The following is a 144,179-nucleotide window of genomic DNA, read 5'->3' as shown; positions in this document are numbered from 1 at the left end:
TAGTATCTTGAAGTTAGTTCAAAATATTTTAGATAATCCCGAGGTTGGAGCTATGAGACAGGGTGGAGGCATCCTTCAGAAGGAGTCTACATCAAGTAACACCAACATCAGACAGTGTCTCCGTAAGGTTGCAGATAGTCATTTTACCGCAATAGTGAAAATGTTATGCTCATCGGGTGTTGCACCATATAATGGTGATACTATTAAAGTGTAACACCCGAAATCAGAAAGGCCCAGAAAGGGAATGTAACATCCCAAGTCAGAATCAAGAGTTCAGGGGGGTAAAGTGTAAATAAAGAAGGGGACTCGACGAGTAGGTATCCAGACTCGCCGAGTCAGAGCGGGATTTTGGTCGCGAGTTAAGTGACCAACTCTTCGAGTCGGTAGTTGGACTCGACGAGTTGGTGCTGAAGAGAGAAAAACCCTAATCCCGGGGTTGTGCCCTATATAAAGAATGTTATGTTCCTCCTTCAGCCTCTTTACCTTCCCTTTGAGTTCCAGAAACCCCAAAATTCGTTTGAGGCTTCATTGTTGAGGAGATTGGGGGATTAGAAGAGGAAATATGTGGAAGGAGCTTGAGAAATTGGAAGTTAGCACCAAGGGCTTGTATAGATCTGTGATCTACATCAGTTTTGGGCACATCTCTGAGGTAAGGAGCCTTATCTTAAGCTATTTCCTTTTTGCTTTATCCTTGGTGGTGTATTTGGGAGTCCCTTAGCTTGTTTTGAGACCTATCTCGGATTTGGGAGTTAGATCTAGGGTTGCTGCTCCAGATCTAGACTCATGATGGCTTAGAATGTCATAAAGCTTCAGTTCTTGGGTTGTTTGTAAAGCCCCTTTGTTTAAAACCCAATCCCTAGTGTGTTTTGGGCTTATATCTCCTTGATATCACGTAAAGTTTGCAACTTTACGTGAGGGATAGCTTGTAGAAGGGTAGATCTATGGATTGGAGCCCCTACATGGCTTGAAAAGCCTCTGAATGGATTCAGAACTGGAGATACTAGGCGAGTCACATGAGTGTACTCGATGAGTTGTATGAATATGTGCATGAACTCGGCGAGTTGGAAGAACAACTCGACGAATCTGTTGAAGATTGCCTTGGACTCGACGAGTCTGTTCTTGGACTCGACAAGTCTAGTCATGGAACCCTAACCTTTTCTAGTTAAGTCGTGAATCGGTGAGTCGAGGGACGACTCGGTGAGTTGAGCAGGATGGGACTCGAAGATTCTTGGACTCGACGAGTCAGCGGGTTGACTCGGCGAGTAGAGTCAGTCAGGAAGTTTGACTTTGACTAAGGACTTTGACTTTGACCAAGAGTTGACCAGTTGACTTCTAGGGGTATTTTGGTAATTATTGGCATTTATTGAGTTCAATTATTTGGTGTTGACCATTGGAGGAGTTCATGTCGGTGGTTGGAGCAGCGTGATCTTATTTCTTCAGCCGATAGTTGCAGGTGAGTCTTCTCACCATACCAATGGGTCTAAGGCACCAAGGCTGGCCCATCTTATGTTGTGTGATATGATAGTTAGCTTTATTCTAGGTGGTATGCTGGTAATTATGTGATATGCTAGTTGTCTTTGTGATACTTGCATGGAAGACCATGTGGGGTAGCCCATGGCACAATGGTATAAGACCCTGGGGGTAGCCACGACATCCTTACAGGTTTATGTACGTGTTATGTGTAGATATTTATGTGATGCATGATATGCTATTTGGTTGTATATGGTATTTGCAGGGAAGACCCCGGGGGAAGCCCGTGGCATTGGATGTAAGACCATGTGGGGTAGCCCATGGCAGTCCTAGGTAAAGACCATGTGGGGTAGCCCATGGCATTGGATGTAATACCATTTGGGGGAGCCCATGGCAGTCCTAGGTAAAGACCATGTGGGGTAGCCCATAGAACTATTACAGATTTTATGTATGCAGGGCTTATGTGATATATGAAAGCTTTTAGACCTAACAGTATATATGATATGTGTGTAGCTTTTATAGCTATTAGGATATGTGATATGTGGTTTGTGTGAATGGTATGCTCTGGGAAACTCACTAAGCTTCGTGCTTACAGGTTTGTTTATGGTTTCAGGTATCATCGTTTTGGAAAGGAAGAGCTCGGGTTGATCGCGGTGCACACACCTATGATTTCTGCAATGAATGATTTTGGGATAAACTCTAATAAACGATTTGATTGACCATGATTTGATTGTTTGAATTAAATGGTATCAATGTTTTAGTTATATTAAAAATGAAATTTTTACCCCTGATTTTTTGGGACGTTACAAGTTGGTATCAGAGCCTTGGTTTGAGGGATTCGGACATACTTTTAGGTGTGTCTGAACTCAGGATGAGGATCTGGAAGGTTTTTTTAAAGGAAAATGTTTTTAAGGAAAAATTTTCTAAGAAAAGAAAGGGTGTGGTGCATGCAATTGGCCGAGCTCAAGTAAGTTTCCCCAGAATACCCACATCTGTTATCTGTTATGATTTGGTTATGAATATGAATATCGCATGCAAGTTAGGGCTAGGAGGGATGCCTTTGTATGCTATATGTGCTCTTAGACTTGCATGCTAATGCTAAGTAGACAGCGATAGATTGGCCTGATATGTGATGTTTGTAGCCTTGGGATGTTCGATGTCATGCTAGAATGAGAATGATTATTGATATTGGTAACTGCTACGTGTATGTTTTAAAATTGTATACGGTTAGGATCTCATGGCCATAGAATAATTGGTGCGGCTCGTTTCCTGTTCTGTGTACAATTTGCATGCATAAGGCAGCCGTCAACGAGGGTGGATGTGGACAAATTGGGTTGTGGTACGTGGGTCGGATATTCTATGATCGTTTGTGGGTCGGAGATTACCCTAGAGGAGCCTAGGATGAGATTAGTGTTAGGAGTGCGTCTGCACGAATGCTGCTTGCTTTGTGCTTTGTGGAACTCTTTAGTGATGGGAGTCATCTACTAAGTGGATGTGACGATATCCAGGAGGTAGATGACTGGCATCGTGAGGAGTTCCTCGGCAGCTGATGGCAAGGCGAGGTTGGGAACCTAGGAAAGCCTAGGATATGCTCCAGTGAGTAGTGAGGCGGTTCAGTGTGATTGGGAGCCTAGGGGGAGACCTAAGAGGTGCTTAGGTGGATATTGTGCTGCTGTCTAGCAGACATTTAGTACATCAAGGAAGTAGGTGACTTAGAGGATTTGGGATGATTCCGGAGGAAAGTATGGATAGGTGTGGAAGGTAGTATTAGGCCCGTACTACTGAAAGCACAAGATCCATACTCGAATCGGGGAAAGTCTTGAAGAATCCAAGAAACCTGGGAAAGGAATTTGTGGTTACGAGTGGACTGTGGGGATAGTTGTAGTGCAGAATGTGGATGAGAACACAAGGGGAAGGACCAGGGTTTGGTCCTGGTTCCGGTAGAGAGCCAGTTAGCAGAAGGACTGCCAAGATTGGGAGTTCGCATTGGATCTCTTGCATCAGGAGGCAAGGATTGATGGTGCGATCTATTTCACTTTCGGGCTTAAAGACTTTGTTTTGGGGATAGTTTGTAACTGGTTGGGAGCATAGGTTGCTCTATCTATTGCAGATTGGCCATGGACAATTGAGCAGGTGAGTGTGTCAGGGTGCGAGACCCTGAATGTTATGATTTCTAGAGTTCGAGAGCATGCATTGATTAGGGTCACCTTTGGAAAAGGGGACCTGCCCGGGTGCCTATAGTGGAGGATCTCGGGAGGGGGATCCAGGAGTTTGGATAAGCTTTCGAGAGGCCAACAAGGCCGGATTCGGTGCAACACTTGCGAAAACCACGCGATGGAGCTCGTTACAAGGGATTGGATTGCCATTGGGATCGGGATGAAGTGTTGCATCATGTTTTCCGGATGGCTGAGGTAACTCAGGAGGAGATGGTCAGGAGTCCTCCAGATGTTTGCGGATATACTATCTTCGGTCATTTCCGGTGGTACCGGTGACTTATATTACTTGGGGAGTATGATAGTTAGACCTCGAGTCGGATTTTTACTATTGTTCGAGTTAGCAAGAGTATCAGGTGCCAGCCAGCACACCGAGGAATCTTTAAGGAGCTTTTAGATGGACGTATCTTGCGGAGTGGATTCCGCACATACCGGGATCGCTCCGAGTCATTGTCGGAGGCTATCCGGTGATCTGGGTAGCTACAGGTGTAGCAGGTTTGCCCACGTCAGCAGGGAATGCCCATAGGGGGCAAGTCCATCATATTGTCGTTGAAGGCAGATGGGGGACAAGGAAGTCAACCACTTGACGATCAGGGAGGAGCAGTCAGGGCACCGACTCCAGTTATCTAAGAATTTTCAGTTCGCGCGTGTCATTTTGGGTATGGCCTGGATTGGTTCCAGGGCTTATATGAGGGAAATTATGACTAGGTTCCAGTAACCTTAGCTATCATGTTTGGAAAGGCTCCCGAGGTTATCAAGGGAAGAGAGAATTGTTGCTGAAGATTTGGTTAGACCATCTGACCTTTGGTCAGCAAGAACCGAGTATAACAGTATTTAAAGCATCTAAATCCGTTGATATGGTTGGGATTCAGAGATGCTAGTGGGTTTTCGGAAGTTGTGTTGTTCTGGGAAGGGTTATTCTTGGTGTTCTAGCTTTGTTAGGCGCCGCTCGTCAGCAAATTAACCATTAGAACGAGAGAGAGGATGTGGGAATCCTTCAATTTTCATGTGCCAAGCGGACTTAGTCGAATCTAAGTGGGGGAGAACTATTCAGATATCCTGGAGAAAAGCGAGTGTGAGACGTGGATGCATCTCACATTTTCCTTTTGGGGAGGAAAGGCGGCCTTAGGGGCCGACTGAGTATCGGATATCGTGGGATGGGAGTTTGGGAAACTCCCCGACATTTGGATCGTGTCCTTCTGACGTCATATTGCAGGCTTCGGGGAAGGGAACCAGGTAGTGTTCCAACCGGTAATTGAGTTCAGTTTGGGAGGATAGACTACGTGGGTGCTAAACAGTGAGATGCGTTCGGATTGATAGGTGAGCAGTAGGGCCATGGGCAACGATCATGTGGTATGAAAGTGTTGTAAGACTACGGGGGAGCCGTAGCATTCACTGTGGAAGTGTTGTAAGACTACGGGGGAGCCGTAGCATTGACCGTGAAAGTGTTGTAAGACTACGGGGGAGCCGTAGCATTCACTGTGAAAGTGTTGTAAGACTACAGGGGAGCCGTAGCGTTCACTAATGCACGGTCAGCGTGGGGATGTTGTCAAACTACAGGGGGCTGTAGCATTCACTAATAATCGGATGGCATGAGAAGTGTTGTAAGACTACGGGGTAGTCGTAGCATTCATGATTTCTTCGAACGATTGGGTCTACGGTAGATCAGTTCGCAAAGTCATGGGAAAGCCACAACTTAGGTAGAATCAGGATCGGAGGGATTATTCGATGGATTATTCATGGGCGAGCATGGATGGGTATGGGATTTCAGAATGGAAATGGTAGAGACTGTTGAGTCAAGGGTTGGATCTCGAGTTGCAGGATCTTGTGGATAAGTGGCACGTGATGCAGTATGGCTACGACTGGGCAGTCTTGGTTTTTGATCACCTGGAAACCTGGTGGTTGGACCAAATGAGAGACTGGTAGTATCAGGGATCGGCTAAGGGTGATTGTCTATCGGCCACGAAGGGGACGTCGGAAGTTATGGTGTATTATGAACCTTGAGGTAGTAGCGGGGTGTCGACTGGTTTCAGAAAGGATTCCAAATCAGGGTTCGTGCATGTTCAGTATAGGATTTTGTTTTAGTAAGATGAGATTGGGAGCATAAGATGCCAAGGGCATAAAATGCAGGATACCAGGGTAATGAATGGGTGTGGTTGATGGTAGCTCAAGCCATCACAGTGTGACTCGAATTGGTTCTATCAGTAATGGGACCATGACATGTTTAACCAGGAAAAGATAGGTCGAGGGAGGTTGGGTATGTTGTAAGACCACAGTTGTTCTTGTGGCATTCATTTTTGCGTCGGATTCAGTGGCGACGGGTTGTCAGCCTGTCATGATCGGATGGATCAAGGGAGTGAAGGAGTTGAGAGAAAAGATATCGCAAGGGAGGTTATTGTTAAACGAGGTGTCCTTCGGAGGTCATGTGAGAATGTGGAGCATGTGTCTCTGGCTCAACAATCGGGAAGGTGTCCGGTGCTTCGGACAGTTGACAGTCAAGTCAGAACCAGGGAGGTCCCGGTCGTTCTTCAGAAAAGCAGTTTCGTAGTAGCAGGAGGTTGTTAGAGCCACAGTGACAGGATAACTAGTGGAAACTAGTTCCAGAGAAAGTTTTCGTTCAAAAGTCATGGGAGAGACTGAGTGAGGAGTCCTTGGACTCCACAGTTGAGTTGGAACTCGGTGTTGCAGGTAACCGACGGATGATTGGAGACCAGGAAGGTCTCAAGATATTTTGGGAAGCAACCATATAGCAGTTCAGTGTTTCAGGCAGTTCGGTACTACCGACAATAGTGACCAGCACCGAGAGTGGTTGGAGTGATGGTTATCGTGAAGGGTACGTTCCTCACAGTGACAAAGGAAATGGATAGCTATAGAGGGCGGCCTTGGGGAGGCCAGAAACGCACGAGGAAAAGGAAATAAACCCCAAGAATGTTTAGCCTAGGTACTCGGGGAGTACCAGAAGGATTGCCAGTTGAGCAGGGGGTGTTCTCAGGAAGGTTAAGGATTAGATTGTACTCGGGGATTTGACCTGTAAGGATTATGCCATCCAGAATGATCGGGCAGAAGGCTAATAGGGTTAGAGTCACCAGGCAAGGTGTTGGAGGCGGATTGCAGGTCAGTTAGCCATAGTGAACTTTGAGGAAGAAGTTTAGTTTAAGTGGGAGAGAGTTGTAACACCCGAAACCAGAAAGGCCCAGAAAATCACAAGTTAGAATCAAGAGTTCGGGGGGGGGGGGGGGGGGTAAAGTGTCAATAAAGAAGGGGACTCGAAGAGTAGGTATCCCAACTCGCCGAGTCGGAGCGGGATTTTGGTCGCGAGTTAAGTGACCAACTCGTCGAGTCGGTAGTTGGACTCGACGAGTTGGTGCTGAAGAGAGAAAAACCCTAATCCCGGGGTTGTGCCCTATATAAAGAATGTTATGTTCCTCCTTCAGCCTCTTTACCTTCCCTTTGAGTTCCAGAAACCCCAAAATTCGTTTGAGGCTTCATTGTTGAGGAGATTGGGGGATTAGAAGAGGAAATTGGTGGAAGGAGATTGAGAAATTGGAAGGTAGCACCAAGGGCTTATATAGATCAGTGATCTACATCAGTTTTGGGCACATCTCTGAGGTAAGGAGCCTTATCTTAAGCTATTTCCTTTTTAGTTTATCATTGGTGGTTGTTTTGGGAGTCCCTTAGCTTGTTTTGAGACCTATCTCGGATTTGGGAGTTAGATCTGGGGTTACTGCTCCAGATCTAGACTCATGATGGCTTAGAATGTCATAAAGCTTCATTTCTTGGGTTGTTGGTAAAGCCCCTTTGTATAAAACCCAATCCCTAGTGTGTTTTGGGCTTATATCTCTTTGGTATCACGTAAAGTTTGCAACTTTACGTGAGGGATAGCTTGTAAAAGGGTAGATATATGGATCGGAGCCCCTGCATGGCTTGAAAAGCCTCTGAATGGATTGAGAACCAGAGATACTCGACGAGTCACATGAGTGTACTCGACGAGTTGTATGAATATGTGCATGAACTCGACGAGTTGGAAGAACAACTCGACGAGTCTGTTGAAGATTGCCTTGGACTTGGCAAGTCTGTTCTTGGACTCAGCGAGTCTGGTCATGGAACCCTAACCTTTTCTGGTTAAGTCATGAATCGGTGAGTCGAGGGACGACTCGGTGAGTTGAGCAGGATGGGACTCGAAGATTCTTGGACTCGACGAGTCAGCGGGTTGACTCGGCGAGTAGAGTCAGTCAGGAAGTTTGACTTTGACTAAGGACTTTGACTTTGACCAAGAGTTGACCAGTTGACTTCTAGGGGTATTTTGGTAATTATTGGCATTTATTGAGTTCAATTATTTGGTGTTGACCATTGGAGGAGTTCATGTCGGTGGTTGGAGCAGCGTGATCTTATTTCTTCAGCCGATAGTTGCAGGTGAGTCTTCTCACCATACCAATGGGTCTAAGGCACCAAGGCTGGCCCATCTTATGTTGTGTGATATGATAGTTAGCTTTATTCTAGGTGGTATGCTGGTAATTATGTGATATGCTAGTTGTCTTTGTGATACTTGCATGGAAGACCATGTGGGGTAGCCCATGGCACAATGGTATAAGACCCTGGGGGTAGCCACGACATCCTTACAGGTTTATGTACGTGTTATGTGTAGATATTTATGTGATGCATGATATGCTATTTGGTTGTATATGGTATTTGCAGGGAAGACCCCGGGGGAAGCCCGTGGCATTGGATGTAAGACCATGTGGGGTAGCCCATGGCAGTCCTAGGTAAAGACCATGTGGGGTAGCCCATGGCATTGGATGTAATACCATTTGGGGGAGCCCATGGCAGTCCTAGGTAAAGACCATGTGGGGTAGCCCATAGAACTATTACAGATTTTATGTATGCAGGGCTTATGTGATATATGGTAGCTTTTGTAGCTAACAGTATATATGATATGTGTGCAGCTTTTATAGCTATCAGGATATGTGATATGTGGTTTGTGTGAATGGTATGCTCTGGGAAACTCACTAAGCTTCGTGCTTACTGGTTTGTTTATGGTTTCATGTATCATCGTTTTGGAAAGGAAGAGCTCGGGTTGATCGCGGTGCACACACCTATGATTTCCGCAATGAATGATTTTGGGATAAACTCTGATAAATGATTTGATTGACTATGATTTGATTGTTTGAATTAAATGGTATCAATGTTTTAGTTATATTAAAAATGAAATTTTTACCCCTGATTTTTTGGGACGTTACATAAAGCTTTGGAAGACAAACACCCTTTCAGGCCACCCCCATCCATGCCGAGCCCCATAATTTCTGAACCTCCCTTTCTAGCAGACTTTGACTGTGTATTTGGTTGCATCAAATCCTTCCCCAAAGGAACTTCTCACGAGAGAGATGGCTTGAGGGCTCAACACTTACTAGATGCCCTTTGTGGAGAAGGGTCTGCTATGTCCACAAATCTCATACATGTTATCACTTCAGTGGTTAATTTATGGTTAGTGGGAAGATGTCCAACCATTTTGGCAGAGTTTGTTGCATCCGCTCCTCTCACACCTCTACTTAAACCCAACAACGAGATTCGTCCGATTGCAGTAGGCACTATATGGAGACGTCTGGTTTCTAAGGTTTCCATGAAAGTTGTGGGTAATGAAATGGCCAAGTACCGTAGTGATTTTCAGTTCGGGGCTGGTGTATCCGCCAGTGTCGAGGCTGTTTTACGCAATGCCAATAGGGTGCTGAGTGAACACCATGCTGATGGGTCTCTTGTAATGCTGACTGTGGATTTCTTGAATGCCTTTAAACTGGTAGATCTATCAACATTTCTCCACGAGGTTAAGAAGATGTGCCCTTCCATTTCTTTGTGGGTTTATTTCTTGTACGGGAAAGCAACAAAGCTTTATATCGGAGACCAACATATATGGTCTGCCACTGGGGTGCAGCAAGGTGACCCCTTGGGCCCTCTTCTTTTTTCCCTCATTTTGCACCCGCTTGTGCACAATATTAGAGACAATTGTAAGCTCCTTCTCCATGCTTGGCATCTAGATGATGGGACTGTCATTGGGGACTCAGAGGAGGTGGCTAGATTGTTGAACATTATTCGATTGGATGGTCCAAGTTTCGGTCTTGAGTTGAACATCAAGAAAATGGAGATTTTTTGGCCCTCCTGTGATGGTAGGAAGCTTCATGCCGATTTATTCCCAACGGATATAGGGATACCTTCTTTGGGGGTGAATCTCCTTTGGGGGGGGGGGCTGTTAGTAGAGACGCAGGGTTTATTAGCGGGCTGGCCATGAAGAGAGCGGCCAATGCTGTTGATTTGATGGGCCTTCTTCCATAACTATGTGACTCGCATAGTGAGCACCTTTTTCTTCGATCATGTATGGGAATTGCAAAACTTTTCTTTGCTTTAAGGACATGCCAGCCGATACACATAGAAGAGGCAGCTTTGTTCTTTGCAAAGGATTGCGCAGGTCTATCAAGGATATGGTGGTATGTGGAGGCCCCTTCTTTGGAGACATTCAGTGGCGTCTGTCTTCCTTACCTATTCGTTTTGATGGTTTGGGTTTGTACTCGGCATACGAGGTTTCCTCCTATGCATTTGTAGCCTCGAGGGCCCAATCTTGGGCATTACAAGACCACGTCTTACGTGACAGTGGTGTATGTGGTATGGACTCGGATTACCTATGTGCTATGACTCATCTTCGCGACACGATTCTGGGATTTGACTGTAGCGATTTCACTAATAAGGACACCGCCTCCCCCCCCTTAAATCCCAAAAAGCTTTGGCGTGTGCCCTTTTTAGCAAAATCGTCCAAGATATGGAAGTCGAATTTGACATGACTGTCAGACATAAAGCAGTCTTTGAGGGTCTGCGGGCACCTCATGGTTAGGATTTTCTACTAACTATCCCTATTGATGGTCTTGGCCAACATATGTCTCCTGTGGAGTACCAAACTATCCTTCGGTACCGCCTCATGATTCCTATATTCCCAACTGACGAGATATGCCCAGTTTTCCGCAAGGCATGTTTGGATACCTTTGGGGAACACGCAGTTCATTGTAGAGAGCTCCCTAGTTTCAAGTACATACATGATGTGGTTCGGGATGTTCTCTTTGATGCTTGTCGGCATGCTGGTATTTCTGTGAAGAAAGAAGCGCCGATGAACTTTTTGACGGACCCGCTGGATGGAAGGTCCACACTTAGACCGGCTGACATTTTGGTCTTTGGATGGATAGGAGGGAAGCATGCATGCGTGGGTCACTGGATCTTATTGGGGTCTCTCCTCTCATTGGTTTGGGGAGCAGGGGTTTCACAGCTGGACATGCCGCTTTTAATGCCGCTGCATGCAAAGTTGTAAAGCACGAGAATGCATGTATAGAAAATCAACATGTGTTTGTACCTTTTGCATTCGATACATTTGGTTTTCTCGCACCAGAGGCGGTGGAGCTCCTCAATAGAGTCCAACATGTCATGCATTCTAATGCCATAGCTCCTAGATCCACAAATATTGTTTTCAAAAGAATTGGTTTTGCTATCCAGAAAGGGCTAGCGGTGCAGCTTGTTGCCCGTTTGCCTTCAATCGATATGTATTGAACCTTTATGTTATTTGAATATTGACTATTGATTTCAGATGAGCATCTCCAAATTTGATTCTAAGTCGACTCAGATGGTGAAATCGATCAAGAATAAGAAAAATAAAGACGACTTAATTTTGATTGGCTCGATTTGGATGTTGACGATGAGAACAAGATATCAATCATCAAACGAAAGCCATCTGACAAAGACAATAAGAACCGATCGACAAAAGTAACAGACTCAAATGATTTAGGCTAAACAAAAATTAAAAGAAATCGAATTGGTCTGTTGATATGAACAGTAATTACTTCGAAAATGTGAGCTTAATGAACAATTAAATGAATAACAATTGGATTGGGTTGTATAATCGAATAAATAGTAAAAATTGAGAATTAATTTTGATTTTTAGGATTTTGATCTAAAGAAAAATAATTGGATCAAGCAATGAGGTTGAAACAGATCTGATCCAATGAGACAAAGCGATCAAAAATGAAAAACGCAAAACACGAATTGAAATCATGGACGTTTTGGAATCCATTTAAGAATTTGAGATACCTTTTTGATGATCCGAGTTCCATTTGCAACGAATGAATCAAATTTAGAAGATCTTGGTTCTTTTGTTGGAATGAGAAAATATCCAACTTGAACATTATACCACCCACGATGCGTGTTGTACAACTCATTGTTCGTGTTCTTCAACGATCTTAGAACATATTCATAAGAACCATCAACACTTTTGGATTTTGACTTCAAATTCAGTGCAACACTTGGAGATTGTTGCTTTGGAACCCAAATTTGCTTCATGGATTTCGGATTCACAACAATATTTGACGATTTTTGTTAGTAAACCCACTTGTTTTTACGTTTGATCTTCTTCTTCTTTTTCCTTTTCACCTTCTTGGAACTTGAAGATTTGAATTCATGAACAAACCTATTTTCCACAACTTCAAGTTGACAAGTTTTGATCATATCTTTTGGATTTTGATACTTGTGAATTTCTTAGATTAATGGCTTTCGATAAGGAATCGTTCCTTCAAATGAATCACAAGAACAAAAAATATCATCGATTTGAATTCCAATCGAGCAAAAAACTTTTTCATCTTCATGAGAATCAAATTGAACTCCTTTTTCTTGAACATCAAGAATATCTGGGTAAGAATCAAGAACATTCACTACTAGAAAACAACTTTTAACGACACGTAAAAAACGAAACACACTGATAGAGGAAACGCATTTGTGCGTGCCCTAAAAAATAGTGTCAGTTTTGCAAAATTTGAAGGATAGAGGACACGCATTTGTTGGTGCCCTAAAATTAGCGTCCAACAAAAAAAATTTAAAATATAGAGGGCACCTATCCTAAAAAGCATGTCGTGTTATCATGTTGTTTTGTAATTTTACTCTATGAACGCGCATTCTCGATTTTTTAATAGCTAGGGGGAAACGAAATCCAAAAAATTAAAAACCCCGCCTGTTGCGTCTCCTCCTTCTCCTTTGGTATGATGTAAAATCCTCTAACCATGAAGCCCTAAAAGCATTGTGTGGCTTTCAATATTTCTCCATTTTGTATTTTTGGAGCTCAGCACCAGCCATACAGAGGTCAAAGGTGGCAAATATTCTCTTTTATCCACCATTTTCTCCCCCTCAGATGTCTTTATTTCCCTAATCGTTATTGTAACTGTGAAAATCTCTAACTTGTAGCTTTAATTTAAACTTTAAGTTGTTCTAGGTTTATGGTGAACCATAGTAAGAACACATACTGGATATGGGATACGATTTCATATCGAACGCTTGGGGAACATGTCTTGGATTAGAAGATCCAACGATTTCAAAATTGAACTGAACTTACCTTTATTCGCGTATCTGGAACATAGGAACGACGATTTAGATCGCTGATTGAAGTTTGGGAACACTGATTAAAGTTTAGGAATGCTGACTTGAACAACATTTGTGCGTTGGGTACGTCGACTCAATATATGCTAACAAAATCTCCCATTTTACAGCAATTAATTGTGTATATCTTCTGGTAACAAAATCTCTCTCCCTCTCCCTCTCCACCCTCTCTGTTTTTCTTGTAAACGAAGATGAAGATGAGAAATCGGACACTAACAGAGCGGGTCTAAGATATCGTCTCTTAGAAGTTCTGACCATGAGGAAAAACAGGAAACAGAGCATTGTGAAAGATGGGTACGAACCCTTTGCAGACGAAGATGAAGATGAGAAATTGGACACAGAAAGAGCGGTTTCGGTGGAGATTTTTTGTTAGAGAAACAGGGGAAAACGTCGGTTGAAGAAAAATGGTTGTAACTCACAGGATTCGTTGGTTGTATGTGGTGGTTATATCATGTTGATGATATTGAGCTTTCTCGACGCATACAGTGTGGCTTCATCGCTTGTTGTTTCTCATAGATGGCGTAGAGTTGCTTCCAGTGATACCATTTGGTCTGAAAAGGTTGACACACTTATTCCAACTTACTTCTACTTTCTTCTTTTTTGTTTCTTAAAATACTATATTTGTTAACTTTTTTGACCTTATGATAAGTTTAGTGTGTTTGATATTATTTATGTACGAGCCCCATAAATTTTGGTAATCATCAAGATTTTCCTTTTCGAAAGTGTTGTTGTTGTGAATAACGTTTGTAGTGCTTGGTATAAGATAATTGCGTGTATCCTTCCCTTGTTGGTAATTACTAATCTGTAGCTTGTTTTCATTAGTAAGTTATGAAGAGCAAAGTAATGGCAAGTTTATAACAATACTATGGAGGTTATATTCAGAAACTGCAAAGTTGTATGTAGGACATGATTGTTACATGGATAAAGATGATGACCCTTTTGCACTGTTAAGCTAAAGATCATTGATTTTGAATCTTTTAAAATAAGAATCATTGGCATGCATATTGGATCTCATATAACTTGTTTGAATCATGTCACAGAATAGTCATCATTGGTAGGATCATCAACTTATTTAAAAGACCTAAGTACCCTCTACCTTGCTTATTTATTAAAGAGCTATGGGCTGATAAAGCTCATCTACCTCGTTTTGCCCTAGTTGAGGGGTTGTCAAAGTTGTCTGCTTACACCTTACGCATTCACGATGGAAAACGGGTAAGACTCTTTAATATATATTGCCATAGCAGTAAAAATGTAAGAATCAGTAAGTGAGGTCTCAGGTTCAAGTCTGGGTATATATCGATAAAGGTTTGTATCTTTCAAATTACTTTTATTTCCCATTGGATTTGACTTAAATTGGAATTCAATCCCATGGAATTCAGTTCCCAACATTTCCTTCTTATTAAAAGTGACCCAAATACCCATTTTTAAACTCTGATACATATAACATGAAGTTCTTTTTATAGGCGTGGGATGAAGGAACAAGGGCTAAACAGTATACATTTGAGGGTCATGAAGAACCTGTATATTCCATATGTCCATATTTTAAGGAAAATATTCAGGTATAACCAAAATCTCTCAAATCAGCCTCTCAAATATTTCCAAAACTCTTCCACTTTTAAACTTATTTTCTATTTTTACCAGTTTATTTTCTCAACAACAACTTATGGAAACATAAAGGCATGGATATATGACAATATTGGTTCAAGAGTGGGTTATGAGATTCCATTCCATTGTGTGTTTAAATTTTACAATTCCTTTAAATTCCAATTCCTTAATTTATTAATAATAATGGCTCATAACTTTTACCTGCAAGCTTCTCCTTTTATACGGTTTAACAAGGAAGGAATTCTATTAGCTATTTCAACAAGTGAGAATGGAATCAAAATTATAGCAAATCAATATGGGGTTAGGTTACTAAGAATAATGGATAATCGTGCTTTTGATGACTCCAGAGTTGCATCTGCATATGCCATGAAGGTAAAAAGATTATACTATTTTCCTTTTTTCCCTTGGTTTTATAAATAATAACATATATATTAAACACTCTTATAGGGACTGACTGCAATGATGCCAACATTTGGTGCTGCTAATACACCAGGTGGATAAAGCATGACGAAAAGTTTGTAGAGCTCTATAGCATGTCAGTTCTTGAAAAATGTAAGCACTTTCACTATTTCAGTTTTCCATATCTCAAAGGATTAAATCATTAAATACACATTTATGAAAAATTCTCCCATTTCACGCAACAACCCGTTTTTTAGATGAAGTATGCAACCATGCTTTATTCTAGATTTAAAATATCCAACATTATAAACAAGACCGTTATATACTAGTTTTCATTCCATAAATGCTTATTATGCGCCAACACTAATGCATGTTTTGTTTGGTCACTCAGGTATTGAGTCGACCATAGCAGCTAAATAAGCAAGCTCGTACATTGAATAAGCAATATCTACAATTATTGATCTCAAGGACAGTTTAAATCAGTGGGACAACAAAGTGGATGATGGTGACTGTGGATCCACAGTAAGTCCATGGACTAATTGTTATGCTTATAATGTGTTTTTGGAATTTCATTTAGTTATCATCTCAGCTTCTGATTAATTTGGTGTATTATTTTGGCAGGTTGATCCTGCTACATGGCCAATAATGATTTCTAAGGCCTACTAGAAGGATTGGTGATTGTAGTTAGGCATCTATATAAGACTTCACGCCAAGGACTTGATGAATTTAAGCTAGCAATGTTTTGCTTGATTTGGACATGAATCCTAAGATATCATACTATGGCATGGCTAGAAGCTTTGAAGGAAACAAGACTCAAGCAAAAGCAAACACACTGAGAGTTGTTGGACATATTATTGGAATAATTATTTGTATTTGACATATTAATGAAATGCATTATCTTTGTTATTTATGGCATTTTGTTTTGTATTAAGAGATTTTTAATGTGTTATTTAATTTGAAAATTATTAAATCTATCAAAATATATAATTTTTAAAACATTTAACTTTATGATACGTAAAAATGTGTGTCGTCTTTCTTTATGACAAGGGCTTTAATACACAATGCGAATCGTAAATCTGCGTCGTAAGGTTACGACACACAAACGCGTGTCGTCTTCTTTATGACAAGGTCTTCCTTGACACGCATTGTGTATCGTAAGAGCGCGTCGTAAATACGTGTCGTTAATAGACAACGCGCATTTGCGTGTCGTCTTTCATTATGACAGGGCCTTCCATGACACACATTTGCGCGTCGTCCGAGCATAAAAGGCTATCTTTCTTGTAGTGATTATCACCATATATGAATTCATCAAGACAAATTCCTTCAATTACTTCATCATCTTTCTTCTTCTTCCTTCTTTCATGATTAGTTGTTACCAAACGATTAAGCAACACCTTATGATGAACATGATCAAGAGGATAACCATTGAATTTTCCACATTCACATTTCTTACTAGAAATAAGTGAATTTTGTTTGAAATACCCAGTTACAAAACAATTGAGAACTCCTTTAAAACTAAATGACCTTGGATAATCCTCCATAAACCAATTTCACGAATTATTTCTTCCATCTTTGATCAATCGATAAGATCTTGAGTTTTTCTAGAGAGAGAAAATGATAATCAAAGAGATATCTAGAGAGAGAAAGTGAATATGAACCAAATTCTAGAGAGAGAAAATGGTACAAACAAGTATTCTAGAGAGAGAAAATCGAATTATGGGTCAAATCAAGGAAAAAATCGGTTTCTAGAACACAAAACACTCTCTAAACGCGAAGATCAATAAGAACATGAAGAATCACCAAATCTAAAATGTCATCATGGATCAATTCTTGATCAATCAAGAACACCCACTCTGATACCAATTGTAGTGGTGATTGTGAGCTCTGATACCAATTGTAGTGGTGTTGATTATGATGACAAATACGGAATATGAAAAATCTAGTGAATCATCATACAAATCATGAACACATGGAGTAAATAAATCTGGGTTTAAGCTCTCATTAGTTTTTGATAGAAAGAGTACAAATGGGTCTTGCTATTTCTCTCTCTAAAACTAATGCTCTTACAAAATGTTCAATTCATAAATGAGTGTCACTCACTTCCTATTTATAGGAAATACAACTCATTACACAATACAAGAGGGTAAGCACAAAATACATCCAAACGTGACTTTGCACCTTAACATTATCCCCCTCAAAATTAGGATTGGATGTCCAGGTTTCAATACCGAATGAGCTCATGCGATCAAGACCAACTCACCCTTGAAATGATATCGGTCTTTAAATCCGCAAATGAATACCCGAAGCTTCGAATACCCACTCTTCATTCTCTCTATTTTTATAATCAAAAAATGATTATAAAACCCAATAAGGGTGAGAAGCGTCTGAGGAATAATCTTCACAAAAATCCCCCTTGATGTGTGCCAAAAATGAAACTTCGAAAAACTTGCATGGAAAAACAATCACAAAAAAGCTACAAAAAATTTCCAAATTTGTGAATTTTTTTGACTTTTAGGTGAGAGTTGCAAGAATTTCCAAAAACCAGGTAAAAACTACCACTTTCAGAATTATGCAGGGACCCGTTGCGCCAAAAACAACTTAAAATGGAAACACTTCCCTAATTGCAAAACTTGGTATAAAGCGTTAAGTCACATTAACTGCAGAGGCTGAACTGTAAATTTCTTCAATTTCTCAACATTGTTAGTCCAATTTCGAAGTGGGATATTTTCTGCCAACATTTTGAAACTACATGGACTAAATGAGAACTTCTTCCTTCTTCACAAACTGTTACTTCATTTTGAATCTGGGTGAAAATTGCCAAATGTTAGACATTTTAGGTACCCAAATCCAAACTATTATTTTCTTCTTCACTTCGATTCACAGAACACGAATTGGATGTTTTGACTAAGAAAAGTCAAAACTGAAACACACATCCCGTCGCTTTTCATCTACAAACCTCATCAACGAAAAACAACCTTTCGATTTTAGTGAACAACAACTCGATAGCTATATGGGTCCACGATAACAAATACCAACCATTCGTTAACGAACCTACATCGATTCACGAACCCTTGATACCTATCCTTCATTTTTCAGTAACCTAAATCATCACAGACTTCGTTTTAACAAATCTTCAGTGACATCAAACTATCGACTCCAACCCTTCGCTTTTCATTAACAGACCCATTTCGATATTGATCCCAAAATTAGTCCTTCAAAATCGAATCACAACAATCGATATTGATCACTAAGTCCAAATCAACAATTATCAATACCTTCTGTCTTTGCTTTTACAAGTGAGAGGCCCAAAGATCACCAATCGATTTCAGTCACCCATTTTCTAACAATCTATCCTTCGTTATCAGATTACTATCAAACAAAAATGCCGACCCCCCAAAACTTCCATATACTCCAAAACTGCGTTTGGTTCGAATCAACATTAATCGGCACCAAGAAATCAACTTCGCTTTCTCACATCAAGTTTCAACAACAAACCAAAATCAACTTTTGATTCACAATCCTTCGATTTCCAGTACATGTGCCAATTTCAAAGCATTCACTGTATTTGCTTTTAATCAAACACGTTGACTATCGTAGCCAAAATCAGTCTTCGACTTTCATCCACACTTACTTACTCGACTTTTGACTATCGGAATGTGGTAACACCCTTCGAAATTGCAATTCCATACCAATACAATCAATAATAACAGTCAATTTCGATTTCCGATTTTGACTTGAAGATTCAAACTCATACTCCATCTGCTTTCGATTCCAATGCAAATATCAAATTTGACATCATCAATCCAAAATCAAACCAAATACGATTTCAATTTCACAACTTTGATTTCAATTTCTATTAGCTAAAACCGAAGATCATCAACAATCGAATCGAACAAGAACAACACTTCGGATTCGATTTTGACCCTAAGCAAACACAGTTAACTCAAATGCGTTTGACTGTGTATCATTGTCTACCAAATAATTGAATTCGATTTCAAATCCAAAACACTTTCGATTCCAAAATCAAGTAATCACAAACTCATTCGATTCCAAGTAACCAACATTTAATGAAGTGAAATCGGAACTCAAGAACAAAACGATTACCCTAAGATATCAAAAACTGATGGTACAACTAAGTAAAGCATGGGTACAAGTCGATTGATGAAGTGATGAACAAAAAACGAAGTGATATGATCTGAAATTCTGAATACAAAACAGATTTATCAATTTAGACTAAAACTTGGACTTTTTGATGAATAGTAATATATTGAATTTTTGGGCTCTAACTTGGATCGAATCAAATAGTTAAGGACAAGAGATTTGGGCCTTAAGCACATATTGATGAACAGTGATGGATTATCATTTTCGGCTTAATCATTAGGATTAATGAACTATTAAATTAAACAAAATGAGTTTAATTTGGTTTTGATCTAAAGAAAAACAATTGGATTAATCAATGGGGTTGAAACGAATTTGATACAATGAGACAAATCGATCAAAAATGAAAAAAAAAAAACGCAAAATACGAATCGAAATCATGGACGTTTTGGAATCCATTTGATAATTTGTGATAGCTTTTTGACAATCCGAGTTCCATTTGAAATGAATGAATCAAATTTAGAAGATCTTGGTTCTTTTGTTGGAACAAGAAAATCTCCAATTTGAACATTGTACGACCCACGATGTGTGTTGTACAACTCGTTCTTCATGTTCTTCATGTTCTTCAACGATCTAAGAACATCTTCATAAGAACCATCAATACTTTTGGGTTTTGACTTCAAATTCAATGAACCACTTGGAGATTGTTGCTTTGGAACCCAAATTTGTTTCATCTATTTTGGATTCACAACAACATTTGACGATTTTTGTGAATAAACCCGTTTGTTCTTACGTTTAATCTTCTTTTTATTTTTCTTTTGCATCTTCTTGGATCTTGAAGATTTGAATTCATGAAAAAACCCATTTTCCACAACATCAACTTGAAAAGTTTGGATCATATCTTTTGGAGTTTGATATTTGTAAATTTATTGGATTAACGACTTTCGATAAGGAACCATTCCTTCAAACGAATCAGAAGAACACAAAATATCATCGGTTTGAACTCCAATCGAGAAAAAACTTTTTCATCTTCATGAGAATTAACTTGAATCTTCTTGTCATGAACTTCAAGGACATCAAGAACATCACATTGAACTCTTTAGTCTTGAACGTCAACAAACTTAAGAGCATGAAGATCATTTGGATCTTCAATAAGAGAAATGTATTTCTTTAAACAAATCTTTTTCTTCTCCTTCCTTTTGATTTCTACTACGTACTAATATGGACACGACAATTTTGGCCAACCATTCAATCTTACAAAGTGGTTGAAATATCAAGCTTTCATGATCATCCTTCAAACCTCCATAAGAAACCTTATTACCCCATGAAATCAACCCGCTTAACAATAATCCATAAAATTGATTTTCGTTGACTTTGTATTTGATATCTTTAATGATCACAACCCAAGACTCATAAGACAAGTACATCATCTTTGATTAATCTATAAGATCTTGAGCTTTTCTAGAGAGAGAAAGTGATAATCAAAGAGATATCTAGAGAGAGAACGTGAATATGAACCAAATTCTAGAGAGAAAGTGGTACAAACAAGTATTCTAGAAAGAGAAAATCAAATTATGGATCAAATCAAGGAAAAATTCGTTTTCTAGTACACAAAAGACTCTCTAAACACGAAGATCAATAAGAACATAAAGAATCACCAAATCTAAAATGTCATCATGGATCAATTCTTGATCAAATCAAGAACACCCGCTCTAATACCAATTGTAGTGGGAATTATGAGCTTTGATACCAATTGTAGTGGTGTTGATTGTGATGACAAATACGAAATTGATTAGATCTAGTGAATTATCATACAAATCATGAACACATGGAGTAAATAAATATGGTTCAAACTCTCATTAGTTTTTGATAGAAAAAGTACAAACGGGTCTTGTTATTTCTCTCTCTAAAACTAACACTCCAAAATGATCATTACATAAATGAGTGTCACTCACTTCCTATTTATAGGAAAGAAAACTCATTGCAGAATACAAGAGGGTAAGCACCAATTACATAAATGGGTCTTATATATGTATGTTCATTGGGTGGGGCCCGTTATGCGAGTGTGGGCGGGGACCGTATCTCATTAGGCGAGGCCGATTATATGATATGTATGGTATGTGGTATCTTGGGGAACTCACTAAGCTTTGTGCTTATGATTTTTAGTTTATGTTTCAGGTACTTCCGGTTCCAAGGGGAAGAGCTCGAGTTGATTGAATCGTACACATCTTATGGATTCTGTTTATGGGGTACACTCTGATTTTTATGATGTTTGACATACTTATTTTATCGGTTTGTATGAATAATGTTTTGGAATATTGTTTTCACTTAAATCAAAATGAATTTTTTGGGTTATATTTTATGGATGTTACAAGTTGGTATCGAATCCTTGGTTTGGGGGATTTGGACACACGCTCGGGTGTGTCTGAACTCAAACTAAGAATTTGGTAAATATTTTTCTAAAGAAACATATTTCAAGAAAGTTTTTTTTCTAAAATAAGAAAGGGTGTGGTGCATGCAATCAGCCGAGCTCAAGTAAGTTTCCCAAAATATCCATACATGTTATTTGATATGCTTGATCTACGAATCTGTGAATCACATGCTAGTTAGGTCTAAGGATTTGCTCATTTCTGCATGATAGAATGCTAGGAGAGATGCCTTTGTATGCCTATTATGTGAGCTTGTAGAGATGCATGCTAGTGTTGATCAGTCAATGATAAGATGACCTGATTAGGTTATGCTTGGTTCTGATTACTTGATGCTTGAATGCTGCCTGCTTTGTGCTTCTAGGAGCTCTAACTAACTTTAGCTAACTAGTAAGTGAATATGCTAAGTTGCATATTATGGGAACTAGATAATTTTAGAAGGTTAGGTTTTAATTCTATTATACAACTCTTGTTTGAGTCCAACCATTGTAGTGTGAGACCTCTCATTTAAAGAATTATCTGGTTTTTGTAATATTTAATTGTATTCGTGAGCTAGTTAGAGGAAGTTAGCGGGAACTTCGTCTATAGATGATGGCGGAGAGTGGTGTGGAGTTTGCCCTAGGAAAACCTAGGATGAGATCTAGTACTGGGAGCCTTATCTGTGAATGAATAGTTGGATATAAAGTAACTTGGTTGAGCTAAGGCACTTCTTGAGGAAAGTACGGATAAATGTGGAAGGTAGTATGGGCCCGTACTACTAGAATAAGAGGATCCGCACTCGATCCAAAGAGGGTTGCAATGAAGACAGGGAGCTTATGGAGTTGTGATTCCCCGATGTGTATATTTTGATGCATATTCTGATGGTTTATATGGTATACTTTCAGTATGGTGGTATGACGAGAGAGACCAGTTGGCAGTTCCAGCGTTGGGGAGGGCTTGGGCTCAGGTTCTGGAGCCGGACAGCTTGATGACCAGACGAGGGAGTTCATCTTGTCTGAGATTACGCGTAGTATCCTTGAGCAGACTCCTGTGATCTTTCGCACAGTCAAGGAGGGTATTCTGGAGATTCTTGATGAGCGGTTTAGCGCCTTTCGCGCTGAGATTGTGGCTTTGGTCGTGACACGTTCTCTGACTTTCAGGGAGTTTCGGGTATGTGGAGCACCAGATTATCATGGGGTGAGGGACCCCATTGCAAAAAGCAGGTGGTTAGCAGATGTTGCTAACGCCTTTCGTACCAGCCATTGTCCCGAGGGGAACAAGGTCAGACTAGCTTCCTGCCTCTTGAAGATAAGTCATATGATTGGTGGTAGGAGGTAGGGCGTTATGTGACAACCCGAAATTTGTACCTCATAATGCCAATCAATTCAATCAAGAGTCAGACTTGTTTCTGCTATCTTTTAGCATGGTTAAGTGTTTGTGGAGTGTTCTAAAGCCTAGTACATTTGAGGATTGTGTTTAGGGATGTGTTAGCTAAAGTTCAAAATGTTGCAATCGAGCCATAAACTCCACCACAAGGAGTTTACGGCCACAAACTAGAGTTTACAGCCGTAAACTCTAGGCAGCCGTGAACCCCTTCTGTTAAGTATCAATTTCCTTCATTATTTCTTCATCTATCACATATTCAAGTCAAAAACACTCATTCTCTCTCAAGTATAATCAAGAACACTTCCCTTTTCCTTCAATATTGTAAGTGATTCTTCCATTTCTTTGTTGATATCCTTCTTGATCTAGTAAAACCCTTTGATTTCATCCAAGAATTCAACACTTTTGGTTTAGATCTTCAAATCTCCATCTTTTTCAACAAGAACACCAAGAACACACTTGTTCTTGGTGGTCGTAAACACCTCAAAGGCTTCCATTTCGTAAGTATCTCTTCCTTATACTGGTTATCCATTAGAAGCTCTTGATTCCTAGCCATGAAACAAACAATTAGTGCATGATCTTCAAGAGTTTACGGCCGTAAAATCTTCCTTTGGCCGTAAACCCTTCATAAGATAATGGTTTGGCTGTAAACCCTTCATAAGATCATGGTTTGGCCATGAACCCTTCTTAAGACCAAGAATAGAACCAAAAACACTTAATAGATGCAAGTTAGGACTGCAAACCCTGCATTGGATCAAGTATTCCTGGCCGTAAACACCCCTATGGGCGTAAACACTTAGAGTGTGGTCGTAAACTCCCTTTTATCAATCACATGTGATTGATACACTCCATTATGAGTGATTCGTAGTTCCTAGGGATGTTTCCAATGAATGATTAGTTGTTATATACACTAATTATATACATATATGTGTTAATATATGCGTATTAGGATCTGTTTGTGCTCGGGATATCACTAGGCATACTTAGCATCCAATATCAATCTTTCAGTCGAACCACTCGCAACAGGTGAGTTCATACCTTTATAATCCACATTTTTAATGATTTCAAATGCTTTGGGGGGGGGGATACAAGTTAAACACAATCAAATTGTGTTAATATTTTAACTGTGATATCAGTCACACAAAAGACTTTTATTATGTTTTAGATATTGTGCTAACAATATGAGATTACCAAATACTTTCCAAATTGACTTAAAGTCATGTAAACTCTTTTAGAATCACGTAAACCCTCTTGAATAATGATAAACTCTTTTAAAATGATTTAGAAACTACTTTAGACTGCCTTTTAAACTTCTCAAAACTTTAGCTTACCAAAATATGTTCATATGCTTATGTATAATTAAGCTTTAACAGACTTAAGATCATTACTATCGCCTTAACTCATGTTCCTTGTTTGGTTGTGGGCTTAGGGTAGATTAAATCGTCCGACTGTTAGTTAAACCATAATTATACATGCTAAATACATATATGAATATTAAACTCATCGCTGTCAAAAATCATGTTTATATATGTATAGGTATATAAATAAGACTTGAAGGACTGATGGATTTCCTTAGTTTCTTTTCCTTGTTTGGATGTGGACTTAAGGAGGAGTTATTTGTCCAAAGGTCATTTCCTTCTTGATTATATATATATATATATATATATATATATATATATATATATATATATATATATATATATAGTAACATAAAGAGTTACCTTAATCCGATACTGTTACCTTTGTTTCAAGATTGAGCAAAGGGGTGCTTTCATGAGTTATCATGATAAACCAGATAAAACATATAAATTATGATAGTTATAATTTATGGCACATGCGAGAAACCTATTTTTACTACATAAGTATACCAGGTTTAAAACCACTTTGTTAAGAAAATGATATAATTCAGTCTTTACATAAAACAAATAAACCAAATATGTGAGATACTACTTCACGACTTAGCAATATATTTGTTATGTCGTGTTTTGTAACCACAGTCTACTGGAGGGAGAGCGGGCATTGTGTGTATAGATCTATACGTGACTGACAATCCCACACCTCGCTGCTAGCTACAGTGGGACCTATCGGTCTACAGGTGACAAATGTCACATATTCAGTTTCGACGCCAGGAGGTTGTCGTGTTTATTCTAGTCTATCAGTATGGTTTACAACCTTATCACATATTAACCCTAATTAATAATCACAGTTACAGGGTTTTTACTACACCGGTAGTGTAGTTTTATGGTTTACCACTTTATCGCGTTTTAACCCTAATTAACCAGTTTAATAATAGTGTGGTTATTACATCTGTTGTGTATTTTTAATAAATACTACTGCATAAATCATTTTTCCACAAACGAAAGGAACGGTTTTATGGGATTAAAACTACTTTTACAAATGTAACGGTTTTATGGGATTTAAAACTACTTTTAATAAACGAAACGTGAGACATTCGTCTTATAATTTTATGGAAAATTAAAATTATGTCTAAATAGGTTATAAGTACAATAACACTTAACTAGAACGGTTTTATGGAATAAAACTACTTTTCAGTTGTAAAGAAGAAAGTATAGGACTTTCTTGAGCAAACTCATTCATTTTCTTGAAACTAAAACGACTATAACTAAATACTTATGAACTCACCAACATTAAATGCTGACCCTCTCTTTCAAAATAACTTGTATTCTCAGGAATCCAGTAGAGAGGTACACTTCCGGAGCTTTTGAGAAGACAACCTAGTACCGAGCTGCGTCTGTTGTCTTTTACTATATTTACTTTTGGTGTGAATTATCTAATGTTTGAACACTTATGTAAGAACTTATACATTATTAATGCAATGGTTGTTGTACTTTGGTTTCTATACTGCATGCGTTGTGATATTTGACATGACGTCCTTCGCCCCCGAACGTTTCCGCCGTTCCGGTTTGGGTGTGTGACACGTTATATGGGTGATGATGATGTTGATTTGATGACCTAGGGTGATTTCTCGACTAGGTTCCGGGCTGAGTTTGCACCAGTGATTGAGGTGCAGTAGTTGGCGCAAGAGTTCCAGGATCTCCGCCAGACTACTGAGACGGTGGCTGAGATCACCACTATGTTTAGGGAGAGGACACTTTTGGTTCTGCAGTATGTGGCGGATGAGGAGATGAAGAAGGCTCGATACCATGAGATGCTGAGGAGTGACATTCAACAGTTTGTTAGCCGATCCAACTGTACGATGCTGGAAGACATGATAGCGAGGGCTAGGGAGAGGGAGATTGATCTGGAGATGGAGAAGAAGAGGAAGTCTAATGTGGTTCAGGTATCAGGAGGTTCGGGCAAGTGGCACAAGGTTGTGGATACGAGGGGGAAGGGCCAACAGGGTTGAGGCCGCTGCGGCAAGTGCGACAAGTTGCACGAGGGGACGTGCAGGGTGGGTGGTTATGGCTGCTTCAAGTATGGCCGGAGTGGCCATATCAGCAGGGATTGTACTGCTACCATTACCATCACCCTGATATCTGATCTGATTTGCTTTCAGTATAATCATAGGGGCCATAATAAGGCCCATTGTCCGAGTTTGGCTGCAGTAGGACCGGTGTCAGCACCCACTCATGCGACTCTCTGGATTACTGATGGACGCTAGTGTCGGGCAGATGCGCCTGCGACGAAGAGTAGGGTTTTCCAACTGACACAAGAGGAGGCGCGTGCATATCCGTATGTTGTGATGGGTATGTATATTCTCCTTATCTCTTTATTTATTTTGAATTGTTTGCTTATGTTTACGTGTTTCATTTTAGGATCGTTCCTTGCTAATGGTATCTTTGCTTTTGTATTATTTGATTCGGGGGCTACCCGATCCTTCGTATCGCTTGTGTTTAGCAAGAGATTTTTTGGAGCTCCGGGGGTGCTAGTTTGTCCCCTTAATGTTGAGATTGTTGATGATAGGACGATTTGGGTTGCGAGGGTCCATCGAGGTTGTGCTCTCTAGTTATTCAGCGAGCAATATCTGGTTGATCTGGTTCCCATTACTCTGTCTGGGAACAAGGTTATCGTGGGAATGGATTAGTTGAGCCCTAATGGAGCAGTGATCGACTATGAGCATCAATTATTTTGGGTTCATACCACAAGTGGGGGAGAGTTGGTGATTTAGGGTGAGAGATCGCAACATGGGCCGATTATGTGTTCTGCAGTGATGACCATACATTATCTTCATCAGTGTTGCTCGGGTTTAATCGCCTATGTCATGGATACCCAGGATAAGGGTAAGGCGACCGTGGATGATATGCCAATTGTGGGGGATTATCTGGATGTGTTCCCAAAGGATTTTCATGGGGTACCTTCGGAGGGGCAGGTGGAGTTCAGGATTGATTTAGTCCCAATTGCGGCTCCGATAGCCAAAGCATCGTATCGACTAGCTACATCCGAGATGCAGGAGTTGTCTATACAACTGCAGGAGCTATTAGACAAAGGATTTATCAGGCTGAGTAGTTCGCCTTGGAGAGCACCAATTCTATTTGTGAAGAAGAAGAAGGACGGCTCTCATCGTATGTGTATCGACTACCAGGATTTGAATAAGGTAACTGTGAAGACCGTTATCCCTTCCCGATGATTGATGACCTTTTCGACCAGCTTCAGGGTGCATCTTGGTTCTTCAAGATTGAATTGTGATCAGGTTATCATCAGATGCGAGTCCGGGATAAGGATGTGCAAAAGACAGCTTTTCAGACTCGATATAGACATTATGAGTTCGTGGTGATGCATTTTGTGCTCACCAATGCTTCAACCGAGTTCATGGATCGCATGAACCGTATATGCAGACCGATGTTGGATCGGTCTATGATAGTATTTATTGATGATATCTTGGTTTATTCCAAGACTCAGGAGCAACATGAGGAGCACTTGTGGGAAGTACTGGAGACATTAAAGAGGGAGAGACTTTTCGAAAAGTTCTCTAAATGTGAGTTTTGGATGCGCGAGGTGCAATTTCCGGGGCACCTTGTCAACCAGAAGGGTATTTTGGTTGATCTAGCCAAGGTCGAGGCCGTGATGCAGTGGGAGGTTCTGAGGTCTCCAATTGAGATTCAGAGCTTTCTTGGTTTGGTTGGTTATTATCGGAGATTCGTTTAGGATTTATCCAAGATCGCTGTTCCTTTGAATCGACTGACCAAGAAGTCGGTGACATTTCGTTGGGGGCCTGAGCATCAGGCATCCTTGAAGATTATTAGTGTGACAACCGTCAATTTTCGGTCAAGTCAAAGTCAACTAAAGTCAACAAGTCAAACCAGTCTACTCGATTTGCCCGTAGGTACTAGAGTTTACGTTATGTAATTTCTAAACAACTCGATATTCTAATGAGAGATCATAAATCGAAAAGTGCGTACATCTAGATCTCCTTAACCTAAAACTGTGGTACGTGGCGAGCCAAATTGATAAAACAATGTTGCATACTCATCGGGAGTATGCAAGTTCCTTAAACAAGGCTTAACGGGGTATACAGACCTTGCATTGCGAAGCCGGACACTCACATTCGTCACACACAAAATCGCTCTCAATCGTTTTCACTCCATCTCTTCTTATCGAGAATCTCTCCCAAATTTCTCCAAGAATGTGAAATCTCTCCCAAATCTCTCTAAGTATGTGAAATCTCTCCCAAATATCTCTTTGTATGAGAAATCTCTCCAAGAATGTCAAATCTCTCCCAAATCTCTCTAAGTATGTGAAATCTCTCCCAAATATCTCTTTGTATGAGAAATCTCTCCAAGAATGTCAAATCTCTCCTAAATCTCTCTAAGTATGTGAAATCTCTTCCAAATATCTCTTTGTATGAGAAATCTCTCCAAGAATGTCAAATCTCTCCCATATCTCTCTAATTATGTGAAATCTCTCCCAAATATCTCTTTGTATGAGAAATCTCTCCAAGAATGTCAAATCTCTCCCAAATCTCTCTAAGTATGTGAAATCTCTCCCAAATATCTCTTTGTATGAGAAATCTCTCCAAGAATGTCAAATCTCTCCCAAATATCTCTTTGTATGAGAAATCTCTCCAAGAATGTCAAATCTCTCCCAAATCTCTCTCGAAATCTCTCTCAACTTTCTATAATCATTCGGGGCATTCCGACCCTCGAATTTGGCGAAAACAGCCCAAAAACGGAAGTCTACGCGAAAAACGGACTTAAGGAGCCGAAACCCCTCATACGACCCGAAAGTCCTCTTAGGACCCGAACCCTTCTGAGCCAAAGGCTGCTGAACCGAACCTCACTCAAAGAACCGAACCCGAAGGTCCTCTTGGGCCCGAACCTCGCATGCCACACCCGAACCCGAACCTTCGGTCCATTTCGGATCATGGTGCCCTCGGTCTAGTTCGCTTCTGACCCTTCGGACCGAGCCTTCGGACTGACCCTTCGCCTCTCGCTTCCTCGCCCCCCTTCGCTTCGCGCCTAGCTGCATTAGGGACCGAACCTCGGCCTAGGACCGAGAGGTCTCGCTGGAATGGCCTTTTTCTCCCAGTTTTCGACTAATTTCGCGTTTTAGGCCCGTTTTTAATTGTTTTAACACGGCGTTTTCACCCAAAACTTTATTTTAACATATAAGGACCCATAATTATTAAATTATCATTTTTTTAAGGATAAAACCTTATCCAAAAGAGTGGGTGAAGTACAAAGGTGGAGTGTTGACTTTCCTTTATTCTATGACACAAGCAACCACTCTCATACCCACTCCATGTCACTATTCACCACCAGCCCATCCCTAGTCACTTCATAAGTCCTTTCTCATTATTTTCAGCCATCCCCACGTTTTTAGGGCTGGTCACTCAACCTCTCTCCTCATTTTTCTTTCAATTACTCTCATTTCACCAAAGATCCAACTCCAACTTTTTCCTCAAACTTTTCTCTCTAATTCGAGATCCCAAGGCTGATCATCAAGTGTTCTTCCACTCTTGGTAAGTATAATTCATCCTCCTTGTGATTATTGCACTTCATTCTACTCAAATCATTGATTGCTTACACAAACTCCATAACTATGATGCTAGATTCTCGAAAATCTTCAAGGCATCTCCAAGTGTTCTTGAGTTAAACACTTCCATTCTTCAACAATAATCTACTGAAATCACTTAAGGTGAGTTCATACCCCTACATTTTCACGTTTTCTCAAGTTTTTAGGGGGGGAATACAAGTAAAACACCAAGAACAAAACTAAACTTTTCTAACAGCCTTCATCAGAAAAGTTCAACTCCATTCACGGACTGTTTTGGACAACTTAAACATTTTTGTTTGAAAAACTGTTTTAGGTGTAAGTAGTTCCAGTTATTATCTTTAAAATGACTACTTGCACATCTCCATACTATTTTTCTACAATTTATGGTGATTTTTACAAAACTGCCTATCATTTCAAACACCAATCCGGACTAGTCTGTGATTATGGACTATTTCACCCAAGTTGGAGGTTATTAAAAATCATGATAAAAATTATGAGTAAACTAGACACATTTTGGGAACTCTCAGAATTTACAGATTTAGTTTTCGACTTCGTATGATTTTTCTATGACTTTTCTAAAACAGTGCAGAAAGGTTTAATTTAGTTAACATCATATAACTTTCATAACACTTTGTATTACGTTGAGCAAAGTGTATAATAATAAGTTCTAAGTATTGAATGTGTTTCTTTGTTAATTTTATCATCATAAACTGAAAATTTGTCATTCATAATAAGAATATTCATTCATTTGGAACACGTATATTAAGCTATAAAAAGTATAGTTTATGGATTCATAGCACAAATGCATTTCATAAAAGAGTTCTTATACATTACAAACGTGTTGGATAAACTATAATAGGTATAGTTTATGTATCATTTACTTCTCAAACTTTTTACCAAAGGTTTTCAGTTTAGATCACGTAAATCTGTTAATGAATAAATTTGTGAGTCATTCGCTTCAAATCAAGAAGTCCTGTAAATTGTAACCAGAGTCTCTTGTAGGGAGAACGTGATAGTTGTGTATAGATCTATATTGGGTTTGACAAACCCACACCAGAGTTGATAGCAACAGCTAGACCGGCAGGTCTGTGGTGACAAGTGTCATTTCAGTTTCGCGACGCCTGAAGAACGTCGCAATTACGAGCCCGTCTAAGTCAAGTATGGTTATGATAGCTCACATGTGGTATTAACAAATCATAAGATTTACGGGTTCTAACTTTAAATTAGTGAGTTATGTCGATTGAGCTCTCAGAAATTACTTTAAGTATGGGAAAAATAATTGTACGTCTTCATATTAAAAAGGGTTTTATGTTCATTTAAAATCACTTTTTATATCAATTACAAATATCGATGTATATTTTCAGTCTTAGTATTTAAGACTACACACCATTCATTACGAGAGTTTTTCTCAAATCAGAAAGGGTTTTACGCCAATTTGAAACCACTTTTATATCTTTAAGTATGACAAATACTAGTTCGATTTCGGTCCTTGTATTTAGGACCACATAACTTTTGTAAGGAAAATATTGGATTTTTCTTGGTAACATACATCTCTTTACAAAGATCGATTTTCAAACTCTTACCATCAAAAGCTTATGAACTCACCAACCTTTGTGTTGACACTTTTCAAAACTACTATTCTCAGGAATTCAGTGAAACAGGAAATCAACCACGTTTTGAGGATGGGACTTTAAATCGTCAAACATTTCATTTTGTATCATAATGTAATTGATTTGAATCATGTAAACATATACTTTGGTGTAACTTTTTTTTCAATTATATTTATGATGGTTGTATTTACTTTGAGCACTATTATACTCGCTGTTGTGATACTCTACATGAAGTCCTCCACCCTCGGACGTTTCCGCCATCCTTGGTTTGGGGGTGTGACAGATTGGTATCAGAGCATTGTTTATAGTGAACTCAGTATATCGAACCACATAAGATATACAAACTATAAATGCATTGGGACTAAGGTCTCTGATTAAAGTTTTTAAAACAACTATACTTTTAGAAATAAATAATTTCTTATTAAAAGTATACATGCATGCATACATACTAAGGTCAGCATCATTCTAGAACAAAACAAAAGTAATGATTGTTGGATATCACAGGTAAGCTCAGGGATGTGTGGTCAGTCTTGGGAGTGGCATAGCCTGATCAACTATGCTAGTCCGAGGAGTGATTAGCACATGCCTAAGAATGGTTGTGATATGGCAACAAGTCTAAATACTTACCAACACTACCACAATGAGAACATTAGAACAGAACACGAGTTTAAAATACTATAGGAGTATTTTGTGGTATCATAACTTATATGAAAACTAAATAGATCCTTAATAATAGGTCTATAGTCCCTAAGTGGATACCCTAAGATATTATATAACTTAGAAATCATAGACTTAGAAATTGTGGTCATTGCCTTACTTCCTTTTCCTTGTTTGGATGTGGATCTAGGGTAGGATCACTTATTCGAAGGTCTACCATATCTTGTTATATGTAATTAGTATGCACTATGTCATTATAGAAGTAACTAATAAGGATCACCCCTATAAGTAATTAATTATAGTGTTAGACGCCTAGTAATTATCTCTTCCACTCTTATTCTCGCAAGTACAACATAGCAAGATCCTACTTACCGGACGACCCCTACTTTCCTAATTCGAACCCGAGAAATGGTGAATGGTTATGAGGAGAATCAGAAGCGGAACCGGAGGTAATCAATCCTCCATGCATAGCAAGGGTTTCCCCGAACCGTTTCGACTACATCGAACCTGTGCCCCGTTGGGCAATCGTGATCGAGGGTTGAATGTTGACAGCAATGACAACAACCACCATGTGGAGATCAACGAGGGTGCTATGACCTCAACCACGGGGGACCGATTGACAGAGCCCTCCCAGTGAAGATCCGACAGATCGCGAACATCAGGGATTAAAGCAGGTAGACTACAACCCGAGTTCGGAAACTGCACGCTACTACAGGCCCTACTGTCTCACGTACCCGAGACTCGGAAAGAGACTACTATTTAGGAGACCAACTCTCTGTTTAGGACCTTATCGCCACTCAGGCAGAGGCAAGAGAGTAACGGGGTAGACACACAACATTCAAAGAGAGGAGGATTGCAGCCAAGCATCGATTTGCAAGGTGCATCGACTTTGCCTCATGCATCACAAGGGACAGATCGTCGTAAGTAGAGTTCATACCGCTCACAAGACCTTGTAAATTAGGTTCGTGAGTATGCGTTGGTGCTACTCTATTCTAGGCGTAAGCATGACACTGTGATTTAAGCGGTTATACTAAACAAGAGATCTAGTTGCTATGAAAACTTTTCCATGCACAGATGTGAGGTAAACCTACATCTAGGTCAAAAAATTTCACCAAAACCCGAATTACTACAATTATATTATCAAGATGGGCTTAGGACATACCTAACAGACTCGAAGGTTTATTTAGCCTTAATTATATAACTAAGCATACATCAATTGGTCATAATAAGGACCTAGCTTGGGTCAAGTTACAAGGTTTCACTTGGATACTGAACTACTAAAAATTCATGGGTTTACCAAATAAAGACTCCCGTTACGAATTGTTTTCAGAACACCCTGAACGACCGAATTACGTTACAAATCGATATAAGATAAAACTTAGTTAGAAACTCGCGGCGTATAGCCATTCTAAAAACTCATTATCATCTCACCCTTGAACATTTTGTTGAGAAGTTCCTTCTTCATAGACTTATGGGTGCGATCATACCAGCACTAATACACCGGGTCCCATCAAAACTCCTCAGCCAAGCGTGTTTGGACAAACATGATTCTAAGATGAGTAAAGCTTAACGCCCGTATGAAACCTACTCCTACCCACTGTTGTAACTCCATTTCAAGAATGTTAGTGGAAACACTAGGAATAATACAGTAATGTGCAAAAATTTATACGCGTAAATATAAATCATAAGGATGCACTTAAGAAAATCATTTCCACTAACGAGGTCGTTTTTCATCGTGAAACAGAGCTATGTCTTCACCAAGAGGCAACCAACCAGCTAGCAAGACACCAACTCTGCAGATAGACGCTGCTACTTTCCAGGCTGCAGTCACGGCGGTCGTGGCAGCCGTCATGGCGCAATTCAATGCTAACAACGCCAACAGAAGTGGAAGCGGTATTGACAACACAAATTGTGGTAACAATCAGGAACACCAACGGGTGTCTGCCAGCGAAAGTACCTCAGGCACAAACCTACGAACAAGAAGCGAAAGTTCTGGGACAAAAAAAAGTGTAACCTACCTCAAAAACTTGCTGGAAGAAAGCAATCCGTAGTTGCACCTGCCACTACAATAGTAGTCACGATTAACGCCGCGACACTAGCCACGGGGTCTGTCACCCAAACGCCGGCCAGACCATATAATGGATCACTTCCAAAGTGTAACTAATGTGGCTTCCATCACAATGGGGCTTGCCGGGAAATGCACTGTAAAAACTTCAATAGGAAAGGACATACCATCCGTTTCTATAAGGCCCCGACCCAGCATCTCCCTTCAATCACCAGCACCAGGGCAGACCCGGTATGCTACTTGTGCGGTGAAATAGGACACTTCAAGAGAGAGTGTCCAACCGAGAAGAATGACGGAGGAGCCGGAGAAGTGTAACAAACGAACCGGCAAGGGTAACAGGGAACCATATTAGGAATTTGTAATGTTCCAACGACAAAAATGTTTAAGTACCATATATTTGTAATGAATTTGGTATGCTTGCTAAAGTCACCGTCTTTCTAAAAGTAGTTAAAATACTCTCTCGTTCAAATCAAACCAAAGACATTCATATATGATCTTAGGATCATTACCTGTAAGATGTGATGACTTTGTACATACATCGGGGTTAATTATAATCAAAATACTGAAGTCTTGAAACAAATAATTCCATCCTGACTCCTATTTCATGTCTAGTAGTAAGAATTGAGTGGGGCCACCCACTCGACAATTTCACCAACATCAACTTACATACGACGTTCATATACCGCTCGATCGTAGGGAGACCTGTCAGGGATCATGATATCAAGTATCATTACTGGCTATCGAAACACACCCACTACCAGTGCTAGACACTATGGTATGAATCATCTACAGTAATGATAACATCAAACAAAATGGATCACCCTAAAAAGAAACACAAGATACTCTATCACTCTAGTGATCTCTTCTTGCGAATACAGCTTAACACATGTTATCTAAAAAGATATTGTTGTCATCATCCAATTTTCATTGATATAGCCCTCATCTTCCCGATTTAATGTCTATAAAAAGACCCTTAACCTAACCCACCAAAATATCAGGACCTCTGTCTCCCACAAACGCGTCCAGCACGGATCTCCGGGTCATCTCTCACTGCGAAACTCCAAAACACGCACCAGAAGGGTGTTATACTTCCCGAAACCTTATCACATGTATTGACAGGAGACCTTCGGGAATGTCACGCATGTAGCTGACAAGGTTCAAGCACAGAAGCTTGGGACGGATACGGTTAGTCTACCACTACTACGTGTATACGTGAGAATAATGTATAATTAAGATTCCACGGACATTGGATGTGTGCTTCCGCCCTAATTCCTGTTCCATGTCTGGTTGTGGATTTGAGGCAGAGTCCCCCATCCAAATGTCTTGCCAATCTTAAGCACATACGACCTATATGCGCAAGTTAATGATAGATGGACCGCGTACGAGTCCTGCCATGAACTTCGGGCCAAGGTTGCCCAGGAGGGCGAGTGAATTTTCTAATATCCGAAAAGGTCTAGTCGCGAAGACCAAACCCACATGCTTCCTACCGAACTACAAGAACTGTCAGGTCAAACCTGTCAAACTACTCAACAATGAAATTGAAGAACCAAGCTTCTCACCCTGGAAAACTCCGGTCTTATTCTTTAAATAGAGAGGCAAATTGCTCGTAGTTCCATCGACTTCAGAGGCCCGACAATATCTCCAATAAAAACCTTTACTATCTACCTCGCATAGACGAATAGGCTGACCAACCGCGAGGAACGAAGTACCCTTCAGAAATTGGACCTGAGATCTAAATATCACCAGTCGCGAGTATTGGAGAAGGATGTCCGAGGACAATCCTCCAAATTCGATGCGGACGCTGCAAGTCCGTAGTGATACCCCTCGGATAGGACCAACCTGCTCGCGGTATTCATAGGATATGCCATTCTTACTAGGATTCGTTAGTCACTGTCATTGTAAATGACTTGCTTATCTACCCTCGTAGTAAGAAGGAAACCAAGGAGAGCAGCTGCAACAAACCGCAAAAGCAATACGATCAGAGAAGCTTTACCCGAAGTTCTCTAAATACGAGTTTTGGAATTAAGGACTCAAATTCCTAAGACACATCATTATCAATGTGGAAATCCTTAAGGACTCTTTCAATTGATCAAAATCATTGAGAAACAGTCAGCACAAAAGGCGTCAGCAGGAATACGCCAAAATTTCGGGTCTCGCTGACCTACTGTCTTAGTTCCTTTGGAACTTCTCGTAAATTACAGAACCCCCTTAAGACTTTGACCCTGAAGGGAGCAACCCTCGGCTGGGAAGAGAAGCAAAAAGGAAGAAACCTTTAGAACTCCAGAATAAGAGACCAAATTCCTCTAGAAACCTCACTCTGGGCAGGCTTACTACGCTTTGGAAGGCATGGAAAGCCAAAACCCCAGATAATTATGCCTTTCGAGATTCTAGTAAGAATCAGCCCTGTAATCGCAACTTCAATCTACTCCCATGAGCTTAGTAAAGTACATTCTACCCGACACATCCCGAACTTGCAGAAGTATCTATCCGACGAGATTCTTGTAATTCCCCTCGACGAGACCGAGTTCCACAATAGCCTCGTCTTCATGAAAGAACCATAGTGACCATGGACTGAGAGGTTAAGCGAACGCAGCAACGCCGCTTCCCATTAGTGGAAGTTCACTGGAATACTAACCAAGGACCTAGAGTCACTTGGGAGCGTGATAATCAGTCGATTAGGAAGTATCCCCACTTCATGGCTCGATTGTTCATGCCCACTCCTTGCCTAAATTCAAAATTTCGGGACGAAATTCCCTCTAACGGGGGGATGATGTGACAACCGTCAATTTTCGGTCAAGTCAAAGTCAACTAAAGTCAACAAGTCAAACCGGTCAACTCGATTTGCCCGTAGGTACTAGAGTTTACGTTATGTAATTTCTAAACAACTCGCTATTCTAATGAGAGATCATAAATCGAAAAGTGCGTACATCTAGATCTCCTTAACCTAAAACTGTGGTACGTGGCGAGCCAAACCGATAAAACAATGTTGCATACTCATCGGGAGTATGCAAGATCCTTAAACAAGGCTTAACGGGGTTTACGGACCTTGCATTGCGAAGCCGGACACTCACATTCGTCACACACAAAACCGCTCTCAATCGTTTTCACTCCATCTCTTCTTATCGAGAATTTCTCCCAAATCTCTCCAAGAATGTGAAATCTCTCCCAAATCTCTCTAAGTATGTGAAATCTCTCCCAAATATCTCTTTGTATGAGAAATCTCTCCAAGAATGTCAAATCTCTCCCAAATATCTCTAAGTATGTGAAATCTCTCCCAAATATCTCTTTGTATGAGAAATCTCTCCAAGAATGTCAAATCTCTCCCAAATCTCTCTAAGTATGTGAAATCTCTCCCAAATATCTCTTTGTATGAGAAATCTCTCCAAGAATGTCAAATCTCTCCCAAATATCTCTTTGTATGAGAAATCTCTCCAAGAATGTCAAATCTCTCCCAAATATCTCTTTGTATGAGAAAATGTCTCCAAGAATGTCAAATCTCTCCCAAATCTCTCTCGAAATCTCTCTCAACTTTCTATAATCATTCGGGGCATTCCGACCCTCGAATTTGACGAAAACAGCCCAAAAACGGAAGTCTACGCGAAAAACGGACTTAAGGAGCCGAAACCCCTCTTACGACCCGAAAGTCCTCTTAGGACCCAAAATTCCTCTTAGGACTCGAACCCTTCTGTGCCAAAGGCTGCTGAACCGAACCGAACTCGAAGGTCCTCTCGGGCCCGAACCTCGCATGCCACACCCGAACCCGAACCTTCGGTCCATTTCGGATCATGGTGCCCTCGGTCTAGTTCGCTTCTGACCCTTCGGACCGAGCCTTCGGACTGACCCTTCGCCTCTCGGTTCCTCGCCCCCCTTCGCTTCGCGCCTAGCTGCATTAGGGACCGAACCTCGGCCTAGGACCGAGAGGTCTCGCTGGAATGGCCTTTTTCTCCCGGTTTTCGACTAATTTCGCGTTTTAGGCCCGTTTTCGAGGATATAGATTGTGTATGTTGCAGTGTGTTAGCATTAGAAGGTTTGGCCCCGGGTAGTAATCTCGATTAATGGAGTTTGTGCATGGGCTTGAGGGTCCCTGCGATCAGAGTCAGAGCATGTGGGCGGTTACGCTATGAAGGAGTGGTGCAGCATTGGGCGAGCACCGTGGCACTTGTCAGAGTGACAATGCGGCCAAGTGGATTCCTTGGTAAAGGAAAAGAGAGAGGTGTGTAACTTCGAGAGGGAGTGCAAGTTCACGGAAGTGAAAGCGGCAGAGCAGAGTTATGATTAGAGTAATCCGAGTATGGTTATTGAGCAGCGTGTTTGCGGCAGTGGAATGGAAGCACATCCGGTTTGGGATGTCTGCTGAGGTCGCGGAGGGAATTCCGCAGGTGTAGAGCCAAGAGGCTCGGAAGGGATGCAGGGAGGGAGTCTTGGGCTCTCAGTGTGATTCTGATCAGGGAATTGTGTATGTATTAGTGGTTCATCCTGGGGGATGTTTGAAGATATCATCAGTGTATCGGGTTTTCCCAACCTGAGGGTGCTAGAGCTAGTTCAACATGTGTATGTGATTGCAAGAGGAGAACTCATGGGAGTTGCTCTGAAGAATGTGTCTTTCTGTTAACGGAATGATTAGAATGGGCTTCGGATCGGTAATCTGGTGGTGCATGGTTATCTTCTAGCTCATATGGGTCGAGTGATGGTTGTGATTTGGAGCAGTGTTGCATCGTGAGTAGTACTCAGTTGTTAAGTGGGGTTATTAGAAGGTAAAGCCGGTGGCAGGCTTGGGTCGGTGGTTAGGACACCGTAAGAAAGGAGAAAGTGAGCTTCTGGTTTCTATGGTTGTGTTTTGAGGAACCTAGTTGGGTTGAAGCCAGGTGATGCGTGGCAGGAGTATTTCTAAGAGTTGAGTTGTTGCAGGCTTCGAGGACGAAGCCTAATGTAAGTGGGGGAGAATTGTAACATCCCGGAATAATAAGAGTATAGTTGAAGGGCTAAAAGAGTAAAATTGGGAAAGAGCGACTCGGCGAGTCCATGGGTGGACTCGGCGAGTAGAGTCGCGACTTGGTCGCATGTCAAGTGGCCGACTCGGCGAGTCAGTGGATTGGACTCGGCGAGTAGGCGCTGAGTGGAGAAAACCCTAAATCCGGAGGTTGAGCCCTATATAAAGAACATTATGTTTCCTCCCTAGCCTCCTTATCATCTCTTGAGTTCCAGAAACCCTAATTTCGTGGAGAAACCCCATTGTTGAGTGAATTGGAGCTTGGAGAGGTGGTTGTTGAAGAGATCTTGAAGAAGAAGAGGCTTGGATCAAAGGGCTTTGCAAGGATTCGGGTTGATCTTTTCTGGGAGCTTCCTTTTGAGGTATCATTTCATTGTTTGAGCTGCTATTGTCTAGATTCTTCATTTTGGGGGTGTTAGAGATCATATCTTTTGGTGTTTTGGAGTTTAGAGGTTAGATCTGAGGTTGCTACCTCAGATCTGAAATGGAGAAGGGTTGGAATGCATGAAAGTCTCTGTTTGTGAGTGATTGACGGAGCCATTATGTCCCAAACCCTAGCCCTAGAATGTAAAAGGCCTAAATCTCTTTGGATTCACGTAAAGTTTGCCACTTTACGTGATGGATGGGTTTTAGGAGGCTAGATCTATGTTTTGGATCAATTGCATGGCCTGGGATGCTTTTGTATGGATTCAGACCGGTGGTACTCGGCGAGTCACATGGGTGGACTCGACGAGTTGCTTAAAGATGAGCTGGAACTCGACGAGTTGGAAGAACAACTCGGCGAGTTGGATGTAGACGGCCTGGAACTCGACGAGTTGGAAGAACAACTCGGCGAGTAGGTTGAAGATAGCCTTAGGCTTGACGAGTCTGTTCTTGGACTCGGCGAGTCTTGTCGAAGAGTCCTATTATTTTCTGGTTGAGTTGAGAATCGGTGAGTCAAGGGATGACTCGGTGAGCTGTGTGCGAGTGGACTCAGAGTTCTTGGACTCGGCGAGTTAGGTTGCGGATTGAGGGAAGTTCTGAACTAGGGGACTCGGCGAGTCATCGGGTTGACTCGTCGAGTAGAGTCAGTCAGGGGTAGACTTTGACTTTGTCCAAGGGTTGACCAGTTGTCTTCCAGGGGTATTTTGGTAATTATGGGTATTTAATGAGTTCAGTGCTTTGTTGCTGTTCAGTGGAGGAGTTCGTATCGGAGTTTGGAGTAGAGGGATCTTATCCTTTCAGCCAACAGTTTCGAGGTGAGTTATCCCCACTATATCAACAGGGTCTAAGGCACCAAGGCCGGCCCTTATCGGATTGAGATCCGGGTAGTTGTTGTTATGTTATTGCTTTGATATGTTTGCATCCTGGTAGCTAGGATGGTATATGTTAGAGACCTGATTGAGATAGGTATCCCGAGATGTAGGGTGATGCTATGCTAGTGACCGGTTAGGTCGGTATCCTGGTTAGGATGATGATATGTTATGTGATCTGTTTGATCTGCTTGTTGACTGTGAATTGCTATATGATTGTATGTATATGTGCACATGGTTGTTTGGATTGGAGTTGGGTTGAGGCGGGTCCTGCTTTGTGTTGTAGGCCAAGATACCCAGGGCAGACCGGTTGTCCCGAAGGCCCAGCGAGCGGTCCGGATAGGCTGTAGGCCCCAAGAGGGCGTACCAGACGTGCCGAGGTTCGGAGAGTGGACCAGGCCGACTGAAGGCCCGGTGCGTGCGGACCAGTCATATTGTAGACTCAGAGAGTGGACCAGGTGGATTGAAGGCCCGGTGCTTGCGGACCAATCACACAGCAGACTCGAGGTATATGGCTAGACTCGGAGGGTGGACCAGGTGGACTGTTGGCCGGTGCGGCGGACCAGTCCCACAGTAGACCCAAAGTGCATGGCTGTTCTGTGATCGGATATGTTATGGCATGTTATTCGTGTATGGTATATGTGGTTGGTATTTTGGGGATATCTCACTAAGCTTTCGGGCTTACAGTTGTGGTTTAATGTTTTTCAGGTTCTTCAGGAGACCGTGGCAAAGCGAAGGCGTGATCGTACCGCTCCTCGTGTTTATGTTGTGATGAGATTCTGGGAATACTTAAAATAAATTGTATTGAAAACATTTTTGTAATAACTTTAATGGAATCAGGTTGTTTTCGAAAATTTTAATTTGGTTGAAATTTTTTGGTCGTTACAAGTTGGTATCAGTGCCTTGGTTTGAGTGAATTGGAGGAGCACTTGTGTGACTCCAGTCTCAAATCGAGGAGAGTTTTCAAAAGAGTGTTTAAAATGGTTTTCAAAATGAGTAAAGGAGGACGCGGAGGTACGATCAGCCGGAGCCAGTAAGTAACCCCAAAATACCATACATGATATTTGTTTTGAGCTTTGTTAGAACAGCATGCTAGTGCTAGGCTAGGGATCTTCAGGATTTCATGATAATGTTGCCTGATTTGTGATGCCTGTAGCCTAGGGTTTCCTTGTGAGAGATTTCCAGTGTTCCTCTAGTTGTGAGGGTTGAGCGTTGTTATGCATGTTTCTCTAGGGTGTTGTGGTAGTACTTCATACAAATATGGGGTAGGTGTGGAAGGTAATATGGGCCCGTACTACTGAAAGCACATGACCCATACGCGTATCAGGGAAACCATGACCTCTAGGGTTGGGTTGAGAGAGTTGGTTCCCAGGATAGTGGGAAGAGTCTGAGATTTTGTGTGGTGTTTTTCAGTATGGAGATTCCGAGGCATGCTGGGAGTGGATCCGGATCAGGATCGGGAGCAGGAGAGGGAGTTCCGGGCGGGTCGGTACCGCCCGAGGTTATCGGTCAGATGAGCACGTGCGAGTTGGATGCGAGGATTCGTGAGATCCTGCGTGATGAGATTGCTGAGTTGTTCCGGGCTGAGTTGTCGGAGCTGTTTGGGTCGTTCAAGACCGCCATGGTTGAGTATTTTGATGAGCGCTATGCAGCTCTCACAGAGACGGCTGCCGCGGCGGCTACAACAGCTGTAGCAGCGGCAGGGGGAGGAGCTGGTCGGGGCTTTCAGTATCGGGACTTCGATAATACGAAGCCTCCCACCTTTGATGGAGTTTAGGACCCGATTGTTGCTATGAGGTGGTTATCGGACGTGGAGGGGTGTTTCTTCACGTGTTCATGCCCTGCTGATCAGAGGGTGAGGTGTTGAACCTGTTGACGCTCGGGGCGAAGGATTGGTGGAGGTTGACCACGGGGTCATATTCAGATGCGCAGAGGGCTGCGGTTTCATGGGATCAGTTCAGGGAGATGTTCAGCACTCGTTATGTTCCGCGAGTTGAGAGGGAGAGATTGGCTCAGGAGTTCCTTGAGCTGAAGCAGGATTCGGAGTCGGTGACTGAGATCACCAGGATGTTCACTGAGAGGGCGATGTTCTGCCCTGAGTTCGCTTCGGAGCAGGCTCAGATGTCTCGATATCTGAGCATGCTCAAGAGGGATATCAGACAGTTTATGTCTACACAGAGGTGCGAGACCTTGTTGGAGTTGCAGGAGGCCGCCAGGCGGCGCGAGTTAGAGATTGAGTTGCAGATGCGTGAGTTGAGGCAGGCTCCAGTGCAGTTGCAGCCGGCGCCAAAACGGTCCAAGACCGTTGATTCTAGAGTGGGGGGTCTGAGTAGCCACACTTGTGGTAAGTGTGGAAGGAGTCACACCGGAGTTCGTAGGTTCGGTGGTGCATGCCGCAAGTGCGGAAGGGAGGGGCACTAAGCGAGGGATTATCGACAGTCAGCGTCGGTTTGGGATTTGAGGATTTGTTTCCATTGTCATCAGGTTGGACATTTGAGGGTCAACTGTCCACAGCTCGCTGCAGGACCGGTGCAGGTTCCAGCACCGGCCACTTTGAGGATCACGGGTGGAGGTCAGGGTGGAGCGGAGCCCCCAAGGGCTCAGGGTCGTGCTTTTCAGCTTGCAGTAGAGGAGATCGGAGCAGTGCCGGATGCAGCTGCGGGTATGTTTCTTCCTTGATGTCTTGTTATCTTATGATTATTGTGGAGTATTGTTTATGTGCTAGTATCTTTGTGTGGTTCTTGGTGTGGTATTTGTTGTTTTTGAGAGTTATGGCTAAGGGTTTAGTTTTGGGAATTCCGTGGTTATCATTTATGAGGGGTTGTTAGTGGAAACCTGGAATTGGTCTGAAGGCCGAGTAGCATCTGTCTTCTGAGGAGTGGTTAGCTATAGATTGAGTTTCTTTCGAGCGAGATGGTCAGTGTGGAAGTGTGATTTTGTGAAGGTTGCTAGTGCTAGTGGGAAATCAGTCTGTGTGTAAGTGTGGAGTTGTGCAGGGTTGTTTTGGGAGGTCGGTGATAGCGACCGGTGGTTGATAGTCAGTGCCCTAAGTGGGGGAGAATTGGAAAATTCTCCGGATGATTGATGAGTATGTGAGATTGTTGAGATGTCTGGGATTTAGCAGTGTTCTGTCAGCCAAGAGTGTAGGCTGGCATGAGTAAGTGGCAGACATGCGGGGTGGAATACAGACCAAGGGTACTTATTTGCGGAGGGTCTGGGATCAGGCCGGGATTGAGTTGTGTGATGGAGATAGAGTTCGGAACCCCTAGAGGGCTAGAACGGTATGCATGGGAAGATTTCCCGGAGAGATAGCTCGGAATGATGAATGCTAGTTGAGCGGTCCAGATAGACTGAAGGCCGGTGGGCGTACCAGTCAGGCCGATGGCTCGGAGAACGGTCCAGCCAGACTGAAGGCACTGAGAGCGGTCCAGATTGGCTGAAGGTTCTGAGAGTGATCCAGATTGGCTGAAGGCCTGGTGAGGCGGTCCAGTCATGCTGAAGACTCTGCAGGTATTGTTGGATCGGTTCGAGGATATGGATTGTGTATGTTGCAGTGTGTTAGCATTAGAAGGTTTGGCCCCGGGTAGTAATCTCGATTAGTGGAGTTTGTGAATGGGCTGGAGGGTCCCTGCGATCAGAGTCAGAGCATGTGGGCGGTTACGCTATGAAGGAGTGGTGCAGCATTGGGCGAGCACCGTGGCACTTGTCAGAGTGACAATGCGGCCAAGTGGATTCCTTGGTAAAGGAAAAGAGAGAGGTGTGTAACTTCGAGAGGGAGTGCAAGTTCACGGAAGTGAAAGCGGCAGAGCAGAGTTATGATTAGAGTAATCCGAGTATGGTTATTGAGCAGCGTGTTTGCGGCAGTGGAATGGAAGCACATCCGGTTTGGGATGTCTGCTGAGGTCGCGGAGGGAATTCCGCAGGTGTAGAGCCAAGAGGCTCGGAAGGGATGCAGGGAGGGAGTCTTGGGCTCTCAGTGTGATTCTGATCAGGGAATTGTGTATGTATTAGTGGTTCATCCTGGGGGATGTTTGAAGATATCATCAGTGTATCGGGTTTTCCCAACCTGAGGGTGCTAGAGCTAGTTCAACATGTGTATGTGATTGCAAGAGGAGAACTCATGGGAGTTGCTCTGAAGAATGTGTCTTTCTGTCAACGGAATGATTAGAATGGGCTTTGGGTCGGTAATCTGGTGGTGCATGGTTATCTTCTAGCTCATATGGGTCGAGTGATGGTTGTGATTTGGAGCAGTGCTGCATCGTGAGTAGTACTCAGTTGTTAAGTGGGGTTATCAGAAGGTAAAGCCGGTGGCAGGCTTGGGTCGGTGGTTAGGACACCATAAGAAAGGAGAAAGTGAGCTTCTGGTTTCTATGGTTGTGTTTTGAGGAACCTAGTTGGGTTGAAGCCAGGTGATGCGTGGCAGGAGTATTTCTAAGAGTTGAGTTGTTGCAGGCTTCGAGGACGAAGCCTAATGTAAGTGGGGGAGAATTGTAACATCCCGGAATAACAAGAGTATAGTTGAAGGGCTAAAAGAGTAAAATTGGGAAAGAGCGACTCGGCGAGTCCATGGATGGACTCGGCGAGTAGAGTCGCGACTTGGTCGCATGTCAAGTGGCCGACACGGCGAGTCAGTGGATTGGACTCGGCGAGTAGGCGCTGAGTGGAGAAAACCCTAAATCCGGAGGTTGAGCCCTATATAAAGAACATTATGTTTCCTCCCCAGCCTCCTTATCATCTCTTGAGTTCCAGAAACCCTAATTTCGTGGAGAAACCCCATTGTTGTGTGGATTGGAGCTTGGAGAGGTGGTTGTTGAAGAGATCTTGAAGAAGAAGAGGCTTGGATCAAAGGGCTTTGCAAGGATTCGGGTTGATCTTTTCTGGGAGCTTCCTTTTGAGGTATCATTTCATTGTTTGAGCTGCTATTGTCTAGATTCTTCATTTTGGGGGTGTTAGAGATCATATCTTTTGGTGTTTTGGAGTTTAGAGGTTATATCTAAGGTTGCTACCTCAGATCTGAAATGGAGAAGGGTTGGAATGCATGAAAGTCTCTGTTTGTGAGTGATTGACGGAGCCATTATGTCCCAAACCCTAGCCCTAGAATGTAAAAGGCCTAGATCTCTTTGGATTCACGTAAAGTTTGTCACTTTACGTGATGGATGGGTTTTAGGAGGCTAGATCTATGTTTTGGATCAATTGCATGGCCTGGGATGCTTTTGTATGGATTCAGACCGGTGGTACTCGGCGAGTCACATGGGTGGACTCGACGAGTTGCTTGAAGATGAGCTGGAACTCGACGAGTTGGAAGAACAACTCGGCGAGTTGGATGTAGATAGCCTGGAACTCGACGAGTTGGAAGAACAACTCGGCGAGTAGGTTGAAGATAGCCTTAGGCTTGACGAGTCTGTTCTTGGACTCGGCGATTCTTGTCGAAGAGTCCCATTATTTTTTGGTTGAGTCGAGAATCGGTGAGTCAAGGGATGACTCGGTGAGCTGTGTGCGAGTGGACACAGAGTTGTTGGACTCGGCGAGTCTCGGGGTGACTCGGCGAGTTAGGTCGCGGATTGAGGGAAGTTCTGAGCTTGGGGACTCGGCGAGTCATCGGGTTGACTCGTCGAGTAGAGTCAGTCAGGGGTTGACTTTGACTTTGTCCAAGGGTGGACCAGTTGTCTTCCAGGGGTATTTTGGTAATTATGGGTATTTAATGAGTTCAGTGCTTTGTTGCTGTTCAGTGGAGGAGTTCGTGTCGGAGCTTGGAGTAGAGGGATCTTATCCTTTCAGCCGGCAGTTTCGAGGTGAGTTATCCTCACTATATCAACAGGGTCTAAGGCACCAAGGCCGGCCCTTATCGGATTGAGATCCGGGTAGTTGTTGTTATGTTATTGCTTTGATATGTTTGCATCCTGGTAGCTAGGATGGTATATGTTAGAGACCTGATTGAGATAGGTATCCCGAGATGTAGGGTGATGCTATGCTAGTGACCGGTTAGGTCGGTATCCTGGTTAGGATGATGATATGTTATGTGATCTGTTTGATCTGCTTGTTGACTGTGAATTGCTATATGATTGTATGTATATGTGCACATGGTTGTTTGGATTGGAGTTGGGTTGAGGCGGGTCCTGCTTTGTGTTGTAGGCCAAGATACCCAGGGCGGACCGGTTGTCCCGAAGCACCAGCAAGCGGTCCGGATAGGCTGTAGGCCCCAAGAGGGCGGACCAGACATGCCGAGGCTCGGAGAGTGGACCAGACCGACTGAAGGCACGGTGCGGGCGGACCAGTCATACTGTAGACTCAGAGAGTGGACCAGGTGGATTGAAGGCCCGGTGCGGGCGGACCAATCACACTGCAGACTCGAGGCATATGGCTAGACTCGGAGGGTGGACCAGGTGGACTGTTGGCCGGTGCGGCGGACCAGTCCCACAGTAGACCCGAAGTGCATGGCTGTTATGTGATCGGATATGTTATGGCATGTTATGCGTGTATGGTATATGTAGTTGGTATTTTGGGGATATCTCACTAAGCTTTCGGGCTTACAGTTGTGGTTTAATGTTTTTCAGGTTCTTCAGGAGACCGTGGCAAGGCGAAGGCGTGATCGTACCGCTCCCCGTGTTTATGTTGTGATGAGATTCTGGGAATACTTAAAATAAATTGTATTGAAAACCTTTTTGTAATAACTTTAAAGGAATCGGGTTGTTTTCGAAAATTTTAATTTAGTTGAAATTTTTTGGTCGTTACAGGGTTTTCACCCAAAACTTTGTTTTAACATATAAGGACCCATAATTATTAAATTATCATTTTTTTAAGGATAAAACCTTATCCAAAAGAGTGGGTGAAGTACAAAGGTGGAGTGTTGACTTTCCTTTATTCTATGACACGAGCAACCACTCCCATACCCACTCCAAGTCACTATTCACCACCAGCCCATCCCTAGTCACTTTATAAGTCCTTTCTCATTATTTTCAGTCATCCCCACGTTTTTAGGGCTGGTCACTCAACCTCTCTCCTCATTTTTCTTTCAATTACTCTCATTTCACCAAAGATCCAACTCCAACTTTTTCCTCAAACTTTTCTCTCTAATTCGAGATCCCAAGGCTGATCATCAAGTGTTCTTCCACTCTTGGTAAGTATAATTCATCCTCCTTGTGATTATTGCACTTCATTCTACTCAAATCATTGATTTCTTACACAAACTCCATAACTATGATGCTAGATTCTCGAAAATCTTCAAGGCATCTCCAAGTGTTCTTGAGTTAAACACTTCCATTCTTCAACAATAATCTATTGAAATCACTTAAGGTGAGTTCATACCCCTACATTTTCATGTTTTCTCAAGTTTTTAGGGGGGAATACAAGTAAAACACCAAGAACAAAACTAAACTTTTCTAACAGCCTTCATCAGAAAAGTTCAACTCCATTCACAGACTGTTTTGGACAACTTAAACATTTTTGTTTGAAAAAATGTTTTAGGTGTAAGTAGTTCCAGTTATTATCTTTAAAATGAATACTTGCACATCTCCATACGATTTTTCTACAATTTATGGTGATTTTTACAAAACTGCCTATCATTTCAAACACCAATCCGGACCAGTCTGTGATTATGGACTATTTCACCCAGGTTGGAAGTTATTAAAAATCATGATAAAAATTATGAGTAAACTAGACACATTTTGGGAACTCTCAGAATTTACGGATTTAGTTTTCGACTTCGTATGATTTTTCTATGACTTTTCTAAAACAGTGCAGAAAGGTTTAATTTAGTTAACATCATATAACTTTCATAACACTTTGTATTATGTTGAGCAAAGTGTATAATAATAAGTTCTAAGTATTGAATGTGTTTCTTTGTTAATTTTATCATCATAAACTAAAAATTTGTCATTCATAATAAGAATATTCATTCATTTGGAACACGTATATTAAGCTATAAAAAGCATAGTTTATGGATTCATAGCACAAATGCGTTTCATAAAAGAGTTCTTATACATTACAAACGTTTTGGATAAACTATAATAGGTATAGTTTATGTATCATTTACTTCTCAAACTTTTTACCAAAGGTTTTCAGTTTAGATCACGTAAATCTGTTAATGAATAAATTTGTGAGTCATTCGCTTCGGGTTACTTCCAAAGTAACCAAATCAAAAAGTCCTGTAAATTGTAACCAGAGTCTCTTGTAGGGAGAACGTGATAGTTGTGTATAGATCTATATTGGGTTTGACAAACCCACACCAGAGCTGCTTGCAACAGCTAGACCGGCAGGTCTGTGGTGACAAGTGTCATTTCAATTTCGCGACACCTGAAGAACGTCGCAATTACGAGGCCGTATAATTCAAGTATGGTTATGATAGCTCACATGTGGTATTAACAAATCATAAGATTTACGGGTTCTAACTTTAAATTAGTGAGTTATGTCGATTTAGCTCTCAGAAATTACTTTAAGTATGGGAAAAATACTTGTACGTCTTCGTATTAAAAAGGGTTTTATGTTCATTTAAAATCACTTTTTATATCAATTACAAATATCGCTGTATATTTTCAGTCTTAGTATTTAAGACTACACACCATTCATTACGAGAGTTTTTCTCAAATCAGAAAGGGTTTTACGCCAATTTGAAACCACTTTTATATCTTTAAGTATGACAAAAACTAGTTCGATTTCGGTCCTGGTATTTAGGACCACATAAATTATGTAAGGAAAATATTTGATTTTTCTTGGTAACATACATCTCTTTACAAAGATCGATTTTCAAACTCTTACCGTCAAAAGCTTATGAACTCACCAACCTTTGTGTTGACACTTTTCAAAACTACTTGTATTCTCAGGAATTCAGTGAAACAGGAAATCAACCACGTTTTAAGGATGGGACTTTAAATCGTCAAACAGTTCATTTTGTATCATAATGTAATTGATTTGAATCATGTAAACATATACTTTGGTGTAACTTTTTTTTCAATTATATTTATGATGGTTGTATTTACTTTGAGCACTATTATACTCGCTGTTGTGATACTCTACATGAAGTCCTCCACCCCCGGACGTTTCCGCCATCCTTGGTTTGGGGGTGTGACAGATTGGTATCAGAGCATTGTTTATAGTGAACTCAGTATATCAAACCACATAAGATATACAAACTATAAATGCATTGGGACTAAGGTCTCTGATTAAAGTTTTTAAAACAACTATACTTTTAGAAATAAATAATTTCTTATTAAAAGTATACATGCATGCATACATACTAAGGTCAGCATCATTCTAGAACAAAACAAAAGTAATGATTGTTGGATATCACAGGTAAGCTCGGGGATGTATGGTCAGTCTTGGGAGTGGCATAGCCTGATCAACTATGCTAGTCCGAGGAGTGATTAGCACATGCCTAAGAATGGTTGTGATATGGCAACAAGTCTAAATACTTACCAACACTACCACAATGAGAACATTAGAACAGAACACGAGTTTAAAATAATATAGGAGTATTTTGTGATATCATAACTTATATGAAAACTAAATAGATCCTTAATAATAGGTCTATAGTCCCTAAGTGGATACCCTAAGATATTATATAACTTAGAAATCATAGACTTAGAAATTGTGGTCATTGCCTTACTTCCTTTTCCTTGTTTGGATGTGGATCTAGGGTAGGATCACTTATTCGAAGGTCTAGCATATCTTGTTATATGTAATTAGTATGCACTATGTCATTATAGAAGTAACTAATAAGGATCACCCCTATAAGTAATTAATTATAGAGTTAGACGCCTAATAATTATCTCTTCCACTCTTATTATCGCAAGTACAACATAGCAAGATCCTACTTACCGGACGACCCCTACTTTCCCAATCCGAACCCGAGAAATGGTGAATGGTTATGAGGACAATCAGAAGCGGAACCGGAGGTAATCAATCCTCCATGCATAGCAAGGGTTTCCGCGAACCGTTTCGACTACATCGAACCTGTGCCCCGTTGGGCAATCGTGATCGAGGGTTGAATGTCAACAGCAATGACAACAACCACCATGTGGAGATCAACGAGGGTGCTATGACCTCAACCACGGGGGAACGACTGACAGAGCCCTCCCGGCGAAGACCCGGCAGATCGCGAACATCGGGGATTAAAGCAGGTAGACTACAACCCGAGTTCGGAAACTGCACGCTACTACAGGCCCAACTGTCTCACGTACCCGAGACTCGGAAAGAGACTACTATTTCGGAGACCAACTCTCTATTTAGGACCTTATCGCCACTCAGGAAGAGGCAAGAGAGTAACGGGGTAGACACACAACATTCAAAGAGAGGAGGATTGCAGCCAAGCATCGATTTGCAAGGTGCATCGACTTTGCCTCATGCATCGCAAGGGACATATCGTCGTAAGTAGAGTTCATACCGCTCACAAGACCTTGTAAATTAGGTTCGTGAGTATGCATTGGTGCTACTAGATTCTAGGCGTAAGCATGACACTGTGATTTAAGCGGTTATACTAAACAAGAGATCTAGTTGCTATCAAAACTTTTCCATGCACAAATGTGAGGTAAACCTACATCTAGGTCAAAAAATTTCACCAAAACCCGAATTACTACAGTTATATTATCAAGATGGGCTTAGGACATACCTAACAGGCTCGAAGGTTTATTTAGCCTTAATTATATAACTAAGCATACATCAATTGGTCATAATAAGGACCTAGCTTGGGTCAAGTTACAAGGTTTCACTTGGATACTGAACTACTAAAAATTCATGGGTTTACCAAATAAAGACTCTCGTTACGAATTGTTTTCAGAACACCCTTAATGACCGAATTACGTTACAAATCGATATACGATAAAACTTAGTTAGAAACTCGCGACGTATAGCCATTCTAAAAACTCATTATCATCTCACCCTTAAACATTTTGTTGAGAAGTTCCTTCTTCATAGACTTATGGGTGCGATCATACCAGCACTAATACACCGGGTCCCATCAAAACTCCTCAGCCAAGCGTGTTTGGACAAACATGATTCTAAGATGAGTAAAGCTTAACACCCGTATGAAACCTACTCCTACCCATTGTTGTAACTCCATTTCAAGAATGTTAGCGGAAACACTAGGAATAATACAGTAATGTGCAAAAATTTATACGCGTAAATATAAATCGTAAGGATGCACTTAAGATAATCATTTCCACTAACGAGGTCGTTTTTCATCGTGAAACAGAGCTATGTCTTCACCAAGAGGCAACCCACTAGCTAGCAAGACAACAACTCTGCAGATAAACGCTGCTACTTTCCAGGCTGCAGTCACGGCGGCCGTGGTAGCCGTCATGGCGCAATTCAATGCTAACAACGCCAACAGAAGTGGAAGCGGTATTGACAACACAGATTGTGGTAACAATCAGGAACACCAACAGGTGTCTGCCAGCGAAAATACCTCAGGCCACAAACCTACGAACAAGAAGCGAAAGTTCTGGGACAAAAAAAAGTGTAACCTACCTCAAAAACTTGCTGGAAGAAAGCAATCCGTAGCTGCACCTGCCACTACAACAACAGTCACGATGAACGTCGCGACACTAGCCACGGGGTCTGTCACCTAAACGCCGGCCAGACCATATAATGGATCACTTCCAAAGTGTAACCAATGTGGCTTCCATCACAATGGGGCTTGCCGGGAAATGCACTGTAAAAACTGCAACAGGAAAGGACATACTGTCCGTTTCTGTAAGGCCCCGACCCTGCATCTCCCTTCAATCACCAGCACCAGGGCAGACCCAGTATGCTACTTGTGCGGTGAAATGGGACACTTCAAGAGAGAGTGTCCAACCGAGAAGAATGATGGAGGAGCCGGAGGAGTGTAACAAACAAACCGGCAAGGGTAACAGGGAACCATATTAGGAATTTGTAATGTTCCAACGACAAAAACGTTTAAGTACCATATATTTGTAATGAATTTGGTATGCTTGTTAAAGTCACCGTCTTTCTAAAAGTAGTTAAAATACTCTCTCGTTCAAATCAAACCAAAGACATTCATATATGATCTTAGGATCATTACCTGTAAGATGTGATGACTTTGTACATACATCGGGGTTAATTATAATCAAAATACTGAAGTCTTGAAACAAATAATTCCATCCTGATTCCTATTTCATGTCTAGTAGTAAGAATTGAGTGGGGCCACCCACTCGACAATTTCACCAACATCAACTTACATACGACGTTCATATACCGCTCGATCGTAGGGAGACCTGTCAGGGATCATGATATCAAGTATCATTACTGGCTATCGAAACACACCCACTACCAGTGCTAGACTCTATGGTATGAATCATCTACAGTAATGATAACATCAAACAAAATGGATCACCCTAAAAAGAAACACAAGATACTCTATCACTCTAGTGATCTCTTCTTGCGAATACAGCTTAACACATGTTATCTAAAAAGATATTGTTGTCATCATCCAATTTTCATTGATATAACCCTCATCTTCCCGATTTAATGTCTACAAAAGGACCCTTCACCTAACCCACCAAAATATCGGGACCTCTGTCTCCCACAAACGCGTCTAGCACGGATCTCCGGGTCATCTCTCACTGCGAAACTCCAAAACACGCACCGGAAGGGTGTTATACTTCCTGAAACCTTATCACATGTATTGAAAGGAGACCTTCGGGAATGTCACGCATGTAGCAGACAAGGTTCGAGCATAGAAGGTTGGGACGGATACGGTTAGTCTACCACTACTACGTGTATACGCGAGGATAATGTATAATTAAGATTCTACGGACATTGGATGTGTGCTTCCGCCCTAATTCCTATTCCATGTCTGGTTGTGGATTTGAGGCAGAGTCCCCCATCCAAATGTCTTGCCAATCTTATGCACATACGACCTATATGCGCAAGTTAATGATAGATGGACTGCGTACGAGTCCTGCCATGAACTTCGGGCCAAGGTTGCCCAGGAGGGCGAGTGAATGTTCTACTATCCGAAAAGGTCTAGTCGCGAAGACCAAACCCACATGCTTCCTACCGAGCTACAAGAACTGTCAGGTCAAACCTGTCGAACTACTCAACAATGAAATTGAAGAACCAAGCTTCTCACCCTGGAAAATTCCGGTCTTATTCTTTAAATAGAGAGGCAAATTGCTCGTAGTTCCATCGACTTTAGAGGCCCGACAATATCTCTAATAGAAACCTTTACTATCTACCTCGCATAGACGAATAGGTTGATCAACCGCGAGGAACTAAGTACCCTTCAGGAATTGGACCTGAGATCTAAATATCAACAGTCGCGAGTATTGGAGAAGGATGTCCGAGGACAATCCTCCAAATTCGATGCGGACGCTGCAAGTCCGTAGTGATACCCCTCGGATAGGACCAACCTGCTCGCAGTATTCATAGGATATGCCATTCTTACTAGGATTCGTTAGTCATTGTCATTGTAAATGACTTGCTTATCTACCCTCGTAGTAAGAAGGAAACCAAGGAGAGCAGCTGCAACAAACCGCGAAAGCAATACGATCAGAGAAGCTTTACCCGAAGTTCTCTAAATACGAGTTTTGGAATTAAGGACTCAAATTCCTAAGACACATCATTATCAATGTGGAAATCCTTAAGAACTCTTTCAATTGATCAAAACCGTTTAGAAACAGTCAGCACAAAAGGCGTCAGCAGGAATACGCCAAAATTCCGGGTCTCGCTGACCTACCGTCTTATTTCCTTTGGAACTTCTCGTAAATTACAGAACCCCCTTACGACTTTGAACCTGAAGCGAGCAACCCTCGGCTGGGAAGAGAAGCAAAAAGGAAGAAACCTTTAGAACTCCAGAATAAGAGACCAAATTCCTCTGGAAACCTCACTCTGGGCAGGCTTACTACGCTTTGGAAGGCATGGAAAGCCAAAACCCCAGATAATTATGCCTTTCGAGATTCTAGTAAGAATCAGCCCTGTAATCGCAACTTCAATCTACTCCCATGAGCTTAGTAAAGTACATTCTACCCGACACATCCCGAACTTGCAGAAGTATCTATCCGACGAGATTCTTGTAATTCCCCTCGACGAGATCGAGTTCCACAAGAGCCTCACCTTCATGAAAGAACCATAGTGACCATGGACTGAGAGGTTAAGCGAACTCAACAACGCCGCTTCCCATTAGTGGAAGTTCGCTGGAATACTAACCAAGGACCTGGAGTCACTTGGGAGCGTGATAATCAGTCGATTAGGAAGTATCCCCACTTCATGGCTCGATTGTTCATGCCCACTCCTTGCCTAAATTCAAAATTTCGGGACGAAATTCCCTCTAATGGGGGGATGATGTGACAACCGTCAATTTTCGGTCAAGTCAAAGTCAACTAAAGTCAACAAGTCAAACCGGTCAACTCGATTTGCCCGTAGGTACTAGAGTTTACGTTATGTAATTTCTAAACAACTCGCTATTCTAATGAGAGATCATAAATCGAAAAGTGCGTACATCTAGATCTCCTTAACCTAAAACTGTGGTACGTGGCGAGCCAAACCGATAAAACAATGTTGCATACTCATCAGGAGTATGCAAGTACCTTAAACAAGGCTTAACGGGGTTTACGGACCTTGCATTGCGAAGCCAGACACTCACATTCGTCACACACAAAACCGCTCTCAATCGTTTTCACTCCATCTCTTCTTATCGAGAATCTCTCCCAAATCTCTCCAAGAATGTGAAATCTCTCCCAAATCTCTCTAAGTATGTGAAATCTCTCCCAAATATCTCTTTGTATGAGAAATCTCTCCAAGAATGTCAAATCTCTCCCAAATCTCTCTAAGTATGTGAAATCTCTCCCAAATATCTCTTTGTATGAGAAATCTCTCCAAAATGTCAAATCTCTCCCAAATCTCTCTAAGTATGTGAAATCTCTCCCAAATATCTCTTTATATGAGAAATCTCTCCAAGAATGTCAAATCTCTCCCAAATCTCTCTAAGTATGTGAAATCTCTCCAAAATATCTCTTTGTATGAGAAATCTCTCCAAGAATGTCAAATCTCTCCCAAATCTCTCTAAGTATGTGAAATCTCTCCCAAATATCTCTTTGTATGAGAAATCTCTCCAAGAATGTCAAATCTCTCCCAAATCTCTCTCGAAATCTCTCTCAACTTTCTATAATCATTCGGGGCATTCCGACCCTCGAATTTGACGAAAACAGCCCAAAAACGGAAGTCTACGCGAAAAACGGACTTAAGGAGCCGAAACCCCTCTTACGACCCGAAAGTCCTCTTTGGACCCAAAATTCCTCTTACGACTCGAACCCTTCTGTGCCAAAGGCTGCTGAACCGAACCGAACTCGAAGGTCCTCTCGGGCCCGAACCTCGCATGCCACACCCGAACCCGAACCTTCGGTCCATTTCGGATCATGGTGCCCTCGGTCTAGTTCGCTTCTGACCCTTCGGACCGAGCCTTCGGACTGACCCTTCGCCTCTCGCTTCCTCGCCCCCCTTCGCTTCGCGCCTAGCTGCATTAGGGACCGAACCTCGGCCTAGGACCGAGAGGTCTCGCTGGAATGGCCTTTTTCTCCCGGTTTTCGACTAATTTCGCGTTTTAGGCCCGTTTTTAATTGTTTTAACACGGGGTTTTCACCCAAAACTTTATTTTAACATATAAGGACCCATAATTATTAAATTATCATTTTTTTAAGGATAAAACCTTATCCAAAAGAGTGGATGAAGTACAAAGGTGGAGTGTTGACTTTCCTTTATTCTATGACACAAGCAACCACTCTCATACCCACTCCATGTCACTATTCACCACCAACCCATCCCTAGTCACTTTATAAGTCCTTTCTCATTATTTTCAGTCATCCCCACGTTTTTAGGGCTGGTCACTCAACCTCTCTCCTCATTTTTCTTTCAATTACTCTCATTTCACCAAAGATCCAACTCCAACTTTTTCCTCAAACTTTTCTCTCTAATTCGAGATCCCAAGGCTGATCATCAAGTGTTCTTCCACTCTTGGTAAGTATAATTCATCCTCCTTGTGATTATTGCACTTCATTCTACTCAAATCATTGATTGCTTACACAAACTCCATAACTATGATGCTAGATTCTCGAAAATCTTCAAGGCATCTCCAAGTGTTCTTGAGTTAAACACTTCCATTCTTCAACAATAATCTACTGAAATCACTTAAGGTGAGTTCATACCCCTACATTTTCATGTTTTCTCAAGTTTTTAGGGGGGGAATACAAGTAAAACACCAAGAACAAAACTAAGCGTTTCTAACAGCCTTCATCAGAAAAGTTCAACTCCATTCACGGACTGTTTTGGACAACTTAAACATTTTTGTTTGAAAAACTGTTTTAGGTGTAAGTAGTTCCAGTTATTATCTTTAAAATGACTACTTGCACATCTCCATACGATTTTTCTACAATTTATGGTGATTTTTACAAAACTGTCTATCATTTCAAACACCAATCCGGACCAGTCTGTGATTATGGACTATTTCACCCAAGTTGGAGGTTATTAAAAATCATGATAAAAATTATGAGTAAACTAGACACATTTTGGGAACTCTCAGAATTTACGGATTTAGTTTTCAACTTCGTATGATTTTTCTATGACTTTTCTAAAACAGTGCAGAAAGGTTTAATTTAGTTAACATCATATAACTTTCATAACACTTTGTATTATGTTGAGCAAAGTGTATAATAATAAGTTCTAAGTATTGAATGTGTTTCTTTGTTAATTTTATCATCATAAACTGAAAATTTGTCATTCATAATAAGAATATTCATTCATTTGGAACACGTATATTAAGCTATAAAAAGCATAGTTTATGGATTCATAGCACAAATGCGTTTCATAAAAGAGTTCTTATACATTACAAACGTTTTGGATAAACTATAATAGGTATAGTTTATGTATCATTTACTTCTCAAACTTTTTACCAAAGGTTTTCAGTTTAGATCACGTAAATCTGTTAATGAATAAATTTGTGAGTCATTCGCTTCGGGTTACTTCCAAAGTAACCAAATCAAAAAGTCCTATAAATTGTAACCAGAGTCTCTTGTAGGGAGAACGTGATAGTTGTGTATAGATCTATATTGGGTTTGACAAACCCACACCAGAGCTGCTTGCAACAGCTAGACCGGCAGGTTTGTGGTGACAAGTGTCATTTCAGTTTTGCAACACCTGAAGAACGTCGCAATTACGAGGCCGTCTAAGTCAAGTATGGTTATGATAGCTCACATGTGGTATTAACAAATCATAAGATTTATGGGTTCTAACTTTAAATTAGTGAGTTATGTCGATTTAGCTCTCAGAAATTACTTAGTATGGGAAAAATACTTGTGCGTCTTCATATTAAAAAGGGTTTTATGTTCATTTAAAATCACTTTTTATATCAATTACAAATATCGCTGTATATTTTCAGTCTTAGTATTTAAGACTACACACCATTCATTACGAGAGTTTTTCTCAAATCAGAAAGGGTTTTACGCCAATTTGAAACCACTTTTATATCTTTAAGTATGACAAAAACTAGTTCGATTTCGGTCCTGGTATTTAGGACCACATAACTTATGTAAGGAAAATATTGGATTTTTCTTGGTAACATACATCTCTTTACAAAGATCGATTTTCAAACTCTTACCGTCAAAAGCTTATGAACTCACCAACCTTTGTGTTGGCACTTTTCAAAACTACTTGTATTCTCAGGAATTCAGTGAAACAGGAAATCAACCACGTTTTAAGGATGGGACTTTAAATCGTCAAACAGTTCATTTTGTATCATAATGTAATTGATTTGAATCATGTAAACATATACTTTGGTGTAACTTTTTTTTCAATTATATTTATGATGGTTGTATTTACTTTGAGCACTATTATACTCGTTGTTGTGATACTCTACATGAAGTCCTCCACCCCCGGAAGTTTCCGCCATCCTTGGTTTGGGGGTGTGACAATTAGTCAGCGGTTGTGTGAGGCGCCGATTCTGACCCTGCCAGAGGGTGTTGATGATTTCGTGATTTATTGTGATGCTTCGATCACAGGTTTGGGGGCACTCTTGATGCAGCGTGGTCGTGTGTGTTAAATCTATATGCCCAAGAATCATTATGGAGTGATATTGCTAATAATATATGATCCTATAGGGTCATACCTTTATCAAGTTGACACATTTTGTATATTTGTTATTAATGTGATTATTAATAAATAATATCAATTCTTGTATTTTAATTAGGAATAATTATTGTTTTGTGAAAATAATAATTATAAAAGAGTATAACTAGTTATTATTTCATATAGTATGAATTAATAAGTCATGTACAACCTTTTGGACTTGTTGGATTCTTTTGTTTTTTTTTATCTAAAGACAAAGTTTATATTTTATAAACTTTGAGTTTATAAAATTGAATAATATTTCTTATAATTAAAGGTATAGCCAAAAATATTAAACAAAGATGGAGGTTGCTTTTCAACCTCCATGTTTTGTGCCCCATGCTTCTAAAGGCTATAAAACTTTGGAGTATTTTCATGTAAAAGCGCTTACCTTTAATGGAGTATATAAATAGTGCCTTATGCATGAGAAACTAGCTCTTCTTTTCTTCTCTTTTTGCTCTTTAAAACCATGGGTTTTATGCCTCTACAACACTCTCTCATTTGAAGTTAGTTTGGTGGTTTAGAAACCTCTTGAGTTGTCTCCTTTAGTGCTTATTTGAGTTAAGCACTTAAAGGCTTAAGTCACTAAAGAATACAAAAAGGAACTAGCATTCCAAGTGCCTTAATCTTGATGGTAGATACTTGTAGAGAAGATCATGTTCTTTGATCTTTCCATCTTCATCAACACCCCAAAACCAAGTGGGTTCAAAGGCTCCAAAGGTTATTTCTTAAACATCTTATGTTTGTTTTAATATCATTTTAACCTTTATAAATGGATCCTATATGGTTTGGTTTTGTTATAAACTAAAAATAAACTTGTTATTTTTTAAAGATTTGCCTTGCCGGTTTTATGAAAATCAAACTCATATTTGTATCAAAACCCATCAGCGTGATCACTTATGCTTCGAGGCAGCTGAAGCCTCATGAGGCGAACTATCTGAAACATGATTTGGAGTTGGGGGCCGTGGTGTTCTATCTTAATCAAAGGAAGCCACCCAACCTATAATGCGCTCGCTCTTCCGGTGCTCTTCCTTCATAGCCTCAACATGTGCCTCATAAATCCGTCCCAACAACGGAGTTATCACGGTCATCCTCAAACATAGGTCTCTGATCGGAGCCGCGAACACTTGCGGCTAAGAGCATCAGCCACCATATTGTCCTTCTCCGGGTGGTAAAGGATATCGCAATCATAATCCTTCATTACATCCAACCATCGACGCTGCCTCATGTTCAGATTCGGCTGGTCCATCATATACCTCAGGCTCTGGTGATCCGAATCTAGGCTGGAACCAAGCACACAAGTCATAAGGGAGACTCTTTCTCTTCTACCTTCACAAAATGGGCTCACACACTTAAAACACACAAAAAGAAGCTAAGGTTTGATTTAGCCATCACATCACTTAAATATTGGCACAAAACCCGAAAATTAGGGTTTTACGTTTCAACTATCGTTACATCGTGGCGCGCACAAAGATGTTTGTTTCTAAACAGGTGAAGCCACATTGTGGTGCCTTCCCCACTACATCTTGGTTACCAAAAACCTCATATTTTAAGTCTTTAACTGCCATAAACACAAAAAAACTATATAGCTGGAACTGGTGTTACACTCCACTATGAAACCTTCGTTATGAAAAGATACAGTCTTCTTCATATTAGTGTTTTTTGGATTGTTTTGTAGGTTAGGGTGATATGGGGGTGTTGGCGTTGGATTTTTCAGAGCAACATATATTAGATTAGGGAGAAAATAATGTTAGCAAGAAACTAGCGAGTTTCGAATCATTACAAATTACAGAAAAAAATTAGGGACGATAGCGACTCAAGACATCTTAATACATCTTTTGGTTGATTTGGAATTAGGAACGAAGTTGGCGCTAGATGATGCATTTGTGTTATAACATTGATCAAACAAATCTCTTTTTGATACATTTATGCGATTATGTAACATGCAATTATATTTTCTTTTTCAGGGTTCATCATGTGAAACGATAACGAGGATGATGAGATTGGTGTCAATTATTATTGTTGATGATATTTTATTAAGGCCATACATAATAAAGATGAAAATAAATGTGACTTTGCTAGGATAAACTTATCAAAGATATTTTTTTTTCAGTCTTATATCAAAGTGTATGTGTTTGATCTTTACTTAAAATTCTTTTGTTTATTAGGGTTAATTAAGGTTAGAAAATATGAAGATGCTGTAGACAATACTTCAGAAGGAGCCTTTCATTTTTGTTACTTAGTATATATGAATTTTTTCTATTAGAAATGAAGGCGAAAAAAGAAAATTTATAGGTTGGGAATAAAACGAGGTGTGGTTGGCGGAGACACATGGAAGGGGATGAGTATGGAAAAGTCAGACCACATTGTTAGCCATCTTAGGCTAAAGGGAGTGACACATCAGTTTTTTTTATGTCACACCATATTTTTTTAAAGCCACGTAGGTTGCGAAGAGTGTTAACATCAAAAGTGTAAAAAAGTAGGGAGTTATAATTTGTTAATTTAATGAATTTTATTTTAGAAAAAGAAATTTAAAAAAAGAAAAAACTTAGATCAGCCAATAAGAACACACCATTCATGTTTGTCTCTCCTCTCGTTAAGCCCATAACAAGCCTTCCTTAGCGAGGCTAATAGCATTTTGATGGGGGTGATGTTTAGCGCCTCTAGCACTTCCTTGGCGAGGTCATAGCGTGTCCACTCCCATCGGCCTTAGAAAGAAAAATCTTAATTAGCATGAGATTAATGATTAGTAACTTAGAATCTATATGTTTGTCAAAAATAAAAAAGAGTCACTCAGATATGTTTTGTGTGAAATAAAATATGACAAATACCATAAAAACCATAATATTTTCACGCGTTTTTAAGAAAAACCCTATTTTTTTTGGTTGGCTCTGGCCACAAATGGGACATAGAGTTACCATTCCAGTCCATTTAACGATTTTCATGGTTAACTCGGTTAAATTTTTTGCAAAATCAGTCATAAAAGTTCAAATTTAGTCCTTATAGTTTGCAAAAAATTGCACCACATGTCTAAAACTCAGTTTTATGTTTCGTAACTTCTTTATTTTCATTTATTTTTTATTTTTAGTCAAAACCAAACTTGTTTTTATATTTTTACCGTTTTATATATATATATATATATATATATATATATATATATATATATATATATATATATATATATATATATATATATATTATAGTTTTGTTTTTCGTCAATTTGATAACTTCTTTTGATATTTATCAAAAAACTTAAAGTGTATGAATATTTTTTTATATTTTTCGTATTTGTTTCGTATATTTTTTTCGTATTTTTGTTACGTTTTGTTTTTCGTCAATTTGATAATTTCTTTCAATATTTTTTAGAAAGTGTAAAGGCTATGAATATATTAGAGTATATTATATTTTTGGTGTTTCAGTTTTTTTTGGTTTTCTAAAAAAATGAAAAAACGAAAATAAAGGAAAAAGAAAAAAAATAAAAAAATAAAAAAATATATATATGAAAAGTAAATGAATATAAAAATCTAAAAAAACAAAAAAAAAGAAGTTAAAAAATAAAAAATATATTAAAAAAATGAAAAATATAAAAATTTAAAAAATTTGAAAAATTATAAAAGCAAGTTTAGCTTTGGTTAAAAAATAAAAAATAAATGAAAATAAAAAAGTTAAAAAACATAAAACCGAGTTTTGGACATCTTGTGTAAATTTTTGCAAACTACAGGGTCCAAAATTGAACTTTTAGGACTGATTTTGGAAAAAAATTAACTGAGTTAACCATGAAAATCGTTAAAAGGACTAGAGTGATAACTCTATGTCCCATTTGTGGCTAAAACCAACAAAAAAATGGCTTTTCTCAAATACGCGTGAAAATATTGTGGTTTTTATGGTATTTGTCCAATAAAATATTAAGGATCTTTTTAATGGATAGAGATGTCAAAAAGTCCCGTGTGACCCCGTTCCCGTGGGGGGCCCGTCACATTTGGGGGGATTTTAAAAAAAAATATAGGGACAGGGACGGGGGCGGGGGCAATGTTAACCATTGTTTTTATTTCGGGGGCGAGGGCAGGGGTGGGCAATCCAGTCCCAAAACCTCCATGGGGAGCCCGTTAAAAAATTACACATATATTTACATATATTAATTATATAAATATAATAAAAACAAAATTATTTTGATTTTCCAAAATTCATCAAAAAACATGTTTTTAAGTTGTTAGTATAATATTTTTAAGATGTCATAACTTTATTTTTTATTTTTTTAATTTTAACATGTAAAATTTTGCTATAAATAATTATTTATTACCTAATAAATATATTATTTTAACCTAAATAACAACTTCTTTTAGCCCAAAAAAGTCAGCCAACAATCAATCGGGGGTGGGGTAACGGGGGCAGGGTAATAAAGGGGATTCGGCGCAGAGGCGGGGGTTGGAAGACTGAACATTTTTTGAGGTAGGGACAGGGACAGAGGAATGGGGAAATTTTCGGAGGCGGGGGCGGGAGATGCACTTCCCGTCCCGTTTGCCCCATTGACATCCCTATTAATGGAGAGAAAAAATAAATTACAATGGTTTGTTATTTTCACGTTAAGTTTAATTATATAATGTTTCAGTAAATATTGTCATTTTGTAACACTACATTATGAAAATTCTATAAATTACGTACTATATTTTCAAATTCTTTTTCTTATAACGTTTTACTTCTAAAAATATACCATTATAAAAATGAAAATTATATTTTATATAAAAAAAATAATAATGTGATTAATAAATATATGAAAAATACAGTAGGGGAAGCCTATGTGCAAATGGGCCAGCGGATTCAATCCGGAAACCTAAAATGGCTTCTCAGCTAATCACATGGAGCTGGTTCACCACCCCCAAACAACGTAAAACCCTCCATCGCCACTAAATCCAACAACGTAAAACCCTTAACCACCGCTAAATCCACCTTCTCCACCGTCTACCACCACCATCATCTTCACATGATCAAATTCGGAATGCAATTAATTCATTCTGATAAATTATCCTCTCGACCTACCCCTATATCTGTTATAAACGAACCGAGGTACGCTTGATCCCTCATTCTCTCTGTTTATACATTCATTCTTGCATCTGGGGTAGGTTTGAGTTTCGATTCAACTACTTAAAAGACCGCGGATTTTGCTCTTATGGGTATGATTCCGATTTGAGATTCGAAAATATGCTCTCTCTGCGCCTAGGTCGCAGATTTAGAACATACACCACCATTCCAGCCTCCATTACCTCGACTTCTAAAACTAAAACTACTTTGACTGCAAAAGATATCAAGAAACCCTTAACGTTAGAGGAACCTGCCCTAATTAAGCTCAAGGCAGAAAGAGACCCCGAAAAATTATTTCATTTGTTCAAGGCTAATGCCAATAATCGCCTTGTTATAGAAAATCTGGTTGCATTTGAAGACACAGTTTCCAGGCTAGCAGGCGCTGGGAGGTTTGATTACATCGAGCAATTACTTGAGCATCAAAAGGCACTTCCTCAAGGCAGACGCGAAGGGTTCATAATGAGGATTATCATGTTATATGGAAAGGCTGGAATGATTAATCATGCCATCGATACTTTCAAAGGTATGCATTTATATGGTTGTGATCGCACTGTTAAATCCCTCAATGCTGCTCTTAAGGTTTTGTCACATTCACGGGATTTAGATGCATTTGAGTCGTTTCTTGGCCATATTCGTCGCCAGTTTGATGTCAACCTTGATATCATCTCCATGAATATTATAATAGATGCTCTTTGTCGAATGGGTATCCCTGATAAAGCTTACATGGCGATGGGAGAGATGGAAAAATCAGGGATCACACCTGATGTGATCACATACACTACTCTAATTTCATCTTTCTATAAACTGAATCGAGCAGAAATAGGAAATGGACTTTGGAATCTTATGGTGATGAGAGGCTGTTTACCAAATTTAGCAACTTTTAATGCTAGGGTTCAGTTCTTGGTGCATAAAGGACGCTCATGGCAGGCTAATAGTTTAATGGGTATGATGCGTTACATTGGAATTTCCCCTGATGAGGTTACATTCAACTTAGTGATAAAAGGGTTTTGTAGATCTGGTTATATTGATATGGCTAAAAGAGTTTATTCTTCTTTACATGATGAGGGATACAAGCCAAATGCAAGAATATATCAAACAATGATGCATTATCTATGTAAAGAAGGCGAATTTGACATGGCATATACAATGTGCAAAAATAGTATGGAAAAGAATTGGTTTCCAAGCATCAGTAGTATTTGTCAGTTACTTCAAGGGCTTCAAGCCACAGGGAAGATTGAAAAAGCTAGGTTTATTTTATCTTTGGTGCATAAAAAAGTACCTTCATTTAGCTCAAATCAAATGGGTATCATGGAATCGGTTTTGAAAAAGAGTTGACACTGTTCTATAGGAGGAACCTCTGTACAGTTTTTTAATTCTGGTTTTGAGAACAGTTAGTTAATCAAGATTCATTTACAATGGATAATTAATTATCCAGGAAAAAAAAGATATAGTCTAATATGTTAGGTAAATTTGTTGTACCATTTTTGATTCTTGAATAAGATTTTTGATGGAGATTTATTTGAGAATACCCAACTGGAGCTCTTCTGTTCTTCAACATTTTGTTCTTTCTAACTTAACTTTATCAATCCCTTATGATTTACATTTAATGCAATGGGATACTAAAATTTTGTCTTGTAGAAAACAGTTAAAGATTGGATGCTTCTATTGGTAACATAATGTTTGAATAGAGAAAAGGAGAGAATTGAGAAGAAGAAACTGCATATGAACTTGCTATAATTATCCAGTATAACTTTTAACATTTTATTTTCTTTTCAGCATAGTTGATTTTCTCAATTATCATTGATTATGATGATGTTCATTCAGATAATAAGTTATGGATGAAAGAGGAAAGGATGTTGGGGAAGCACAAGGACACGTGGCATCAAGACAGGAGGATCATATATAAGTATTTTACAGGTTTGAACCATGAATTTCCACTTTCGACATTCATTCATTTTATGTAATCTTAGGGTTTGAAGTTACAAATGATTGTAGAAGAGGGAAACACTGGAAACCGAAGAATTGACAAATGGGGATGATTTTTGAAAAAAGGCTCTCCTTAGTTACAATATAAAGTGAGAGGTTAGATACTAAAGAGAAACAAAAAAGACAACTTTACCCTCATGTGACATGGCAGGGGTTAACACCCCCTCTAAAATGAAATCCAGCTGGTTGACTTTATTCTTGTGCTAAATCTAAAATAAAGTACCGAGTAATTTAATGCTCATGATATCATCATATGACACTATATCTAGGTTTGTATTTAGGTGATATAAAACATTTTATGTATATTCATCTAAAGCTCATATATAGTTTTAGAACAAAGAAAACAAAGCGCGCTCACACATACTCGTTGAAAATCTATTTGGATTCTTTATTTGGATATGTGCGATACTGAAGCGATGTGTCCTTGTTCTGGGATCCGTTATCTTTGTTTTAAATCATTAGGTTTAGACATTACTTTAGTGCTTCTTAATCCTTTCAAAATGGTAGCAACATAACCTTTTTGTGATTTCTTTCTAGAATCATACTGACGGTTGATTATACACTGTGGATCGAAAAAGTTTTACTGTTCCAACATTTTTTTTGAATTGAAATCGGATCCTTTCAATTTCTATATCGACATCGTAGACATACTTACAAAGTCGTTCCAATCATTATAATTCATTCTTGAATACACAATACAACCATTGATAGAATGTGATAAAATCATCAAATCTAAAGTGTAATTACACATTATAGAGCCAAGTAATACCAATAACCAAGTCAGAATTCTCTTTGTGTTCTTTAAGAATTTGAACATTAAATTCTCTTTCAGACTTTCAAAAACACATAAAATTTAATTTGAACAAATATCCATTCTTTAATTTATAGGCTATAACATGTAGAAGAGAGGAGGGAGACCATAAATAATCAATGACTACTTCCATTCTTTCAAAAGTGGTCAAACATTTAATTTGAACAAATATCCATTTTTTAATTTATAGGCTATAACATGTATGAGAGAGGAGGGAGTCCATAAATAATCAATGACTCCTTCCATTCTTTCAAAAGTGGTCAAACGTGGGTTGAGTGGGTAAAGGGTTGGAATGTATCGGTAATGATTCATGAACCTATTTTTTTAGTTGGTTGTACATCATGCTTTAAAATTGTGTTTATATGTTTTTAATTAGTTTTGTATGTTTTTAATGTTTTTGTTAATTAATTTTGAATGATTTAATTAAAAAATTAGTGGGTTGGAAAAGATAAGTTTTCATATGTTTTGGGTTGGAAAAGATGAAAAAGATGAAAGAGAAAAACTGATATGACAGTGAGTTGACTGAGTTGGGAGTGAATGATTCCCTCCACCTTTAGGCTTGAGGGAGTGGACTCGCCGCCCTCTCGCCAAACAAGGTGCTAACATATCAAACACCACCCCCTTTGGATTTGCCAAGGGAGGTGTTAAGAATTAGTCGCCAAACAAATAGCGAGAGGAAAGAAAAGTAAGATGTATTGGTTGATTATGATTGGTTTATAGCTATTGTTTTTTTTTTCTTTTTTTTTTCCCTTCAAAATAATTCCTATTAATTTAACACACCACCACTCCCTATCAGCTGCTAAGAGTTAATTGCTAAGAAAGAAAAATGATGTGACACTCAAAAAAATGATGTGCCAAGGTGCTAAGAGTGTTACCACTCCCTTTAGGCTTACAAATTATTGGCATGGGTTGTTATTTTAAGTATTTACAATGCTCAAATATAAAGAAACCAAGAAAATTTAATTTGAACAAATATCCATTCTTTAATTTATAGGCATGTATAATACAAATTATTGGCACCGGTTGGTATTTTAAGTATTTATAAGGTATGTAAACACATTGATACTGACTTTGACAACCATAATGGCCAACATGATCATCGAATTCGTCAACTTTTTTAAACTACTATAAAAATAACTACAAAGAAAACCACAAATTCTTATTAACACCTCTAAAAGCATAGTGCAACTTTGGAGATGAAATCTTCTATAATAAGCAAAATTTTTGGAACAGGTAACATATGACCCTGACATGAGAAACTATTGAATTTTTACAATAAAGAAATTAGGAGACATGATAAATTGGAGATGCTATTGAATTTTTACAATAAAGAAATTAGGAGACATGATAAATTGGAGATGACAGCTTTAATAGTGCAATTTTAGAGATAAAAGCATTGTCAATGCACTTTTTGGAATGGAAGCTTAGACTTTGCAATTTTTGAGACGAATGCAATTATGCAAATAAACATCAAACTTCAAATCTATTTGTGCAAGTAAACCCTATAAATTATACAAAATATATCATTCTTAAAAGACAAATGTATTGTAGTATAATCAAGAATATACATTATAAAAATAAGAACCATTCTTATATCATAAAACAACCATGCTTATAACATAAAACAAGAATATATACACCATTTTGAAGAATGTACACAACATTCAACACTATATTCTTTAAGAAGCTATCATCATTCTTGAAGAATATTATATATATATATATATATATATATATATATATATATACACACACACACACACACACACACACACACTACATTCTTTAAGAATATGTCTTCGTTTTTGAAGAATATGTCTTTTGTTTATGATGTTTTTCTCATGTATCTATCTTTACCTCTTTAGGTTTGAACCTAACACACAAATCATTCAACTAAACACACAAAAAGACATAAGAGATATATGTAAACATGGAAAAAGCATTTTGAACAAACTACCCCTTATCGTTATTGGTGAAGAGCATTTTCCGTTAATAGTTAACTAAAATAAAAGTTTCATAAAAATATTGAACTAAAAACCCTTTACAAGATAATCATAGAAACATACATGCACTTACATTTTCATCTTAAGAAAACAATAACTTTTATCTCTATATAATCATAGAAACATACATGCACTTACATTTTCATCTTAAGAAAACAATAACTTTTATCTCTGTAATCACTTACATGCACTTACATTTTCATCTAAACAAAACAATAACTTTTATCTCTATAATCACTCTTATTATTCTCTGAAAGATCTTGTATGCTCAAGATTCATATTAAGATGATATTACTAATTAACATATGATCCTAAAGGGTTACACTAACAACAACTTGATAAAATTGATTATTTATTAAATTTGAATTTAATAAATATTCATAAAACTCTTTTAATTAATTGGGAATTATTTATTTCATGGAAATATTAGTTTTCAATGGCAAGTAACATAATCTATATCATAAGGTATGATTTATTAATTCATGTACATTATTTTGGACTAGAAAGATTTTTTTGTCTTTTTGCTAAAAGTTAAAGTTTATATCTTATAAAGATTAATAAGAATTTTATAAACTTCTCCTCTTTTTATACCAAAGAAAAAAGACGAGCTGGTTTCTAAGAAACAAGACATGGTCTTTTGAATATAATAAGGGAAAGTAAGCATGACTTAAAAGGTATAAGAGACATGTAAGCTTTAGGGTATGTGTCACAACTAGCATTTTTACTAGGAAATTCTATTCCTGTGTAACCGTTCATCTATTGAAAAACATGCACTCTAAGTAAATCTTACTCAATGCTCATTTAGATTCATCAATTATGTTCAACAAAGAGTCTAAAAACCCTAAGAATCCCGGTTTAAGTCCATATGGGACTAGAAATTCCTTATTGGGCCTAATGGACCAATAAACACTCAATTCAACTTTATTGGACTTAGAAGCCCTAATTGGACCCAATTCATAAATCTAAAACATTTTGGACCATTTGGGTCTAGAATGATTCTTTCTAACCCTAATGGGCCTTATTGGGCCATAACTAATCCAATTAACCTTAGTGAGCCATAAGCCCATTCTTTTATTCTATTTGGGCCGTGAATGCTTCCAAGAGCCCAATGTGCCGAAATTTTTTATGTTTAGGATCCAAATATCCTAACTAAAGTTAATGGGCCCAAACCACTCCACCCTTTCTTCTTAGCCCAAATCTCGACCCATGTAAACAAAAAAAAGAAGTGAAATGGGGGGGGGGGGTTGACTTTGGAGGTGCCACCTCTATTTTGTTCAACATGTATCCATGCAAGGACCCCCATACATCCATGCTAGTCACCTCACTACCTCTCTCCCCTCTCTTCTACTACTCTCGGCCGAGAGCCAAAACACACACACACACACTTGAAAAAATTCTCTCCAAACTTCTCTAAAATCATCCTCTTCTTTCCTCCAAGATCTCAAAAATTTGCTAGGGTTCTAAGGATCTTCATTAAGTCATTCAAATCTTTGGTAAGTTATTGTCAAACATAAGAATCTTCTTTCATCTTAACATGAAAAACTCCTTCTTACATGGTTTTTATTCCATGATCACACCTTAGAAGCTTCATAAACTCGAGATCCACAACAAAGGTGTGATAAGACCAAAAATCCTTTCCACTTCTTCTTCAAAAACCTAAACATCAAGCAAAGGCGAGTTCATTCCCCCTTGTTTTCGGTTTTCATATGATTTTTGGGGGAGAATGCAAGTAAAATGTGTAGATCTATGTGTTATATCCATGTTTTGTGTGAATTCTTAGTTTATTTAGTAAAAATGTGTTAGATCTTAGCAAATCTCGAAATTTTAAGTATTATTTAGCAAAGATCTATGAACTATGACATTATATACATCACATTATCAAGCCAAAAGTGATTACATGTTTAAGATACAAAAGATTTCAACAAAAACTTTGTTAGAGGTCAAAATTGTCAAGAAAACAAAAAATAAGGGCAAAAAGTGACATTTATGTTTTTATAAGGGCCAAACAGGTCCTACATGTATAAAAAGGTATTTTTATGTTAAACATACTTTAAAAAGGGTCAAAAATGCAAATTTAAGCTTAATGGGCCAAAACTTTTGGGCCTCACGGTTTTGGGCCCAATTTGCGAAAAAAAATGAAGTTTTGGGGTTAAAAATGTTATTTGGCCAAAAATTTGAGTCATAAATGTAAATAAACCAAATTTAGAGGTGAAAATAACATTTATTTTCAAGTTGGACCAAAAATGTAAAATTTTCCAAAATTGGGCCGATGGTGTAAACTTTTACAAACAAGGGGCTGAAAATGCACTTTTCTGCAAAACATGGTTCTAAATGTGAAAATATAATTTTTTGGGCTAAAACCATAATTTTTTAGACATTTGGGACAAAAATTGTAAATTTTTATAAATTATGGACTAAAGTGTCATTTTTACAAAACTTTGGGCTTTAATTAAAAGTTGGAGGATTATTGGCCAAAAGCATCATTTTTACAAAAAAAGAGGATTTTCATCATCAATCTATTAAACCTCGAGCTAAAACAAACTACGGAATAAAACAAACGAACGGAATACGTCGATAACTATTTATTGGGCCTAATATTAACGTTACTTGGTCATTGGACCCTAAGGGCCCAATTAAGTGTATATTGAGCCCAATGTTTTCCATGACGTGTTTATTGGGTCTTGCGACTCACTTACATGTTAATTTGGGCCTAAGTAATGAATTGCATGTTTATTAGGCTTTTGTGGCCCATTTACATGCCTATTGGGGATAAATTACCCTCTTACATGTTATTGGGCCTTTGTGGTCTAATTACATGCTAATAGGGTTTGGAATGGAAATTTCACATGTTAGTAGGTTGTAACTATACCTTTGTGTAATCATTAAACTTCATATACTTATATATGTACCTTTCGAATACAAAAACATACCACATATACGTAAACATTAAACATAGTACAAAAAGGTGTTGAGAATCTAGTGAGACATGTCGGTTGGCACCTCCGAGTGTACAATCGTAGCCTGTAGTTATAATTAGAGTTTCCTGGTAGGAAAGCGAGAGTTTGTGTATAGATCTATACGGGGTGACACCCCCCCCCCCCCCCCACGCCTTAGCTATTCGCTACAGCTAGACTAGGTCAGACTAGGGCGACAAAATCCTTAGCAAGACCGACATTTGGAAAAATACCAAGACGGGCGACCTAGTCATTATCATGCATGGTTATAACGGCTCATAAAGGGATTCAATACCAAAAGTTTAACCTTTTGAAGATAAAATCTTTAATTGTGTTAATGCAAAACGACTTATTTAACGATACAAGAATCTAGACGGTGTTATAAAACATAAAATATTGGATTTTCTAGGGAAATTATTCATATACACTTATCATTTATTCAAAATGCAATGAATTTAAACTACACTCATATAAGTTATAAGTATGAAATTCACACATGCATTTATACTTGATTTTCACATCATTTTCAGACATTTACAGAAAATATCGGATTTTCTGGGTTTTTTTTATGAAAGATACAAAGACTTTTACTCAAACATACTTATGAACTCACCAACATTATATATGTTGACCGTTTTCAAAATAACTTGTATTCTCAGGTAATCGTTAAGCTGGAAGATTTGCAAGTGTGTATGGTTTCATTTTATGTAACAACACTTATCGTACTTTTAACAATTTGAACTTATGTATTTTAACAATGTACTTGATGTGAACAATGCTAGTTGTATTATGTAATGTTGGTGACGAATGTGTTATGTTTCATGTATATTCATTGTGATGATTATTAAATTGTTGGTCACACGAGCCCCCGGACGTTTCCGCCATCTGGTTCGGGGGTGTGATAGGTTGGTATCAGAGCAATGTTTATAGTGAACTAGCATATCTAACCATACATGATATGCAAATATAAACACAATGGGACTAAATAACTCTGAACAAAACAAAAATCTCACACTTATGTGCGCATAGTAGAATAATAACCTAACAATATTTAATAAAAGCTTCTGGAGGAAATTGAACACTATGATTAAACCTGGGCAATTATGTAGTCATATTAGGGATGAATATAGCATGATCAACTATATTTATTCAGAATATGACCAACATGTGTTCGGGAGTAATCACAGCGGGAAATGAATCCACAAGCCTACCCCACTCTCCAATAACTCTAGGGAAACCAAACACAAATAATTAAAAATACTATGAGAGTAATTAAAATATGACTTATATATGCACTCTCGTGTAGTCAGTATGGTTGGTTTCCACCACCCTGGTGATCCCTACTTTCCCAATCAGGGAAATAACGGACGGCTAGAGGAATCCGACGAGGAACCTGAAGAGGAGCCTGAAGAGGGACCTGCGGAACCCGTGGCAGACGATGGTGAAGAAGAGTTTGGTGACGAAAACGATGGTGATTCGGACACAAAGTCCGAAGTCATCAACCCACCATACCCAGTGAGGGTGCCGACTCACCGAATGGGCCCGAGTGGCCCTACACCTCCTTGGGGTATCGACATTTGGAGATGGAGCAGGCAACAGGGACAACGACCCCCGTTTGGCATGGAACGTGAGTTCTATGACTTGAGGGAGGGAGGACCGGCTGTAACGCCCGTAGATCCGGGCTAGTCAATTTAGAGACGATAAGCATCAAAAATGACTTTTTTATGGAAGATTATTTAGAAGGATTAATCTTAACTAAGATATAGTATATGTTACAAGGATTCCGTACATATAAAGAACGCCGGAATCCGAGTTATAACGAAGAAGTTATGACCTGTCGAAGTTTCGCGACAGAACCGGCACGACACAGCGCGACGTAAATAGTGAATTTACGTTAGAGCGATATTCGGCCTTAGCGATCTAAATGAAATTCATAGAATACGTTAAACCGAGAGCGTGCATAAAAAGAACGTCTAAATCTGACTTCGTATGAGGAAGTTATGATTTTTCGAAGTTTCAGCATTAGCACAATGTAGCCAAAAGTTCGAATATGAGATCGAGTGATTTCTAGCCGAAACGATCTAAACGAGAATCGAAGATCTCATTGATAGTAGTCCAACGGTAAAAAGACAGACAAAAACGGACATCATACGAAGAAGTTATGGATTTCTAACGGAGTTTTCCTGTCCCGGCCTACTAAAAATAATATAATAAAAGTATAATAAAAATAAAGTCAAAATTAGCCAACGAAGTCTAAACGAGAGTTGTAGCGCATAATCTCACCTACACGTGGATATAAAGAATATCGAAAACGGAGTTCGTATGCGAAATTTATGAATTTCTGAAGTTTGGGGTGCGAAACTCCAAACTGTCAGAGTTCACGACGTGAATACAATGTTCATGACTTGAACTCAGTATTTATGACTTCTGGAGCCTGACAGACGCAAGTGGCGATGACACACCTGATGACTATTGAACTCACGACGTGAATATTTGAGATTCACGACGTGAATCCAGAAAAATGGCCCTATAAATAGAAATCAAGGGTCAACCGATTTTGGTTGCTCCATCTCTTCTCTCTCACTCCCGATACTCTCTATAAGCCATCTTTTAACCCCCCGGAGCCCCGGTATCATCCCGAGACCCGAAGCGAGTCCTGAAGCCCGAAGATCCCGAGAAGAAAAGAGTTTCCGAGCTGAAGCTCTGCCCGCGAGAAGTCCGGTGTGTGAAGAGATCACCGTTTCACCGAAGGATACTACTTCTACAAGCCGTAGTGCTGCCCGATCATCTTCTGATCAAGTGAGTGTGTAGTCACTTTTTTCTAACACATAAATATAAAGTATTTGCTATGAAATACGTGCTATGTGTATAATATATTGTTGTTTATTTGAGATGATTTTGGAATGGATGAATTATATAAGTTTTAATGAGTTAAACAATATATGTATTTTGTATCTAAAAATATGTTGGGTAGAACATGGGTAGATGAGGTTGTTGGTAGGTGATAAAAGATGGGTTGGACCATGAGATAAAAGGATAAAGAGATAACTTGTTTTAGATCTGGATGTATGGATCAGATCAGGAGGTTAGTTTTAGATTCGAGAGTATGGATCAGATCAAGAGGTTAGTTTTAGATCCGAGAGTATGGATCAAATCAAGATGTTAGTTTTAGATCCGGGAATATGGATTAGGTAATGAGGCAAATTTAAGATCCGGGAGTACGAATTATGTATTTTTGAACTACGTGTTCATTCGATAAGGTATCATGTGTATAGTCCCTTTTAGGAACGTGATTTTAATAAGAGTATTGATTAAAGTATGAAATATACATATGTATGTGAAGTATTTGTTATTGTCCAAAATACGTGTTAGATATATTTGATGATATACAACGTGCGACTCAGATATGGTTCAATATGTGTTAAGATGTGTATATATGATATCATTACTTAAAACCTTGTGTTAAGTATACACTAGTTGGCGTTGCCTAAACGGAGATAGTATCAAAAATTGATTATAGGCATTGTAGGATTGCCTAGTGATGGGTTAAGACTTAAATAGTGATGTTTAGTTCAATTAAGATTGGACTTTGGGTAGTCTCTTATTAAGAGTACGTGTGGGGTGAGATTGATGATCGGTGGAGTACGTCCTACGTACAGAAGTACATTTTATGTACGAAGTCCTTTTCAAAGCTTTGTGTCTTGGGTGCTGCTTGCGCCAGGGTACTATTATGTTCTCGGGTACGAGACTTTCGCATACCAGAGTACTATAATGTGCCAGAAGTACTATCATGTACAAAGTCTTTTTGACTATTTTGTGTGTCGGTTACAGGAACGTACGGGAGTACTCTAGTAGTATTTCCCCATACTTTTATTTTGAGAGAGCTTTGGAGTCAGCGTTTCTTTTATGAAGTGATCGACCGAGATTCATATGTCAGTGTTTTATTTTACGAAATAATTAAGGGAACTTCGTAGACTGCCTAATAAAGTGTCGGTAATAGACCACTGCTACGTATGTCTGGTGTTATATTGCTGGATAGGGTGCGTCTGGCGGTGAAATACCTCATGTATTCAGTCCACTACTAGGCAAAGTTCGATGCTGGATAGGGAGAGTCTAGAGGTATAATACCTCATGATAGTTGGACCACTCCTAGGCATTGTTATCTAGATAACTACCCCTGACTTAATTGTCTTGTGGTTCTTTCTTTTACGAACGAATGTTCGTGGTGAAACTTATTCCTTTCCCCTCATTTGATGTCTTTATTGATCCTCGTTTGCTGCCAGGGAATTTCCGAAGCAGCTTCGTCAGTTGTTGTTCATATCGATTCCTTAGGCTAGATCTCGTAAGATCATTGTATAGGGTCAGTGTGTGGGGATCGACAGGATGGGATAGATTGTTTTAGAAATATTATTTATATGTGTTAATAATATTAGTGGTTTTTCAGGATCGAGATATACATTATTATCACGTGGTTTGAACTAAGAGCTTTCGTACTCTGTGTTCCTTAGGTGATTGAGTTTACTAGGGATATTTGAACTAAGTGTTCACTAGATGTTTTTGAACTAAGTGTTCATTAGGTGTTTTTGAACTAAGTGTTCATTAGGTGTTTTTGAACTAGGTGTTCATTAGGTATTATTGAACTGAGTGTGTTCAATGGGTGTTCTTGAACTAGGTGTTTATTAATTATTTTGAACTGCGTGTTCACCAGAGGTGATCTATGAACCATGGCAGCACTAGACTTTGTGCCAATTCCTTAGGGCAATTCTTAGGAATGAATGGGAGAAGGGTAATCGGTTCTTAGGGTAAATCTTTAAGAAATAAATGAAGATAATGGGGGTGGGTAATTGGATTGATTGCTTGATAAGTGAATATAATAATTATATTATTGTGGGTTGAAAACCCTATATGCTCACCAGGCTCCTAAGCCGGACCCTCTCAGTTTTCTTTATATTACTGTAACACCCAAAGTTTTGACGGTCAAGAAAGGAAAGAAAACCCTAACTTTAAGGGGAGACTCGGCGAGTCCAAGGAGGAACTCGGCGAGTCCGAGCGGGATCCGGGTCGAGGAGTAAGTGACCGACTCGGCGAGTCGGACAAGGGGACTCGGCGAGTCTGATCTGTGCGAGGAAAACCCTAAATTTGGGACTTGGGGCCTATTTAAGCGTCTAATTCTCTCCCCTAGGGTTCCTTTACTGCCTCTTTCACCCAGAACATCGAACCCTAAGCCCCATTGTTGCCCATTCAAGCTTCCAAGCCATCTTTGAGTGATTTGAAGGAAGAAGAAGAAGGGGAATCATTGAAGCTTCAAGGATTGGCCTTAGATCTGAAGATTGGGGGAACTTTCTGAGTTATTGAAGGTATTAAGTCGTTTCCCTCCTTTAGATCTATTTTGGTTGTGAGTTTAGGGGCTTTTTAGCCATGATTAAGTTGTCCATTTGAGTTAGAAGCCGGATCTGGAGTTGCTACTTCAGATCTAAGCATATTTTGGTCTTAGAAAGCATAAAGTATCAGCCCTTGAGTTGATTATGGAGCCTCTTTGCCTTAAACCCTAGTTTATTGTGTATTTAGCCTAGATCTCCTTCTCTACACGTAAAGTTTGCAACTTTACGTGAGGAATAGGCTTGGGGAGGGTAGATCTACTGTTTGGAGCCCATGCATGACTCAAAAGTCCTCTGCATGTATGTAGATCTGAATGAACTCGACGAGTCCTTTGAGTAGACTCGGCGAGTAGCATGAAGGTTAGGAGGAACTCGACGAGTGGGATGAACAGCTCGTCGAGTCGATGAAGTTGGGCAGGAACTCGACGAGTTTGAAGAACAACTCAGCGAGTTGGTTGAAGATTACCTTGGACTCGGCGAGTCTGTTCTTGGACTCGGCGAGTCAGGTCGTGTGACAACCCAAGTTGTTCCGTTACATTTCCCCGTTACCGTTAACGTAATATTCCAGTTTATAAAAGTTCCGTTAATTAGAGGTCGTCAATTAAATAAACATTTCATTTGTTTATATTTAAGATGCCGTTAAGTCATGATAAAAGGAAATAAAAACACATAACACACATTTCCATTTAATTGGAAAAAGTTAGTTTTTATTATTACGACCACTAAATCGGGTGCGACCAAAAGCCTCGTATAACGACAGTATCGGGTAGATTCCCACTGAGCTCCAACTCCCACCCATATATAAAGGGGAGTAAACCCCATTTGGAGACTTTTTACACTCTCTCTCTATACTCTCTCTCTAGACTCGTTTTCGACCCGAATCCGCAACCAAACACTTCCAAATCGTAAGTCCGCTTACCCTAGCTTATTCTAAACATTATGATTCGTGTTTATAGCTTAAAATTGGACCATTTAAGCTGTTGAAAAGGAGTTCACGGCCTAAGCTCCTCCTTAGGCCGTAAACACCTTAAATGAGGCCAAAATGACCCCAAAATGTCCCTAAAGGCTTTGAAATAAATTAATGGATTAGCCTAGGAGTGTTTAAACATTAAATCACATGGTTTTAAGGGGTAAAAGAGAGTTTATGGCCCAGGCATATGCCAAGGCCGTAAACACCTCTTAAACATATTAAAATGCCCCAAAAACACTCCTAAAGCACCCTTGGACTTAATACATAAATTAGGGGCTTATCCTTTTGGGTTTAGATCATCCAAACACAAGGAAATGGGGGATTAAAGGGAGTTTACGGCCCAAGCATGTACCAAGGCCGTAAACACCCCCAAACATGCCCAAATGTTAGCTTTTATTCCCCTAAATGGCCTCACACCTTATTATAAATTACTAGAAGTGATATAAGGGCTTGAAACTTCACTAAACTCAAAGGATAAGAGTTTACGGCCGTAAACTCCCTTAGGAGTTGTCCCTGGGCCGTAAACTCCATTAAGATGCCCTTTAAGACCTTAAACTCATTCATACTATATAGTTTTGGACCTAGAATAATTCCATGAACAAGTTAGAAGCCTTAAAACACACTAGAACCCCTCACCATGAGTTTACGGCCGTAAACTCATGGTGAGATGTCCCTGGGCCGTAAACATAGCTTTGGGAGTTTACTCTCGGGTAGTAAACTCCATTCCTAAGCCATACACACCTTTAGACGCTACCGGGACACCCAAACACTTAACCAAAGTGTTTTCCGCTCCTTTGAGTGCGTATACTTATTTAATTAGTATTAAATATACTAATTGTATGTGAACATATGTTATCATATGTTAAATAGGTCATTGAGTGTGTTCGAGTCCTTACGTGACACCGAACGCCCAAACGGCACCTTCGTCGGACCTACTTATGCCAGGTGAGTTCATACCCCTGAATGAACCTTTTAAATGTTTTTACATGTTTTATAGGGGGGAATACAAGTTAAACATGCCAGTTATCATATCAATCACATGTGATTGATAACCCGCATGCTCAAGATTTTACCACTGTACACTGTTTTACCGAATAGGATACTATAATGGTTTTCAAGAAGGTTTTCAATTGTTTCAAAACTCTTACTTATACTGTTTTATCTAAATTCATTTTAAACTGGTTTATAAAGTTTCCAAAAGACTTCTAAAGGCTTTCAAACTTATTTTATCAAAGAATACCAAATGTGATTTTCCCTGAGTATAAAGGTTTTTACAAGGTTTTCATCAAAGTTCTCTTTCACGTCGTATACATTTACTTGTTAGTTACTGCTGCTTCGCTTTTACTTATTTAAAAATCCTACTTGACAACGCATTCCCTTCGTGATACGCTTATACCGGTTATTGTCTCTATATCGCTTATACTTGTAGTCGCTTACACTTGTTAGATGCTTTTACTTCACCAGTTGTCGTTTCCACTTTGTGATACACTTATACTTGGTACACTTATACCTCACGATTCGGTTATTCCACACTGTATGATTTCACACCACGATGATACGTTTCCACTTGATACAGACTTAGTCGTAGTTAGATGTATGTCTGCACTTGTATAGGTACATATAAATAATGATTGAAGGACTTAGGAAGGTTCGTCCGCCCTATTTCCTTTTCTTCATTGAGATGTGGTCTGGTGGGATCGGATGGCCGTCCGAAGGTCGTTTGGTTCATTAGTTATATATTATGTATACAAGTATGGACATACAGGAATGCTCTAGTCCGTTCAGTTAAGAGTCTCTACCTCTAGTCTACACTTACATTAGAAACACATTACCCACTATTTGGAAGTCTCTACCTCTAGTTCAGCACTTACACACTACCCACTATTTGGAAGTCTCTACCCACTATTTGGGATGCATCTTCAGGACACAGCCTTCTCCGTCGTCTAGTTGGTAACCAGAGTCTCCTATAGGGAGAGCGGACATTGTGTGTATAGATCTATACAGGATTGACACCCCCGCACCCTGACTGCTAGCTACAGTCCACGGCCTACCAAGCCAATGGATGACAAATATCATATTTTAGATGCTTGTAGGGCGCCTGATACTCTAGTCAGTATGATTACGAGTATCCCAGGTTACCTTATAACTCATTGGCCTTAAGGTAACGGTATTTCACCGGCAATTTACACTGTATGTTGGTAACTCATTTTCAGAGTCACACTGTTTTGACCTTACAAGACGTATCTTTCATTTGATACAGTCTGGGGTCTGTATTCACTATTTTGACCTTACAAGACGTATCTTTCATTTGATACTGTCTGGGGTCTGTATTCACTGTTTTGACCTTACAAGACGTATCTTTCATTTGATACTGTCTGGGGTCTGTATTCACTGTTTTGACCTTACAAGACGTATCTTTCATTTGATACTGTCTGAGGTCTGTATTCACTGTTTTAGACCTTACCAGCTGTACCTTTCATTTGGTGCCTTCTGGGGTCCGTGTCTCCATTTGTTAGATTGAACCGGGCGTGTGGTTTGTTCCATACTTTCTTGGAGTCTATGATTCCTTTGCCTTAGTCAGCAGTCCTCACTGCTGAGGCATATGTATTTCCCTGATGTCTCTTGCTTTCTTAATAATCAAATTCAGTATTTTGATTATGATAGTAATTAAGGGAAAACTACTTTTTACCACATAACACTGACCAGTCTTGGTAGAAGGCTACTTTTATTAAAGAAAATATAGGATTTTCTAGAAAGAACTCTAATACACAGTAAACACTTAAACTACCACTTATTAAAGTTATTTGATTGAAACGTCACTAAATGCTTATGAACTCACCAACATTTGTAAAAATGCTGATACTCGTTTTTCAAGTAACTTGTATTCTCAGGTTAGCATTAGATAGGTACATTCCAGGAGCCGTTGATGAAGATAGCTTAGTACCACGCTGTATTTATTCTATTACTTGTATTACTTTGATGTATTGTAATGTAACCGTGTAAAACTATTACTATTAATGCAATGTTTTGTTGTACTTTGATTACTATAATGCATGTGTTGTGATACTTGACATGACGTCATCCACCCCAGAACGTTTCCGCCGTTCCGGTTTTGGGGTGTGACAGATTGGTATCAGAGCATTGTTTATAGTGAGCTAAGTATATCAATTCATAAAAGATATACAACCTATAAATACAAAGGGATAAAACACTCTGACCAAGAATTATACTTTAAAATATAACCATATTTTACCAAAGTATAATAACATCCAAAATCTAAGCACTCGAACACAAGTATCACAAGAACAACAATAATAAAAGTCTTCGGATGTTGAGCATTACCGTCAAACCTGGGCAGTTATCTCGTCGTAAGCTGGAATAAATGTAACCTGATCAACTACATTTATTTGAGATGCGATGAACGTGTGCTTGGGAGTGATAGTGGTGTTGCAACAGGTCTGAAACTTACCAAATAGGGATGCTAGAGCCAAGCATAAAGTTTAAAATACTATAGGAGTATTTTGGAATACTAAAAGATTCACACTAATCCCATAATCATATTCAGAAAATAAGAAACACAAACAAGAAATTAAAATACCATAGGGGTATTTTAGGATACATAGACAACCCTGTGTGAAGAACTAAAAAGATCCTTATTGATATACCTACAACTACAGTGGGTACACTCCCAATGTTATGTATAATAAGGATCCCATAGGCTAAGAATGTGTGGTTTCGCCCTACTTCCTTTTCCTCGTTGGGATGAGGATATAGAGTAGTATCATATATTCGAAGGCCTATCGGATCTAAGCTATATATGATTTGTATACCATGTGTAATCATAGCAGGACTCGATATGGATCATCCAGTGAAATGTTAATAATCTATTAGGATTCTTTAGACATTTCCATTCTTGCACGAACCCCGTAGAAAACCCTATCCACTCCAGTGCTTGACAGAAGAGTTGAGTCCGACCCCGATGAAGTTCATTGAGAAGATTTCCAGCTCGGAAACGAATGAACTAGGTCGAGACTATTGAATTCACCAAGTGCCTATATCTTTTAGGGACATCGGTAAGAAATTTGCCTAAACTTCGGAGATTCTCGATCATCCATCATGAAGTGATGACACCCAGAGTCGGAATCAGGAGGAAGGCGGAGTAGAAATTCAATATGTCCATATGAGGAGAGAACCCTAGGTAACTACCCTGTTGGGTCGTATTTTGTGTTGCGTCTATTCGGCTCGTTATCTAGTCCAATATGTATCTCCGGTATGGGCCTGTCCATCCGTGAGTTTTGTAGGGTTTAGTATAAATAGATGCTTGCATGCATCCTAGAACAGAAGGACGATCAGTAACGATTAGAGATTTATTGTTCAACAAATTTATCGTTCTTGTTTTGTAACCCTAGAATCCTCTACAGTGGAAGTTCTTAGTCGAGCTCTACTGAGGATCGAGTAATCTAATCATTCGACACATCTTGATTCATACTTGTGTTTTGTTTATTGTTTTTACGTTCATCACATACTTGTTACAAAGATCTAATCGATCAAAGAGTTAATTAATAACTCATCAATTGGTATCAGAGCAGGAGGCTGTGTAATTCATACACATCTTTTCTGTGAAAGAGTTTGCGATTAGGGTTATTCCGCATTAACTAATAATTATTGAGCCGTCATTCCATTATTGACGTAACTCAGCATTTATTTGTTTGCCCTAATATTAAATATTACAAGTCTGATCTTTCAAACAAGTTAAAAACGATCAAGCATGGACGAGTCACAATCTAATCCCATTAACATCTCTAACAGCATTGGATCAACGACGAAGATTCCTATTCTTTACACCCAGGATTACGAAGTCTGGGCATATCACTTTGAAGATTATGTCATCGGGTCGGAAGACAATGGATACCTTATTTGGGAAGCAATCGTTTCTGGACCATTTGCTCACTCTGGAACGTTAAAAATCATTAAAACTCAGAAAGAGTACAATGATATGTTAAAGGACATAAAGGATGTTGCTCAAGACGAAAAGGAAAAGTTTCAATGCAACATGAAAGCATTGAGACTGATTCGATTCGCTCTGCAATCAGATACATTCAGGCTAGTGAGTTCATGCAGCACTGCTAAAGAAATATGGGACAGGCTGCGAGAGCTATATTCCACAGATGAAGATTTGGAGCATTCTATTCAGACCTTGTTCTTTTCTGAGTTTGGTGAATTTAAGCAGAATTCTGATGAAACTTTTACTCAGACGTTCGATCGCTTCAATCATCTTCTTAGCAAGATGATCAAACACGATATAGAAAGGAAGTTGATTGAACAAAAAGTAACCTTTTTGAATGGCCTTAGATCCGAGTGGAGAGCGGTTGTGTCCACTGTTAAAGCTCATGAGCAATTTAAATCTTATTTGTTGGCAAAGTTGGTGGGGATTTTGAAATCCCAAGAAAAGATTGTTTTGCAAGAGAAAAATGTGGTCTCCAGTTTTGGGTCCTTGGCCCTCTTGTCCAAAAGCAAAAGTGTGGTAGAAGATGAAGATCTCAACTTAGAAGACTATGATCTTACTTCTGAAGACTATGCAATGATGGTGTCGAATCTAAAGAGGTTCATTAAGAAAAGGTTCCCTACCAATAAGAACCGAAATTGGCAGGGAAGCTACAGTTTTGAAAAGGTTAGGGAGGAACCGAAGACAAAGGAACCAAAGAAAGAGGCGAAAGTTGAAGGAGATTCAGGTGTGAACTGCTACTACTGTGGAGGAAAGAACCACTATGCCAAAGACTGCGTTCTAAAGAAAATGGCAGAGAAGGATGAGGAGAAAGATGAAGAAGCTGTGTTGATGAAAAGGCTGGAAGAGATCAAGAGAAAGAAAGCTACTGCTAACCCTTCAATGAATGCTTTAATTGTGCAGGGTTCGGCAGCGGATGATGAGTTCGGTGGCGTGCAGGTCTGGTCAACCGACTCAGAGGATGATGAGGCCAGGAAGCCATCTCATGGAAAGGCATACATTGCAAAAGGTGAAGAAAGTGGTGGGAAGTGGTTGATGGTGACAGATGTATCTCAAATGAGGGGATACAATACGGATGGTGGGAATGAAGAATCCAAGGAGCGAGAGGACCTATGCTTCACAGCTAAACCTCTCAGCGTGCAGATCAATGAGTTAGATGAATTAATCAAGAAGGTACAATCCGTTTTTGTTTCATTAAAAGTGCCACAAAATTCGTATGAAAAAGAATTAAAAAGCTTAAATTCAAGAATCTCAAATCTAGATAGCAATTTAACTCAAACACGGGTCACCAATTCTAACCTAACTGACCAAATAAGCAGGGTGTCTTCCAAGAGTGAGGAATGGAGGATGTGGATAGAGCTGAAGGAGTCGGAGCTGATTAAATCCAAAGATGAAAACATTTATTTGCAAAGAGACAATTTAAAACTTTTGAAACAAAGAAATGTCTTTTGTTTGATTGCTAAACGTCTTTATGCTAACATCACTCAACTTCATCTGAACTGTGAAATAGGGCAGAAAATTCATCGCATGATTTTGCCCTTCCTTGAATTTAAGGAAGATGAAATCGACGCTGAAGCATATAATTGTGAAAGTGTAGTTTCGTCTGATGATGTGAATCTGACTTATATGTATGGTCTGGACAAAATCGAATCTTTTAAAAAGTCCAAGGACCATAAGGACATGTTGAAAAACCTTTTGGATGAAAACGATAAACTGAAACTAAGGACCGAAACCATACAAAAGTTTGACTCATTGAATGCCAACTTGAGCTCAGAAAATAAAATTGATGTTGAAAACGCGTCTGAGCTCAATGAGGATGATGATATGAGTGAAATTTCTGTAGAGGATGAAGTCGACTGTTCTGAGTTTGTCAAGAGCGAACCCGAAAACCACAAAAATCTTATTTCCGAAAATTCTGTGGAGTTCGCTCGTTTATCCCAAAACAAGTCCCTGATTCTTGAAGAAAAGGTCGTGGTGTACCAAAAGGTGAGAACAACACCAAATCAGGTGTATAAGGTCACAGGAGTAACCGAACATCAGACAGCCGAACTCACGGCCATAGTAAACGAAGATAATGCGGATGGCTGTGATGAATTTTTCTGGTCTACTCCTATAGATAATGCAGACGAAACCGTTGGTCTGTCAGAGCGAACGTCCTGGAAAACCAAAGGTAGATATGTGCCAGAGCCACTAAACAAGCCTGACAACTTCGATGTGCCAAGTACCAGTGGTGCAAAAGAAGTTCCTGTAGAAGAAGTCACTCCTTCAAGCGAAACACCATATGTTCAAAGTGAACCAGCTGGCAAAAAGCAAAAGCAAAAAGCCAACATCCACTGACAGCCGAAGCAAGTAAAGAATCAAAAGCAGCAAAGGAATCTGAGATACAAAAAGAATCTCTTAGAGCGAAAACAGTTCTGGCGATCTCAAAACGCCCATTTTTCTGATCATGACAGAAAGTCAGAGAAAAGAGCAGTCAGACCGCAAGAAAGTAATAACAACCGAAGGGAAAGGTTCGGTTCAGAGAATATCAGCTACCGAAAGCATAGGTTCGGTTCCGAGAGCAAAAGCTACCAAGGTTCTAGGTTCGGTCCCACTAATGACCAAAAACAAAAGAGTCACTTAGAACCTCAAGTCAAGAAAACTTCCCAGTCTAAATTCTCTCATTCTAATTCTTCTCAACCCCATTCTAAATCCAATTCTGTTCAAACTCAAAATCCAAAATCTTCAACAAATTTGAAAGGAAAATCGAAGGTTTCCTCAGTCAAGAATGATCAAAAGCATTCCAAGGCCCAAACGCCTGAACCTGAATCCAAACCGACTGTAACACATCCCAACAAAATTAAAGTTTTCATTATTAAGAAGAAAGATGAAACAACTTTAATAAAAAGAACATATCTTGTTGACATTTCTCTTACTATTCCTGTTCCTGTGAAAGGCTCACGTGGACCCAAGAAACTTTGGGTTCCTAAATATGCTTGATTTTTGCAGGTTATCAGTGACGAGCAGTTCGACGAAGAATGGTATATTGACAGTGGCTGCTCACATCACATGACAGGAAGGAAGGAAGAGCCGAGGGAATTCTGATCTCTTCCAAATGGCGGGAATGTCAAGTTCGGGAACAACTCATACGGCACAATGAAAGGTTATGGGATGATAACAAATGGAGACTTCACAATTAGAAAGGTTGCATATGTTGAAGGACTACATCATAACCTCATCAGTGTATCTCAACTTTTTGGAGGCACCGGTCTTAAAGTTTCGTTTGATGATGAGGGTTCGGAAATAATAGAGAAGAAAACAAAAAGAGTGATTCTCAAATCAGAGCGCAAAGGCGAAATGTTTCCTCTCAATCTCAAACCTATCAAAGGAAATCCAGCTATCTATCTGTTATCCAAAGCACATTCTGACGAAAGCTGGCTGTGGCACCGAAGGCTCTCCCATCTCAATTTCAAGGATATCAACAAACTTGTCACAGGAGGCCATGTTCGGGGTCTTCCATTGCTCAAGTTTGATCGAGAACATTTGTGTGCTGCATGTGAAATGGGGAAGTAGATTCGTCAAAGTCACCCATCCATAATAAACACTAAATTCGTTGAACCACTTGAGTTAATTCACATTGACTTATGTGGTCCATCTTCTATCGAAAGCATTGGCGGTAGCAAGTATATTCTTGTTATTGTTGATGACTTTTCACGTTTTACATGGGTGTTCTTTCTGAAGCACAAATCTGAGGCAACTCTCAAGCTAAAGATGTTTATCAAGCAGGTTGAAGTGCAGCTGAGGAAAGTCATTTGCAACATCAGAAGCGACAATGGGCTGAAGTTCAAGAATAAAGAATTTGAAGACTTTTTAGCAGAAAAAGGAACCAGTCACAACTTCTCAGCTCCCTACACTCCTCAACAAAACGGGATTGTCGAAAGACGAAACCGATCCTTGTGTGAGGCGGCCCGAACCATGCTAAGTTTCGCTTCTCTACCTTTATATTTCTGGGCTGATGCTATTGTTGCGGCTTGTTTTACGCAGAACAGATCCTATCTCAATAAGCGTGTCACTCTTACTCCTTATGAGGTCATCAACAACAGGAAGCCAAACGTCAAATTCTTCCACGTATTCGGCTCACGATGCTTTATCTTCAATTCTAAAGAACATCGTAACAAGTTCGACGTAAAAGCCGATGAAGGGATTTTTCTGGGATACTCTCTCACTTCGAAAGCCTACAGGGTTTTAAACAAGCATCCGAGGAAGATTGAAGAAACGTATTATGTGACTTTCGATGACAGCTATGTCAAGAAGCTGAAGGCCACGGAAGAATCAGTTGGAGAAATCTTCTCTCAAACAGGCCAAGTCACAACCTCGATTGCAAATTTGTTTGAGCAATTTGTGGAGTTATTTGATGAACCGGAGAAGGCTACTCTCTCCGAAGCCAATGCAGCAGACAACAAAGTTGACCATTTGAAGCAAATTGTCGATGACGCTGCCAAACGACTGGGTGAAGGAGAATCAGTTCCAAATAAACCTTCTCAGCAAGGTGCTTCAGTTGAGGGGGAGAATCCATCTTCTTCAAAACAGTCAAGTTCATAAGTTGAGGGGGAGAACTCTTCTCCAGCTGCTCCCGAAAGCTCTACTGCACCCGAAGGTACTGTAGCTCCCGAAAGTTCTACTGCACCCGAAGGTACTATACCTCCCGAAAGCTCAATTTCACCCGAAAGTCCTATAGCACCGGAAAGTCAAGATACCCCTGAAAGCTCATCAGTCGAGGGGGAGAATGCCGATATGTTTTATGACGATGATAGTCAATCCGAATTAGAAGAGATGGTAAATGCTGAATTGGATCCATCCTATGATCCAAATTACCCTTCTCTTGTCAAATGGACTAGAGATCATCCTGTTTCACAGGTTGTGGGTAATGTCTCTGAAAAGGTGTTGACCCGATCTCAACTGAAGGCAAAGCAAACATCTTTATTTTCAAAGGTAGAGTTCTGTATGTTTAACTCTTTCGTCTCAAAAGTTGAACCAAAGACAGTAAACACTGCTCTTGATCACTCTGATTGGGTTCAAGCTATGCAAGACGAACTTAATGAGTTCGAAAGAAATAAAGTTTGGCGCCTCATTCCAACTCCTCAAGATGCCTCGGTTGTTGGTCTCAAATGGGTCTTTAGAAATAAAATGGACAAGGAAGGCAATGTAATAAGAAACAAAGCTCGTCTAGTTGTGAAAGGATACTGCCAGGAGGAAGGAATCGATTATGAGGAAACATTTGCTCCTGTAGCTAGGCTGGAATCTGTTCGAATATTTCTTGCCTATGCTGCACACAAGAACTTTGAGGTCTACCAAATGGACGTGAAGTGCGCATTTCTAAATGGAGAACTTGAAGAAACGGTGTACGTGGAGCAACCTCCGAGATTCGTGAATGAAAAATACCCCAATCACTGCTATATTCTGGACAAAGCGGTATATGGACTAAAACAAGCACCTAGATCCTGGTATGAAACGCTAACTAAGTTTTTAAGGATGTCCAAATTCAAACAAGGTTCGGTTGACCCAACCTTCTTTCGTAAGAAGGAAGGTAACCACCTTATGATTGTTCAAATCTATGTCGATGATATCATCTTTGGCTCAACGAATCCTAGCTTAACAGCTGAATTCAGAAAGCTGATGGAGACTAAATTTGAAATGAGCTCAATGGGTCCTATTAACTTTTTCCTTGGCTTAAATATTAGACAGGGACCCGAAGGCATCTTTATTAACCAAGAAGCCGACACCAAGACTCTCCTTGCTAAATTCGGCATGATGGGAGACTCAAAGGTAAAAGTTCAAATGGCGTTCGACACCAAGCTCACTCCATCCTTGGATAAACCAGCAGTCGATATTACGCTATATCGCCAGATGATCAGTTCTCTAATGTACCTTACTACTAGCAGGCCTGATATAATGTTTTCTGTTTGTTACTGTGCTAGATTTCAGGCGAATCCTCGTGAACCTCATATGCTTGCAGTGAAGAACATTCTCCGGTATCTGAAACGAACTACCTCTCTCGGCTTATGGTATCCATCAAACTCAGGTTTCTTCGTTCAAGCCTACTCAGATGCAGACCTTGGAGGTTGTGGACTAGACAGGAAAAGCACCACTGGAGGCTGCCAATTCCTTGACGGGAAGTTGGTTAGCTGGCAATCAAAGAAACAGACTTGTGTATCTCTGTCTACAGCTGAAGCAGAATACATCGCAACTGCCTCCTGTACATCTCAAGTGATTTGGATCCAAAGCCAGCTCCGGGACTATGGACTCAATATGAAAAAGATCCCACTATATTGCGACTCCGAGAGTGCAATTAGGATCTGTCATAACCCAGTGCAACACTCCAAGACTAAGCACGTAGCACTGAGGTATCACTTTATTAAGGATCATGTGGAAGATGGGAACGTCGAAATTCATTTTGTTCGAACCACTGATCAACTGGCTGACATCTTCACCAAAGCTCTTCCTGAAGCTTCTTTCAACAAAATTCTACAAGGGCTAGGAATGATGGAATCGGAGTCAGTACCAAAAATTACCTCTCAAGATTAAAAGTAAGAAACGAAATAGACCGAACGTTCGGGTTCGGGTCTTGCTCTAGTGTACCGAAATAGACCGAACGCTTGGGTTCGGTTGTATCATCTGATCTTCGCCTATCACTCAAATGTAGTTTCTTTGGTTGTAAATCTTTTGTATTATTTTTCCTAATTCATTTATCTTATTGTCAAAGTTCTTTTCTTTTTCAATCTTATTTTTTTTGGCAACCGAAATAGACCGAACGCTCGGGTTTGGTTCCAAAGTTTTCTCAACCGAAATAAACCGAACGCTCGGGTTCGGTTCCAACATTTTTTTGTATAAATTTTTTTTATGTCTTATTTATTTCGATCAAAAATTCCAAAAATATTTTTTTCGTAATTCAAAAACTCCAAAAATATTTTTTTTTTTATTATTTTGGCTTTTATTTTTTATTTCATTGTGGGTAACTTATTTCACTAGCTAAGTGTCCCTAGAAACATGCTGCTGTATGTGACCAAAGCGTCATCTGATTCTGAATAAAAGCCTTACTGACTTGGTACAAACAAACCTTGTCTTCCCAATTAGGCTCTCATATTTATTCTAATCATGAGCTACCTAACTCTCTTCTCACATGAGATAAGAGTTTTCTGCTTAGTCCTTATTTTTATAGCAGAGGTACTTTGCTTTCTTTACACCATCTACATTACTTTTTCTCCATCTCATTCGTTTCACAAGCGTAACCCTTGAGACTCTCAGACATTACCACTGAGGTTTATGGTTGCACAATTTCTATGTTCATGATCTTAGCTTCGTGCCACTATGTGCTAAGTGAAACCCATAATTCAATACCTACTATGCATTGACGGTGAACAATTAACTTGCTCTAGCTTTCACTAATGAATTGACGAACTTATCCATGGGGGTACAACATGAAATCTCTATTATTCTTTTGTGTGATTCCTATGAAATTGTTAAATCCAATAACATTTCTTCCCTTGGGATCCAGTTTTAATTTTTTTTGAGATTTCACATATGTTAGTTTAACTTGCTACTTAAATTATCTCCAACCTACTTGTTCAACAGACTACACTGGTCTCACAAGTACTTCGTTCGATTTCTATCTTATATCAAGATCAGGAATTATGAATCGAAGCGAAAGCCACCCCATAAGACTAATTAAAAGAAGCCTTTCAACACTTCTTAATAAGTGTCGGATCGTTATTCAACGGGAAACCACACAAACACTTTAAAGTCTCTCTTGACTTTGAAGGAAGAGATTCGTGCCCGGGATCCACTGTTTCGTGTCTTTATTGACATCACATAATCCCTCAAAAGTGTTGCTTTATTTCTTTTTCTTTTACACACTCGGCACGAAAATCTTTCTGATTTTCCAAAATTCTATTTCATTAATTCTAAGGAATTTTAATTGGATTGGTTGTTATAAAAGGTTGTGGTTAATATTGATCCACGTGGGGATTTTACTTTAAAGATGTCGTTAATCTCTAAAGGGATAAGATGTCGAAATGATGACTCAGGCGGGAGTCCAATCGATTTGATTTCAAACGGCGCAACAAGGAGAAGCGTGCGAATAGGAACCGTTTCATCTCCAAACGGCGCCTGATGGGAAGGCGTGTGATTAGGGACTGACACTCTCTCTCCTGCGTGATCATCGGTACACCCAACTGTCACGTGTCAGTCACCTCCGAAAAACCCTTCGTTTTTCAATCAAAGATTTGGAATAGATTCTTCTCTCTCCTTTACCCTCAGTATAAAAGGCAATGTAAACCCCCGTTTACCTGTTTACTGCACCTATATTTCCAGATAGCAAGAATTCCTCCAACCTCTATTGTTCATCATCTCTCCCACTTTCATCTCAACAATGGCGGATTCTTCATCTGTTCACGCAACTTCTCACATCTTGCCCATTCGTCCCCAGCAGAGTTTGATCATTGATCTTACTCCTTAGGCATATGACGCTTTCATGTTTCCCATCATCGAATGCCTGAAGTTCTCGCCAATCGCTCCTGCTCTTACCAGGGCTGAAGCTGTTCCAATGGAGTTCCTGTCACAAATTTTTGCTACAGCTCACTACGACAAGGTCATCGACAGGATTTTCTTCGATGTCTTTGAGCACAAGGCGTCGATTTCTAAGCAAAGGTTTTGTACGCTGTTAGGGTTTGAACCTGATTCTTCGAGGGTTAATCCTGAAACCATTCCAATGGGTCATCTGTTCAACATGTTCTACAACATGGGGTACACTGAGGTGCTCACTACAGTCACGAAATTCAAAAAGTCGTGCCTGCCCCCTCAGTGGAATGGGATGTTCACTGTTCTTTTCAAGGGCCTATCTGAACGAAGTGTTGGATCCGATGGGGCAAGTCGTTTATTTCTCTCCATCATGTATGGGATCTACAATGGCATCAATATGGACTACGGGTCGGTCCTATGGCAACAACTCATTCAGAGTCTCTCTTCCACCTCTCGACACTCAGAGATTTCTTATGCCCGGTTCTGGTCTATTGTCACTAAATGGGTGATGGACAAGTACCATGTCCCTATTGTCGCTGGTGCTCCAATGTCTTCGATTGGTACCTTCCATACCACGAAGATCATTGTGTCGGATGCTTCGAAATTTCCCTTCAACGGGTCTATCCCGGAAACGATGTATGGTGATGTTCCTGCCGACAGCCGGATTATTCAAACGTACAAGGAGTTCCGACGTTCTGGTCCGAGAGACCTTACTCCAGAGATGCTGAAATCAATTCATGACGCTGAAAAGCCTGCTCCCAGAGGAAAGAAGGCTGATAAGAGAAAACAGGTGGCAAAGGGAGCAAAAGGCCCATCTCCCAAGAAAAGGAAAACCACTAAGGCTGCTCAGTCTCCACCGCAGAAGAGGAGAAAAACCCAACCGAGACGAAAGCTAATCATTGCTTCGTCCTCAAGCGAATCTGAGGAAGCAGGTTCTGATTCAGATGGATCTCAACGTGGTAACACTCCACCACGTTCGCCTACACCAGAGATTCATATTTCTACTTCTCCTATTTCTTCTCCACCCATTACAATTCCTTTTTCTATTCCCCCCATAACCTCCACCACTCAAATACCATCCACCTCCATCCCAATACCACCACTAATCTTTACCGAAGCAACAACCACCACCACTGCAGATGTTAGAACCAACGTATCTGATATGGGGGTTCATACTGATGCATCAAAATCCAACTCAGCACCCGAACCCACACCAACAACCGAACACACCACCCAACCCAAAACTACTACTACTACCGAGCCTCCAGTTTCACCACCACCATCTTCTCCTGCTCATGCTTCAGAGGAAGAAGAACCACTCCTTGGCGGGGAGAATATGACTTTTGATTCGGTCTATTACAGTCCGTTTCAAGTTCAAAGTGACGACGATGACGATGCTCCTGTCACAAAGAGGCATCTCAAGGAGCTCCATGAATAACTCGATTCACTTATCGCTTCGTCTTCCACATCTCAGTCCTCCATATCTGAAGCTGTCATTCAGAAAATTGTTGAGGCTTTCTCCAAAGCTCATCAAGTTTCTATTGATTCCGCCACTGCAACCATAAACGCCTCAACCAAAGCTTGTGAGGCAGCGACCGAAAAAGTCGATAAACTATTCACTGATGCTTCTTCCTTGTTGAAATCTTTAAAGGAAAGTGTTGAAGCCACCAAGACTACGCTGGAACCCATTATCAACCAGTTGGCTACATCAGTCGCTTCTGAGCTGAAGTCGTTCGCTTCACTTAGACAATCTATTTCTGATGACAACTCAGCTTTCAGAACATCCATTGAAGAGCGTCTATCCAAGCTTCAAGAAGACTTAGCTGCCGAAAACAATCTAATGGATGCTCTCGCAAGGAAGACTACCGCTCTAAAGGTCAAGAGCATTCAACTCTCCAACTCTCAACAGGAGATTGAGTCTCTTCGATCTGAAAGAGAGGTGGTTAAATCGTGTGTTTCGGATGTCCACTCTGCTATCTCAAACATCCTTGAAGCACATGACCCAATCCTCAATTATTCAGTACGACGTACCCTTGCAGAGAAGCTCGCTCCTGACCTCTCTCTACTCAACAAAATCGAAGGGATCCTTGATTTCATGTCCATTCCGAAACAAGGGGGAGAAAAAGGTAATATGTCTCAACCACCTCCTTCTTCAACAGCAACACACACAACCGAACCTCCTCCAGTAGGCCAAGCCTCCGGTTCAGCTGTAAAAGACAAGGGAAAAAACATTGCTGAGGAGAGTGATGAAGATGATAAAGAAACGATTGCCGACATTCTGAAGCGGCAAAGTCCAAATAACGAGGCTGACATTAATGCTCGTGTGGCTAGAGAGGCTGAAGAAGCCGAAAGAAGACAGAAAGAAGCCCACGACCTTCTCGAGAGCAGGAAAACTCTTTTTCCTCCTTGGACTCTTGAGAAGCTGATTAAAGAAGCCATCGAAACACCAAGTATCTTGTGGCTAGAACCTGTGATCTCTTTAGATTGTTCTAACACTGTCGACTCTCAGTTCAATATGCCACTGACCCAAAAGGCGTTTGTTTTTCATGCCTTTGACAACATTGTTGAGTTCCCCCATCCTCATCCACAGGTTGATCGGGACTTAGTCGAATTTTATCTGAGGGCAGCTCAACCCCAATACCAGACTTAGAGTGCTCAGAAAATCGTCAATGTTCGGGTCCTGAAGCCGTACAGGGAAGGCAACTTCACCAACGTTCGGTTCAAGGTACTACGGGGATCTGCCAAGGCCGAACATGCCATCTCACTTGCAGATCTTCCCAACCTTAATCCCCATGATTGGATTATCTTGCACAACATCCTTCTTACAAACGAAGCTGAATATGGTCCGATCATCGACCACTTTAAGAGGATGCTTGTATGCTATATCATGGAAGTTGCTTTGATGGATCAGGAGATAGCGAGCGTATTTAAGAAGAAGCCTACCATATCTCCTGTTGGCTCTGCCAGTGATCTCAATATGATGCAGATGGGAAAGATTGACCCAAAGAGAAACTCTATCATGTTTACCAGGAACGAAGGACATAAATGTCTTTTTGCCTTGGCAGACAAACATCTCTACACCACTGCATGTTTGGAACACGTTTTGGGGATCATCCATCGATGCAAGCAGAACACAGCGGATGATGTAAAGTACTTTGATGATATGATTCAATCGTACATTCGGTTCAGACAAAAAATCCTTGCACTTATCACACGTCTGTTCGATACAGTAAAGAAGGCTCCCGCTGCTGGCCCAAGCAAGAAGAAGAATCGCTCCAATTTGATGCAAAGGGGGAGATTGTTGGGTCGTATTTTGTGTTGCGTATATTGGGTTCGTTAGCTAGTCCAATATGTATCTCCGGTATGGGCCTGTCCATCCGTGAGTTTTGTAGGGTTTAGTATAAATAGATGCTTGCATGCATCCTAGAACAGAAGGACGATCAGTAACGATTAGAGATTTATTGTTCAGCAAATTTATCGTTCTTGTTTTGTAAACCTAGAATCCTCTACAGTGGAAGTTCTTAGTCGAGCTCTGCTGAGGATCGAGTAATCTAATCATTCGACACATCTTGATTCATACTTGTGTTTTGTTTACTGTTTTTACGTTCATCACATACCTGTTACAAAGATCTAATCGATCAAAGAGTTAATTAATAACTCATCATACCCGAAGGAAACCAACACCGATACCAGCCAAAGATACGAGGCAGACAGAGGGAGCCAGTGCATGGAACCCGAGAATTGTCTTTTCCTCGTGTTCGTCACACTAATAAACCCGTAAAATAATACACTTTAGTGAGCTAGTGGTTACACTACTCACGCTATGTGTTAGGTGAATCTTCGTTTCCCGTTGCCAGTTACACGATTAGAGCGGATCCCCGCACCTCTATTGAAAGTATCTAGCCATAAGCCCTCATGAGCCTCTCTTTCCACGGTTTCGTTCCGAACTGTTCTCAAAAATCTTTCCAGGTCGGAGAGTGAAACCTTTCCCAGTATAAAAGTGACTTAGTAGGAACGACTCGCATCTTATGGCCTTTTCCGATACTCATACTCCTACCTTGATTCCCAGGACTACATCATAGGGATGTAGGTCGACACTCAGACAACCAGTACCCGAGGCACGGGAAAAATTTATGCCTAATACATTCGGGACAGATATGTCCAGGGTTAGCCATCGTCTCTCATTACCTTGTATTCCTTTCCGTGTAGGAGAAACCATGCCACCAAAGAAGCGTAACCAGTCCACAAGTAAGAAACCTACTCTCTTATTCGATGAAGCCACGTTCCAAACTGCAGTCTCTGCAGTCGTAGCAGCTGTCATGGCTCACCTGAATGCTAACAACGCCAATGTTAGCAAGGTGCCTGTCGGGATTTCCGATCCTAGCAATGGACAGCAGCAACCAACACCCTCATACCCAGTCACCCAAGAACCTCAACCGAACCCACTAAAGAGAAAACTCAAGATCGAGGAGGGAAGTACCTCGGCTCAAGGACCTTCTGAAGGGCAACGAGCTGAGAGAGTCAGTATCCCTGCCAACCCTCCCATCCCTACGCCTAGGAGACCATACTTAGGAAACCTTTCCCATTGCAGCAAGTGCAGCTACCATCATCATGGTGTCTGCCGGGAGCTCTATTATGCTAGGTGCCACATGTTGGGGCATACTGCTCACGTCTGCAGAACCCCGGTTGAGTTCATTACACCAACCGCCAATGTGGCGACCTGTACAGTTTGCCACCTATGTGGTGAAATGGGACACTTCAAGAAGGACTGCCCAACCGAAGGGAAAGACAAGGACACAAGAGGAGTCTAACTCTAATGCTTAGGGAGAAGCATCAAGGAACCTGGTAGATTTTTGGTACGTCTCTCGATCCCAGATAACTAACCAAGAACATTAAAAGACTAATTCAATTGTAAATATTTTCTCCAATAAGGCGAAAGTCGCAGCACTGTTATAAAATTTAAAAATTCATTTGGTAAAACTATAATGGCTAAACACATACGTTACGGTCATGTATAGTTAAGATGGATAGACCTAGAGTGAGTGAATGCCGCCTCATTTCCTATTCCTCGTTTGGTTGTGGATTTAGGGCGGAGTCGCTCAATCAACAATCCTCCCCACCTTAACTCTACATGACTAGTATATGTTAGGCGATTATAGAAATGCCTCGTGAGAATCCATTCATGAAAAGGTACTATACTCGGAAACACTTAGAAATCTCTATAGTCCCGCGTCGACTCTATCGGTCCAAGTATCCGCAGTAGTGATACATAGGACGAAACCCGACACGCCTACAACTTGTGTGCCTGTTCGGCGCATGACTCTATCGATCTTCACTATATATCATGTCGAGGTATGCCAACTTCGACGCCTCTACCGATCATGGTTTGACTCCGTTCAACCATGTGTTCATTCCTAAGTGTTGTGTAAAAAGAACTTTCTCCGTAGCCCCGTCGGCAAATAAAGGTTCTTCCGAACCTAAACATAATGCAAATAATCAAACCTAATGCGATCCGTCAATCGTCCCTCTTATCTCAAACCTTCCGAAGTACCCAAAAGAGGGTACCACGCGCCGTTGACCGACCCCTTGTAGTCAGATGAACACCGAAGTAAAGGACACTGTAGATACTCCAGAAGACAATAACCATCCGAAGCATACTTCGAAGAATCCCCAGAAAGACCCTTCGCACCTTGCACATTAGGTTCGTGAACCCAGAGAACAGAACTCATGAGACTGACCACTATAACTAGGTATATGCATAAAGGTGGCATATAATTGAGATCAAAAAGATTTAAGGTGTGTGTTTCCTCCCTATTCCCTGTTCCTCGTTGGGTTGTGGGTTTGGGGTGGAGTCGCACAGCTGAACATCCTGCCGACCTCAATTATATACTGCTTGCATACACCCGGTATTAGTGGTTAGGCTAAGCATGAGCTCTACCACGAACCTATTAGCAAAGCCCTTCATCCTATTCCATAAAATAGGAGCTGGAGTCAAGAGAATCGTTGCGGGTTGAGCTATTAAAGTTCCGAGAGATGAGACTCTATACTCACTAGATTTGACCTAGACCGAGAAAACTCAGAACCTTCGGAAGAGTAGTTGCAGTAGATGCTTGCACTACTCAGGCACTTCGTCCACCCTGTTACAGACAAGTGGTGCCTATCATCCTCCACCCTCTTGCATGGAGGAAATCGTCGTCGCCCTGTAGACGATCAAATACATTTTTCCGAAGTGAACACTAGGATATCGAGAAACACAGGATAACCTTCGCAACCAAGAATACTTAATGCCTTATGATTATCAGTTGATAAAACAGCATGCTATGATTATCAGTTGATAAAACAACATGCTAGATTAGGACTAAGGATCTAGGAATGATGCCTTATGTGCCTATTATATGTGTTCTGAGCTGCATGATAGCGCTGATTAGACAGTTGTAGGATAGCATGTTTAGGTTATGCCTGGGTTTATGAGTTTGTGTGGGTCTATGAGTTTATGTTGCATGCTAGTTCAGTTTCTTGCCATGTGGATATGATTGCTTGAGTATGTTGTGGTTAGATTTTCCCTTGTCTGAATGTTGCTTACTTTGTGCATTGTGGAATTTTGATTGATGGAAGTTAGCCCTTAGGTGGATACGTCACGCCACATGTGATCGGGTTTGAATAATCTCAGAGTGCTAGATTTGGCCCTATTGCGCAGCTCTCGTCTGAGTCCAACCGTTGTAGGGACGAGTCTCTTACTCGAAGGATTATCTGAGCCTCGTCACATGTGATGGTATCCAGGTAATAGCTAATTGGCATCACAAGGAGACCTTCAGCAGCCAAGGATTGGTTTGAGCTGAGTCAGAGGTTTCCCTAGGGTAAGCCTAGGATGAGATAGTGCTGGGAACAGTGGTAATGGATAAGGGACCTGGTGGAGTCGAAGCAATTCCTGAGGAAAGTATGGATAGATGTGGAAGGTAGTATGGGCCCGTACTACTGAAAGCAGAGGATCCGTACTCGATTCCGGAAAGGCCGAGACAATACCGGGAACCTGATAGGGTATGTGTTTGGTCGCGCAGCAGTGATAAGTATTCTGATAGAGGATGTATTATATTTTCAGTATGGTGACATTGCGGGAGAGACCAGCGGGTGGATCAGGCGCCGGAGAGGGATCAGGCTCAGGTTCTAGAGCCGTGCAACTTGATGATCAGATGAGGGATTTCATTTCCGCAGAGATTGTGTGCAACATCATTGATTAGATTCCAGTGAATTTTGGTTCGGTTAGAGAGGCCATCGTGGAGCTTATGGACGGTCATCTTGAGGCCTTTAGGGCCGGGATAGTATCAGGACAGTTTGGGGCTCGTCTAGAGCCCGGTTCTTATGGAGTTCGGGGATCCATCAGAGAGGCGGATTCCATTTTAGGCTTTTGCCATCAGGAGTCAGGAGTGAGTGGGGCACCCTGTCTCCAGGAGAGACCCTTGCATGACTGGGTAATTAATGAGGTTTCGCTAGTCATTCGCGAGGAGTTGCCCAACATCATTGAGAAGGTCACGGGTCGGGTGACCGCTAAGTTCCAGGGACAACCAACTGCTGTTCATACGGTTGATGGAGTAGTCGGGATCACACGAGAGCATGAGATTGGTTTGGATGGGCAACTCGGAAAAAGGAAGCGGGCACGTGTTGCAGGGAGATTGGGAAGGAGTGTGGAGTCCTACTCAGCTGACTTGGGCGCTGGAGGTCAGGAGGACCTAGAGGTGTGTGGTAAGTGTGGAGGGACTCATGGGTTTGCTTGTCACAAGTTCAGGTGTTTCAAGTGCGGGGAAAGGGGGCATGTGTATTGGGATTGTAAGCAGGATCAGAGATGTTTTCATTGTCACCAGCCGGGTCATTTCAAGTCTCGATGTCCCGTCTTGGTGGTGGAGAGAGTTCAGGTCCAGGCGCCCACCGTTCCGCAAAAAGTCAAGATCGAGCCGCACTAGATCGCAGGTATGTAGTTTGAATTCATCCCTTTGTAGTAACTCTATTGCTATGGTATTGCATCGATGTTAGTAGGCATGTATCTGTGAGAATTATATTACCCTATTGTGATCGATTGATATGCCATCTGCATACCTTGGATATTTGAATGGTAGTTAGGAGATGTGCTCTATGGGAGAAGGATTCATAGGATGCAATAAATGTAGCATGCCTGGGAGGGACTTGGTATGTCTCGCTAGATTGGAGTTGTATAGTGTTGGAGATGGATTGGTTGGATCCCTAGCTATGGTAAGCTTGGGTTCCTCAGCAGATTGATTATGGAATGGTAGCAAGGATTGGGATTTATTTTTGAGTTTTGAGCAACAAGGGGTAAGCAGGATCGAAGTGGGGGAGAATCCTCCGAGTGTGCAAAGGTAGGAGCACGCAGACCCAGAATGAGTGTGCGACCTCCGAGAAGGAAAAGAAGTGGTTCAGCGTTTGATGGATTGAGGATTTCAGGGTTGGGAGTTTGAGAAACTCCCCATCAGCTAGTGCGTGTGATGGTGATGGTTAGTACGTGGTTGGGAATTCAGGTTGTGGATCGCCCATAGGACTTGAGGGAGTTGGAATGAGAATCTTGAGAGCTAATGGCACATGAGTGCCTTCGTATTAGCATTCAGTGGTAGAAAGTGATGTAAGACTACAAGGCAGCTGTAGCATTCGCTAGCAGTTAGTGGTGGAAGTGTTGTAAGACTACGGGGCAGCCGTAGCATTCACTAGCAGTCAGCAATGGATGGTGATGTAAGACTACGGGTAAGCCGTAACATTCCTTAGTAGCTTCGTTAGCGGAGTTGGGGCGAGGCCCTTATCTCCTAGTGATCAGATAGGGATCAGGAATGGGTAGTGGATGAGAATGATAGGGAGTTGCCTGTATAGCCCTAGAGAGGTGAGACTTTGGGAGAGGCCGCTCCAGGATATAGTTGGGTGAGACCTTGGGAGAGGCCGCTCCAGGATATGGTTGGGTGAGACCCGTGGGTGAGGCCCGTGAGTTTTAGCAGCACAAGTGGGACCTGGTAAGGACCTTAGTGTCAAGATAGGGGATCGGGGATCCCAGGATTGTAGTGCCTGAATGGCAGGATAGATTGAGCAGTTATAGGTGGTCGAAGTTTCTTCGGAAGTCGCTGGGAGCGACTAGTAGTGGTGTTGGGACTAGCTACCGGTGGGAGCCGGTAATCCAGTCAATGATAGGTTGGTAGGGACCAGGGTGGTCTCAGTTCATCTGGAAGGCATATGAGGAATAGCAGAAATTTTCAGTCAGTAGTAGTGTGGGTAAGCGGTCTATGGTGGAATTCAGTAGTTGGATCGAGGGGTGCTCGGCACCAAGTTATGACAGAGAGGAGTGTCAATGGTTACTGGAGGTGATGACCCGTACTGGAAGTAGCGGGGGTGATGGAGTTGGTGAAGGGTAGGACCTTCAAAGTGGTAGAGGAAATAGTTGGCTATGGAGTGTTGCCTTGGGAAGGCAAGGAAATCGCACAAGGAAAGAAGGGGTGAACCCCTATAGGTTCAGTGCAGTACTCGGTGAGTACCAGAAGGATTATCAGTGAGTAAGCTATGTTTCCAGGATGTTCAGGGTCAGGCTGACCCGAGTCTATTATCCGCAAGGATTAGGGTTAGCCGGAATGACCAAGCGAAAGGCCAGCGAAGGTAGGCAGCTGGTGTTGGATTAATTGGTGGGATATTGGAGGCAGATCGCAGGCGGTGGGCCATAGCAAACTTCGAGGACGAATTTTAGTTTAAGTGGGGGAGAGTTGTAACACCCAACGTTTTGAAGGTCAAGAAAGGAAAGAAAACCCTAACTTTAAGGGGAGACTCGGCGAGTCCGAGCAGGATCCGGGTCAATGAGTAAGTGACCGACTCGGCGAGTCGGACAAGGGGACTCGGCGAGTCTGGTCTGTGCGAGGAAAACCCTAAATTCGGGACTTGGGGCCTATTTAAGCGTCTCATTCTCTCCCCTAGGGTTCCTTTACTGCCTCTTTCACCAAGAACATCAAACCCTAAGCCCCATTGTTGCCCATTCAAGCTTCCAAGCCATCTTTGAGTGATTTAAAGGAAGAAGAAGAAGGGGAATCATTGAAGCTTTAAGGATTGGCCTTAGATCTGAAGATTGGGGGAACTTTCTGAGTTATTGAAGGTATTAAGTCGTTTCCCTCCTTTAGATCTATTTTGGTTGTGAGTTTTGGGGCTTTTTAGCCATGATTAAGTTGTCCATTTGAGTTAGAAGCCGGATCTGGAGTTGCTACTTCAGATCTAAGCATATTTTGGTCTTGGAAAGCATAAAGTATCAGCCCTTGAGTTGATTATGGAGCCTCTTTGCCTTAAACCCTAGTTTATGGTGTATTTAGCCTAGATCTCCTTCTCTACACGTAAAGTTTGCAACTTTACGTGAGGAATAGGCTTGGGGAGGGTAGATATACTATTTGGAGCCCATGCATGACTCAAAAGTCCTCTGCATGTATGTAAATCTGAATGAACTCGGCGAGTCCTTTGAGTAGACTCAGCAAGTAGCATGAAGGTTAGGAGGAACTCGACGAGTGGGATGAACAGCTCGTCGAGTCGGATGAAGTTGGGCAGGAACTCGGCGAATTTGAAGAACAACTCGGCGAGTTGGTTGAAGATTGCCTTGGACTCGGCGAGTCTGTTCTTGGACTCGGCGAGTCAGGTCGCGAAACCCCAAACCCTTCGAGTTGAGACTTGAATCAGTGAGTCGAGTGGAGACTCGGTGATTTGGGCAGGTCAGGACTCGGAATCGGTAGACTCGGCGAGTCAAGTCGCGAATGGAAGGACTCCGAACTTATGAACTCGACGAGTCAATAGGTAGACTCAGCGAGTAGGGTTGAACTGGAAGGTTGACCCTGACCAAGACTTTGACTTTGACCAGAGTTGACTTGGTTGATTGTCGGGGGTCAGTTAGACTAAGTGTTGCTTTGATATTGGTAGTTCAGGGAGCTAGTGGAGCAGGAGTCCAGAGAGTTGTCGGTTAGCAGCTAGTGGGATCATCAGCAATTTCAGCCAGTGCAGGTGAGTTTCCCTTTATGTGAATGGGTCTACGGCCACAATGCCGGCCCATGTAGTTATGAGTAGAAGACCCGGGGGTTAGCCCTAGGCACAGTATGCTAGTATGATATTCAGGATGAGGTCCAGTGATAGCGGGCGGGTGCCCAAGGAATGGATTATGTGATAGTTTATACTTGTCGTCTGTGTGATACTTGTATGTGCCTGGTAGGGAGGTGAGTGTGGGCGAGGTCCCGTATCTCACTAATAGCAGAGTGTGGATGGTGTTCCACATCTCATTAGCAGCAGATCAGGGGCGAGGCCCAAGTTAGGGAAAGAGTGAGTGTGGGCTGGGCCCGTATCTCACTATCAGTAGGAGCATGGACGGGGTTCCATGACTCATCAGTAGAGTTCAGTTGTTAGGACCGAAGGGTAGTCAGACACCCCAGATACGTTTAACAGTATGTGATGTTATGTTTACATGCTAGCATGATCTGTTATATGAGTTAGAGGAAGTAGGGGGAGATAGTCCCCCAGATTACCGGTCGATAGGGTCGAAGGGGAGGTCATGCCCAGCCATGCTAGATAGATTGTGTGATATATGTGATATGTGGTAGTAGTAGGGGTGAAATAGTCCCTAGTACCCGATCGAGAGGACCGAAGGGGAGACCAGCACCCAGATATGCTAGTCAGTATCCGGTCGAGAGGACCGAAGGGGAGGCAAGCTCCCAGATATACTGGTCAGTATCCGGTCGAGAGGACTGAAGGGGAGGCCAGCTCCCATATATATTAGTCAGTATTCGGTCGAGAGGACCGAAGGGGTAGGTCGGGCACCCAGATATGCCTGACAATATATGTATGTTATGTGATTGCATGGTATGTGGTATGGAGGGGGAACTCACTAAGCTTCGTGCTTACGGTTTTCAGTTTTGGTTTCAGGTACTTCCGGTAGCGGAGGGAAGAGCTCGGGGTGATCGCATGGCACACACTATAGATTAGATAGCCTGGGAATGTTTTACTCTGATAACGAACATGTGTTTTGGAAACTAATACTCTGATTATGATTTGAATCGATAATTTTGCTTAAAGTAATGTTTTATTAAAAGAAATTTTTAGTCTTGAATTTTGGGACGTTACAATTACAGGTTATGGCACGAGAGCATAAATTGGCTAACATAACGAGAAATTTTGGATTATAGGCCAGTAGTTATGAATAACTGTTGTAAGGTCTATTTTGTTCTGTTTATGCTTTTGGTCTGTATTGAACATAACATCCCGATATTTTGTTATATAATGAAAATACATTTCTTTAAAGGAATGCTTTGATAAATTCTTATCATATTTTTGTTTTGGCAACAAATTCCGCAACTGTTTTCTTTAAAAGATTACTCTGATTTTGAAAACAAAGCATAAACAAATCGGTCTTTTCTGGGCGTGAAATTGGGGATGTCACAGTTGGTATCAGAGCATTAGTTTAAGCGAACTAGGAATTTGTAGGAAATTTCTAGACTTAAACTTAGAATGCTAAGTATTGATCGTGAGGAGTGTGTCTAAAATATGTTAGGTAGTACACCTAAATGGACACAAGCACTAGTTTATTTTAGGAATGTTGCCTAAAATGCTTTTATGTGCTAATTGTTTTGTGTGATAGCTAAATTGATGCTATTATTTGTTCGGATCTATGGTTTGTTGTCAACCGGATCTGGAAACCTTATGTGTGTAGGATTCTAAGCGTATGACTACGATATTAGAACTAGCATGTAAACGTTTCGGGGTGATAAGGAGATTTATACGTTTATCGTAATTAAAGCTTTCTTATCTTAAAATTCTCGCTTGGTACACTGAATGTCTGCTTGGGTGTACAAAGGGTCATGGTGAAGACTCGTAGAGAAATTGAGTAAATGGAGGAAATGAAAAAGGATTATGATAGTGGATGACACCTGTCAGAATATATCGTAAGAGTGGTATCTTGCCTTTAGAGTATGTCTTATGAAATAACAGTACGTTTAGAGGAGTACAGTACGTCTAAAGTACACCTTTGATTGGCAGGATGATGGAGAGATTGGTGTAATTCTTGAGGTTGTCTCATCACCCGGTATTTCCATCACCAATCGAGTTGAAGTAGAATTGATGATTAAAGATACGCAATGAACAAGTCCTAGTAGAGTCTAGGGAAATTGTTTATGATTATTTGGACACATTCGTATGTGTTAAATTGTTTTGTGATTTTAGGACTTGCGGGCTGCGAGACAATACTTGGAACGAGTATGAGTAGGTGTGAACGGTAGTAGATGCATATACTACCGGAAGCACAAGACTCACACTTGGATCATGGAAAGTCACAAGGTTACCAAGAAGCTGGTGATTGATTTCGTTTTATTCGAGTATGTCATTACCCTTGTTTCGGTAATGATTAGTGAGATGGTTGTTATTCCGACCCTAGTGGTCATATAAATTTGAGTTCCACTTCGATGAGTATGTTACGTGGTCTAGAGGACCAAGTTAGATGTAACATCTGACTTAAGTCAGAACGTTGAAATTAATGCGATCGATAGTATAGCGCTCGTTGTTGAAAGAAGTTTGCAGGTAGAAATGCTACATGCTGAAATGTGATTATATCACATTAGAATATGAAGTAAGGTATATTCCATTCTGGAATTTAACTTTAAAAAGACCGAGTCTAAGCGTCACATCGTACGATGAGAGGTCAATAGAGCACGACCCATCGGCATGTTGCAATAGATAAAGGAAAGTATTTATCCTAAGAAGAAGGAGTCCACAATAAGGACTTATTTGGTAACTCGAAGGTTACGATTGAAAGTACAACATAGTACGATAAGCAGATGCAAGATTGAGAATCGTCTGCGGTCAAGAAAGCCATAGAGTTAAATACTCTTTCGAGGAAACATAGAAGTTACGGTTATTACCTAGGATGAAGAGATAGCATATGGAATCATTATACAAGTCCTATCTTCGTTGATGATTCCGGGACGTAATCATCCTAAGGGGGAGATAATTGTAACTCCCGTAGATCCGGGATAGTCAATTTAGAGACGATAAACATCAAAAATGATTTTTTATGGAAGATTATTTAGAAGGATTAATCTTAACTAAGGTATAGTATATGTTACAAGGATTCCGTACATATAAAGAACGCCGAAATCCGAGTTATAACGAAGAAGTTATGACTTGTCGAAGTTTCGCGACAAAACCGGAACGACACAGCGCGACGTAAATAGTGAATTTACGTTAGAGCGATATTAGGCCTTAGCGATCTAAATGAAAGTCGTAGAATGCGTTAAACCAAGAGCGTTCATAAAAAGAACATCTAAATCTGACTTCGTATGAGGAAGTTATGATTTTTCGAAGTTTCAACATTAACAGTATGCAACCCAAAGTTCGAATATGAGATCGAGTGATTTCTAGCCGAAACGATCTAAACGAGAATCGAAGATCTCATCGATAGTAGTCCAACAGTAAAAAGACAGACGAAAACGGACGTCAGACGAAGAAGTTATGGATTTCTAACGGAGTTTTCCTATCCCGGCCTACTAAAAATAATATAATAAAATATAATAAAACTAAAGTCAAAATTAGCCAACGAAGTCTAAATGAGAGTTGTAGAGCATAATCTCACCTACGTGTGTATATAAAGAACGTCGAAAACGGAGTTCGTATGCGAAAGTTATGAATTTCTGAAGTTCGGGGCGCGAAACCCCAAAACTGTCAGAGTTCATGACGTGAATACAGTGTTCACGACGTGAACTCAGTATTTATGACTTCTGGAGCCTGACAGACGCAAGTGGCGATGACGCACCTGATGACTATTGAACTCACGACGTGAATCCAGAAAAATGGCCCTATAAATAGAAATCAAGGGTCTGCCGATTTTGGTTGCTCCGTCTCTTCTCTCTCACTCCCGATACTCTCTATAAACCCCCTTTTAACCCCCCGACTCCCCGGTATCATCCCGAGATCCGAAGCGAGTCCCAAAGCCCGAATATCCCGAGAAGAAAAGAGTTTCCGAGCCGAAGCTCTGCCCGTGAGAAGTCCGGTGTGTGAAGAGATCACATTTTCACCAAAGGATACTACTTCTACAAGCCGTAGTACTGCCCGGTCATCTTCTGATCAAGTGAGTGTGTAGTCACTTTCTTCTAACACATAAATATAAAGTATTTGCTATGAAATACGTGCTATGTGTATAATATATTGTTGTTTATTTGAGATGATTTTGGAATGGATGAATTATATAAGTTTTAATGAGTTAAACAATATATGTATTTTGTATCTAAAAATATGTTGGGTAGAACATAGGTAGATGAGGTTGTTGGTAGGTGATAAAAGATGGGTTGGACCATGAGATAAAAGGATAAAGAGATAACTTGTTTTAGATCTGGATGTATGGATCAGATCAGGAGGTTAGTTTTAGATCCGAGAGTATGGATCAGATCAAGAGGTTAGTTTTAGATCCGAGAGTATGGATCAAATCAAGATGTTAGTTTTAGATCCAGGAATATAGATTAGGTAATGAGGCAAATTTAAGATCCGGGAGTACGGATTATGTATTTTTGAACTACGTGTTCATTCGATAAGGTATCATGTGCATAGTACTTTTTAGGAACGTGATTTTAATAAGAGTATTGATTAAAGTATGAACTATACATATGTATGTGAAGTATTTGTTATTGTCCAAAATACGTGTTAGATATATTTGATGATGTACAATGTGCGACTCAGATATGGTTCAATATGCGTTAAAATGTGTATATATGATATTATTACTTAAAACCTTGTGTTAAGTATACACTAGTTGGCGTTGCCTAAACGGAGATAGTATCAAAAATTAATTATAGGCACTGTAGGCTTGCCTAGTGATGGGTTAAGACTTAAATAGTGATATTTAGTTCAATTAAGATTGGACTTTGGGTAGTCTCTTATTAAGAGTATGTGTGGGGTGAGATTGATGATCGGTGGAGTACGTCCTACGTACAGAAGTACATTTTATGTACGAAGTCCTTTTCAAAGCTCTGTGTCTTGGGTGCTGCTTGCACCAGGGTACTATTATGTTCTCGGGTACGAGACTTTCGCATACCAGAGTACTATAATGTGCCAGAAGTACTATCATGTACAAAGTCTTTTTGACTATTGTGTGTGTCGGTTACGGGAGCGTACGGGAGTACTCTAGTAGTATTTCCCCATACTTTTATTTTGAGAGAGATTTGGCGTCAGCGTTTCTTTTATGAAGTGATCGACCGAGCTTCATATGTCAGCGTTTTCTTTCACGAAGTAATTAAGGGAACTTCGTAGACTGCCTAATAAAGTATGTCGGTAATAGACCACTGCTACGTATGTCTGGTGTTATATTGATGGATAAGGTGCGTCTGGAGGTGAAATACCTCATGTATTCAGTCCACTACTAGGCAAAGTTCGATGCTGGATAGGGAGAGTCTAGAGGTATAATACCTCATGATAGTCGGACCACGCCTAGGCATTGTTATCTAGATAATTACCCCTGACTTAATTGTCTTGTGGTTCTTTCTTTTACGAACGAAGGTTCGTGGTGAAACGTATTCCATTCCCCTCATTTGATGTCTTTGTTGATCCTCGTTTGCTGCCAGGGAATTTCCGAAGTAGCTTCGTCAGTTGTTGTTCATATCGATTCCTTAGGCTAGATCTCGTAAGATCATTGTATAGGGTCTGTGTGTAGGGATCGATGGGATGGGATAGATTGTTTTCGTAATATGATTTATATGTGTTAATTATATTTGTGGTTTTCCAGGATCGAGATATACATTATTATCACGTGGTTTGAACTAAGTTGATGGCTATAGTTCAAAATTTCCCAAGCCAACTCAATATATTGGAAAAATATACTGGTTTTTTTTATTCTTAGTTATCTTAATTATGAATGTTGCTTTATCTTTTCAATTTAGTATAAGGCCTCTCTAACAAACTTTCTCCACGCCAATTTTATGTTAAAATAATGATTTAAAAACTTTAATTTTAACTTATTGACTGCACATTCCATAAACCCGTCATGCTAACTAAATTTCTCAAATCAACAATTGGCATCTTTGTATAACTAAAAATTCAAGAAAAAAAGGCCCCCGTTTCTTTATTTGAGATGCTAATTTGGGTCCATGCTGCAATGCTGCCATTCATCAAAAAGAGACTTCAAACTCATGAAGATGCTTCCAACCTATTACATGATGCATGTTTTTTGATACACATGAGCAAACATTCCAGCTCTTACCATCACTAGTGCACAAATCTAATTTTTGAAGCCACTAGACAAAATGCATTCAAGGTTGTACAACTTGTTGTGTATTTCTTCCCAAACTCAATTATGAGTGCAAATGAAGATGATCACAATATTATTCAAGTTGCTGTGATAAATCTCTAGGAAAAGGTTTACAAACATAGGAATGTATATCGAACAAGCAAAGATTCTTCTGGAAATAACCTCTTGCACTTGGCTGCAAGATTGGCACCTACCAACAAATTGAATCTTATAATAGGAGCAACATTACAAATACAACACGAACTACAATGGTTTAAGGTAGACATCTTAATGATTCTAAATCGACATACCTACCAAAAAATTTCTATCAAGCATGATTAATATATAGTGATCTTGTAGGAAGTTAAAAGATTTGTGTGTCCTCTGAGCATCATTCAAAAGAACTCCAGCGGCGAAACGCCACAAATGGTATTTACTAGAGAGCACAAAAACTTGGTGATTGAGGGAAAAAAATGGATGAAGTCTACTGCAGAGTCCTGCACAATTACAGTTGCATTAATTACCACCATTGTGTTGGCAGCAGCTATCACATTGCCAGGAGGAAACAAGGAGGAAACCGGAATACCAATGTTTACCAACCATACTGCCTTCACTATATTCGCAATATCATATGTCATTTCATTATTTGCAGCAGTCACGTCATTATTAATGTTTTTGTCCATTCTCAACGCACATTATGCTGAGCAAGACTTTCTCTTGAAGTTGCCTACAAAGTTGATAATCGGTTTGTCCACCTTGTTCATCTCAACAACGACCATGGTAGTAGTTGTTGCTACAACGTTATACATTGTATTTGGCCAAAGCAACTCACAGATTCTCATTCCAATTGCGGTCTTGACATGCCTACCAATTACTTCGTTTGTGATCTTGCAATTCCCTCTCGTCATAGACTTGATGAGTGCCACATATGGTCGTAGTATTTTTCGTAAGGATGCAAGATATTGATTTGATAATAAGTTGGGGAATTAAAGACCGCAATGATAATGGAAGTTGTGGAATGCATTATTGACACTAAGATTGACATAATAATTTTTACACTAAGTTTATATATATATATATATATATATATATATATATATATATATATATATATATATATATATATATATATATATATATATATAATCTTAATTATTTTGAGTAATATTACCCAATAGCATCTACCTACTACTTACTTGTAATGTCCCATTTTCTAAACCAAATTTTCTACTTTAAAAGATAACATTTCTTTTAAAACTCATTCACGATAAACAAAACCATTGTTTGATAAATTAAGTTCCAAAAACCTAAATCAGAGTATATAAAATAAACATACGGAAATCTCAGATTTTAGTACAAATGTCTCATAATATGATTGGTCCTATGTTTGTATAAATAGGACGATCGTTGATGTAATTCCTTAACCGCTTTTCACCTTTAATATATCAAATCAAGAATCATTTTGTCACACACTCGGCCGGCGGCGGAAACGCCGAGCTGTGTGACGTAGGGACATTGGATAACAATGACAGGTATAATGAACAATTCACAAAAGTATAACCCAAACATTATTTATTATAAACTATTTTGGGGTTACATTGTTTGGAGTTCAAACACACATCCTATTCATAACTAAGCATAAGGCAAACATAAACAATTTCCAGCAACTTCCTTGATGACTTGTTGCCTTCCACAACTACTCTCCACACTCATCTTCTTGAGAATACATGTGTTTTGAAAACGTCGACATAATGTGGGTGAGCTCACAGGTTTTTATTATTTATTTCGGATTTTGTTTATTTTCAAAAATATCTTTCTTTTAGGATATATTATAATGGAGTACCAGGCTGATAGTTCGAGGAAGCCCATTATCGGCCCAGTTTTCACCAGGTCGATGCTACAAGCATTGCCACTTGTTTCGGAAAAATATGAATTCGAATACACCGTATACAAGCATCAGAATCATATCCCAAAAAATACGCCAAATAGTATGAAGCAAATAAAATAAACAAGGAAAGGACAGGAAGTGCAACCGATCATAGACCGGGTAATAGGTGGAGGACCGGTCTAAGAAATGGGCTTTAGTAACCACTGACAGCCTATAAATACCCCCAGAAACATGATAACCAGGTAGGTAAGTAAAGAGAACATATATTCATTAGCACAAAAGCAACGTCAAAAAGTCGCAATCTAACTTAGGCATCATGGAGCTATGTCGGGGTCCAACCCTCGGTATGGCTGTCTAACCTAGTTCTTGTTTATCTTACGCAGTGATATGGGCATATTTAGTCATATAATTCATGCATTATCTTAATACTTTATGTTGTTGTTGTCTCATTTAATGAACAAAAGGTGCTTAATTAGTTTATAATTTCGTTTTTCAGCAACAATGACATGCTCGGATGGAAAAGGAAGCGGAACTAGCGATTGGAAGCTTGAATCTTGGATTTTGAAGAAAGAAGGATGTTGCTGGACAGCTTGACCCCTCGTCAGTGTTTTGGCCATATCTCATGAACCGTAACTCCGATTGATGAGATTCAAAATGTGATGAAAACTAGACACAATTTCGGACGACTTTCGTGTTTTGAGAAAATGCTGATTCCAAATGGACACGGCGAGTAGGCCATAAACTCGGCGAGTTGGTCAGAAGTTTCGCGATTCTTGACTTTGCCTTGCCGTACACGGGATTTTAAGTGATGGACTCGCCGAGTAGGTCACTGGACTCGTTGAGTAGCCCCTGTTTTCATTATATATATATATATATATATATATATATATATATATATATATATATATATATATATATATATATATATATATATATATATAGAAACGCTTCTCATTCGAACCCTAACGAATGGGGGAAGTTTAGGACGATTTTTGGAGGCCAGAAGGGTTCTTAGAAGCTGTGGTTTTCGAGATTTCAACCTAGATATCAAAGTGGAAGAAGATCAAAGGCAATAACACACTACTTTTATCTTAATCTTTTTCATAAACCATGTTTCAATCATTAGATTATGTTTTTAGTTTGTTATTTGTTGTAGACATGAGCTAAAACCTTTAAACTTCTGTTTGGGGAGACAATATTGATACTATGGTTTGATTTATGGTAGGATTGATTTAATATTGGTGATTTTGTTGATTTTAGCTTGTTAAAGAACCTTATGTGTGAATGATAACTATTTTTATGTTAATAGGAAGATAATTAAGCTGCATGAACATCTCTTAGTTGTTAACCTTATATGTTTATGTGACCACTTTATCATATGTCTAAGATTAATGAACATGAAACTAGAATTAATAAGAAAAATAGGTAAATTCATGTGTGAGCTTGTGTGATGACCATCAACAAGAGTTTAACTAAAGGACCAAATTAGTTAACTATTACAAGTCTAAATTAACCCGAATAAATAACCTAGTGAATTAAATTAAATTAGACAACTGGCCACTGTTTGAGTTAGTTTGTTCTCTAAGGATTAGTGCAGCGAACGTGAATCTAATCACTTGAATCGGTAGCCAATAAAAGAATTTATCCATTGCACTATTACCATAATATCAACCATATGATCAATTGAGTTGAACTAAACATAAGTTCCCTTCGTTATTGAATTTAGTTGAATCTTTGTTTATCTAGTTCTTAGTTTCTTAGTTTAAATTTTAGTTAATTGTTTAAGTTTCTAGTCTTGCAAAACTAGAGAAAACCTCCTTTCTATTAATTTTTTTAGTTAGATAATATTAGCATTTATTTTAATTGTTTAGTAGGATTAAAACTAGTTCGTGTGTTTGTCTTTGTGTTCAAGTTTTTGTCTTTGTGTTTAAGTTAGTGAATTCTCGGACGCTTATTGGACGAGACCCTTTGGGGTGAATGAGATATGTATGCGCGTGGAGTTCGACGTATCAACATTGGTGTTATCCGTGTTATAAGGGCAACAAAATCCCAAACAAAGGAAATACTTGATAGCTAGTCAATAAAGCAACACAAATGAACTACTCGTTGCGGTTAAACGATACCAACTAACTACATAATTTGTTTGATGGGGAAACATACCATATTCCCCACCACAAAGAAGGAACAATACTTATATATGGGCAGATACGCGTAAATAAGAGTAAAACAATCTGATTCTGAGTTCTAATCACCTAATCGATGGAAGTTGATGATGAATCGATGTCAAATTGAATTCTAGTCTAAGTTGGTACTTAAAGATAGTAACAAGCTCTAGCATCTTTCATTCACCAAATTGTTTAATTAAAACAAGCTCTTTGAATTAAACTTAACCTTACTAACCTACACTAAACAAGCTCTAGGAGATAGATGGAAAGATCGCATTAAGTTTTGTGTGAATGTTCCCAAGAACGTCCAATACTACTCACAAGCTTGAAAGCATAAATACGTGCAATTTTAGTTTACACCGAAGTTAATCCCATAACATAACCAATTTGAAATGTGTCACTTGGCATCAATTCATAAAACAATTATGGATTTTACAAATGAATACGAGAACGAACTAACCCCAATTCAAGCGGACAACATGAATCTGGTTAAGAATCAAATGATGGGTTATAACAAAACTAAAATGGCTAGCAAAAATAAAAATATAACATCAAATCATTTAATTAAAAATAATTAGTAATTCAATAAAATAATATTTATTAATATATAATATATATTAAAATAAATATTTATTAATATATAATAATCCAATAAAAAAACTAAAGAAAATGAATTATTAAATGAAATTAATAACCCAATAAATTAATAATTATTAAAAATATTATATATTAAAAATAATATTTATTAATATATAAATATTATATATTAAAAATAATATTTATTAATATACAATAGTCCAATAAAAAAGAATTAATCCATTAAAAATTAAAAAGAAACTAATAGAATGAAATTAATAATCCAATAAAATATATTTATTAATATATAAATATTATATATTAAAAATAATATTTATTAATATATAATAATACAATAAAAAAAAGTAATCCGATAAAAAGAAATTTAAAAAATTAATGTATAATAATTGAATAAAACTAAAAAGAAGAGAGGAGAAATGATCCTTGTAGTTTGGTTGTAGAAATAAAATTGTATTTTAAAAAAGTTAATGTTTTTAGACCAAAAACATATAAATTATCCAAAATTAAACCACCGTAAAACATTTTTAAACCAAAACTACATATTTTTTACAACTAAATGGATAATTTTTGCAATTTTGTCATTTTATTATTTCAACTTTATTCAAATTTTATCCCATTTGTTGCCTTATACCAACAAAGTACTATATAAATTAATAAATTTTTTGTAAATATTTGATTCGTCAATTTCAAATTATAAAAAGTATTTTTCTTTGGCATATACAAGTAGTTCGTAATATTTCCATTTAATAAATTAATTCTTATAACATATTTGGTGTAGTAAAACATAAATGGAAAGTGGCGGGCATAAAGAAAGCGTTGTTTTCATGGGCTCCCCCGTGCAACCGTTGAACTCCGGCGCTGATTTACAGAATTCTTCCGGCATTCATGGCAAAGTTGCTATTATATCATAAACAAGTATTGCATCTTTAACCGTCGAAATCTTTTTCAGTTTTCAGCGGAAAATGAAGATGAGCCGAACTCATAGTCATCGTAAACCTAACCCACCCCACCATCACTATACTTTCAGTCAACGCTTCTCATTCCCAAATCCCAATTATCCATTTATACATGCAATTTATGATCACAAATATTTTACAGCTAAATTCTCGGCTTCTTGTCTCGAGATTAGGCACCAGTTTTTTATGCCCCTTCACAATCCACGTTTAGTATGCTTCAAATTCACGATTTTACAGCTCTTCTTCACCTTTAAGGGAAACTTGTCTTTTTGTAGCTCACCTTTACATATAATCATCATCCATAGCTTCATATGATTCTCTCCCGACTTAATCACAGCTTTTCAGGACTTTGTGTCGTTGATTATACAGAGAAACTCCTCCTGGTAAGATCTCTACTATACAGAATGAGTTTTTCAACTGGGTTTTGTTGAATATCTGATTATATGCATTTACAAATTAGGGTGGCATTGTTTGATTAAGGTGAAATAGTTTAAGATGAAGATGTCATGTTTTCCAAGGTACAGATTAGGGAGAATTTTAGGCATGTTTCAGATTGTTCTTGGAGCGCTAGTTATAATCGTAAGCGTTTCAAGCCTATATAGATTCTATTCAGCTGGATTCTTCATACATAACGAAGACATATGCAAGCAATTTTATGGCGTCAGAGACGTTTACGAAGGATTCGATGTAATGGCTCTCTCTGCTGCTGTAGACGAAGTGCTCCACAAAATGCTCAGCCTACAAGAAACCCTCGAATCCACAGTCGAACAGCTTGAAAAAAACAAAGATTTATCCAAAACCAACATCTCAATGTTGGATTACAAGAATTTCATCCAACAACAAGTGATTCAACCTCTTTACACCGCTCATATCACTCTTCGACAAATCCGTCTACCAAAAATCGAAAATGGCACAACAAACGAAGACCCTTTGATCAATACTTTCGTGACAGAAGAAATCAAAAAGTACATAACCCCGAAAGAAAACCGTGTTGGAAAGAAGAACATATACGGAACCGAAAAGGTATACAACACGATAGGCCATGGATGTGTCTCCATGAAGAAAGAACTCGAAGAATACATGGATTACGACATCGGGTCATTCTGTAAAGACGATTGGAACATCGCCCAAAATCTCATGATCAAGGGTTGCGATCCATTACCAAGAAGACGATGTCTCACAAGAGCTTCAAAGCTCTACCAAAAACCCTACCCGATAAACGAATCTTTATGGAGAATACCCGATGGGCGAAACGTGAGATGGAGTCACTATTCGTGTAGAAACTTCGAGTGTTTATCGAGCAAGAATCCGAAAAGGGGTTTCTCCAAATGCATCGGGTGTTTTGAAATGGAAAAGGAAAGGGTAAAATGGGTAATCAACACAACGGTGTCAACCGATTTCTTGATTGAAGACGTGTTACGGGTCAAACCGGATGAGATACGGGTCGGGGTTGATTTTGGGATAGGGACCGGGACATTTGCGGGTCGGATGCGGGAACATAATGTGACGATTGTGTCGACTGCTTTGAATCTTGGGGCTCCGTTTAATGAAATGATTGCTCTACGAGGTTTGATTCCTTTATATGTGACATTGAATCAAAGGTTGCCTTTTTTTGATAATACAATGGATTTGATTCATACGACTGGGTTTATGGATGGGTGGATTGATTTGCAGTTGATGGATTTTATTTTGTTTGATTGGGACCGGGTTTTGAGGCCGGGTGGGTTGTTGTGGGTGGACCGGTTTTTTTGTAGCAGGAAGGATTTGGATGATTATATGTATATGTTTCTGCAGTTTAGGTATAAGAAGCATAAATGGGCTATTTCGAATAAGTCTAAAGATGAGGTTTTTCTTTCTGCTTTATTGGAGAAACCTCCGAGGTCATTATGAAAATTTGACACTTGTTTGTTTGTTTTAGTTGACATCGGATTGTTAATGTTGTCCATTTTGTTTGTAGTTCTTAATTGCAACATTTTAAAGTCATTTTTTTGTTATCTATAGACTACTTTAATTATTTTTTTAGGGTTAAATGTAAGAAAGTGAGAATCAACAATGTATTATTATTAATTTGTTTAATGTGGTCACTTTATTTCATTTTGATATAGCCTAATTATAGTAATATCATCTAAATATGAAACAATTCATTGCTATTATTGGATATATTTTTCAAAATATGTACAAACAAGAAAAGAGGTTAAATACAAGAAGCAATGTACTTTCATTTATTTGTGTATTTTTACATCATATTTTCATTCCATCTTATTTCAGCATTATACTTTGAGGAATGTATCCAATTTATTATTTATTATATGTTTTTAAATTCAAAGCAATTTGCACTGATAAATTTTAGAAGATTATCTCAAAGTATAATATTATGATAGGAAGAAAAGTAAGTAGGTTGTCTAAAGTATAATGTGTTGATAAGAAAAAATTGACAATATACTATAGTAATGGAACAAATTAAAAATAAGATTAATGTATAAATTATAATACAACAAAGAAATGAAAATGAATTGTTATCTATTTCTTGCATTGAATGTGTGAGAAAGAGGAGTGGAGTGATACCTAATTTAATCCTAGTAGATCTATTACCATGAGTGCATTTGAAACCAATTATGTTGACTTCGAAAAGTCATGTTACAAACGCATTTGGTTGTTACTAAATACTAATCTTGAATTATTATGTAAACAGTTGACCAATTTGGTGAAAGTAAATTTACAAAACAAGATTATCAGATGGCATACATAAGTAATCGTTAGCTTGTGTTGTGTGTAAAGGATTCATTGGTTTAAGTAATCCTACACCTATTTGTAATACTTTTGTAACTCTGAATTTTATAATTAACGAAATGGCCCATGTGTTACAGTACGTTTTTGAATCTTGTATTTTATTTTTATTTTACCGAGTAAACCAATACAAAATATTGGTATGTAATTTGTATAATTTATATAATGGAGATACCTACATGCAAAATAAATAACAAAAAGGCAGAGATATGACCGATCTATTAAAATGAATAATAAATAGTTTTGGACAAAAGTATGGCTAAATGGTCACTTTAGAATATTTAAAAAATGATGCTTGAGAGTAACAGTCCTGCGCAATTTTTGTCAACCGCCTATACATATAAAATTTCAAAGATTGGACCCTAACTGTGACATTTCCTAAATGAAAAAGGGTAAATATCATTATAGTCCAACCATCTCATAAGTTAGGGTTTAAATGGTCCCTATAGTGTTTTTTTTTATTATTTGAGAGGAACGAAGTCTTATTTTACCGGCTAAAGTGGTCCAGCTACTTGTTTTAACAGGTAAACCATACACGTCATAATAAAAGTCAGCAAGTGAGTTAAGTTTGAGTCAACTATGAGTTAACTCGTGGACATGTCACTGAGTTTATCAATAAAAGGGATGGCTTATTCGATGAAACCCTAAATCTTCAATCCCCTTTTCCACTAAAGGATACCAACAATCTGACAAAACCTCACTTTCATGTGAATCACGATGGCGACCCCACCACCACATTCACCGGATTCAATATCTATAAATTCAAGAGACCGTCTCAACTTCGACGATTTGCATACTATTTATTGTGATTGTGGAGCACAAATTGCAGAATAGAAAATGGAAGTCACCCGTATGGAAGAAGAAATGGGTCGAGATTTGGTGTTAAGCAGGGTTAAGTCACTCACATTGCATCGTCGGATTGAGCACACGGAGAAAAAGTTGACTTCGTTGACTGTATTGGTGATTGTGAGTTTTGGTTTTATGGTGGAGAAGGTTCTTCGTATTGTGAACAAGTGATATGTTGTTTAAAAGAAGGGATATGTTGGTGGTCATGGTGTTTGTGTTGATTAGGTATAGATGTGTGTCGTCTTTTGGTAGTGAAGTGTTTGTATTAGGGTTTATGTGTTTGTTTTGGTGAAGGTGATTAAAGACATGTCTAAGACATGCAATTTTGTATAAAGTAATTATGTAACCTGATTTACTTAATGGAAATTATGTCGTTCAAATCATTTTAATATCAATCGTTATTATCATTTAAATATCAATTGTTATAATCATTTAAAGGGTTTCCGATCACAATCATTTAGTGTCAAAGAGGGGGCGGGTGAGGGGAGTAATTTCGTCATTTCACAATATGCCCTCATATATATTCACGTTTGAGACACATATGTGGACATAATCACATGTTTTTGCTCTCCTCTTCTTGTTACTGTTCAACTGACCTAACTAAAATGCAGGGATCAATGAAATCAGTTGAATGCTCATGTGGATTTGAAGCAATTTTATGGACGTCAACTACTAAGCCCAACCCTAGTCGAATCTTTTATGCTTGCCCCAAAAAGGTAAATGTCAATTGCATTTTCGTTCAACTATTGACCTAAATTTACATAAACATTTTATGGGTTTGGTAACTTAATCCAAAAACATTCAACTTTTTAGGGGCCTCGTGATGATTTTATATGTTGGGCAGATGAAGTGCATACTACGAACACAAGTGGTGACGCTAGTTTGATTACAAATTTGGTTCGGGCAAATAAGAAGTTTCAATCGGATGTTAGGAAGATGAAATTATGGTTATTTCTAAGTTGGGTTGTTTTCTTTGTGATATTAGTCTACAAGTTGTAATGGATGTGCAATGAAATTTTATTATTATCTTAATGGATGTATTATCATGTTTCCTTTCATATTTAACCATCTATTTGTAATGCATATGTAATGGATTTGTAATCATTTTTCTATTAAATGAAAATGCCCTGCTACTGTGTGTCATCGTTTTGTTTGTGATATAAGTGTACATACAATAACATGCAACAAACACATACCATATAAAACACTTGCAACACATAAAGGTCCATTACATTCAAACATGCAAATGACAATAAACATATGGGACCACACACATATTAGTCCTAACAACCAACCAATATAGTACTATAAGAAACAAACTTAACTAACCCATCAAACATCGTACAAGAACTTATCTTTATTCAATGTTCATTGGATTGTCACCTTAATTGCCTTCTCCATTTTTCCCTTTAACCCTTTTAGCCAATTTTTTCTTTATAATCCTCTCAAATTGCTTCCGTTTACGTGCACCTGTTGTTTTTGAACCACTTCCTTCCTCTTCATTACCACCTTTAGTAGTTGATCTCTTTCTCTTCACCTTGAGTTTTTTTGGGCCTCTCAACTTGAGGACATGCAACCTTGTTGTGACCAACTTGTTTACACACACTGCAAATAATTTTCTTCCCAACCTTTGACACAGTGTGTCTAGTAGTCTTTTCACCTGGGTCCTTCCTTCTATTGACTTTAGGCCTGCCTGGCATTTTCCTCTTCAAAGATGGTTGTGTGGTATGAATTCGCTACTTGGCCACATATTGTTGTCATTCATCCCATTCATTTGATACTTGTAAGTGTTTTTGTAAACAGCTCCAAAGAACACGGGATCCACGTAATTTCCCACATCTTTGTTTAGGTAAGATATAGTTGCAACTGAATGCACACACTCATATCCATTTAATTGTCATGCTCTATAAGAACATGTATTCTTATCTAAATCCACCATATAAGACACTGCTAAGTTTCTTGTCTCAAACCGGTTAAAACCAGTAGGTAAAACTTGCCAATATCTAATAACATTGTCTAAAAGTTAGTCTATGTTTAGTATTTTTGATGATGTTAAGAAACTAAAACTAAGTTTACCTTTGAGCTTTTTTGAATTGATTTAGTAAGGACGTAATTGTTGGACATGGTTGAAAATCTGGCCATGAAGTGCCTTTCATGCTCAAATGAAACTGCATTTCCATAACATAAATCTAATCTCTTCAAGCATTGTGATGATTGGTTTTTTCCTTGTATCTCTTATGACATTGTTAAAGCTCTCTGACAATCCATTTTCTACAGCATAACACATCTTGCCTCCTTGAAGAAAGCTCTACACCATGATTGAGAAGTTGTATTTCATTCATTGTTGTATTGTAAAAGGCTCACTAGATGCCTTGCATGCCTTCCAAAACATCTTCTCATAACGTACTCTGGGGAATCTTTTCCTGTAGTTGGCAAGAATATGCATTGCACATTGTCTGTGTTCAACACTAGGCAAAATCTCTTTCACAACTTCCAATAGTCCCTTCGCATATAGAGTTGAACTGGTAAAACAGTACGAGTAAATATCATTTAAAAATAGAATACAAGTAACATACCTTATGCTGATCTGACATCAATGTATATCCAAAACCATTAGCCCTTCCTAAGTCATCTTTTAAATTCTCCAAAAACCATTTCCAATTTCCTTTGTTTTCCACACAAACAACTACCCATGCAATTGGGAATATATGATTATTAGCATCCCTTCCAACTGCACATATTAAATCTCCAGTACATATGTAACAATTGGTAAAAATAGGAACGATCGTACGATGCTATGTTTTGATTATTAAGCAATATGAGTATTTTATCAAGAATGGTTGAAGGAATTTAACCTCTTTTATTTAAATAAGTTATTGTGAAATATAAAACAAGTAGCTATTGATAAATTTCGTTATGATGTATGGCTACGAAACATCACCGGTTTGTGAAATTAGCATATAACATCATTTAAACGCAACAAACTTAATTTTTGTATCAAAATTTCTCTAGTTGATAAGTAAGTTAGGTTCTATGTAAAACGTTTGCTTAATAGACGTGGAGGATCTAAATTTGACAAATATACGAACCAAAGTGACAAAACGTGTTTAACGATATGGTTAACCGGTTAAATGTCACGAAATTATACATTGGTTAATAAATTTTATATTTAAATAAATTAAAATATAAAATGAATTATTATAAGGTATAATTAGAATGTATTTAAGTGTTTTTGAATAAAAATAATAAAACATAAACATTAAAGTTCAAATACACAAAAACTACATTGTTATTTTATACTAACTATACATGTATGTATTTGTATATATGTATTATTATCTAGTGAATGAATAGTTATGGGTCATGACTTAAAGTGATTTCATGTAAGTTTTATGATGTCTAAATCAATTAAGATAAGAGAATTGGTGGAGATAAGTGTCAACTTAATTAATAAGTGCTTAATCACTTAAGACATTTTACTAAGAATGCTTCTTAATCCCTCTTCTAATTTTCAAGATTAAGACCTTCCCTCTCCTTAACTAGAACTCCTAACTAACTAAATAACTAGTAGTTAGTTAGTTAACTAACCCTATCTCTAAGCAACCACCCAAGCAAGTGGCTAGACAAGATCACATCACTTAAACTCACATCCCATCACAAGCTAGTCTAGGTTTTGTCCCCTTATCCTCTTCCACTCTTTCCTCCTTCATATCCACCAAATTTCCTCTTCATTTTACCCTCATTTGACCAGCCAATACTCCAGGGAATTACTCTCAACCTTCATCTCATTTTCAAGCACAAGAACTTCCTTCCAAAGCCATCAAAACCATGAACTAAAGGGTTGTTGTCCCTTTTGTGTTTCAGCCACCATTTCACCCATCTACACCTTCCATTTGCTTAATATTTTTACCACCAAATACCCCTGGAAGTTACTTGTTATGATACTCAAAATTATTGATTCAAAACAGTGAGTAAACTACCCTTTTTCTTGCTCTTTTGCTGTGAAATTTTCATAATAGCAACATAGCCAAAAGAGTGGCTGTTTTGGAGCATCAAACCAACAACCAAAAGTTCATCTTCAACCTTCCATTCTTCAAGTATTCACATAAGGTGAGTTCATAACCCTACATTTTCATGTTTTCTTCAAGTTTTAAGGGGGGGGGGGGGAATACAAGTTAGAACACTAAACATAACTTAAATTTAAATGACAGCTTTCTACAGAAAAGTTGAGTCCTGTTCATGGACTTTTTTGACCATCTTAAACTTAATATATTTCAAAACTGTACAATATGAAAATAGTTCAAGTTTATACCTTTCTAAGGACTACTCACACGCATTCATATGATTTTTATACAATTTATGGCGATTTTTATAAAACTGTTTGTCATTTCAGAAGTGATTTCGGACCAGTCTGTGAAGATGTTCATTTTCACACTATCTTAAGACCACTAAAAATCATAATAAAAATTAGGAACAAATTAGACTCATTTTATAAACTCTCAGAGGTGACGGATTCAGTTTTTGACTTACGATGATTTTTCTATGAGTTTTCTAAAAACAGGGACAGTAAAGGGTAAAATTGTCAAAAGTGGTTTATAGATTTATTAACACCTTCTAACATTTTTGAGCAATGTTTATACATTGAGGAAGTTAAAACACAATCATTTAAATATGTTTAATTACCATTTTTACAAAAGTGATAAGTACAAAAAGGTCTTTAGTATCAAACTTCAGGATTATTTCATGCAAAGTTTCTAATAAAAACGTAAGAATATGAACAACAATTACGAAACATACCAAATCATCTTTTAAAATTGATACATATATATAACCATATACATATATATGTTTTGTTTACAAACTTGACTTCTACATCGAAAATATACATATATATGTTTTGTTTACAAACTTGTCTTCTACATCAAAAATATACATATATAGTTTACGAAACTCTACTCCATTTGTATCTTGTTGAGCAAAGGGTAAAATATTGTCAAATGCATATCTAAAGATTTCACGTCGTTTTTCATAGCTATCCCAGTCTTAGGGGATGATCATTTATACAAACATTTTCACACGTAAATCTGTTTTTTTTATACTAAGTTTTTTGAGACATTAACTTCACATACGTTCGAGTACACATTTCATGTCCCGTATTATATACCAGAATCCCTTGGAGGGGGAGCATGGTGTTTGTGTATAGATCTATACGGGCTTGACAACCCCGCGCCCTGACTATTAGCTACAATACACCATTTGGGGTGACAAACGTCAGAACATTCCAACGCCTGAAGAACGTTGTGTATAGGAATTTCTAGTCAATAGCATGGTTATAAAACTCACATTGAGTATTAAAAACACATTGATTTACGGGGTTTTTCAGACGTATTGGAAATTTTATACGTACATACATTTTCTAGAAACAAACATTGGTCTTGAAAGAAAGCTACATTTATGCTAGTAGAAAATATAAGATTTTCTAGGAACAAACAAACAACAACAAAACATTTCATTTCATACAAACATTGTCATTTAATACTTATGAAACTCACCAGCTTAAATGCTGATCTACTCTTTCAAAACTACTTGTATGTCCCAGGGATTCAGTAATTACATGTAACAAATAGCTTTTGAAGAAGGGACGCTGCGGCGCCAGTTTAAATTCATATTTTGGCATCATATTGTAATTGGTTTTGAACATGTACCTTTTAACAATGTAAACTTTCAATTATATATATGATGGTTGTATTGCTTTCTTTACTATGTATTCATTTGTTACGTTACCACATGAAGTCATCCGCCCCTGAACGTTTCCGCCGTTCCGATTTGGGGGTGTGACAGATTGGTATCAGAGCGTTGTTTATAGTGAGCTAAGTATATCAAACCACATAAGATATACAAACTATAAATACATAGGGACTAAAACTCTCTGACTTAACAATTTCAAAACAGGAACATTAGGGGTCCTTTGCTGTTATGTCTATGTTTGCTAAGTGTATACGTTAAGGTGGTATATACTAAAAGTTTTATAGACTTAGAATTTATGATTTTCACTTTACTTCCTTTTCCTTGTTTGGATGTGGATATAAGGTAAGATCACTTATTCGACTGACTATTTAATCCTGACTGTATATGACCTGTATACACAAGGCAACCATAGAAGGACCACGAATGGACCGAGATTTCACGAAAAATGTAAGTGCATACAAACATACTAGTAAGGAGTCATATTGGCAACAAAACAAAAAGTATTAAGATAAGTTAAACACTGCGAGTAAGCCTCGGGGTATGTAATCATGTCTGGGATGAATATAGCCTGATCAACTATATTTATCCAAGAGGTGACCAACATATGTCGAGGAATGGTCGTAGTGGATGACGAGTCTAAAACTTACCAACAAACCATACAAAGAAAACTTTAACATACAAATTTAAAATACTATAGGAGCATTTTGCGTTACAATAGAACCACACACTTAGATTCTTCATATGCTTCTTACCCCTATTCTCGCATAGGCATATCAGCTAGACTTCATCTCCACATAGACCCCTACTATCCTGCCACCGAAGCCAATAGATGGATGAAGAAGGATCCAGAAGAAGATTTCGAAGAGTACCAATAGATGAAATACGAGGAAGAAGATTTCCGAGAAGGGACCAGACGGAGAAAGAAGTTCGGGAGATACCATCAATAAACCTTACCTTATCAAGAGGAGTATGAGAACCTCCACCTCTCATTTCAGGAAGCAACCCGCAATTAACTACCTAGCCACACATATAGACTGGAGAGGACAACCGATGATCCACAACCGACATAAACTCACTGCACCGTACTTCGGGCCATAGCACCCATAGACCGGCAAGCAGATCAAGAGAACAATACGGATCACCTACACTCCTTAGAAAAGGAGATAGTCGTTATAGGACAAAGAACCCTTACAACTACAACCTGGACAATCATCACAGAACTGAGAACAGAGGAGGCCACTCGCGAAATAGAATCATGCCGACACATGAAGGTAATCAGCATACTGGTGCAACACTAGTTCTATAAATAGACCCTACAACATTTCAAATTGCGGTAACAGCTGCCGTGGCAGCAGTCATGGCACACCTCGGCGCTAACAACACAAACAAAAGTGGGAACGACGCCGAAAGTTCCAATCGTAATAACAACCAAGGACACCCCGAGTATGTTCCTGCAACGATGCCTCGAATCAAGGACCTACCAAAAGACAACAAACAGTGACATTTCATACCACCATCCCTACTACCTCAGTGCCGACAAGACCATATGTTGGAAACCTTCCAAAATGCACCAAGTGTAGCTTTCATCACAAAGGAAAGTGTAGGGAAATGCACTGCAAGAACTGTAATGAAAAGGGGCATACCACAAATTTCTGTAGGGTGCCGGCTCAACAGACCGCCCAGAACACAAAAGCTAGGATGAGTTGGACTTGCTACAGATGTGGAGAAGTAGGGCATTTCATAAAGGAGTTCCCGGAGACTAAAAACAAAGATGTCAGGAGCGTCGGAAGTGTTTTAGCAACAGAGCGTGGGAAAGCAGTAATAGACCCTGCTGAGATTCCGGTACGTTCATTCCCGATAGCACATATGCATGGATACTATATAATAGCAACGCGGAGAGGAGTATTGTGAGTCGTAGATTTAATCAATTTCTCAACCAAAAACCTCAAAAACTTAAACGAAATATTTACAGTAGAACTGGAATAATCAAAAGCACTAGAGACGTGTACATAGGGTGCACTCTAACACTAAATCAACCAATTCGTTCAAATCATCCTAAAACCGGTCACAATAAAATTTTACGACATTTTCATTTTAACAACGTATTAGTTAGTTTCCTCACCATACCGATATCATATATTACGAAAAGGCCATTCGCCTAAACCCATCGAGTAATAGAACCCTCGTTGTCTATGGCGACAAACAAGACACAAACCCCCGATGCACCTTTTACAACAAGACTCAGAAGTACCTACACATAGGGGTGGCAATTGTTGACACGACACGACAAAAAAACACGACACGAAACGAAATTGGGACAAAACTGAAATTCGAATTCGTGTTCGTGTCGTGTTCGTGTTAAGTGTAAATAACACGATGTCGTGTCGTGTCATGTTCGTGTTTAAAATTTGACACGAAATTGACACGATTTAGCATTTATTTGTCGTGTTTTCGTGTTATGTATGATTAAATATTAATTAAATAAACTATTTTTTCATTATGTTATATTTGTCGTGTCGTGTCGTGTTTGTCGTGTTTTAATCGGTTCGTTTTCGCGTTAGTTAAAAAAAACAAGACATCGTGTCGTGTCGTGTTCGTGTTACATAAAACCTTGTCGTGTCATGTCGTGTCAGACAAAAACACGTCACGATGGTCCGATTTGCCACCCCTGGCTACACAGGAGGTACCACGCCGTCCTAGCCCGTGCTGTGGATAAGAAACAAGAAGAGAAAGACATCATGGATGTTGAAAAGCCCGTAACCTTCTCGATATATTCCGAGAAGATCTCCTGGGAATACCATCCGTACGGCAACCCGAGTTCAAAAATCAACCTAAGTGCAGTAGTTGTGGAAAAGGGTTGTTGTAAATGCCATCTCACCCAAGTTAATCACCCCACTCAAGTAGAGACTATGGACCCATACTAGTGAATCTATGATTACTAAGTGTATATATTGGAGCCCTATATAATTAAGATTCTACGGACTTAGGGTTGGTAATTTCGCTTTAAATCATTTTCCTTGTTTGGATGTGGGCTTAGAATAGAATCACCGATTCGACTGTCTTTTCAATCTTAATTATATACGACTTATAAACACAAAGAGATGATAGATGAATCAGTTATGAGTCATACCATGAACTCCATGAAAAGTTACCTAGGACAGTGGATGGACATGCTACCACTTGAGCGATCGTAGACAAATCAACCAAACCCACACACTTTCTACCGACCAAGGCTACAAAGAAAAATAGAAAAGCTGATAGGAGCATATCACAAGAAGATTGCGAGATTGCAGAGTATACCACTATCTATCATTTTGGATAAGGCACAGGTGATTCGCCTCGTGTTTTCGATATTCGTTAAAGAAGTCCTTTTTATCACCCTCAAACTGAAAGACAAAGAGGAAGAGCCATTCATCGAATCCTTATACAACATCAACTATTACATTAACATCAAAGTCACGTCATTCGAAGCTCTCTGCAGAAGCAAGTGTAGATCACCTCTTTGATGGGATGAGGTAGGTGACACGCAAATAGCTAACAGGCAAGTTCCTAACAACACTCTCATCAGCCCCCAGATCATACGAGAAACTACAGAGAAGATTGTTCAAACCCGTGAACGGTTGAATGCATCCCAGGATCGGAAGAAGAGCTTGTATGATGAGACTCTTGTTATTCCACTGGATGAAATTGAAATCAACGGGAGTCTAAACTTCATCGAAGAACCGGTGGAAATCATGGATCAAAAGGTCAAAAGGACAAAACAAAGTCGCATGCCCATAATGACGGCTCGTTGGAACACCAAGCGAGGACCGAAATTCACTAAGGAATGCGAGGATCAAAAAAAAAAAAACACCCCCAATTTTTTAGTGATATCCCGTCTACAAGTTGAATTTCGGGGCGAAATTCTTTTAACAGGGGGAGAATGTAACAATTGGTAAAAATATGAACGATTGTACGATGCTATGTTTTGATTATTAAGCAATATGAGTATTTTATCAAGAATGGTTGAAGGAATTTAACCTCTTTTATTTAAATAAGTTATTGTGAAATATAAAACAAGTAGCTATTGATAAATTTCGTTATGATGTATGGCTACGAACCATCACCGGTTTGTGAAATTAGCATATAACATCATTTAAACGCAACAAACTTAATTTTTGTATCAAAATTTCTCTAGTTGATAAGTAAGTTAGGTTCTATGTAAAACGTTTGCTTAATAGACGTGGAGGATCTAAATTTGACAAATATACGAACCAAAGTGACAAAACGTGTTTAACGATATGGTTAACCGGTTAAATGTCACGAAATTATACATTGGTTAATAAATTTTATATTAAAATAAATTAAAATATAAAATGAATTATTATAAAGTATAATTAGAATGTATTTAAGTGTTTTTGAATAAAAATAATAAAACATAAACATTAAAGTTCAAATACACAAAAACTACATTGTTATTTTATACTAACTATACATGTATGTATTTGTATATATGTATTATTATCTAGTGAATGACTAGTTATGGGTCATGACTTAAAGTGATTTCATGTAAGTTTACTAAGAATTCTTCTTAATCCCTCTTCTAATTTTCGAGATTAAGACCTTCCCTTTCCTTAACTAGAACTCCTAACTAACTAAATAACTAGTAGTTAGTTAGTTAACTAACCCTATCTCTAAGCAACCACCCAAGCAAGTGGCTAGACAAGATCACATCACTTAAACTCACATCTCATCACAAGCTAGTCTAGGTTTTGTCCCCTTATCCTCTTCCACTCTTTCCTCCTTCATATCCACGAAATTTCCTCTTCATTTTACTCTCATTTGACCAGCCAATACTCCAGGGAATTACTCTCAACCTTCATCTCATTTTCAAGCACAAGAACTTCCTTCCAAAGCCATCAAAACCATGAACTAAAGGGCTACTGTCCCTTTTGTGTTTCAGCCACCATTTCACCCATCTACACCTTCCATTTGCTTGATATTTTTACCACCAAATACCCCTGGAAGTTACTTGTTATGATACTCAAAATTATTGATTCAAAACAGTGAGTAAAAAACTACCCTTTTTCTTGCTCTTTTGCTGTGAAATTGTCGTGACAGCAACAAAGCCAAAAGAGTGGCTGTTTTGGAGCATCAAACCAACAACCAAAAGTTCATCTTCAACCTTCCATTCTTCAAGTATTCACATAAGGTGAGTTCATAACCCTAAATTTTCATGTTTTCTTCAAGTTTTAAGGGGGGGATACAAGTTAGAACACTAAACATAACTTAAATTTAAATGACAGCTTTCTACAGAAAAGTTGAGTCCTATTCACGGACTGTTTTGACCATCTTAAACTTAATATCTTTCAAAACTGTACAATATGAAAATAGTTCAAGTTTATACCTTTCTAAGGACTACTCGCACGCATTCATACGATTTTTCTACAATTTATGACGATTTTTATAAAACTGTCTGTCATTTCAGAAGTGATTTCGGACCAGTCTGTGAAGATGTTCATTTTCACACTATTTTGAGACCACTAAAATCATAATAAAAATTAGGAACAAAGTAGACTCATTTTATAAACTCTCAGAGGTGACGGATTCAGTTTTTGACTTACGATGATTTTTCTATGAGTTTTCTAAAAACAGGGACAGTAAAGGGTAAAACTGTCAAAAGTGGTTTATAGATTTATTAACACCTTCTAACATTTTTGAGCAATGTTTATACATTGAGGAAGTTAAAACACAATCATTTAAATATGTTTAATTACCATTTTTACAAAAGTGATAAGTACAAAAAGGTCTTTAGTATCAAACTTCAAGATTATTTTATGCAAAGTTTCTAATAAAAACGTAAGAATATGAACAACAATTACGAAACATACCAAATCATCTTTTAAAATTGATACATATATATAACCATATAAATATATATGTTTTGTTTACAAACTTGTCTTCTACATCGAAAATATACATATATATGGTTTGTTTACAAACTTGTCTTCTACATCAAAAATATAAATATATAGTTTACGAAACTCTATTCCATTTGTACCCTGTTGAGCAAAGGGTAAAATATTGTCAAATGCATATCTAAAGATTTCACGTCGTTTTTCATAGCTATCCCAGTCTTAGGGGATGATCATTTATACAAGCATTTTCACACGTAAATCTGTTTTTTTTATACTAAGTTTTGTGAGACATTAACTTCACGTACGTTCGAGTACACATTTCATGTCCTGTATTATATACCAGAATCCCTTGGAGGGGGAGCATGGTGTTTGTGTATAGATCTATACGGGCTTGACAACCCCGCGCCCTGACTGTTAGCTACAGTACACCATTTGGGGTGACAAACGTCAGAACATTCTAACGCCTGAAGAACGTTGTGTATAGGCATTTCTAGTCAATAGCATGGTTATAAAACTCACATTGATTTAAGGGGTTTTTCAGACGTATTGGAAATTTTATACGTACATACATTTTCTAGAAAAAAACATTGGTCTTGAAAGAAAGCTACATTTATGCTAGTAGAAAATATAGGATTTTCTGGGAACAAACAAACAACAACAAAACATTTCATTTCATACAAACATTGTCATTTAATACTTATGAAACTCACCAGCTTAAATGTTGATCTACTCTTTCAAAACTACTTGTATGTCCCATGGATTCAGTAATTACAGGTAACAAATAGCTTTTGAAGAAGGGACGCTGCGGCGCCAGTTTAAATTCATATTTTGGCATCATATTGTAATTGGTTTTGAACATGTACCTTTTAACAATGTAAACTTTCAATTATATATATGATGGTTGTATTGCTTTCTTTACTATGTATTCATTTGTTACGATACCACATGAAGTCATCCGCCCCCGAACGTTTCCGTCGTTCCGGTTTGGGGGTGTGACAACATAACCCCTTAAGAACCACCCATCCAGGTTTATTACTCTTCTACAACTATCGCTCCAACCTTGCTTTAGTCCCTCAAAACATAAATAAAACTTACTGAAATAAGTTTTCCCATCTGGCATACTATTGATATCGATTTGTATAGTTGATCCAGGGTTTGATCTTCTTATATCCTCACCCTATGACCAAAGCTTTGTATAGTGCTCAATCAGTGTGCCTTCAATTAGCTCAATAGCATGCTTTTTTGCTCTACTACACTGACCCATACTTACATCATGTGTTCTAAAAGGTGCGTCATGGCGCGCGCCAAGGCGCGCTATGGCGTGAGGCGCGGCTTCGCCATTACGAAAAGCCCCATAACGTTGCTGTTAAGCGTGGCGTGTGGCAAGGCGTGATATGGCGCGTTATAGCGTGTTATAGCGCGTGTTTTTTCGTTTGAGAGACGATTCTTTGCTCTTTGTTATGTCTTTTCTAATCGGAGATACAAGTATTGTGGTTTTTGTTAACTTTTTGTTATTAGTTATTGATCTAACAATTCTAAAAAAATAGTTATATTTAATATAAATTTATATTTATGTGGTAATATAATTTTAGATTAATACAAAATCGTCGTCTTACATCACGCCTTGAAAAACATCATGGCTCACCATGGCTCATTAAGCTTGAAGCTTGGCCTTGCCATCACGTCACGCCTCACGCCATTTAGAACCTTGCTTACATCAATACCAAAAGTCTTTTTCACCTCTTCCCTGAGCATCCTAACACTCATTTTCTGTTTTTGTAAGAACTCAGTTGTGAAATGGTTGTCAATCCAAGCATAGCTAACAAATTGATCCAAGTTTAAATTTTCTTACACAATTATGCTCATCTATGAGGGACTTAATCTGGAAAATGAAGCCCACAGCCTAAGCTTACACTGCCCAGAACAACAATTAACTAAAAGTCTTCTACTGTCATTTTTTTGTAACACAACTAATAACCATTAGTAACAACATAATTATATAACATGTGATTTAACTGTTTTGGATTATCAAATCGCATTTCTAACATAGGTTTTTGTTTTTTCCAATGCACATTTTCATTGTATGTAGTAACCTCGTCAAGATTTACCTCATTGTCTTCCATTTTAAGATATGGATCCTCATGAGGTGGATTGTTTGGGGTTAACTGCACATTTGGGTATAGCTTGCTCAAAAACACATCGTTCATGGACTTAGTCATTGGATTAAAATCAACGTGTTCAAGGTCATCATGTATATTACCTTGCAATTCATTCAGGTCATTCTGAATAGCTCCCTCAGAATGATTGTCTTCCACACCGCTCCCATCAAGTTGCTCATCGATAATCCATTGATGCACAATCACACTAGATGATCCATGTATACATCCAGGACACAACCAACAGCGCCCAACTTCGATGAAGTCCTGGTAGTCTATTTCAGTAGCTAATATCCTTAATCCATCAGGAAAGTCTATTTCAAGCATACAAAAATAAACATTTACACACCTTTCATTTGCAAATATTTATAGGAACTCAACAAACTCATTCATGTCCATTCCAGTAAAATCAACATCTTCGAACATTTATTCCGCTCCATCCATTACTAGTTTCGGGGTTCCTCGTAAAAAACCCAGCAACGTGAAGTTCGATCTTCATGCAAACGGCCATGATATCGACTTTTTATACAAACAGTACAACAAAAAGGGGAAAACAGTTGGATGTGTCTTTATAAAATGTTTTGTATGGCAAGTTCATTAAACAAGAAGGTAACATAGCATCTTAGGTGGATTGATTTTAATGACGTGTGTTTAAAATATGGCGACTATGACGGGGTTAACCAACTCACCCCTTCCACTTTGAACAAGATGGCTTTAAGCACAGCTTTTTTAAGGCTTCCTTCCTCTCACATGCAAAAAATAAAAATAATAAAAATAAAGAAAAACAACGAAAACAAAAACAAAAACAACAATATAATATAGTTGCATTTACCCAATGAAAAATCATAGGGTACATATTATATTGCTTCCTATAAATAAGAAGTTTCATAGAGATATTAAGTACATACGGCATCATATAGGTTAATAAGAATAAGAAGTCACGTAAGTTTTTATCGCAACACCTACTAAACTGAAATCTTTTACAAACATAGGTAGCTTAAGTATATATATTAATGGTTAACTGCAACAAGAAGAAGAGAACAAGAACCAAAGTATAATATAGTGGCATTTATGGAACTATAGACTGTTTCCTTCAAGGTATTTTGTTTGTATGTTGATATTTCAATCTATAAAATAAAATAAAAAGGCAAGAAAACAAAGATATATGATTTGCTACATTGTAGATTAGGAATTTAGCAAGTGTGGCTAAATTAAAGCACAAGTTGTTAACACATATATCCAGAACTTGGCTTCTTCTGTATAAACAAGAAGTAATTATTAGCTAGAGAAACAGAATGGGTGTAGTAATAATATTTTATAATATTTAATAATAATAGCAAATTGATAACCAGATACACAAGTCCAAAATTGGATTGGGTTGGCTAAGAAGGAACGAGAGCAAGGATCTGCGTTTTAACTCTTCCCATGCACATTTCAATCTCTCTAAATATCCCAAGGTTTTGAGGGCTTTGTGGATGCAAATTTCTAAAAGCTGAATCCAGCATCTGCACCACATCACCTGGTGGGTATTGTCTCTCTGTACAACTCTGCACAATCATCATCCACAAAACCAATTAAATTAAATACTTCTTCCATTATTTAACATATATTATAAGTAACTACTAACTCACCTGTATCATGTGATACGTAGCAACACAAGACACGATAAGATCAAACGGGATTTTCGCTTCAGTTTCATTCGTTACACGCTTATTATTATATATGTTCCCATTCGATTGCTCTGAAGATCTGATAGATGATGATGATGACACATGTTCACTCGGGTTTTTTCCCACACCAAGACAATCCAAAACCGCTACCACACTTGACCTAACATTATTATTATGCTCCTCCTTTATTTTAGACATTCCCTGAAAGTAACAAGGTTATTAAATACAAACCAATTAATAATTAACGTTTACACAGATAAAACATCGATTACCTGCAAAGCAGTATGTACAAGTTTATGTGCTTCGTTTCTTGAACTTTTCAAAATTTCAATCACATTAGGTGCCAATTGATTACTGGAAGGAAAGTTGTTGTCGTGATTAGAAGTCGTGGGGTCCACAACAGGTCCGGAATTGGGATTAGGTTTTTGCCACGTAGGCATCGGGATTCCTGGGTATGTGTTGCGTCGCCTCAAATTTGCAAGAGCAGAAGCAACCTGATAAGATTATTTGTTAGATTTAAATTTACATTTTGTGAATATATAATATAATTAATTATGAAATAAATGATACCTGATCACTGGCTTCTTTGAGCTGTAATAGGACCATTGCGTATTCCTTTTTGAAGCTTTCGGATACGTTCATGGCGACACCTGTCTCGTTTTTGTGACTTGATAAGCTGTCATTTACAAGCTTAAGCTCCTTCAATATTGCTTCCTAGTAGAATTCATTCAAATCAGAATTAAGAAGAATTAGAAATTTAATTTAATTTATAGAGAAGAAATAATAAAGAAGGAAATACCTTTTTATCAAGAGCACGAGTAAGCTCAGAAAGTGCATGTATATCGGTTTCTCTTGCCTGAATTTGAGAGGCTGCTGCATGCTGATGCTGTGAGATAACAACATTGTCTGCAGCTTTAAGAGGTGCACCAGACCCATTTTGTCCCTAAACAACGTATAATTTTTAATTTTATTAACATATGTTCGGGTTTTTTTTTTTTTTACAAAAATAATTTTAAGAAAACTAACCAGTCGATGATTCATCAAAGCAATAGTAGGACCCGGTTCGAAATGCTCACTCGAAGTATGCACCAAATGATGATGTGGCAACCTTGGCTCTCCAGAAATCATGGAAAATCTATAAAGGGCACTCATCTCTCTCCTCAGAGCTTCGGGCATGTTATCCAACAGATTCAAAGGCATACAATCAACATCCTTTAAAGAAAAAAAAAAAGTAGTGTTTTTATTAGTATAAATGTAAAAGATGGGATGATAAGATGATTAGAAAGAATTAAGAAAGAAGATTACCTTGACAAAAGCAACACCTAACTCAGGTCGATCAAACTGAACCCTACATTTATCATTATCAACAGTTAACACACTTCCATCATGAACTTCTCTTAATTCTGGATGAAGAGCAATCACACGTTGACCAACTGACAAAGGTCTTGCCAGGTCAGTTGGTAGTCCTTCCCGGGCCCCACTTCGAAGCTCGGTGTAATGTTCACGTACTGATTCCCGATATTGCCAAAGTTTTCCCCTTTCTTCACGCAAGAAATTTTCCGAGAACCTTCTAGGCTTCCCCAAAGAACTAAAAAAAAAATCAAGAAAATGTTAAAGATCTTGAATCTTTATGTATAGACAACACTCAACAGCTGTCAAAAGTCAAAAAGAAAGATATAAAATTACCTTCTTATAACACCCCATTCAACATTGGTTAATCTTGGAATATGCCCTAATCCAACATGGTTTAAATACTCCACAAATTCTCTTTTAGCAAACCATGGATAGTCAATTGCACTATAGAACCACTCATAAGTACACCATCTTCGCACCATAGATGATGAGAGGCAATGAAAAGCCTTTTCCTGTATATTATATTAGTAATTAGTAGTTAGCTCATAGATATCTTTTAAAGGAATGGAATTGGAATCTGAAGAAGCCATGGAATGGAATTGAACAATTCCGAAGCTTGATGATTACCTTCAAGTTGTTTGCCCCTTCTAGGGTTTCAGACTTTGTATTCAACTTCATTTCTCCAGTTTTTGATATTATATTTCGATCCATTTTACGTTTCTTTCGTCTTTTGGATGGTAATTCCACTCCATCAGAAGCTGGAACCACTGCTGTTGATACTGCTGAGTCAGCACCTGTTCTTGAAGTGTTGCTATTTGAAGAAGAATACTCCACAAGTCTTGTGGATTTACTATTTTTCAAAGGAGCATTGACATTGGCATTGGCATTGGAATTGGAATGTAAGAGTTTATCTGTAGGCTTTTCTTCTTCAATGAAAACTTCAAAAGATGTGGACTTGTTTTTTCTTTTCTGTTTTCCTTCAGATAAAGCCTTGTAATCAACTTTTACTTCCCTTCCTGGTTTTGACTTTCCTGATTTAGAAGATTCACCTCTAGGGAACTCATTTGCTACTTTCTCTTTCTCAACTGACACTTTAGTTTTGTGTCTCCGGTTGCTTGTAGAACCAGGTCTTCCAGGGGCATTGTTGTCATTTGTACCCGTTGCTGGCTTATCCTCTTTTAATACAGGTGAATCTGCACACAGAATTTGCACAATCAGAATCATCACAAAGGAATGGAATAGGTCATTCCATTCTATTATCATGTTTAAGTTTACCATCGCCTTTTGATGATTGTATCATCAATGACAAGTCAGCCAATGTTTGTAGTGCATCCAATGCAGAAGTTTCATCTGAACAAATTAGGTGAAAGAATTAGGAGCTGATTCTATTAAACATTTAAGATTGTTTCACATGATTACATTAACAAGAATACCTCTGAAGAGAAGTTTCTTGTTCTTTTTTCTTTTACCCTGTGATGAGTGTTCAATATTTTCATCAAATTTCCCACCCACACCAACAGCAAGTCCTTCTCCTGTGCCACTACACGCTTCCCCACCATCATCAAGGTCATTATCGTCTTTTTGCCCATAAAACTTTCTCCCTTTCTGGTACCCTTCATTTTCAGCTCCTCCACTTCCCGAACTACCCTCAAATAATTCTTCATCAATCAAATTACCATGACGCTTTGTTCTCACTGTATCCAACTGTAAATGGAATTTAATATGTAAAGATTTAAGAAATCATCTAACAAAGAAATAAAAAATTAAAAAAACATACAATTTTTTGTCTGCCCTTCAAAGGAGTGGACTTCATGTGGTATGGGGATTGAGAAACATGTGGAGAGCCTCCTCTTTGTGAAGCTTCAGTTAGTGCCAATGCAGCACCATGTGCCACGTCATCAACCTCTCTCCTTTGACTTCTTTTGTAAGGTGAGGGATAATTTCCAATGTTGTTGTTGTCTCTTCTAGATGAATGATTTATAGGGAAACGGGGTGTCCTTTTCCTAACAGTGCATCCTACATTGTTTTTCAAACTATTAGGAGTTGAAAAAACAAAAGAAATTAAATAATCATATTTGAGGATTTTAATCCAACAATATTTATTAGTTATTACCATCAGATTCCCTTCTCTTCAGTTGTGGCAAACTCCTACCACTTGAGCCAACAACTAATCTGGAATGTAATTGTTCTTCACCACCATTTTGTTGAAGCAATCCATGGCTACGTTTTTTAGGCTTGTGAATTGGTTTTGGAATATCATGGCTTTCTTGATCATTATCACTTCCTTCCTGTCAATAAAAGGAAGATGAAATCAAACATTTAGAAGCTAAAGTAGAAGATCACATTCAGCAAAGTGATATATGATCTTACCATGGCATTATAATGATCAGATACCATTGCAATGAACCCAACCACAGAAGCTGTTCCCTCTGGCAAGGATAAATATGCCTGGAAATCACAAGTGTCAAAAAGTTAATCTTCAATCCTGAAAGCTACTATCAGAAGCATTATAAAGTAAATACTCAAGCATGAATGCTTTTTCTAGAGATACTTGAAAATATGAATAATTACCCTATTCATTGTGTAAAGGGCTTCAACCATTTCAGAGTTTCTGGTGCGCACCATTGCAGCCACCTAGATTTCAATGGAAAAACCAAATGCACATAAGCCAATCAGATTCTGAGGTAGATAAGTAGATGTAATTGGTTATGATGATGATAGTTCACCATATAAAGAAGAAGAAGAAGAAGAAGAAGAAGAAGAAGAAGAAGAAGCACATACCTTCTTCCAGTCTTTTCCATATTTTCTATAAGCTTTATAGAAGCGCTCAACCTCTTCATCAGTCCATGGAGATCCTAACATGTCAGAAAGCTTCCTCTTCTGCACAATGGAATTTGGTGTTAAACAGGATCACCAAATTTTCTTGCCAGAATATCATGTCAAGTGAAGAGAAAATTTTAACTGATTTACATTGAATATTCCTTAATCATCAAAGAAATATCAAAAAATAATGAACAAGGAGTCAAGGAAGCATAGCAAACATGTTATAGACCATGCAACTGCCCCATGCTTACTGTATCTTCATACATGTCTCAAACCCAACCAAGAAAAGATATAAACTGTATTTGTAATTGATTAACCAAATTTGAAACTAATATTAATCATGACAAGATACAATATAATATAGAAAACAAAAGATGATGTGGACGATGTGTTTCACTAGAGTACTATATTATATACAGCACAACAGATGCATAATACATATAAAACAAGCATGTGCTTAAGTTTTCCTACAGAGTAAGTTTTCACAGATATGTGGAAGCAAGAATTGTTGATCTGTAAAGATCATCAGCAATAGAAATGTATGATCGTTTACTGTTGTGATAGTAACCGAAAGACTGGAAAAGCCCTCTTGCCAAACAGAATGAGTTCCACTGTGAAAAGCTTTAACCAAATAATTTGTTTTGGGGGAAGGAACCACTGAATAGTAATGTAGTAAATTGAAAACTATAAATAACCAGTTCAATAACAAGACCACTAGGTTCAGAGATTAATGTCGAATAAATTCTTTTTATGAAACTGTGACGTGTTCTATAAGCTATACTCACCTGCCGTCCGGATTTATTGGCAACATTTTTACTGGGAGAGACCTCTACATAGTCGGAATACCGCCTATTTACACTTCTAGACTTTCTTGTTGGCGCCATGAGGAAAGTTGATCTATCTGAAACATATCAGCAGAATTAGATATTTATGTAGCATATCAACTAAGGAAGCTTGTAGAGGTGCAAGAAAACGACAAAGAAACAAGATGTAATGAATCGTTGTTTGAAGGAGACAACGAAATAACGAGGGTTTCCAGAACATTTTAAATTATATGGATGGAATAATAATAAAATTCGCAGGTAAACACCAATTCTCAAACGGAATTCTTCTGAATTATCTCCATCGAGGATAATGTTGGCCTTCACCAGGACTCCAGCTCTCAAACTCGATTGAGTAGAACGAGTAGGATTCGCTCAGTTAAGCCTAGTTGGTGAAGTTTAGGGTTTATCGTAGCAGAGAAGAAGATGTAGAAATTAGGGCTTTCCGATTGAATTTTACCTTTCTTAATCGAGACCAAGCTTCATTGAAAACCCTTACGATCTCTTATTCCTGTGTTCTTCCTTTTTTGCTTTTGAAATCAAATCTTTGGGGTAACTACAGACTTTCAATCTTCTCCGCTTTATATATATCCTCGAGAGTTCATATTTTCAAGAAACCCTCTCAGAATACGTCTCGTACAGAAAACCCCCTTTATTTCATAAAGAATTTTCATAGCCCCCAAAAGACAAAAAAGGAAAGAGTAAATTACACAATGATCATTTAGGTTTATAGTTTTCCTCTAAAATGGTCCTTATGAAACTTTTTTCCCTGAGATGGTCCTTAATAAGCAAACATTGCACATAAAAGGCCCCTGTGACTAACTTTGTTAACAGATTCCATTAAATGATTGTGAATGACGAATATACCCTTTGTTTTTGCACACAAATGGTCATCTCTCGATCGATCGATCGATACACAAAACATGGATTTTAGACCTAAAACTTGTCAAATACAAAACAGACTTACCATAAATAAAAACATTGAAACGTGATTGTGAATCAAAAACTTTTCCCTTGAAGATCAGGAATGTTTTGTTCATGTCTAAAGTACATTCTTCCCCATGAACTTGCCTTCTCAAATCTTGTATAATCGCCATTTTTGTCGTTCGTTCCAAGATCAAGATCTCTATAATTCACATAAGCTTCTCTTGGATCTATCGAAACATACTGACCCAAATCCCTTCCAATCCGATTCTAGAATCAGGTGTTTAACAAAAGTTGATTTTGCTTTGAAGTAGTTCAAGAAAGCTGGTTTTCCAGTGAGGAGGAAGGTGGTTGGAACGGTGGTAGGAAATCGGCGATGAACATGACCGATTCCAACACTCTAGCATCAATCATTGCCTCTCTCATGTGCTTGCCAGAAAACGCGATGTCTCCGACAACCCTCCATCTCCCTCCTCTCTTTGTCGTCGACAACATATTAGCATTAGAGAAGCTGGAACCCGACAAACAAGAATCCAACTCCCTTATATATTCAAATCACTTCAAAAATACCTAAATCACATTCATATCTTTTGATTTTTGAGTTTTTTGTTGTTCTTAGAGTTCTGCAGCTTCTTATTATTCAGATAAGTGGAAGATGATGACTGATCATTCATTTGTAAATTGAGCATAATATCATCTCTTGTTAAACAGAACGCCTTGATTGACATGTATGCTAAATGCGGATCTTTAAACGAGGCACGTAAGGTGTTTAGTGTAAACTAAAAGTTGATATCAAACCTTGTGCAGCAAGGTAAAAGAAAGAATCAAAGAGTTTATTCTATTGTGAACACTTACAAAGCACAAAAAAGAACTAAACTTCCTGCGATATTTTATTGATTAATCAAAAAACTGAAACCTACATATCTATTTATACCAAAGATATTAGACTCCTATTACAATACCAAAACCTAGAAAAGCTATTGTATATAATAAAGTTTTCCTAACATAAAACAAACTTTCCTTTTAACCGATTAATCCAACAATGACCCCGTTAATCGGTTAAGCCACTCGTTCAAAACATTATCGGTTCCTCTTCGATTAGACCCGCTTCTTCCTTTTCTCATTTAGGACACTCATTTTTATAGTGACCAAGCTCACCACATTTGTAACATCTAAGTGACTTTTATCCCGAACACGTTTATTACCATCTTGACTTCTCCCGAACCCCCGACCTCTTCCCCGGTCACATCCAAAGTCATCCCGATTTAAACGTCCATTGCCACAATGCTTACAAACATGTGATTTTTCCTCACTATCCAACAATAACCCACCTTGAGTGTCCTCCATTTTCTCGGTTCCTCTTATACGTTCCTTGTATGCCTTCAATCTACCAACCGCTTCATCGAATAACATAGAATCTAACTTGAAACATTGCTCTATTGAAGCTGCGATTTGAAGAAACAACTTAGGCATTGAATCTAGTAACCTTTTTACCAAATCAACTTTTTCAAGCTCGTAACCAAGACTCATTGCTTTTGAAGCTAAGCCGGATAATTTCGTCACAAAATCAACCGTTTCACCCTCCTTCATGCGCAAACTTTCAAGCTCTCTCTTTAACGTTGCAAGCCGAGTCGTTCTCACCCGATCCACTCCCAAATATCGTGTTTTTAGCCCATCCCACACTTTCTTTGGCTCGATGTAACTCGCCATTTGCAACACCATGTCTTCGGGTATCGCTTGAAACAAAAAAGAAAGAGCTTGTTTTGACTTCTTTTGATTCGATGCTTCACCTAACGCCTTTGGTACGACCGTCTCCCATATGTCGTGTGCATCCATAATCGACTTGACTTTGAGCGCCCATATCAGATAATTCGTTGGAGTCAAAACCGAAACTTGATACGTCATCGAACCTCCTTATTTAACCAACGACATCCTTTTTTCCTTAACCCCGACTTCTTTAATCAAGTTTGTTCCAAGATCACTCTTCCACCGGACAACAAGACAAGGTCACGACCACCTTTATCGTCTTCCGTCGCCCACAAAATGAACTAAATCAAAGCCACGCACTTTGACGTCTTCCCGTCCGTTTATTCCGCGACTTTGGTTAGTCTCTCACAAGCCAAAATAAAGAAATCGGGGTTGCTTGTAATCAACCTCGAATCACACCCCTTTCAACGAAACTGCTCTAATACCAAGTGTAAACTAAAATTTGATATCAAACCTTGTGCAGCAAGGTAAAAGAAAGAAACAAAGAGTTGGTTCTCTTGTGAACACTTACAAAGCACAAAAAAGAGCTAAACTTCCTGCGAAATTTTATTGATTAATCAAAAAACTGAAACCTACATATCTATTTATACTAAAGATATTAGACTCCGATTCCAATAAAAAAACTTAGAAAAGCTAGTGTCTGTAATCAAAGTTTTCCTAACATAAAACAAACTTTCCTTTTAACCGATTAATCCAACAAAATTCCAACAATAGATGTTGTCGCTTGTACTTCCATTATCTTTGCTTATAGCATGACTGGAGATGGTGAAACTACTATTACAGTCTTTTCAAATATGCAAAATCCTAGAATTACCCCTGATTCCATTTCCTTCGTTCCAATCCTATCAGCCTACAACCATGGGGGATTACTAAACCAAGGAAAACATTCCTGATAACCTCCATCTGTTCCGTAACACACACAACAAAAAGGCCAAATCTTAGAACTTCCATAGATAAAGAACAAGAACTCACACCACAAAGAAAGTTTTGCTATTATCGGAGTATGGTGGTGGTGGTGAAATTAAGGTATATATATATATATATATATAGAGAGAGAGAGAGAGAGAAAGAAAGAGAGAGAGAGAGAGAGAGGGAGAGTCTAAGGACCATTTGTGTGCAAAAGAAAAAGGGTATTTTTGTCATTTACAATCACATAATAGAATTTGCTAACAAAGTTAGTCACATGGCCCTTTTGTGTGCACGGTTTGCTTCTTAGGAACTATCTCAGGGGAAAAAATTCGTAAGGACCATTTTAGGGAAAAGCTATAAACCTAAAGGACCATTCGTGTAATTTACTAGGGGTGAGCAAAAAACCGAACCGCAAACAAAAAAAACCGAAAAAACCGCATAAACCAAAACCGAAAAACCGAAACCGAAATGAAAACCGATGGTGCGGTTTTTAGTTTTGCAAAAACCAAAAATACTTGGTGCGGTGCAGTTTCTAGTCTTGCAAAAACCGCAAAAAACCGAACCGCATATGTATGTGTGTGTGTGTGTGTGTGTGTGTGTATATATATATATATATATTAATTGTTGATATTCGTAAGAATTAAGAACTTATGACAATTAAAATTTCTATGAATATAAATATTTATCTTATCTATATATTTTTAAGCATACATTCAGTGGTATTTAGAATAACAAATAATGTTTATGACATTTTTTAACATTTAAATATGAAGAGTACGAGTGATATAGTATCATTTTTATAAATACATTAATTGATATTATCGTATGTACTTGTGAAACAAATATTATATTAAATTTTTATTATATCAAGCATTAGAAACATATTGGATGAGTGGTTATGTAATTTGATTTCAAACCTAGAGGTGGTGGTATTGGTTTATCTCCAATAAATGATTAGCACTCCTCATTTGAGTCAAAGTAACTCGCTGAGTTACTTGAGTTTTAGTAAAAAGGCAAAAAAAAAAACTAACAAAAAACCGCAAAAAAAAAACGAATTGCAAAACCGAACGGTGCGTTTTCTAAATTTCAAAAAACCGAAGTTGCGGTTTTCGGTTCGGTTTTGGCCAAAAACCGCACCATACTCACCCCTATAATTTACTCAAAGGAAAATAATTGTATTTGGAACTTAAAAAAAATTAAGACCATCCACACACAAATGACATTACATTTGTTTCTTAAAATGAGTTACATTGCCTTTTCCAATTAGGTTGTGGATCTCTGGCAACTTCTTATTTTTGCATATATTTTTGGTAGCGCTTTGTTTGCATAATGTTTATGAAGGGATTGGAATATATCAAAGAATTAAAATGTATCAGGAACTAGAATCTAATTCCATAACCTGTTTGGTTTTGCAAGAAATGGAATTGGAATCCAATTCCATATTTTGTTTGGCTGGAAGAAAATATAATTGAAATGATGCAAAATGACATAAATATCCTTCTTTTTTATTAATTTTACTTTGTTTAGTAACCTATATGGTGGCAGTGATAGGTGGTGGGTAGTGGCGGTGGTGGCGGTAATGGAGGCGATAGTGGTGGTAGTGGTGGTGGTGGCAACAGTAGTGGTGGTGGTAGCGACATTGGTAGTAACGATAGTGAGGATTGGGGTGATGGTGGCGGTAGCAATGGTGGTGGTGGATGGTGGCCAAAATTATCACGAGTGAATCAATTATCATGAACCACCTAAATCCACCATTAGATGTATCTCATATAACTAATGACAAGTTCAGTCCAAAACTCTATGTCTATCAAAGTTTAACCAAAATTCAAACAAGTCAATAATCAAATAATCAGAGGTCAACGCGCCGCTACCAATACGCAACCACTACAGTAAAAAAAAAATCGCGGCTTCACCCTTCACGCACAACAAAGGGGTCGTCGAATCGAGATTCCAAGGTGATTTAGCCACTTGTATTAACTGCTTAATCCTTTAAGTCAGGTGATATAACTTTTCGGACACCGTCTAGGGGAGGTGTCTAATGGATAAAATCCAAAATTAACAAACATAAAATCCCCTAACATGTTAAACACAAACCCTATATCCAAAAAAAGCTAAAAGAGGTCATGTCTTTCTTGAAAGGATTAAAGAGAGTTTATGTATGCACTTTTTCACCTCAA

At 39.0% G+C, this 144,179-nt stretch overlaps 5 protein-coding genes and 1 long non-coding RNA gene across 7 annotated transcripts; 4 read left to right on the top strand and 2 right to left on the bottom strand.

Moving 5' to 3' along the window:
- Window positions 1–9,915: 9,915 nt before the first annotated feature.
- On the top strand, window positions 9,916–16,050 carry LOC122196198 (uncharacterized). The gene is made up of 5 exons (XR_006187507.2): window positions 9,916–14,695; window positions 14,778–15,113; window positions 15,189–15,293; window positions 15,532–15,662; window positions 15,762–16,050. It is a non-coding gene; the product is annotated as an uncharacterized LOC122196198 (long non-coding RNA).
- A 47,428-nt stretch (window positions 16,051–63,478) lies between these two features.
- Window positions 63,479–65,803, top strand: LOC111884538 (pentatricopeptide repeat-containing protein At1g80150, mitochondrial). Of its 2 annotated transcripts, XM_023880853.3 has the most exons (4): window positions 63,479–65,227; window positions 65,402–65,507; window positions 65,588–65,680; window positions 65,759–65,803. In XM_023880853.3, exon 1 carries the CDS (start codon window positions 63,884–63,886, stop codon window positions 65,096–65,098), a length of 1,215 nt encoding a protein of 404 aa, XP_023736621.1. In that variant the 5' UTR covers window positions 63,479–63,883; the 3' UTR covers window positions 65,099–65,227; window positions 65,402–65,507; window positions 65,588–65,680; window positions 65,759–65,803. The 2 variants fall into 2 exon arrangements, with proteins under 2 accessions (XP_023736621.1, XP_052623427.1); XM_052767467.1 differs by having other exon boundaries at window positions 63,479–65,507.
- Window positions 65,804–72,828: 7,025 nt separating this feature from the next.
- On the top strand, window positions 72,829–109,661 carry LOC128129146 (uncharacterized). Its single transcript, XM_052767814.1, has 3 exons — window positions 72,829–73,032; window positions 108,819–108,974; window positions 109,056–109,661. The coding sequence occupies exons 1-3, from the start codon at window positions 72,829–72,831 to the stop codon at window positions 109,659–109,661; spliced, it is 966 nt and encodes a 321-aa protein (XP_052623774.1).
- Window positions 109,662–114,031: 4,370 nt separating this feature from the next.
- LOC111884507 (probable methyltransferase At1g29790) lies at window positions 114,032–116,370 on the top strand. Its single transcript, XM_042898548.2, has 2 exons — window positions 114,032–114,684; window positions 114,762–116,370. The coding sequence occupies exon 2, from the start codon at window positions 114,797–114,799 to the stop codon at window positions 116,189–116,191; it is 1,395 nt and encodes a 464-aa protein (XP_042754482.1). The 5' UTR covers window positions 114,032–114,684; window positions 114,762–114,796; the 3' UTR covers window positions 116,192–116,370.
- A 16,517-nt stretch (window positions 116,371–132,887) lies between these two features.
- On the bottom strand, window positions 132,888–138,998 carry LOC111884520 (protein ALWAYS EARLY 3). The gene is made up of 18 exons (XM_023880831.3): window positions 138,863–138,998; window positions 138,367–138,482; window positions 137,540–137,638; window positions 137,330–137,392; window positions 137,129–137,206; window positions 136,872–137,046; window positions 136,536–136,774; window positions 136,192–136,462; window positions 136,034–136,108; window positions 135,386–135,951; window positions 135,092–135,270; window positions 134,711–134,993; window positions 134,432–134,617; window positions 134,205–134,348; window positions 133,976–134,119; window positions 133,678–133,899; window positions 133,367–133,606; window positions 132,888–133,282 (listed from the first exon to the last, which is right to left on the bottom strand). Exons 2-18 carry the CDS (start codon window positions 138,463–138,465, stop codon window positions 133,118–133,120), a joined length of 3,228 nt encoding a protein of 1,075 aa, XP_023736599.1. The 5' UTR covers window positions 138,466–138,482; window positions 138,863–138,998; the 3' UTR covers window positions 132,888–133,117.
- A 1,426-nt stretch (window positions 138,999–140,424) lies between these two features.
- LOC111884517 (uncharacterized) lies at window positions 140,425–141,231 on the bottom strand. The gene has a single exon (XM_023880828.1). The coding sequence runs from the start codon at window positions 141,229–141,231 to the stop codon at window positions 140,425–140,427; it is 807 nt and encodes a 268-aa protein (XP_023736596.1).
- Between the last annotated feature and the right edge of the window lie 2,948 nt (window positions 141,232–144,179).

Source organism: Lactuca sativa, chromosome 9 (assembly GCF_002870075.4).
Source record: "Lactuca sativa cultivar Salinas chromosome 9, Lsat_Salinas_v11, whole genome shotgun sequence".
NCBI classification, from domain to species: domain Eukaryota; kingdom Viridiplantae; phylum Streptophyta; class Magnoliopsida; order Asterales; family Asteraceae; genus Lactuca; species Lactuca sativa.
Note: the sequence above shows the minus strand (reverse complement) of the source record. Positions and strands in the feature narration are given on the sequence as shown.

Bases quoted from the DNA above. Each gene is read 5' to 3' on its own strand.
- LOC111884507 (XM_042898548.2), top strand. From the start codon at position 114,797: ATGAAGATGTCATGTTTTCCAAGGTACAGATTAGGGAGAATTTTAGGC.
- LOC111884538 (XM_023880853.3), top strand. From the start codon at position 63,884: ATGCTCTCTCTGCGCCTAGGTCGCAGATTTAGAACATACACCACCATT.
- LOC111884517 (XM_023880828.1), bottom strand. From the start codon at position 141,231: ATGACGTATCAAGTTTCGGTTTTGACTCCAACGAATTATCTGATATGG.
- LOC128129146 (XM_052767814.1), top strand. From the start codon at position 72,829: ATGGTTGGTTTCCACCACCCTGGTGATCCCTACTTTCCCAATCAGGGA. The intron at 73,033-108,818 runs GTGAGGGTGCCG...ATAAATCTCTAG, and splicing joins TCATCAACCCACCATACCCA to GAAAAGGTTTACAAACATAG. The intron at 108,975-109,055 runs GTAGACATCTTA...GTGATCTTGTAG, and splicing joins ACGAACTACAATGGTTTAAG to GAAGTTAAAAGATTTGTGTG.
- LOC111884520 (XM_023880831.3), bottom strand. From the start codon at position 138,465: ATGGCGCCAACAAGAAAGTCTAGAAGTGTAAATAGGCGGTATTCCGAC. The intron at 136,775-136,871 runs GTAATAACTAAT...AAAACAATGTAG, and splicing joins GAAGAGAAGGGAATCTGATG to GATGCACTGTTAGGAAAAGG. The intron at 133,900-133,975 runs GTATCATTTATT...TAATCTTATCAG, and splicing joins TCAAAGAAGCCAGTGATCAG to GTTGCTTCTGCTCTTGCAAA.